Below are 144,179 nucleotides of genomic sequence, written 5' to 3'. Positions count from 1 at the left end.
AGGGTTTTTATTTGCTGGGAGATCTTTGATTACGGATTCAATTGCCTCACCAGCTACAGGTCTATTCAGATTGTCTACTTCTTTGTGATTTAGTCTTGGTAGGTCCTGTATTTCTAGGAATTTGTCCATTTCATCTAAGGGACCCAATCTGTTGGCCTACAATTGTTCGTAGTTCTCTCATAACACTTTTTATTTGTGTAGAATTGATAGTAACGCCTCTACATTTATTTCTGATTTTACTAAATTAAATCTCCTCTTTTTAAGAAAAATCTTAGTCTAGCTAGCTCAAGATTTGTCAATTTTGTTGATCTTTGGTTTCATTGATTTTTTCTCTAATTTTTTCATTTTCTACTTCATTTACCTTTTATCAAATATTTATTGTTCTTTTCCCTGTGCTAACTTTGGGTTTAGTGTGTTCTTCTTTTTCTGGGGCTTTAAGTTGTAGAGTTAGGTTGCTAATTTGAGATTTTTCTTGTTTTTAATTTAAGCATTTATAGCTATAAATGTCCCCCTCACACTGCTTTGCTAAATCTCATAAGTTTCAGTATGTTTTGTTTTCATTTTCATTTGTTTCTAGGAATTGTCTAAAATCTCTTGCGATTTCCTCTTTGATGGATTAAATTCCACAAATTTGTCAGCTTTCCAATTTTACTTCTGTTGTTGATTTCTCGCTTCATCTCATTGTAGTCAGAGAAGAACTTTGTATGCGATTTATCTTTTAAGATATACCTAAACTTAATTTTTGGCCTAACATATAATCTATACTGGACAAGGTCCCATGAGCACTTGAGAAAAATGTGTATGTTGTTGTTGGGTGGTGTGTTCTTCATAGGTCTGTTAGATTTAGTTGTTTTATTGTGTTAAATCCTCTATTTCCTTGCCTATCTTTCATCTGGTTGTTGTATCCATTATTGAAAGTGGAACTATTGACGTCTCCAACTATTCTTGTAGAACTGTGTTTCTCCCTTCAATTCCATCCATTTTTCTGCATGTAGTTTGCTGGTCTGTTATTGGGTACATACATGTTTATAATTGCTATATCTTCTTGCTGTATTGAAACGTACCTCACCTGGTCCCACGTAGACTTCACTCCCACGCCTGTGCCCTTTCGGACAGGCCACCTGACTCTAGAAAGTCAGATATCCAAAAGGGTTTGGCCATCACCGCCCAGGCCCTCCCCTTTGGGTTCTGAGGATGAACCCTGGTCCTAGCGCTGGACAGGAAGCAGAAACAAAAGCTCAGCAATCTGCCAGGAACCATGGGGTTGTCTCCACCAGGAGAGGATTAGCTTGCCGCTGTTAAGAATGCCTTGCTCACAAAACACTACACAATGGCTATTCATCTACAAAACGCCACAGCAAATATCACCCCAGTGACTTAGATGTTTGTGTGTTTTGCTGAAAATGGTATCTTTTCTAAAAGATTGCTACCTAAATGAGAATGCTCTGGAGGTCCTAACACGGAAATAAAAGGATGGGTCTGTCAGTTCCGGTGTCTCTTTTAAGGAAGATACACAAGCTGCTCCAGACTGCCTGCTCCCCCAGTCTCTCCTTCTTGCCCTCCTTCTCTCTCTCTCTCTCCTTGTTTCTCTCTCTCTCACTCTCTCTCTCTCTCTCTCTCTCTCTCTCTCTCTTTCTCTCTCTCTCTCTTCCCCTATTTCTCTTTCTCTCTTTTTCTCTCTCTCTCTCCCTCTCTCTCTCCCCCCCCTTTCTCTTTCTCTCTTTCTCTCTCTCTCTCTCTCTCTCTCTCTCTCTCTCTCTCTCTCTCCCCCTCTCCCTCACCTCCTCTCCCTCCCCCCCACTGTTTCTAGTGCTCAAACTGTCCGAAAATCTTCAAATCTGAGGAATCAGCCCAGAGAGACCCAGGCTGTGCGTTCTACACGGAGACAGTGGCACACTTACATATCTTAAGGGGAATGAGCCACAAGTGTCCTCAAGGAGGACGTGGTGGGGCTTTTAGCTTTCTAAGGCCACATCAGCTCTTCCTGAAGACAATCGGAGTACTTCACAATAGCCCCCACGCAAACTCGACAGTGACAAGAAAGAAAGGAAACACACTGGCTGCGTAGCACATCCTCTTATGAGCCACTGACAACAAGGGAAGGTGGAAGAACCACTGCAGAGAACACCTGCCAGGCTCTCACCACAGGGAAGCTGCCAGCCTTTGCTTTCCCCAAAGATGGGCAGAGCCCTAGGAGGGAACGCCGTGTGATGGGCTTTGTGTGCTAATCCTTGGTGTGGGAAAGGGAGGCCAGCTTGACCTGCCACTCCCCCACGAGGGCTGCACTGAGTTCCATGTGGAAACAATGGGGGTTTTGTTTCTGTGTTTGGAGGCAGACAGTCTGTGGGCACTACCCATGAAATAGTTCTCTTTTGTGCAGTCCCCAGAGAACGCGGCATACACTGTGGTTTGGGCAAGCAGGTCTAGAGGGTTTGGGAAGCTGATAAGCCCTCCCCCCGCCCCCATTTGCATACTCACACATTTACTGGGTGGAGCCTTCTTTACCATTATCACTTGTCCTTTCCACAACCCAACAGCTTAGATGGATGATGAACTGGAAACTGGAGGAGTTTGGGGTTATTTTAACGGTGTGTTTTTGTTACTATTTTATTTTTGGCTCAATAACCTGGACTGGCTCCTGAGCTCCTCACTGAGTCTTGTTTCTTCTGCTGAGCTCCCCAACTGACCCTCATCATGTCCACCTTCACAGATCGTGTTGCCGAATCTCACAACCTGTGACACAGCCCCAGTCTTCTCTGCTGGGTCCCTCACAGCCTTTCTCCTTCCTCCCTGGGTGACTTTGTTCGTGTCGGTCTTCCCTCCAGAAAATGCCCCCTCCCCACCCCCCAACCCACCTGCCGTTCCTCCAGGTCCAGGTCCAGCCCGCCCTAACCAACCCCCTGCCCACATCTATTCTTCTCCTCCAACCTCTTCCTGACTCAGCACCAGAGCCTGGGTGCCCAGCGGCCCTCTCATCCAAGGATGTGACTTTGATGCAGTGGGGGTCCCTGGTGGAGAAGACTTCTGACGATGCCCTGGCGCTTACTGGCATCAGCCCGCGGTGTCTGCCACTTGGTGAGTAGCAGCCCAGCACCAGGTCTCACAGGCACCGTGTTCAAATTGTCTCCTGAGCCATTTCATCTGGAGTCTCATTCACTGTAAGTCGGTCACACTGTGCTAGATATGGAGGGTGCCAAAAATGCATACACATTTGAAGAAAGGAAAACACTGTATTAAAACTGTGCTCGTGGTAAGCACTTTGAGCACCTCCTGTGACATGATTTGCATTCACCTTTTGTTATCGGTCTGTATTGAGTGTTACAATTTTAATACAGTCTTTTCCTTTCTTAAAATGTGTACACTTGTTTTTGGCACCCTCTGTACTTTTTCTCCTTTATATCTATCTAACTCATCAACCTCAACTTAGAGTAATTAATCTGGATTTAAAGCTGAATTATGAGAGTCACATTCATACACATTTGGGGAGCACTCATCTGCCGGAGACTTAGTGATCGTGTACGATCAGATACCCAGACACTAAGCCATTTTCCATTCCACTCTTTGGGCATTCTGTTGTATAAACCTTCCTCTTGTACCATATCACATTTCATTATCAAACTTCTAGCCAATTTTCTGTAAAATCACAAACTAAATCAAGAGAGAATAAGCATGTGCACTCGATTCTTTTAGGATATTACTTCAGCTGTTCTGGTAATATATGAATTAAAGTTGTCCTTTGTGCACTGGACTAAAGCCAGCAATATCAAGTAGTCAATGACATTTGATTTTGTTGTGTGTGTGTTTTTTTTAATATAGTACAATACAATGCAACTGATTCCATGCGCTATTTAAAGGATGATTTTAGGGGAATCATAATAATAAACCAATACATTCTTAAGCCTTTCCGGAACTGTTCCTGTGGTTTTTGAAAATGCGACTCATGATGATGAATTAAATATTAAAACCAGTATAAGGTTTAATCCAGATTTATAGGGCAGCTGTTTAATTTACTGCCCATCACAGACCCTTTACAGATAACTTCTGGCATGCTGCATACGTTATAAGGCAGTGCCCCATCTTTCAGTTGTCTCACCCTGCCTGGGATGAAAACTGAACTTGCCGACACTTAATTCCAGAATTTGGGTCCCTTCCTCTCTTTCTTCTTCCCTTCAACTGGGCTACCTTGTAACTCTGTCGTGACTCTATGGGCTCACGTTTGGAAGCTGGAAGCATTCTTCAAGAGAGGGCCTCTGGGATGGACTTACCTTGAACCTTTCTGGGTGGCAGGAGGGTAAGCGGTCGGTCATCAAAAGCACATCAGCTGAACAATGTCAGAGAAACGAGAGCGTAGCTCCTTCCTGGGGTCCTTTAAGCCTCTGTTCATGAACCGTATTGCCACCAAATTCAGTTTCATTTCAAATTTTCTCCGTAGCAGGTCCATCCATCATGGCCCCATTGGGTAGAAGAATGGCGATCTCAGGGTTCTCTCCATGGGGAACTGACTGACAATGTTCGCTTGACATCGTCCTATTATTAAGCTGGTTGTAAAACACTGGCGTCTCCCTGGCTGGGTTTTCCATCAAGGACACATTCTTATCAGCTTGATGACTCCCAGAGCTGCTGGGAGAGGGTTCCTAGGAGTGGCTGACCAGGACTGGGGGCCTCCTTGCAAGCCCTGGACGAGCTCGGCGGTGGGGCACTCATGGGTGAGAGGGGACATTTCTGGCAAGCCAGGCAGGGGCTACCGGTGTGAGAGCACAGAGGCTGGCGCTCGTGTCTGTCTCCACATTCTCAGCGCTCAGAGCGTAGCTGGCAAGCGCTAGGCCCCACGTGTTTCTTGTTGAGCAGATAGAGACCAAAGAGAGACAGAAGAGCAAGTCCCTCCTCCTTCCACGGGGCCCCTTAGAGGAAATCATACAAAGACAGAGGGGAGGGGAGGAGCCTGGCGAAAGCAGGGTGGCCGCACTGTGGGCCCCAGCTCTGCTCCCAGGGCACCGCAAGTCCTCTCAGCCTGGCTCAATGGGACCACCTGGGACGTCGGTGAAACGTCCTGCCTGGGTCCACTCAGGCCAGTGGAATCAGAATCCTCAGAAAAGGTCAATGCCGAGAGGACCCCAGGGTGAAGGAGGGAATAGAATGGGGGAGGGGACTTTTTGCAAGGACGAGAACCTGGCAGGACACAAACAGCAGGGAATTCCACCTTCTCTGGGCCTCGCGCTCCCCAAATTTGAAGGGCAGGAGAAGCGGGAAGGTCAGACTCTCCCAGCAATGCATCCCTGCTGAGGACTCAGGGAGAAGACGGGGTCTGGGTGGCATTTGTCACCAGGCCATCCCTCCTTTGTTCATTCTCTCACTCAAACCCTGAGCTCCTACTACGCGCTGGCCCTGGGCCATCAGTGAGCAGCAGACCCCGCATACTTGGCTCTGATGATCCTGTGAGGGGAACACACGTGAAATAAGTGATGACACGTGATGCATGTTCCAGAGTCAACTCTAATGGAGGCTCAGCCTCCACATAAACTGAGCCGGACACCAAAGGGAAGAGCGGGTGGCAGGGCCAGTAGGAAGGCCCAGAGAGGCGGGCACAGCCTTGAGGGACAGCTCATTGTGCTCTGGAAGACTGATAGGAACCTGTCCCATCATGGCAGGGCCCAGAGAGGGCCAAGGTCTCCGCGGGGCTGCAGGGTTGGTGGGGAGGGTCCCAGGAAGGTCATGGCTGATATATGGGCTGTGGGAGAGGCCAGGTCAGGTCCCTCTGGAGCAGAGGGAGAAGGAGCAGGAAGACGGGTGAGGTGGCGTGGAAAGAAGCAAAGGGGACCTGGGGCAGGAATGAGGCTGAGCCCGGCCCAGAAGCCAGCCCCTCCCTCAGCCCTCCCTCTGCGTCGCTCAGCCCCCCAAGGCCTCCTGTGTGGGGCGCACTTCCTGTGTGCTGTGCCTTCCGGCTCTACCCCACCCATGTCACAGCAGGGGCTTGGCAGGAGCAGGGTACTAAGCACAGGGCTGGCTGTTGACGAGCAACTGGCTCCCTTCCAGGAGCCTAGAAATGTCACTCGTTCTTGTTTTGGTTTGTTTTTGTTCTTGTGTTTGTTCCTCTTAAGAAAGGGGTGCTGTTCGAGGAACCTTTCTCTTTCTTTTTCCAGTTAGTATGTAGCATCATGATTTCAGCACGGCCTCTGGAGCCAAGTGTCTGTGTCTCAGCCCAACTTTGCCACTTACTAGCTGCCACCTGGGGTGAGTGACTCAACCTTCGGCTCCCCATTGTGCACAGAGTTTGGGGGCTCCATGGTCATTCCTACTTCATAAGGGTCTTACAAGAGCTAAAGGAATGAACCCAAATTCAGCTTCAAATAGCACCTGATACCAGTTGATGGTGAGGAGGGTCTACAACTGCTATTTTCATGAGCACAGTGGGCCCAGCTCCAAGGCCCACACAGCAGCCACCCCAAACATGGCGCCACGAGGAAACCTGGTCATCTGCAGTTCAGGCCTCCTACATCGAGCAGCATGTGTGAGCAGGACACAGCAGAGGTGAGAGCATGACCCCCCCCAAGAAGACACCCCGTTAGAGGAGAGGGGCCTTTGGGGGCCGTTGAGGTGGCTGAGAGCCCGTCACCCCACTCTGGCTCCATGGAGGACACTGGGGCGTGAAGCGCGTCAAGGTCGCGTGTCGTTCATAAAACAAACCTAAGCAGACTCCTTGTTGTCCCCTCCCCAGAGTTGCTTCTCCACAAACCCCTTTTCTTCTTCTTAGGATGCATAAATCTGTCCCCAGAAATTAGACACGTAAGGATGAGGCATGGCCTCCACGTATGCACATACATCTGGGCCACCTGCAAACCGACTGCTTGAACAGATGTTGCCTTGGTCATTAATCTGTCTTCTGTCTTTAATCAGATTGTCCTTCTTGCTCATATTCCCCAGAGGACTATGAATCATGAGCTTCCTGATGGGCCAGGACAATCCTTCAGTGTTGACACAAAGCAGGGAAACAGAATGGAGGGGTTCTAACACTCCGGTTTGAGAAGCCAAAGGAAGGAGGACGTAGCAGGTGCTGGGAGAACGCTCCTAGTCGGCGGGACTCATGCCGGTACCCAGCGCTCCCTGCGGCACCCCCGTCAAAGTCACAGGAACACTAATGTATTGTGTCATCGGAATCTAGAGGTCCAAGTCCTCAGCACACAATCCAGGAAACGCTTTCCAAGGATGGTTGACCAGACTGTAGGCACTCTGGGAGAGTGACAAGGATTTCTTTTCTATGGTCACAGGAGATGTAATGTGGATTTTTATGGAGATGGCCTTTCCAAGTTCTCTCCCTAAGTTTGTGCTCATAATTGTGGATTCGTACCCCCAACTCTGTGTATGACTCACAAATCTAGGCCTCCCTGTGCCTCTCACAGGGGACCCCCCTATCCAGGAGGGCGGCAGTCAGGGTCCTTGAGGAGCCCCTCCCCCACCCACGGCCAGAGGCCTTGATTCAGGGGGTCTGGTGTTGAAAATGCTCCAGACTCTGCCCACGAGTCCGTCATGCTCACGCTTTTGTGGCTATTACCCCCATAAGGACTTCGCGGGTAACGATACCTTCAAACGCGACTGGCACCGGTGTGAAAAGTTGGTTCCATAGAATCAGGGAGGGGAACAGGGCAGATATCTAGATCAGATTTCAGGCCCTTCCCCGCTTAGCAGATACTCACCCTGGAAGGACTTTAAACCCCGAAGTGCCAGCCTGAGACGTGCCCTGCATAATTCTCCATCCTGTGACATTAAGGAGAGTGGGTCTTATGAAGAGTAAACAACGGCAAGGGTCACTTGGGAAGCAGCAGTGGTGATTCAGGAGACATGGCGAGAACCTTGGTGAAAGCAGGCCGTGGGGTGCAGGTGAGAAGGACTCCATTTTGGTGGTGGTCAGACAGGCTGTTGGGAGGGCTGAACCCCAGCTCAGTGATCTGGGGAGCCACCTAACCTCTGCAGGCCTCACTTTGCCCGTCTGTGACCTAGGGGTGGCGAGGGGAGCTGCCGTGTCCCTCTCACATGCAACAGCCCATGGGACGGGCTCCATGGCTGCTGGTCACAAAGCAGATTCCCAAACAGCTGGCCGAGCGGGTGTGGGCCTGTAGGAGAAGCAGCTGTATTCGGGGAGGCACTGGGTTTGGGGCAGTGGCGGCCGTGGCCGGGTCAGGCAGCAGGAGGCTAGGGGTGCACCGCAGGCAGACTTCCAGGAACTGTTGCCAAACGTCGTGGATGGAGCCCAATAGGCTCCATACTCTGCTCTCCACAAATCTTCTTAGTAGTAGATTTCAGTCGAGGAGGGGTGAGCCAACAGGGAAGCTTGGTTTCTGTCTCTTCTCACTGAGTTACTACTTAGTGTAGGGAGTATCACGCCCTGCGTGAATGCTATCCCGCCTACGGCGTATGTTGATGTTGTATGCTATGACTAATTCAGGGATGCAGGCCCCTTGAGCGTGCTGGTGCAGACACCCCTAGTTGTCAGGCTGTTGGCTGCTGGTGGCCCCCATGCCCCTCTCTGCACCATTGGCCTTGGCAATATGGCAGCTGCCCTGTGAGGGGCGTCCCCACCTCCCAGCAGCCATGCATAACAAAAACACAAGCGCCTCCAGGGGCAGCACTGGGGTCCATTTCCTGCTCTAGAGCCCCTCGAGATCAGATGTCAGACCAGACAGCCCGTCTCCAGCTGAGACCCCAACCACAGCTCAGCGCTGACTCCTGCCCCACCCTGCTCCCCACCTCCCTTTCTCTTTAGTGCCCAGGAGGCAGTGCCAAGATAAGCAGGCCTGGAATCTGGACCCTTCCTAGCATCTTTGGCTCTGTGACCTCGGACAGATCTGTCAAACACCCTTACTTGTTATTTGCACAATGTTTTGTAGCCCCCCAACTATTGCATATACCCTGGATCCCTGATTATCACAATCACCCTGCAGAGCAAGTAAAGTGGGTATCACAACCCCCAAATCCAGACGGTCACATGACCATAGGCTCCCGCTTGGCAGAGCCGGGCATCTGACTCAGTCCTCCAATTGCGAGGCCAGGACCCCCCCACCTCCCGTCCAGCCTACGTCCAGGGCCACCTCCGTGCATGAAGTCACGGCCCCCTCAGGGGAGGTTGTAAGAGGGTGAGTACCCAGTAACGAAGAGCAGGGCAAAGATGAGAACCGACGCTGTGGAGACGACGCTCTGAGGAAGCCTCTGGACACGACCGCAGGAAGCCACAGGCGGCACTGCAGCTCCTCCCTAGGGGTCCGCGCCCCTGAGAAATGTCCTCACAGGTGCTCTCCACAGCAGTGCTGCTGGAAATTGTATAAATGATCAGCTTGGCAATGACAGAAACGTCTTTGGCACCTGCTTCTCTGCTGAGCTCCCTGGGGGGAAAAAAATACCTTAAAGCAAAGAGATCCAAATTTGGGTAATTATCCAAGAAGCCAAAGGGTGTCCTCTGGCATATCCACCTTCGACACGTAAAGGAGGCCGAGAAGGAGTCAATCAGGCCTCTGTCCCCTTGTCGTCTGTCCTCTCTGCCCACTTCTGCGTGGCTGGACATCTCGGTATTCCTGTCAGGACTGGCCCTAACTCAGCTCATTAAGAACACGTCTCTAATGAGGACACAGACGGACATCTCATCCTGGACGCGGCCGGCAGCTTCTGAGCGAGCAAACCTGGACATAGATCACCCCTCCCCCCCCCGCTCCCCTTCCCTCCCCCTCCTCCTTCTCACCCCTCCTCCCACCCCCGCTCCCCTTCCCTCCTCCTCCTCCTTCTCACCCCTTTTCTCCTCCCTCTCCGCCCCCCCACCCCACCCATAGGATTAACATCTTCGCCAGCACCCCCATCCCACAATCATCCATCACTGCATTGTTACGGAGGGCCGTATATGGTCCTTCCCATCACCCTTATGGCTGATGTAATTGTATCCACTGTACAGACGAGCTACTGTCCAGGGGACACCACCTCTAACTGGATGAGACTGCATTCAAAGTCTGTCTCCACACCTGTCCAATTTTGCAACATCTGGAATCCACCATTGCGAGGGGCGGAGTGCGCCCCTGGGCTGGTTCAGGAAAGGGAAACACCTCCCTCCAGGGCCTGGCCTGACAAAGGTTGGTGATTGTGGGGACAGAGCCCCAGAGAGCAGGTTCCAGGCTCTCGGCCTCACGTGGGAAGGTGCTGGCTCGGGTAGTAAATGGCCATCAGCTGTGACTAGATGCCCATCAGCTGTAACCGGTTCGTTAGCCATTAGCCACTGACATAACTGCCGTGACTGAGCTAGCAGGCGCGGATTGTAGTTAGCAAGTGGGGTTGGTTGGCAGAGAAGTGGTCAGCAGGTTACAGATCGTGTGGCTCCTGCTTCCTGTGTCTCCCCCGGCCGCCAGCGAGAGTATAGTGGTGTGAACCCCCTACCTATGGCTCCGTGGGTGTTCCTTTTTGGCCTCACCGTGTCCTGCGTTCCTGTGCGGGGAGCGGGAGCAGAGACCCCGCATGACACCCCGCATGACTTAGGCAATTAGCTACTAGACTAACACACGTTTCTAGAAGGATTCACTGAAACAAACACGCGTAATGGGGGCTTTCGTTCCTGAGGGAGAAGGGTTTGAGGCGGCCAGGGCAGCAGCGTTTGCACTGGTTCCGTCTATGCCTGTGTCCCCAGCCACGGGAAGCCATGGCTTTATTTCTTTGAGATTGTGATGAACAGGCAATGGGATTCTGAGCTACTTATTGTGTTTCCTTCTGTCACAACAAAACGACAGTACACCAGCCTCCTAAAGTTATTTTCCTCGTTTTGCTTTTTAACTAATGCTCGTTCTTTTTTTTTCTTCTTTTTTTATTACTAATGCTCGTTCTTATCCAGACTCCCCGTGTGAATTAGCCTAGAAGGGAAGCTGGGAGTGTGGTCCTGCTGGGACGGTGGCCCGGTGGCCCCACCGCCACTCCTGCCCCATAACATCTGTTCAGAGAGGGAGGGGAAGGCCAGGGGCCACTGCCGGACCCCCACCTCTGAGCTCCCTGGAAGCAATCCAGTATGTGGGGGCTCTCTTTACCGGCCCCATCCTGACTCCAAGCCACACTTGCTGTGGAGACATGAGGGCAAGTGGTCGGCGTTTTAAAGCCAAGACACTCACTTTGTCAGTCTGTGAACTCACGTCTCCAGGTGACCCACGTTTTCACCATGTCCAGAGGTCCCAGTTAGGCCCATTTTTACATTTACCTTGATGGTCAGCGTGGTTTTTCAAGCAATCTCTGCCAATTGCCGAATGGAGGCCTCTGCAATGAGAGAAAAACATCTTTAAAGGAAAAGAAGTGTTCAGAGAGGGGCAAAGGGAGACAGACGACTCAGGAAAAGCGGACCCACGAGTCCCCATCTGTCACACCTCCCAGTGTCGCCGCTTCCCAGAAGGCATCTTAGAGGCAGACACACTCTGACTGCAATCGCTTCGTGTGTTTCCTGCGGAAAAGTGTGGGGTTCGCAAAGGAAAGGGGTGTTCCCGGCACGACTGAGCGAGTGCCGTCAGAAAGGCCTCATCACTGCTTAATTTACAGGTCAAAACATCGCCTCCGAGTTCAACATGCTTTGCAGGCTGGAGACGTTAAGATGTTTTTTGTTTTGTTTTGTTTTGCTTGTTTTCTAACTTTTTTTATTAATTTTTTTTATTAGTTTCCGGTGCATAAAACAATGTAATAGTTAAAGATGTTTTTCATCACCGAGAATCGACGGCATGGCCCGGTGCCGAGCACAGCTTCATTCGATGATTCTGGGCCATGGCCTCGGCCCCGGCCATGAGCTAATCACCAGGAGAAAGGTTTCCTTCGTTCAGATGAAGGTCAGACATCCCGGGAACAGGGGCCGGGGTCCTGAAGTTCTGAAAAGCTCAGTGTGACGAGACTAGGGATTTTGTGTTGCAAAGACGTCAGTAAGGAGGCAGAGAAATGGGGTCTGGTGTCACCAGTTTGAGGAGCGTGGCTATTTGAGAAGATAAATGTAACTGCAGCTGTTGTTCTGCCCTGCAGAACCATCCCCCGCCCTTTTCTGCTCGCGGGCCCCACTCGGCTTGGAGCCCGAACCCCCACCTGGCCTCCTACTCCTCCCAGGTCACCAGTGACACCAGCTTCCTGCTCCAGTGACAACAGCCTTTGCAGCTCTCCAGGTGCACAAGGCCTCCTAGAGCCCTTCCTCAGGGCTCTGTGCCCACATGTGTGCCAGGCTCAACCCTTTCACCCTGTCTCACTCCCACGCCTTCTCTCTGGAACTCTCCCTGACACCCAGGGTCAGTCAGGACCCCACATTTCTCCTTTGCGGCACCAAAGAAGATGTGATTAGATAATCGTCCTGGCCATTGAATGTAAGCTCTGTGAAGTCAGGGACCTTTCCAACTTGCCAGTGGGGATCCCCAGTGCCTGGCACAGGGGTGCTGACATATAAATAGGTAGGCTGTGGATACAAACGTGGGTGTGGGGAGGACATGGGGTAGGACACGGCTAGGACACCTCCTCCATGGAAGTGGACCTGCAGACAGACGTGGAGCTTGACAGAGACACAGACGCCGATATGGCTGCAGGTCCAGACACAGGAGTCGGCACTGAACAAAGACACGGGTGTGGGGACATGTACAGTGGTGCCTCGGTTTTCGAACGTAATCTGTTCCGAGAGGCCGTTCGAGGTCTGAAACGTTCAAAACCAGCCGAGAGCGAGGCCTCAGGATCTTGCACTCAGCGGAAGCCACGTGACATGTTCGCTTCCGAGGCGGGTTCAAACACAAGCACTTACTTCCAGGCTGCGGCGTTCGTAAACAGAAGTGCTCGTCAGTGGAGACGTTCGAAACCCGAGGTCCCACTGTATAGGTCCAAGCATAGATGGTGTAGCTGAAGGACTGAGTGGAGGACTGAGTGGAGGAATGCAGTGACCACTCCTTAGCATGCACTTGCTTCCACTCCTCCTCTCAGGTCCCTGCCAGCAGGGACGCGTTGCACAGTGTCCCTCCGGAAGCCCACATTCCCCTCTCTGAAATGCAGGTGCCGCCACCTCCTCAGAGGGTAGGTGGCAGAGGAAAGAAGCAAGCCCAGGAAACGTGAGCTGGTATTACCACCTGCTCGTGGGCAAATTCAGGGTTTCCCCAAACCTGCCAAATCATAGCATTCCCCAATAAAATGCAGGCTCTCGACCTCACCACAGACCCACTGAGTCAAAATCTCCACGGAGACCCATGCGCAGTTCATCGGCACCCCAATTGATTCTCGTAATGAGGCACGTCTGGGGTACACTGGCCGGGCTCCTTATCGCTCAGGGTTCTGGCCCGAGAAACTGCCCGCGATCGGGGCGGCCCGAGGGTCTCGCAGATCAGTGTACCCCTCACCTACCTCGAGGGGACAGAAGAAAGGAAATGGCCAGAGTGAATCAAACAGAGGGCTTTGGAATAGCCCTCTGGAATAGAAGTGAGTTGCTTAAAATCTCTTTCTTTCCCAATTAAGCATGCTTACACGGAGGCTGCCGGATCTCCAGGCTTCAGAATGAGACGCAACAGAAGCAGGCTGCCCGGCAAAACGCAGCCCTCACCTTGGTGACTGCACACGCCTTCCAGCCCTGCCGGCTTAACTGCAGAGATCATGAAATTCAAAATCACTATATACATATAAATTTTTTTTCTGTCCCTACCCGTAGCCACAGGCAGAGCTCATCAAATGCACTGCACATTTCATGCAATTTCACACAGTTATGTATCTCACAAAGATGCAAATCACGAGAAAGCTAGTAGCTTGGGGACGAGTTATGGGGGTGGGCATCGGCAGGCCAAGGGGCTTCCCCGAAGCTCCTTTAAACTGCAGGCAACCTGCTGAAGTCCCCCAGCCATGCATGCACCAGGCAAGACCCCCCAGGTGCATTTAGAGCCACATGAGGCCCCTTGGAGATGAGATGGAGCACGACACCTCCTCCCCCAGTTCTCGGAGCCCCACCGCGAGCATTTGCTGAACACCAAAGGTGCTCCCCAGGGCTGAGCCATTAAAGGAGCGCCTGCCGTTATGAGACACTCGCCACTGCCACAACCAGGGTCAGCCAGCTAACTTGCAAAGACCCAGACAGTAACTATTTTAGGCTCTGCTGGTGAATCCCAGGACAAGACACCAGCCATTTCACTAGCGGACCTTTGAGCAACGTTGTTTTCCATTGATGGCCCCATTATTTTGTGTTTCTCGACTACACAGCCTAGAAAACAATCGCAACAAGTGAGTTGGCTTTGAGGGATCAAAACTCAGTCAGTGGCGCATCCACGCCAGCCCAGACAGGGGCCTCCTGAGGGACTCGGTCCTCGGCTGGACCACGGATTCCATCTTGGCAGATAGATTTCATTTCCACCACCAGGTGAGAAGAAGCACTGTTTCTGGTGCAATCTGATCAATGTGCCTATGGATTGCTTGTTCAATAAGAGATACTGAGGAGGAGACATTTAAGGAACGAGAGAAGTGGCTGAAAGCAAGACTGATTTAACGGCAATGCGCTGGTGTGTATTTCTCGAGGCATGCAATTCAGGAAAAATTCTGCGGTAATTATGTCGATTAATGAGAGCTCACCGTGGAACCTCCTCGCTGGGAAGCCCAGAGATTTGCATCTCTTCTTGCCCAACATCACAACATTCTTGGTTTGAGCTGAGGTAGCTGACAAAATGTTGGACATTTCTTGTTGGAGTGGTGTCTGCCCCTTGGTAGAAATCTGACAGGTAAGCATTTCATTCAGCAGGTGCATTTGCCAGCTGACCCCAGTGGCCCCGGCCAGGCCATTGCCATGGATACATGGCCTGGAGAGTGCAGACCCTGGTCAAGCCAAGGCCAGTTTCCTGCTTCACAAGACAGGCCCCTCCATCATGTGGCTTCTGGCCTCTGCCTCTGTGACTTCAGCCCCCAAGCCCCACCCCCACACCTGCCGCTGGGTGTGGCCCTTCTGTTCCGGCCTGGTGTCCCCGCTCTGTGTCCCCATCACCACTCATACCTGCCCTTCTCAGCCTGGGTCCTCTCTCACGATCTTCTCTGCCCCTCTCCCTTCTACACCCAACTCAAGCCCCACCTCTGCCAAGCGGACCCCCATACCCACCATAAAACCCGGCCTCCTGTTTCAATCGTGTCACAGATTATGTTTCTAATTCTCTCTCTGAATACATAGATCTTAGTTTTACACACCAAACACAGGACCTGGTGGGCAGGGATTGTATTTTACACGTATTCAACAAGTGTTTAAGGAACCAACATGAGCTATTCGTTATTGAGTAACATGCATCACGTGGAATCGGTTGGTCTGATTAAAGTTCTGTGTCCCTGTGCACCAGTCACAATGAGCAGATACGGACTGCTGACGAGGGCGGAGAATGGAAGTGGCCACCATCCGGGTCCTGTTGGGGGAGGCGCCTTATTCGGGGAGGTGCTGTTATCCTAAAATACACTACATGTAGGCCTGAATCTGGAATTTTGGGAAAAGTGACAGATGCAGCCTTGGGAGGTAGAGGTGGCATTTCTACCTGAAATTCCATCAGTTTCATCAGGCGATGTAATTTTTCTTGCACTCTCTTTTTCCCATAATAAAATCTGTGGAGGCATTTCAGGACATAAGAGAAAATAAAGCCAGCAAAACAAAAGTTTAAATGGGTATATTGTTGCCAGAGAATGTCTACAAGTGGAAAATAAGCACTGTGAAGGATATTCACCGTCAGTAGTCACTGGGGAAATGCCAATCAAAGTCACAATGAGATTCTGTGACATGACATCCTATTAGAAGGGTCAGGTTTTAAAAAAAAAACAAAACTGGCAATACCACATGCTGGAAGGAAGGTGGGACAACAGGAGCTGTCATTCGTGACCAGGGGATGAAAAATGATAGTCACTCTGGTAAACTGACCACATGACCACCAATCCCAAGCCTTGGGACTCACCGGACTACAAATGAAACTCTTCGTCACACAGAACACTGCGTGCAATTTTGACGGCAGCTTTATTTTTAAAATCACCCCAAAGTGAAAACAACCCCAATGTCCTTTAACTGGGGAATGGATGGACAAACCAACAGAATACCGGTCAGCAGCCAAAGGGAGGAACTCATACATTTGGCAACTTGAAGGGCCCTCAGGGACATACTGCTCCTCGACAGACAGAAGCCAGCCTCGAACCTGTTCATGCTGCATGATCCGGTTTGCATGGCATTCTGGAGAAGGTGAAGCCATCAGGACAGAAAACAGATCTGTGGTTGCCAGGGCTGAGGGTGGGGGTGGAGTGTTCTGCGTCTTGATTGTGGTTTGGTTACAAGCCTGTATGTATGTGTCAAAACTCACACAGCTGCATACGAAAAAGGTTGAATTGTACCGTACCTAAATTATAGCTTAAGAAAAAAGCCAGTTTTTAAGCCAGCAGGGCTGGTTTCATGGGGCTTGGAACTCATCCCGCGCGGGTGTCTGTGAGCGGCTCCTGGCAGCTTCCAGCCGCCTGCAGGAAAGCTGAGACCCCTCAGAACACAGCTTGGAGCCCACGGTCAGGACCTTCACTGGGCTCCTCCCTGCTTTGCAATTCTCTGTCATCTCTGGGAGCTCCCAGCAGGCATGGGAGCAGGCTCTGAAATCCTGCTCTCGAGCTGGTATTTTCACCAGCAAAACGGTTTCCCAACTGCTGTGTCCACCGGCCCATTTTCCAGCTGGACCCGGGGCCCCGTCCTGTCTCAGCTGACCTGCTGGACCGCTGTCAGCTGCCAGTCTGAAGGGAGTGACACCCATGGGCGTCCCCTTGTCCAGGAGGCATGGCTCCCCGTGGAGGCAGGGGCGGCATTTCCCGGACCTCACCCTGATCCTGCGCTTTCCCTGGGAGTCAGAGCTCAGGTATGTTCCTTACTCCACCGTGGCACAAGCTGCTGGAAGTACAAGTGAATCCTAAGCACAAAACAAGAAGCCCAATGAGTGTGATGCTTCAGAATTTGTTTTTGAAAGACTATCTTTTCTCTCTAACAAAGGCCAGCCCTCTTCCTGGGTTAGGCTGCTCTATGGGACCCCACACGGGACCCTCTGTATACCCCTTTCCTATAAGGAGGGAAATCCCAGGAATCCCACAGTCTTGGCCAAGATGCCCACTGGGCCAGACAGGAAAGGGTGTGAGCCCCAGAATCACCCAACGTGTGTTTAGTGAGCAAAGGTCCTTTAGGGCACAAGCAGCTCTCCTCTTTAACCGGCTGGTTGGCACCAGATGCAGATAGTTCAAAGGCGCAGAGTATCAGTGTGCGTATGTCTTGCAGGCAGGCACATGGCCCTGCAGGCTGGGTACCACACAGCCCCTGCGGCACCGTTCACCTGCACGGCTGTGCTGTGGGTTCTGAATTCCCCTTCCGCAAGCCAAGTCTGTACCCACTGGCCTCCTGTCTGTCCCCGGCAGGTGCCATGGCCTTTCCTGAGCGGATCCTTGCTCTCGCTGTCCGTCTGCCTGAAGTGCTCGTCTCTGGCGTCTCATAGGGGCTTCCAGCCATGGCTCTGGCCTTGGCTGCTCGGGCACCTGATCAGGAACACTTCCATCCCCGGGCGGCATCACGGCACACTGCTCCACTGTGTCACACTCGTCACACAACATACTTTATGTCATCTCTCCTCTCCAACTACAATGAAAGCCCCATGAAGGTGCACTTTTAATAGTTGGGGTTATCACTGACTCCTCAGTACCCAGAACATTTCTGAGATGCAGTGAGAACAGATGTTGAGTAGAAAGAAGGAAGGAGGGAAGGAGAGAGAGAAGGAGGACAGGAGATATGGATGGATGGATGGATGGATGGATGGATGGATGGATGGATGGATGGATAGATTGGTGAATGGATGGATGAGTGGGTGGGTGGGTGAATAGATTAAAATACGGATAGGTGGGTGGGTAGATGGATAGATCAGTGGTTTGATTGATGGTTAGTCAGAAGGAGGGAGATGCTGTCCACTGAGCATTTATCCTGGAGATAAAGCACATTAAATGTGTTGTGCTGCTGGCTGTCCTAAGAAATGCAAACTCATTTCATATCATGTAAAGGACTTCAGATTCACAGGGGAAAGGAGACGTCCTTGGCTCCACAAACACAAATCCTCAAGATGGGTCGCCCAGGACCCAACTCCGCCCTCAGCCGAGCAGCATTGATGCTGAGCAGCGAGAACAGGCTCCGAGCTATGCAGTTGCTCCCACTGCCTGCTAACCCTGCTGTGCTCACTGAGCCTTTATCTTTCTAATTACACTGGGACACATTTCTCAGTACAGGCACCAGGAGAAACCACAAGCGAGCAAGCAGCTGGTTAAGCAAGGAGAAAAGCAAAGACTGACCCAGTTTGGATAAAATGGGGTCTTACCTGAACCTTTCCCAGACAAAATTCTCACGGTAACAGAGCTCTTTATGGCCTGGCGCAGACATAGTCTTTCCCGTCCTTGAATTGCCATGATTTTTATAAGTTTTGTTCTTTTTTGAGCTGAGTGGAGTTATCAAGGATGAAAATAGCTGCGAGGATCTGAATTCTGAGCAGGAGCAAAGCCGAAGGCGCTCGGCTTCCTCGGAGCCTCTTCTCACAAGTGTCGGCGTGGACCTAACAGACAAGCGCCTCCAGAAGAGTCAAGGTCCATGTAGGTAAGCGATGCCTGGTGGAGTCACGGACTTGGCGATGACACAGAAGGTGCAGGGAGGCCGAGCACCTGCCCACACAGCTCCTTGGGCTCACAAGGTTGGAGTTGTGGTGACAGCCACTAGCTCAGCGTCCCCAGATGGAAAGGAGCAAGAAGCTCAAAACACTATCAAGAAAGAGTGAAAGGAATGAGAAAGAAGACTCACCTAATGAAATATACATTCATTTACCTGAAGAGCCGTGAGGTGAAAGAGAGTAGTTCTATGTGCCTCCAGAGAATAGAACTCAGATTAATGGACAAAAATTTCACAGAGGGACAAACTGATCACCCCATCTGCACAGCCCTGTCTAATACGGCCCAGCCTTTCTCACTGACCTCATCTCCCACTGCTCTCCTCTCTGTTCCCTCTGCCCAGTCATCCTTGCAGAAACCCTCCCACACACCACGTTCCTTAGACCACAGGCCATTTCCACCTCTGTGCTCTTTCTGCAGTAAAATGCTCTCTCCCCCTTACTGGAGTTGGAGCCAATTTTGACTCAGAGACTACCTCCCTGACCACCCTAGCTGACATTAACCCCCACAATCACTCTCTGACCCCATAATACTCACTGGGTCTTGTTTAATTCTCGGCACTTACCACTCTGTGAAAGTAACGCACATGCTTGCTTGAGGCCGGGGGCTGTATCTTTCCTATTTGCCACCTGTCTCCAGTTCCCAGAGAGTGTCTGATGCAGAGAAGGCCACAGCAATTTCAGATTAAGTGGATGAATGAATGTGCAAAGGGGCAAGGACTCCTGCATCAGAGTGACTCTACCCCCACAACTGAGCCAGCGAAGGGCCAGCTGTGTCACCTCCGCACAAGACAGAATAAGTCTCACGACACAGACGGGTGGCACAGCTCCAGCTCCAGCCAGGAGCCCACAGAGGTTCAGAAGCCCAACAGTGTTCATTCCAGTCGTAGCTTTTGTTTTGGAAAATCCAGAGATTTCTGACAATTTTGTTATTATCTGATGTATCAAACAATAATCAGCATGTCTTTAGGGCAGTTTTAGACATGACTATATTTTAACTTATTTTCTCTAAACACACATTTTCTCTGCACTGAAAATCCCTAGTGTTTCTAAATCCAGGTCTTCCAGGTCCCATAATCTCAAGTCGACAAAGACTAATTAAACATGAGCTTATAAAGTGATAATCATTGGTGTATCTTGAGAGGATCCAAAAAAGTGCTTCTCCAAGGGGTCTGGCTGGTGCCCAGCTGTACACAATGTCACCAAGTGGACAAGGCCTGTCCTCAGTTTTAATCTAGTGTCAGAGGGAGAAAAAAATCTTGGATAATTGGTAAATACTTAACATATTATTTCACATCCAGACCAATAGAGATGTGTGGAGTAAATTCACCAGACTGGTTAAGATAAGGCTTCAAGATCCAAGGAGTTTCACAATGAGGTGGGTCGCCTGCAGGCTGTATTTAGCATTCCAGGAACCCACACAGTGAGGCATGACCATATGACGTAATTCTTGCCAAGGAGTTTTGCCCAGAAGTCCATAGGAAGGATGTCACTTCTTGAATAAAATGACAAAGCCATCTCCTGCCTGGAATGCAAAGGTGGCGTCCACAGGTATGACCGCCATCTTTCTCCTGGAAGATGAAAGTCACAAACCAGGAAGGAGGAGCAAGAAGATGAAAGGACTCTGGGCCCTCAACGTCACTGGTCCGACACCACCAGCCCAAGACCTTCCAACTTCCACTTGTAACTGGAGAGAAGCAAATCCTGTACTTGGTGAAGACTGTGGGAAAGTTTCTTGTCACTGACATTTGCCTGCCATCCGAAACGTGGACCTGGTCCGGCCTCCAGGACAGAAGGTGCCACATGGAGGTGTCACTTCTCTCCTATAAGCCAGCAGTAGCGTCCAGGTCTCCTGGGCATGGGCAGTGCTCAGCACAGCCGCTGGGTCACCTCTGGAAGCCCTCAGAGGACAGAGTTTAGAGGCAACAATGTTGAGTTTTCCCTGAGCCCCATGCTCCTGGAGAACAGAAATAGGAAAAGAATCCCCCAGCCTCCATATTCCAGGAAACGGCTCACTGCAAAGAACTTGGCTAAGATGCTCGATGCCCCCGTATGCCCACGGCCAGGTCAGACGTGGATCCTGCAGAGCCCCACTCTGCGCCTCGTAAAAGATTAGCTGAACCGGCCAATAGACACAAACTGCTAACTGACTTGACCACACTGCAGTTAAGCTTCTTTCTTCCCCAGGGCCAGGGCCATGAAGCCCGAGCCCCTCAGCCTGACACAGCACACGGCCCCGCTTTAAACAAGGACACTCCCAGAGCTCAGCTTACTTCGTCCTACGTCCTACGAAAGAAAAGCCTTCTTCTGCCAGGCCTGTGAGACGCTTGCAGATCTTATGATACCATGGAAGCAGCCTCCTCCCCCTCCTGCAATAGTCTTTTCAAATAAAACCTCTGCTAACCTACGTCCAGATTTGTTTGGGTTTGACAGAGGAAACAGACACACGGGGGAAAGCATAGGATCTTGACATCTCTGAGCTGAAAGGGTGACAGACAAGACCAGAGGTTACACGTCCAACCTCTTCATCAAACAGTTGTGAGTAAATTCAGTCCAGGACAGATGAAGTGAAAAGTCACCAAACCTACACAGTCATAGGAGTGCGTCCAGGCCAGATCTGACCCTCACCTTCATGGTCCCTGCAAAGCTTCTCAGCTCCTGGGGCAGCTGCAGCTGAGGGCTGCACTCACCCACTGATGCACACACACCCCCCTGCACACACAGCATCACACATATACACATAGGCGGGAATGTGCACACACACACAGGAACGTGTACACACACATAGGTACATGTACACACACAGGAACGTGCACACACACAGGAACGTGCACACACACGGGAACGTGCACACACACGGGAACATGTACACACACAGAAATGTGCACACACACGGGAACGTGCACACACACAGGGACGTGCACACACACGGGAACGTGTACACACACGGGAACGTGCACACACACGGGAACGTGCACACACACAGGAACGTGTACACACACAGAAATGTGCACACACACGGGAATGTGCACACACACAGGGACGTGCACACACACAGGATGTGTACACACAGAAATGTGCACACACACGGGAATGTGCACACACACAGGGACGTGCACACACAGGAACGTGTACACACACAGGAACGTGTACACACACAGGGACGTGTACACACACAGGGACGTGCACACACACACAGAAATGTGCACACACACAGGAACGTGTACACACACAGGGACGTGCACACACACAGGGACGTGCACACACACAGGAACGTGTACACACACACAGAAATGTGCACACACACAGGAACGTGTACACACACAGGGACGTGCACACACACAGGGACGTGCACACACACAGGGACGTGCACACACACAGGGACGTGCACACACAGGGACGTGCACACACATGCACACCTACATCTCTGGTCAATCTGAGGAGCGCTGAGTTCTGCTTTCTTCACACCATGCTATAGTGAGGTTGACAAATCAAAATGAAAATTAACCAGGAGGCCACAGCAGTGGACGTGCTCGGCCACGCACAAAACCACCAGGCCCCGCAGAGCTGCCCTTCTGGTGTTTCCTCCCCGAGCGAGCCCCGCCACCCCCCATGGCCACTTCTTCCAGAAGCACGTTTGTTCTGCCCTGCGTCTGCAGTAACGGTGATGCCGGGTGGGGCAGGGTCCCGTGACCACAGAGCGTGCTGTTAAAGCATCGACTCTTCCTGTAGGAAGGGAAGGAAAAGGGTTTTTCTGATAATGCATTTTTTAATGTGCATAGTGAATTGACTTCATGAAAGGGGCCACAGGCCTGAGTCCACAGGAGCTGAGCAGGGCTGTGAGGACCAGACATTGGACGTCACTCATTCGCAGGGTCGCCAGGAGTCTGAGCCAGCTCAGTGGCACATAACACACACACACACACACACACACACAATTAAACTTTTCTCCCACTGCAGGTTAAGTTAATAAGCACTTGCTGAAGACTCACTGTGGGCCAGGCCACGTGCTGGGGACACTTAGGACACAGTTCCACCTTCCAGAACCTGACAGTGACATGGTGCAGAAGCAATTGTTACAATGCTATAAATATGAATGTGCAATATGTGCACATCAACACCCAATAAATACATAAACATATGTACACAAATAAATATATAAATATAGGTAATTAAATAGATTATCTATACAGGCTTTGTCATACGGAAACCTTGGAACAGGACTTTGTAGTCAGTCCTACCACGGTCCCCTTTTCACAAAAGAGGAAACTGAGGCTCAGAGAGGTTGAGTAAAATAACTGAACGGCAAACAGAGCTTATAACTCAATGTCTCAATATCTAATTCTAGGTGTATTATCCCAGAGCCAGAACCACAGGTCACCTCCCTGCACTGAAGGCAGACACATAAATTGGTAATTCCAATACAATGGAAATTGTTATGAAGATGTATGTAGATCCTAAATCCATCCTGAAATTTTTTTTTCTGAAATTAGGGTGTTAAAATGGCATGACTCCCACATGTGGGCCCGTCTGACTCATCCTAGTTGGAACCGTGTGAATTTTTCAATCTCCAGGTGTGAAACTAAGCGGTGATAAACTATTGCTAGGTCTATCTTATACTTTGAAATCTGATGAGATGTCTTTAAACAGTTAAGCGATAGGTGACTTTGTAGAAAATGCCATATGTAAGAATGCCTTGACTGCTATTCACGGTTTTCAAAGAAATCCGTCCAGAAAGAGGAGTCCAACTTGTCCCAACTCAAAGGCCAAGGGAGACGGGAATGTGGCTTCATAAGAGAGATCCAACCATCCGGGGCACCTGCGTTCTGGTATCTGCTTGTGTATTCAATTTGCTATGAGATGTTCCTTTGGGGGTGATGTATGGGGGAAACTGCAGCCTCACACAGATGTATTTTAATAGTCTTTTCAGATAATTGTGGACAGTCTCATTTAATACTACACCAAAAGTCAACACGTGGTCGATTCTTGTGGGTTAGATGCAGTGCGAGGGCGAAGTTACATCAATGAACTTTCCATACTCCAGTAAAGGAAAGCCCACTGGGTCTATCCTGAACTTTCAATGAATCTTTTATCCATGTATAATTTGGTTACATCATAGCTGTCATTTGGAAAACAATGTTTTCAAATGCTATGTAGGTTTTCCTTTAACAACATAAAAATAAAATCACATTTGCAAATAACACCAGATCTCATCAGAAAAGTCTTGAAGTTTGGGGAGGCTGCCAAGCGCAGGAGTGTAGATACAAGCTTTCCAAAATTCTAATTTGAATTTGGAAGCTCAAATTGTATCATTGGCAATAAATACCATCAGTTATTTTCCTTGACATGACAAGCTCGCTAGCTCCTGTTTTTAAATAAAGCTTTTTTTTTTTTTTCGATGAGTTTTAGAGTTACAGAAAAACTGTAAAGGGAGTGCAGAGTCCCCATATACTCTGCACCCACTTTCCCCTACGATTAACACCCTACATTAGTGTCATACATTTGTTACTATGAATGAACCAGTATTGATACATTGTTACTAACTGAAGTCCCCATATTTTATGTAACGCCTTTAGTTTTTGCCTAATGTCCTTTTTCTGTCCCAGAATAGGACATCACATTTCATTTTGTGCCCTGTCTCCTTCGGTTTCTCCAAGCTGTGACAGCTTCTCAGAAAGCCCTTGTTATTGATGACCTTGACAGTTTTGAGGAACATTGGTCAGGTGTTTTGTAGAATGTCCTTCAGCTGGGATTTCTCTGATATTTTTTTCCTCGTGCTTAGACTGGGGTTCTGTGTTTTGGGAAGGAACATCACAGAGACGAAGTACCATTCCATCACATCACAACCAGGGTACACAGTATCTCCTGTGCATGTTGACCTTGATTACCTGGCTGAAGTAGATTTACCAGCTTCTTTCACTGCAAAGTTACTATTTTCTTTCCCCCCCGTACAAACCGTACCCTTGGGAGGAACTCCCTACGCTGAATCCACATTACATAGTGGGGAGTTCCGCTCTGCCTCCTGGAGGCTGGCGTATCTGCATACATTATTTATAATTCCTCTGCACAGGAAATTTGACTTAGTTCATTTGGAGGAAGCTCTGCAGAATACCCAGGTCTGAACAACCACAGCTTATCTGTCAGATGTTCTTTCAAGTGAAAATGCTGGTTCTTGGGAAAAGAGGACAGATCAGCTCGCAGCTCAAATCACCTTCCTGAGCTTTGCCCTGAGATGCCCTCATACTTGGGGATGGAGCAAGTGCTTGAGGCCTGTTTTCCATGCCATCTCATAAAAACATTTTTAAAGAGTGTTCCGGCATCAAGATTTAATAAAATTAACACCTTTTACTGCATCCCAAGGAAATTCTTAAGTGAACGTGGCTTGACTTCATCTCACTGGAGTCTGTGAGCTGAAGAACACAGTAACTGCAGCAGACTTGGCAGCACCACCTTCAGACACCCTAGTGCGCCCACATGTTTACCCGCCATTGCCTCTGAGCACCACTGAGAATGCCAACCCACTGAAAAAAGAAAAAGAACAGAACAGTATGAGGATGGAAATGGTGCTGGCTTTGTGGAGGGCCATGGGGTACGCACACGTACAGAAGTACTGTTGTAAGCTCAAACTCAGCCTCCTCCTTACCAAGTTAACCTTCACTCCCTGACTCTCAGAGCGAATCAACATCAACCCATGATGCCTACCGAGTCTCGTCACCTTGGCTTTGTTGCAGCTGTCCCCCAAACCTCACGCCTTCCTGTCCTGGAACAACAGGTCAACATGAGAAGAGTCACCATGGGGGCCCCCATTCCATGTTCCAGTTCCCCGGTCAGGAAACCCCACTGTCCTCCTCCTGGTTTCCTTTTTTATTAATTGCTGCCACATTTTGAAAATTTGTCGACCTTGTTACTTGTTAATCCACAAGAAGCACCCCAGTGAGCTTATCCCTGGGCTACTTGTGTTTAGTGCCCTCTTCTTCGAAACACCCAGCACCCAGCGTTCCCTGCAAGCGAAAATTAACCCTTCCTCCTGACCCTCAATACTTTCATTTTAAGCCGAAGTTTACTTATTAGCATATATAAGCTTAGTTATTAATCACACTATTTCTAATTAAAGCATCTTTCTAGGCAGTTTGCCCAAGTCAGTATTTCATTAAAAAGTAAGGGAAAAATCAAAAGAATGCAGGGAGCTCAACAGGGAGAAGGAATTGCCTGGGGACACGGGAGTAGCTGAGTTTCTTAATTTACTCTTTCATCCTTAGCTCTTTCGTTCACCCTCTTGGACCCTGGTTATTGTGGGTGGAGAGGGGCCAGCTCAGAAGGAGTCTCAGCCGTATCTCTCTGGCTCTGAACACAGAAGCCATTCAGGCGTAGGGGAAATGCAAAGGGCAAGGGCTGCCTGGTCAGAGAAACTGAGGCTCGGCTGTATGATTCTATCCACTAGGACATGTTCAGTTGTGGAAACAGAATCACCAGCTAAGAGCTCATCAACACTAAAGACGTGATTATTTCCTGTAACAAGGAGTTTGGAAGGAGAGTCTCAGTGTGGGGCCGTGGCGCAGCAAGGACCTGGGCCCTTGCTCTGCCCCCTTCAGCAGCCAGCAGTCAGCCTGGGGCGTGCTGCCCAGTGTTGGGCTCACCTTCCCTGAGCGTGTGGCTGTCCGAACAAGAATGCGGGTTTCTGCAGTGGGAATGGGAGTTGCACTGGCCGTCGGAAGGCCACCAGTAGCACATGGCTTCCTTAGTCAAGGAGGCCATTTCTGAATAATAAGAATAATGGTCGATGGGAAACCTGAGAGCATCCAAACATCTCGGAGGCGGACGCAGCTCACTGGCACAGGCTTTCCTACATCCGCTCGTTGGTACCACGTGTGGTCATGTCCAACACTGTCCACCGGGTCTGCAGCACCGAGTATATGAGACCCAGCCTTAGCTGCACACGTGAGCATAACTAAGCACGCGCCCCTGGGAAACCAGGGCCCCTGAGGAGCCACATCGGAACATTGGGGCATCAAACACGTGACTCACCTTTGCAAACCAAGCGTGTCCCCCATGAGCCACTGCCCAGACACAGCCTTTAGGTCGCCGGCTCTATGTGGGGGAGAAATCAAGACCTCCTAACTTTTCAGTGAATCTCTGCCTAGGAAGGACGAGAAAAAGAAAGTCGAGTCAACAGCTAGTTAGTTCCTTGTGGCTTCAGGAATCACGTAGGAGACTGGAAACGTTCCTGTTATGAGATTAACAGTTTCCAGGGTGTTGCTTGTGTGGAAACGAGAGGCTAGAAGGAGAAGCAGTCTGCTTCATATTTATCTTTTTTTTTCCCTACTTCATGCATTTTTGTTATCAAGCATTCCTACTCTGCCTCAAGAGAAGAATCATTTGATAAATGCGCCTTCTGCTTTGTTTTCCTTAGCACACCGCCCTCCCCCGTGGAACGCTCAGCCGTCCTCCCTGGTACTGACTGGCTCACGGATACTGTCGCTGGTCCAGTCACTCCCTCTAGCTGACACTCTGGCTGTACCACGGCCGTGCCACCGGGCTTGGCTCTGCAGGGGTCACTCTTTCTGGGCACAAAGCAGCCATCTGCAAGCTTGATGGCTAATGTCATGTGTTACCTTCACTGGGCCCCTGGGTCCCCAGAGACTTGATGAAACACTACTTATAGGGGTGTGTGTGAGGGCAGCTCCCCGAGAAATTAGCTCTTGAACCTGCAGACTCAGGAAAGCAGGTGGCTCATCCAGCCACTGGAATCCTGAGGAGAACACAAAGCGGGAGGAAGGAGGAATTTCCCCTTCTGCCTGACCGAGCTGGGATGTTGGGCGGGAAGAGGGATGGACAGCACCAGGAAGCCAGCAGAAACTGCAGGCCCTGCCTCCACCGCTCATCGTCACCCCACCACTCAGACAAGCACAGAACTGGACACCGGAAGCGAGCCAGGGCTCCCCAGAGGGTGTGCGTGAGCAGCGCTCAAACCTGCCCCAGCTGACCTTGAATCTCACGCAGTCCGCTGCCAAAATGTGCCCTGGAGAACCAAGTGTGCGGGGAGGAGGGCCATGGCAGGGCGCCCCTGTCCAGGCCCCTTTTTATGGAGGTGAAGAAGTGTAGCTGAAGAAGGAAGTGCCTGGTTTACCCCCGCTTACCTCCCAGGAGATTTCGGGCCAAGTATCTTTCGGCCAGGCCTGTGTAGCTTCAGGCCCCTGGGACACACTTCTCCTTGGACATCACCCCTCCTCGTCCAGGTGGCCCACCTCCTCAGAAGAGCCGCTCCCTCTGGAACCCGCAGAGCAGGGTGTGGAGCCCACACTCGTTCCCTGTAGCCGCTGCAGGAGCAGAGGCGCCCCTTCCTGCGGCCTGCAAGTTGAGTTCCTAGTGAATTAGTCATCTCCCCCAGCTCCCACCCGTCTCAGGAGATTGGGAAAAGATCCATGAAGAAGGCAGGGATTTTCAGAAGACAGACATCTCCGAGCAGTTTGAGGAGAGCAGGCTAAAGGAAAGGGCAGAAAGGTTTGGGGATAAAGTTACTGAAAACTTGCTTCCAACCTGGGGATGAAGCCAATTAATGCCACGGCCGCTCAGGGACCACCACACAGGCCCCAGACGGGAGCATCAGCAAATTTGTGTGACTTGTTAAGATAAAGGATCTTATTTAAGGCCATAGAAGACGTTCTCGTTTGGTCTCCGATTTCCTACAGATACAATCGTTTTTTTAAAGCCAGTAATAAGAAAATAAGTTTCTGGGTTCCCCCCTCTCAGAAATGCACCCAGTGATTCAACTGGAAAAAAAAGACATATTTAAGATAAATCAGGAACTTGAAATATTTTTAGATATCATGCTGGAGAAGTGGGAATGTTGAGAAAAGCAATTGTCTTATGATAAAATCCAATGAAAACCATCCTTAAAATAAGAAGTCGGGGGCTCCGTCCTGAGTCAACAGATGCTGCCACACCTGGAAAAATACTGAATTAAACTTATTTGCAAGAGGCACATCCAAAATTTCCATTAGTAAACGTACTAAGCACTGGGTTCAAATGCTTACGTTTAAATTTTTCTGGGAAAGCCAGGGTCTGTTTTATTCATTTGTTTCTCCCCCCAGATTTGTTGAGAAAATTTTGTATCTAGTTCTGGTGATGTGTTTGGAATCTGGTCCTCAGAAGAAAGAGAAAATTACCCTTTATTGAGAAACGCTCTCTGGCGAAGACATTTATTGCAGAATTAAAATATACCCACTGTATTTTCATTGCTAAGCAAAGCACAGACTCCTAAGTACGATTTACACTGCCCAAAACAGGTCGTGTGATTTCCAAGCGTGTTATGGTCCACCGTGTATACGTAGGAGGTTCGCTGTTGTGATTTTTAAATGTCAGAAAATTTCGTAAGAAAAGTCAGTTCTTCTCAATCCAGTTTTAACACACACACACACACACACACACACACACACACACACACACACACACACACCCCAACAGAGCAGTGTGATTGTGTCATCCTCTTTTCATGACGCTGATTTTATACACAATGTGATGTGTACATACAAACATCTTCGATCTCTCAGGAGTCATTTTGAAGGTTGTGATTCATTTCAAAGGGAAAAAATTACAAAATGCTGACTTGGCTCCCACTTTCTGCATGGTGGTTAATTATCAACTGAGGAAAGCTGGAGAAAATCCTCCTAATCTTTTCCCTGGTTCTCGTGGAAGGATTAGGACGTGCACTGTCGGCGCCCGTGGCTTCCAGCAACCATCTGGCCTGACCTCTGGGTACCGCGTCCCTTACGGGAGAGGAGGCAGCCTTTCTGGGGAGGGACAGACTTGGCTTCCGCACACGCGCCATGCTAGGAGGTCAAACTGAGAAAGCTGATTTTCTTTAAGGATAAATTTACTTTTTCCCAACGCCAAGATTCAAGAGTACTGTGGACTTAGAATAATCTTCCTGAGAAACAAACGCAAACACTGGACAAGCAGAGCCGGTGGCATTCGTCCTCTGCAGGCCCACCTCCTCTCTGCTTCCTTTCTCCTGACTCCTGTGCAGCCTGCAAACAGCCGTCATCTGGTGCCAGAGACCCTTGTCATGTGGCGGCCACCACAGGCTTTCTGTCATTCTCTCTGCATTAAGATGTTAATGCACATTCTCTGAAGGAGTGGTCGATGCTGCGTAGTTTCTGGAATGAAATGGGTATTCTTTATGACTTCAAAACTAATGGACAGATCCTGGATCATCCCTCCTTCGGCACTGATTCGTTCATGTTTTGTGAAAATCAGTATGAAGACTAATTGATATTGGGGATGGAAAGACAGCCCAAGGAAAGCACGATTAGGAATTGCAATTAAATAAAATCCAAGTGGCAGTTGTCAGTGTGACCAGGTAGTTGTAGGGGAAGTGTGTGTGTGTGTGTGTGTGTGTGTGTGTGTGTGTGTGTGTGCGTGTAATGAGAGAACAGGTCTTTGTGCCATAGGGGTGGGGGAGCTTTTGTTAAAAGGTCTAAATCCACATATCCCAACAGTCTGTATTTGGGAGGATTTTCATTGCAGTGGTTCCTGATGAACCCCTGTGGCTGCAGTTACAGAAATGGAGGAACCAGTGGCTTGTGCACCTCTGAGTGTGGGGATGGGTCCAGCTTCAGGGACGTCCAGATCCAGGGCCTGCAAGGCTGTGTGCCCCCCACCCCCTGCACCGCTCAGCTCCTTTGGCCTCAGCCTGCTGTCATTACCACTGCAGGCTCCTGGCTTCCCACGCGGAAGACCAAGGGAGCCCCAGCAGCCCCAGTCCCAGGGCCTCAGCAGGTGGGGCAGCCTCCACTTCTAACCTGGGGAAGGTGCCCACTCAGTGGTCCTCGGCAGGGTCACGTGGCCCCTGGGGCATCACAAGAACCAGCCGGGGCTTCTGGCATTGGCGGGGGCAGTGGGGGGTCAGGGCTGCAGGACCACCCTGCACGGTGAAGATCTGTGCCCATTCCCCACATGCTTTCAGTGTCCAGCCAGACACTCAGGCAGGAAGAAGCCTGCGTCCTGATGCTGGTCTGCAAGTGACACAAAGCGTTCGTGACCCGCGCTGAGTCTTCCAGGAACAGAGCCTCGTGGGAACCTGGGGAGCTCTCTCACTGGGGGTGGGGTCCTTCACCAGGTGCTCTCCATTTGGAGAGTCGCACCTCGGCCAGACCAGCGCTGGGGCGTCTGGCTCACCGAAGGACGCATTGCATCAGTTCCACCTTTTGAGGAGCTGATTCACTTGAGGACAGACCCGCTGACTAGTCACTGCGTCTTCCAGCGTGGTGGCGAAGGAACATTTACGTCCTGAAATCTGCATTTTATTATAAATTGCTTTCCTTCTCATTGACCTTTATATTACAGTTAGGACATAAAATTGATTTCTTATTAAATTATGTGTGCAGGGACGTTCTATTATTTCATTTCAGGAGTAAGACATATATCCTGACTAATCACCATCTAATGATGCAGAGGGGAAAAGGGCAGGGTGGGAAATGATTGAGCCCCCTTCCCCAAACCACCGGCCGTGGGCGGTGATTGGGGCACCCACGGAAGGGACCGTGGCTGACAAAAACAAAAAGCAGGCACCCCATCTACTACGTGTGGTCAGAGCCGAAGTGCAATGAAAAAAAATAATAAATAGAAGCATATGCAGAAATAAATGTAGAATCAAAAATCAACACATGTGGATTAGTCAGAGTTCTCCAGAGAAACAGAACTGAGAAGATTGTAGATAAGGAGATTTATTATAGGGAACTGGCTCCTGTAATGATGGAAGCCGGGAAGTGCCCAGATATGTAATCAGCAAGCTGGACGCCCAGGAGAGTCCACGTCTGAAGGTCTGCAACCCAGGAGAGCTGATGACGCAGGGTCAGTCTGAGAACGGCTGGCTTGCCACCCAGGAGACCAAAGGCAGTAAACGACGGATGTCCCAGTTTGAGGGCAGTCCGACAGGAGGAGTTCCCTCTTTCTAGATGAACAGTCAGCCTTTCTGTTCTCTTCAGGCCTTCAACTGATTGAACGAAGCCCACCCCCAGGTGGGAGGGCAATCTGCTTTAGAGAGTCTACTGATCAGATGTGAATCTCATCCAGAAACACACTCACAGACACATCCAGAATGATGTTTGACTGAATATCTGGGCACCAGGGTCCAGTCGTTAGCACATACAATTAACCATCACAAGTAAGAGTAAAATCACAGAATGTGCAGATGGGGAAGAAAGCTTGTCATCGTAAGAGGCTATGTGACCCGAGAACACAATTCTCTGCTGCACGGCCGAGGGACGTTCTTACACTGGGCTTCACACAGAATTTTCCTAGGATTAGTTTTATAGGTATAAAGAATGCAAAGAAACATTTTCTTGATAAAGTGATTCTGAAGCCTGGTTTTGCCTATCAGAATGAACATTCCCAGACTCACATCTGTAACATTACAAGTTTGTGAATTACCATCAGCCAGGGTTTCTCCACCTCGGCACCATGGACATTTTGGACCAGATAATTCTCAGTTGGGGGGCTGTCCTGGGCACTGTAGGCTGTTTAGCATTATTCCTGGCTTCTCTTCACTAGATTGCCACTTGGGACAACCAAAAATGTCTGCACAGACACATGTCTCCTGGGAGACAAACTGTTCCCTGCCCAGTTGAGACCAAATGCTATAAAGGGAGCACAAACCTCACAGCACTGGCTTCCAATTGTTTTATAAGCCAGTGGGGACCATGGGGCACATGTACCATCAGAGATAAGCCATGACATCATGAGTACTCTGCCCAAGACAGTGTCAAGCTCCATGTCAGGAAGGCTTTTAAGCACCTTTGTGCAGACACCCAGACTACAATGCTCGTCTGACTCATCTTCCTGGGGGTATCAGCGTGACATCAGCTTATCCCTCCTGTGCAGGCAGGCACTGGCACCGCAGGGCACACTGGTGGGGCACAGCAGCAGGACACACCAGAGGGGCACCCCTGCAGGGCTGTGTACACGGAAGAAGCAGGTCAGCCTTCCAGATCCTGAAGAAGCACCTGCTTTAAACCCATCTAAGATGTTCCAGACTTAGCATCCGATGGGTGTGCACACATTCAGTGTAAGAGATTTAAGGCTCATGGTGGAAGCAGATCACACTAAAAGATTAATATAAAATTAGATGCCAACATAGTTTTCAAGGACTTTACGTTGCAAAGAGTTAAGCAGAGATTTGAATGCAGAATTTGCTCCAAGGCACGGCAGTTGGTCTCCTTTTATTTCTTCTAGAACTTTCCCTGCTCACAAAGACTAAAAGAACCTCAGACAAAGGATGGATGTTTGCTCCCAGATGTGCCTGGAGGACAAAGAGGAAATTTCAGCGGACAAAGCCGTTCAAATCCGTGATGACGTGTCCCCAGGTGAGGCCCCCAATGGAAAGGTCTGGTCTCTTCTCCAGCCCAGGGCACCAGAGGCTCAGGTGGTCCCGCTCTCCGCTGTTTTCTCATTTTCTTCTGCATCGAGCCGTGACGCTGCCCTGAATGAGAAGCCCCTACTATTAATGACACTGCCCGTCAAAGGCTTAATGTTTGCCAGGTGCTCTGCCCGAAGCTTGATTTCACAGATTTCATTTAATTCTCAGAAGGAGCCCATTGGGAAGATTCAGTTCTTAACCCAGATCTCCAGATGTGGAAACAGGGAGAGGACAGGCACCAACCCCAAAGTGACATGGCGACACCAGGGAGTGGCAGAGCTGGGACTCGGACCACGCCCTCGGACCCTGACTCTGGGCAGCAGACGTTTTCCACCTGCCAGACCCACCCACACGCCGCCTCCATGTCTCACGCCTTCTGACAATACCACGCTTCTTGTCCAACCGTCTCCCCAAGGCAAGGAGGCTGTTCTGCCTTCCCACATTTGCACGGCAAGGGCTGCTGCCTTACGACCCAGGCTCCATCTTGTCCCCAGGGACCCCATCGTCCCCAGGCAGAGCTGATATCCGCCTTCTGAATTCCTTAGCACTGTGTTTTGCCTCTGTCTTTTCAAACATGAATCGGATCGCACCAGGCCACTGTTCAGAACTCTCCAGCAGCTCAGAAGAAAACACCAGCCTGGGATAGAAAGCATGACCTTAGCCTCCACTTTTAAAAGCTAGGACAACCAATTAAACCCAAAGAAATTCAAAAAACAAAAAAAAGAAAAGAAAAGAAAGTTACTAAAGTAAGAGTAGAAATCAATGACAAAGAAAGCAAACGATTGAAAAAAAATCAGAAAAGGCCAACAATGTTTTAAAGCACTAATAAAATTAATAAACTCCTAGCTACAATAAAGGAGGGGGAAAAGAGAGAATTTAAAATTCCCAATATCAGAACTAAAAATAGGGCCATCACTAAGATTCTGTGCTCATGAAATGATAAAGAAATACTATAAATGAATTCATGCCAATAAATCTTAAACACAGATGAAATTACAAACTCTTCAAAGACATTTATCAAAACATATACAAGAAGAAACGTTAAAACTGTCTTGAGAAGAAATAGATGACCTAAATGCCCCATATCTTTTAAAGAAGAAATTGAATCTGTTATCAAAAAGTTTCCCACAAAGAAAACTCCGGCTTGGTTGACAAATATTCACAGTTCCCATAAGTGACAAAAAGCCTAGCAGAAAAAAAAACTCTTCCATGAGATCTTCTATAAATCTATAATAAGGAGACAAACAGCTCAGTTTTTAAAAATAGGTGAAGACTTGAATGGACATTGTACAAAACAATATGTCCAAATATCTGATAAATACATGTGGTAGCTCTCGGTGGCCTTGGTGATCAGGGGAATCCACGCAAGTCGCCGAGGAAATGCCCCGTCACACCCGCTGTGCTGGGTCCTGTGCTGCCAGCCTGTGGGGCACCTGGAACGCCCACACAGTGGCTGGAGATAGCTAATGGCCAAACCCATCACCCAACGGTCCCACTCTTTGGTTTTACCCAAGAGAAATAAAAATGCAGGCCCACAAAAGAATTTGTTTTATTCATTGTCCAAAACTGGAACCAACCCCAATGACATCCACAGGTGAGTGTAGGACGAATGGAATACAGACTCATCCATAGCACAGGCCAATCCCATGGTGCCACCAGCCAAAGGCGCCAGCGGTCCTCACATGCCAGGTGACAGACCAGGCACAGCCGAGTGCCGCTGTGTGGTTCCGTTCACACGAGGTCTGGAGCAGGGCTACCCAGCTACGACACTGAAAGCCAGCCCTGGCGTCACGTGTGGTTGGGGGGATTGCTTCCAAGGACCATGAGGGAAATTCTGCCTGGACAGAAATGCTCTGTATCTTCTTCAGGGGGTGCATGTTTGCCAAAACTCATAGAAATGCTCGCTTGGCATCTGTGCCTTTTATTGAATGTAAAGTATATACCAATCAAGTCAATTGTACATATATCTCAGGGGGAAAATTAATCACAGATAAGACCTAGTATTTCCCAGTAGTTGAGAATATACACGCTGGAGCCTGGTCCTTTCCCTGGCTTTCCTAATTACCGGTTAGGCAGCTGTGAGCAAGACACTGCTTCCTGCCTCAGTTTTCTCACCTGTGAAATGGGTGTGGCGATAATAACTATTCATGGCAGGTTTTTTGAAGGATTTGGTGACTCGATCCGCGTGAAGCACTCTCAGGAACACTGAGCACACGCTATGTTCCATTCAAGACTGACTCTTCTCTCGGTTGTCATTAGAATTCAATACCAGCGGGGTGCGAGGAACAGTCGTGAACGTGGGGTCATGTGACTTGCGCTGCTGCTTCAAGCCTGAGGTCATGACATGGTGGCCATGGCACGGCCGTGGTCAGGATGCTCAGTGTCTGTATGGTGACGGGGGGGACTTACCATGGCAGACGGCTGGGGAGACGCTGAGGGCGGGAGAGAGTTCACGAAGCTCTCCGACAACTGTGAGGATAAGGACAGTGACGTGAAGTGACATCAGAGCAATGAGTGACAGCAGCACTGGAGAGCGGGAGTGGGCAAACATTTTCTGGAAAGAGCCAGAAAGTAAATGTTTTTATCTTTGTGGGCCATGTGGTCTGTCACAGCCACTCAACCCTGTCCTTGCAGCACATGAAAGCAGCCACAGATAACAGGGGAAAGGCTGGGCCTGGCTGCGTTCCCAGTAAGCTGTACTTACAGAAGCCAGGCCCCTCGCAGCGAGGCCTGGCCTTGGGATGACGTCCAGCCGTGCTCTTGGAGACCACTTCCTGCGAGGTTAAGGGACGCGGTCCGTGATGGGTTTGTAGAAATGGACCCTTGACCGAGAGAGAGTAAACCTTGCCTTTCTAAGCTGCTCTTAAACTTTGGTTTTCTGACACACGCAGCTGGACCTGATTCTAGCCAATGTGAGCCATTGTCCACCCAAAACAAGAGCTCGTGGAGCACGGGGAGGGGTGTGTGTTGTGTTTTACTTTATCTGTGATCTTCCACTGCAGTTTGTAGTCAGGGCTCTGTGAAACTGCGTTAGCGGTTCATGAGATATGACATCCTTTTCAATCCTGCCGGCAGACAGCCAAAGGACAGCTCCTTTTTGCTCCCCTGTGAACCCAGACGTAACACTGGTCACAACCTCTATGAACGCTGTGGGTCGCATACAGCTGTGTCACCTGCAAAGGGATTTGTCCAGCGAGGGCTGCCAGTGGTTACACTGTGCATTTTAAGTCTGAGTTCCTCAGCTAACAAACAGGACACATCACAGAAGCCTCGTCAGGCCCCCGTGGCCCCTAAGCCCAGCGAAGATGTGTGTGTCACGAGGTCCCAGATGCCAAACGAATGGAGGGCCCCGACGCCCATGGCAGCTCGTCAGAGCAAAAGGCCATCGACATATCTGGATTGAATCTTTGATTTGTAGCCTTTTGAAAGGTAATTGAATGGTAAAGCAGCTGTAGGTGTTGGAAGTTCCGGCAGACACAGAATGACGAGGCTTCCAAATGCTGGCTGCTTTCTCTCTCACACAACCAAAATCAACTCGTGGCATTACCAGCTCTTTTGAAATAAATTTTAAAAAAACTATAAGGAGCTAGCTTCTAAAAGACACTTCTCTTTGCCATTGATTCCTTATTGAAACAAATGCCCTGAAAGAGGCATCCCCCTGACCCCCACCCTGCCGCTTCTCAAAGTCACATGTGGCGCTCAGACTCACTAGGAAGGGGAGACTCTCCCCTGCACCCCCACTCGCCTTTCTCTGGGTCAACTCGGCCCGGGGTCTTTGATTTACCTTCTGCTTCCTGACTGAAGTCCACGCTCCAGGGTCTGTCTTCCCCGGGAGAACGTCTGTTACACAGAAAGCGCTTCAGTGGGGAGACCCACCGTGAGCTGACACCACACTGGTGCGTATGCCCAGGAGGGGGAGAGGACAGAGAGAGCAGCCGAGTGGAGCAGGGCCATGGGTCCTGGGGGAGTGTGGGCAGCAGGGCAGTGGTGTGGGCGCACGGCGGTCAGCAGAGACCACCTGGCAGCCTGTAGGAAGATACTCAGATCCCAGGATTCAGGGTGGCATTGGCCAAGGAGTGCCGGGACCTGGGGACAGGGATGGTGCAGAGTGTCTGTTCCAGGCCAGTCTGCTTTCCGGTCCGAGAGAGCGGACTGCTGGCTTGATGTCCGCATGGTAGACATTTCTAGAAGTGCTTGAGCAGGCCCAGAGTCTATGCCTCCTGGGGACTCAGGCTTTCTGATCTGTAAGCTCGTCTCCATGACTCACGTGGACGCTAACAGCCAGGTCACAGTGAGTGCCCAGGATGTCCCAGGAGACACACGGGGCCAGAGAGTCCTGCCCTCACATTGCCCATGGGAGAGAAAATGCCACCTTTCTTCAGAGACGACAGCAGCCTGGGTCCTCAGTGACAGTCCCCAAATGAGTCCTCATGTCCATATGCAGAGGACGGTCCCCCATGGCGTTGGCGGCACCTGATCCCTGGGATTCCTTCCACTTTCTTGCAGGGAGGCTCCAGTAGGCTGTCTTCCTGCCCCTAGATCTCTGTCATTCCGGATTACGTCACCCAGGGGTCGTCTTTGTCACCCCAGGGAGACAGCGTGAGTGAGGATGGAGGCCGCCACTAGGAAATGGCTCAGGGGCACGGTGACATCTGCCAGGCCCTGGGCGCCGTGTGGCTAAAGCTTCTCAGAGTGGACTTCTCAGTTACAGGAGCTGACACATTTCTGTAATTCTCGCCAAGTCACGACTGTCACTCCACCGAAGGAGCCCTGTCTGCTGCCATCCCCGGGGACACTGACATCTTTGTGCCTGGCTATCCCACACACAGGTTTGTGTTAAATGGTGTCACCAAGGTGATCTGCGGACTGTCTGCCTAGGAGAATAGAGGACATGACTGTCAGTGGTCTGGACACTTCCCACGAGGAGACAAGACTGAGGGTGCAGAGCAGCAGCCCCCACGACGATGCCCAGTACCTGGGGAGATCGACAGCCTTCCACCATCATCCGCGGCTCGGGGGCAGCTGGGACTACAGAGAGCTGACGCTGCTGTAGTCACTTCAGCCAAAGGGGACTGCGGGCTTGCCACATGCCCTTCACAACTACCTCAGATGGCCATCTGGGACCCCAGCGGCCACCACACATCGTGCTGCCAGGTCCTGCTGCCATCGGTTCAAGAACAATGTGAGGCTCCATCTAGAAAACAAGCCAGACAGGTGCAAACGCTCCGCCTGCTCCTCCAGCCTGCAGGGCTGACACCTGAGAGCCCTGCACAAGCTGATCTTGACAGACATGGGGGTGCACATTCGTGACACGAGTGCCCTGAGTCGTCCGTCCGCACCCACTCCAACCCTTCCTTCTGCAGGGCTGTCTTGTCACGTGGGTCTTTCTGGCACACTGCTTCCCAGGAAATGTCAGAAGAGAATACCATACGAAAGGAACACTACGTTTTATTCATTTTCTGGAACATTCTCTGAATTACCAGTGAACTGCCAATAGCCGCCATGCCTCATTGTTGAACGAGGAGAGAGAAACCCAGCACCGCAACACGACACTGCTTTAGGTATTCCTTACACATTATATTGAGGTGGATCGTACACATCATAACATTTACTCATTTCAAGTGTACAAGTCAGTGATTTTTAGAGACTTTACTGAGTGATGTGACCGTCACCATAGATCGCTTTCGGATGTTGTCATCTGCCCAGTAAGACGCTTGTAGTCAACCCCCATGCCTCCCCGAGCCCCAGGAGCCACCGTCTACTTTCTGCCTCCATCAATTTGCCTCTTCTGGACATTTCCTGTAATTCAAATCACACACTATGTGGTCCGTTGTCTGGCTTCTCTCACTGAGCATCATGGTCTCAAGGTCCATCCACATTGTGGCAGGTGCCTGGTCTTCAAGGCTGTTCATGGAAGAAAAATATTCCACCACACGGACCTGCCACATGTCGTCTGCCCCTTCACCTGTCCATGGGCTTTTACGTTGTTTGCAGTGTGGGCGCATCACAAATTTGTGAGCAGTTCTCTCTGCAGACACGTGCTTTTGTTTCTCTTGAGCAGCGTGGAATTGCTGGGTCAAACGAAATAAGGTGGCTTTGCAAACCGCAGAGCACTTGAACCTAAGGTCTCCAAGTTCGTGTCATGCTCACAAGCTCTGCCTTTGGAACCCTGGCCACTGCCAAGCAAGTGTCTGCTCACGCACATCACTGACGCCTTCCTGGACCTCAGAGCCCTCGTCCTAACAGGCCTGCGACTCGGGTTCAGAGTACGAGTGATAAAGCGTGCACCGGCGCCAAGGGCCTGGCCCCACGCAAGCCCCTGACACACGCCTGTTACGATAAGCAGCTGGGTCAGGGAGAGAAGAGAGCGTGGGCAGGAGAAGAAAAGGTGGGAGACGGTGCCTGCACTGCGTTTTCCACTCTGTGGAACCTCAGGAAGCCCTGCAAAGCTCAGAGCCACATGTGCAAACACATGCTGCCCACCACCACACCAGGAAGCGCGGCTTCCCAGCCAGGGGCTTTACTTCCTCCTCCAAGTAAGAACTCAGGCCCCTGCTCTGCATGTCATCCATTTGGAGGTCCCCATCTCTTCCCGAATACCCTGTGTGCTCGTCCCTCCCCTCGCCACCCTGCTTTGCTCTGATGGTCACTGCTGTGGGTTCCCAATTCTCCCTGGGATCCTCCGTCAGGGATTGTTCTGTGGGTTGTCATGTAGTTGTGACTTTCTATGAATTCCTTTCCTTTGTGAATATCCGCCTCATGTTGTCTAGGATGCATTAGAAAGAAACCGATTCTCTCCGCAGATGTTGTTCCTGCTCTTCTTCTGTCTTTTGCCAGAGTGTGCCTGGCTTTCTTTTCTTCTTTGTTTTGTCTTTTTATTCAATTGTAAGTGAATTTAAATCTGTCTAGTGTCAAAAGCAATACTTCCTTAAAAAAGACAAATATGCCAAGACCTTAAAATCCAACATTCCAGATAGGCTTGATGGTGCCGACCTACACACAGTAGAAAGGAAGAGCCGATAAATGGGAACACCGAACTGAGAGGAGTTCTTTGAGCCTGGAACCCTGAATTCTTAGAACCTGGTTCTACAAAACAGTGGTTCCAGCCTCCAATAAATCAGAAGCCTCTCAGATAAAAGACAAAAGAGCCATATCTGAGTCTGTACTGTGTGTCACACACTGTCCTAACATGACAGTTGTCCCCCATTATCCATGGTTTCTCTTTCCAAAGTTTGTGACCGGGTCAACCTCTGCCTGAACATATTCAATGGTGAACTCCAGAAACAATTCATACGTTTTAAGTTGCGAGTCATTCTGAACAGTGTGATGAAATCTTGCCCATCCCACTTCGTCTCTCCCGGGATGTGAATCACCCCTGTCCAGCGTCTCCATGCTGTGAATGCCCCCACCCCTTAGTCACTAAGAACCATCTCAGTTATGAGATAGGTTGTCAGAGACACAGAGACCACACTCACGTAACTTTCATTACAGTGGATTGTTATAACTGTTCTATTTTATTATTAGTTGTTGTTAATCTCTTACTCTACCTAATTTATAAATTAAACTTTATCACAGGTGAGTATGTACAGGAAGAAAACCTTAGTACACGTAGGGTTTGGTACTGTCAGTGATTTCAGGCCTCCACCAGTGTCTTAGAGCATGTCCCTCATGTATAAGGGGGACTCCTGTACATTCATTTTCACACACACCATACAACAACCCCATGAGATAGGTACTATCATTATCCCATTCTACAGATGAAGAAACCAAGGCCCACAGAGATTGGGGAGAAGTCACACTGCTTCACAGTGCTGACACCAGCCGTCCTGGCCCAGAGCCCACAAGCCTCACACCACCCAGGCGCCTTCTCCCAGGCATGGCACACACAGACAGACACACAGACAGAGGCGTGCGGGTCTGTCTACCACATGGAGTCCTGTAAACACTCGGAAAATCCATGGGCTGCTGTTCTGCTACCAAATGCAAACTGTGAGCTTTTACCAGAAAGTCACATAACAACCGTTCTTCACTTAGATTCTTTTCTGAGTCTGACTAAAAGCACACATGTAAAATAAACACCGCATCAGGTAGACCAAATGTCACTATACAACGCATGTGTACACACCCGGAAAATGTAATTTCACACATAAATTGATTTCAGAACACTGCATGTGTAACCACTAACCCCAGCTGTGCTCTGACTCACATGCCGTTCCCTATCGCTTGTCCTACTCACCCTTCCCTTCCATCAATGTGGCTGGGAGGTTCTCAGGAGCCAGGAGCTGGGGCATTCCTCAGCTCAGCCCTCTCAAAGTCAGCTGTTATCCGCACCTCCTTTTACACAGAGCACACGGAAACAGTGGAGAACCTGGGGCTTGAATCAGCAACTCTGGATGGGGGCTAGGCGCTTAGTGACTCCATCAAACAGCCCAATCTCTCCATAAAAACATGGCACCTCTTTTGCCAACATCTGTTCATTCTACACTCGTTTCTCCCTTTCCCAGGGGCGTGTTGCTGGGGGGCATCGGTGGACAGGCCAACGAGCTCCCAGCCTGCAGGGACTCTGCCGCTGAGCAGGGAAAACAAGTCACGGACACTTGACCACAGTGCCCTGTGGTGCCACCAGAGGAGACTGAGCACGTGACGGGAGGCATGGGGCAGCTGACTTTCAGAGAGGAAGGGAGCAGAGTGCTCCAGGCAGAGGGGACGGCGTCTGCAAGGCGCCAGGAACAAGGCAGAACTCAGCAAGTGGGAGGAACAGGAAGCCATCCGGAAGACGGGCTGAGAGCACTGAGAGCGGCTGTGCCAGGAGAGGGCAGTGGGCAACACGGTGGGTTTGAGCAGCGTGTCACCCTGGCGGCTGGTAGAGGATGCCTGGAGTCCGAGGGAAAGCGGACATCAAAGGAGAGGCCACTTGGGAGGTAGCTGTGGCCTGGGGAGGGAGAGCGTGGCCTGCAGGCCCGGGGCAGTGGCGCAGTGGTGCAACACAAGGGACGATTGGGAAACAGATCTGGGAGGAACTGGGGACAGGCTGAATAATGAGGAGGGGTGAGGAGAATTCGGCTTCGAAAGATGTGGAGACTTGCGAAAAGGAAAACAAAACAAAACAAAACCCTACCTAGTCCAGCCGCTTCCAATGACCAACGTTGAGTTTCTGCCATCTTGGATTCCCTACTGGTCTTCCAAACCCAACCCCTAGGACAGCGCAGCCCAAAGTCCTGACATGACACTGCGTTGACCCCAAGTCCGATGTCCTTCACACGGCCTCCCGGCCCCTCACCTGGCGGCCGCCCATCTGCCCGCTGTCTCTCGCTCCGTCTCTGCGTCCCCAGATGTACAGACCGTACGTCACACATCCTCTGTGTGCTGGACACCCGTGATTGGCATAAACAGACACAGTCCCTGCCCCGTTAACCACACAAACCCATGTGCAACCTCAGGAGAGGCGAGACTAAGAGTGGAGAGGCCAGGGGCCTGTGGTGCTGGGTCTACTCAGGGAGGCCCTTCCCGGTTGGCCCCCCTCACACCCTGGCCCCAGGGAAATCGGGCCCCATCCCTGCATGCCCTGTGCTTTTCTCGCCCCGTGGGGACAGAACAATGGCCTGCTGTGCTTTCGGCGGCTCCCAGTGGGTGGCAACGCTTTATTTTCGGGTCTGAAAACAAACTCATCATGATGGATGGCATCCATCTTGGAACCCTGGGCATGTCGCAAGCACAGTCCGAGATGGGTGACCTTGGGCTAGGGAGAGCATCCCTCTGAAACCCCGCTTCCTACCTTAAAATGGGGAAAGTGATGGAAGCCGCGTCTCTGAGCTGCCAGGATGGAAACTAAAAGGGGGCTGCCTACCAGGTGCAGCCCAGAGCCCATGCCCCAAAGACAAGGCACTTACTCTTGGTTATGATTTGGTCGCCACATGGAGCTCATTTGGGTTAACTCCTACAAAGGTGTGTTTCCTCTTTATGGCACGTACAGCATGAGTGGCAGCTGCGTTGAGGGAATGAGCAGCCAACGGCAGTTTCCGTGGGCGGGGAGCGAGCTGGGCCTCCTTCCTCATGCCTTTCACCTGACACAGGCCCCAGCTAATCGAAGTAGAATGAACCATTTTTAATTGACAAAGGGAGAGGGACTCCGGTGAATTATGTCTTCTTGTCTTCGGCTGGGGTTGTGACTCTTCCCACAGTGACAGCCAGGACTCCTGAGAAAGTCTGCTGTTTTCCTCCTGAATCTGTGGACTGACCCTGAACAGAAGGGAGAAATGGACATGTGCTCCCCGCCCCCCATGAGCCTGATGACGCTGCCTCCCCACCACGCCACGGCCGCGGCTCCAAGGTGAGCTTCCTTCTGGGGCAGTGGTCAGTGGTTTGCACACATCTTTGTTGCTTGAGTTCCTTTCCAGTGGCTTAGCTAATTGTTTTAGGGCATCCTCCTAAACCCCCCAAGTCCTTCTAGCCCGTAGTCTTGCAAGAGGCAGGCCAGCGGTGAGAGGCCTGCCGATTAGCCCACTGCCTGCCGGAGAATTTTATCTCTGAAAAAGAGTGTTCCTGTTAGAAGGTACACATTTCCACATCTATTAAATTGCTTTGCATGAAAGTGTACTTTCCTGGCACCATAGCAACCGTGCTTCCTAATCTGATTTACATTTTTCACTTTGCGCTGCAGCAGCTAATGCCACACCGTCTTACGTCCTTGGCTGTGCCGTGCACATGATGTACAATTTTAGAAAAGAAAAATAATCTAGGCTGCAATTCACCCCTGTCTGTGCCATCAGTGGACGTTCCGTGCTAATGGTTATAGACGTGGGTACCACGTCCTCACCACGTCCTAGCTGGGTGAGTCTGAGCAGTTTATTGAATCTGTCTGAACCTCAGTTTTTTCGGCTGGAAATCAGGAATTATAATATTCTGTCTCCCTGGGCTGTTGGAGATGAAATGACATAGGGCACATACAAAGTGTCATTCCGTGTCTGACATTTATTAAGTACGAAGCAAACACCATCGAGTGCTCTCGTCTTACACAATCCCGTTCCTTTATCAGTAATAATAATTGATCAGTGAGGACATCACAGGTTTGAACCTGAACGTGGTGGCTCCCGGTAGTAGCAGCGAGGCGGCTTTCCATTTACTGCTTGTCTTCCCCACTGTGCTGCTCCAGTGAGATGCTCAGCAGTTATCAGAGGGAGGGAGGAAAAGGCAAGCATGCCTTCCCAGGAAAGTCCCTGCCAGTTCCATTTGTGTCACCCTCAGGCTCAATCCAGCTTCCTTCCAGCAACACCGGGCTGAACATGGAGGCCGTGGAGATGCCCACTGTGGTTCTCACTCCAAGGGGAGCAGCCCAGTGTTGGGAACCCCTTGGAAACATGTTAATGAGAGAAAGGATGTTTTTACTGGAAGGATTTTGAGGACCGGACCCACCACGCCCCATCTCGCAGCTGAGTTATACCCTTGGACCCAAAGAGAACCAGCATGTCTGGACCCCAGGCTCTGCAGGGCTGGACGTGCCCCCGCTGTGGGGCCGCAGCGGTGGGCTCCTCCCTCCAGGGCCCGACAGGGAGGGGTTTCTGGGCTCCTAACTGATGGCACACCAGAGTCCAGGTCAGGAGAATTAGAGGCATATACTCCTGGTCTCCAAATAGAAATTCTGAGTCAGGGGCCCTCAGCGTGGGGGCCCTGGAACCAGCATTTGTGTCAACTACCCAGCGACTCTCCTGCAGACCTCTGGAGAAACACGGCCGTCCATCTGTAGAGTCAAATGCTCTTACACTTATTTCAGAAAGTGTCCTGTGTTTCTGAAGTATTCTTGACTTTGGGTGGTGAACACACAACGCGATGTACGATGATGTATCACAGAAATGCACACTTGAAACCTATGTAATCTTACTAACCGATGTCCCCCAATAAATGTAATAACTACTTTGAAAAGTGACCATAAAGGCAAAATGCCCAGGTGTTTGTGATGTACAGTAATCTGCTTAAGTGGGAAAAGGTGCCGTGACTCTGGAAATGCGTTAATGATTTGGGACCCTGGACGTGGCACTTCATGCCACAGTTCTCTCCACTACTTGTCTGCACATTTGAAATTTTTCATAATAAAAAGTCATTTCAATGCTATCATAAGTTCAAAGTCTAAGAAATTTGGAAATCCCTCTAATTCTTCCCATTCTTCTACTCCAGCCAAAAAATCCAGAGCGTTTAAAAATCAGTGCTCAACTTCTTTGATACACGAAGAAAATTCAGTTTCTAAGAAGTCTTCCTTTTCCCGTCTTGAGCGGTTGTGGAGCGATTTGTTTTTCCTTCTCTTTTTTAATTTTTTTTCTAGCTGACACAGTGGGTCCTGTCACCGCCGGGTGACTGTGCCTCGTAATGAAACATGACTGATGTAACCCAGCATTGCTCACCCCAGTGTGATTCTGCAGCTGAAAATTCTGAGGGTTTTTTCCTTCTCTTTTTATAAGCAGTGGTTTCTGTCACCTCGGGGTGAATCTGAGAGGAGGAAAGTAGCTTTCTCTAACTGGCAGGCGAGGTAGAATTGCCACCGTCACTCACAATATACTGGGCCGTCCTCCCAGCTGCGCCTGTGGCTTCCCAATTGCTGGGGTGCAGAGGGCGCCTTCACCACAGAGGGAGGTGCAGAGGATGGTTCTCCCCGCGTCTCCTGGTGACTCGAGAGCTGCCAGGCACGTGGGGACTAAGCCCCTACGTAAGTTCTCCAGGAATGGGAAGGGAGCCCTGGATCCCTTCGGGTCCAGTGGACCGCAGTATTTTAATGCCTGAAGATTTAAGGTCTGGATCGGGAGACATGATAACGGTGACCGGGCAGTGAACAGCCCGGGTCCAACACTGGCTCCTCCACGTTCTATCTGTGCCCCTGGGACAACACTTTCGTGTTTTTAAACCTCAGTTTCCCTATTTGTAAAGTGGGGATGGTGATCATTCTAGGGATAATTCAGGGAGATTGAATGAGAACATCCATGTAAAGCGGTGACTTAGCATAAAACTAGCGTTCCCTAAAGGAAATCATTATTTCTGCACATCCATACACGCACACATACAAATCCATGAGCACGAAAGCAGCTGCAGACACACTGGGTGACACAGCCCTTTGCACAAACCCAGGGAACTGCTCAGAGCCTCGCAGCCTCACATGACATGGGGAATGCAGGGCTTCCGCGGAAAAGAAGAGCCTAGAATTTTAGAGCTGAGAGGGACGCCCGGAACCCTAGGTGCCTGCACACACACTGACACACATGCACACCCACACACTCCATTTCTTACAAGCTTCCAGAAGCTTCCTGCTGTACTGAGCACGGATCCAACGCTCACCTGCAGGACGGGGCCCCGCCCACCTCCTCTCACCCTAGTAGACCTCACCCCACTGGTTCCCTGTGTTCCGGCCACCCTGCTCTCTAGTTCCTCCCATGCGGCCCCGCGGGGGCCTGGCCGCTGCACGTGCTGGGCCCTCCCCCTACCCTGCTGCCTCCCCTGGACACCCTTCTGCTCCTCAAGCCGCACGTCCCAAGCCCCCCCTCTCGCCCTCAGGTCACCTCCTCTGCAAGCTCTTCCTGACCACCAGCCCGCGCCAGGACCCTCGGGTTCCAGTTCCATCGCCCTCCCTGCACCTTCTCGTCTGTCCTCATGCATTCACTTATTTGCCTACTCACTGTCTTGTTAGAGTTGTCACCTGGCTGTGAGCTCCACAGGAGCCGAGAAGAGGGTTGGCTTTGCTTGCTCATGTAGTCCAGGGACAGAGTCATCTCTCAACAAATATGGGGTGAATGAAGGGACATGTGACAGCTGGACAGAGAGAACTGAGGCCCAGAGCTGCGTGCGGTTTGCCCCGGTCACCACAAGCAGGGGCAGGAAATGCCCCCTCTGCAGGGAGGAGGCACTGAGCGGGGAGGGAAACCCTGTGTCCTGTCTGTGTCCTGCCTGTCCCCTTGCCTTAGGAAGGGATTCTGCCTCCACGCCCCTGGTGTGTCAGGCAGGTGAGAATTTACTTACGTGGTTGCAAGGAAGGTGAGAAAAACCTGTGCAGATAAAACTACCTGTGAAAATCACCCAGCCCAGCCCAGATACACACACATGTAGACAGCCCTGTGCAGAGCTTCTCACACATGCTGGGTTTTAAGAACCACTCAAGGAAGGAAAAAGAAGCGCCCACAAGCCGAGGTCAGGAACTCAAATCACCCAGCCCCAAGCAAGGCGATCACAAAGGTCCCCACTCACCTGCAAACCCTCTCCTTTCTGTGTGTTTCTTTACCCTTACTGCCTTTTGGTCGTGAAGATAGATGAGTTATTCATGGGAAGAAGCAAAGCTCGAGCCTCCCAGCACCAGCTATCTCTCGTTAACAACCTGCCTGGAAACTCAGAGGCTTCAAGTAGAAGCGTGAACGTGACTTCTGAGTAGGAGGCCGCTAATGTCGCCTGACAGGTGGGCTTGAGGTGGGGAAGACCCTCCCTGGCATCGCCAGCCCCACCTGGCGTGTCCTTTCAGGGGCAGGGGGCCTCAGCAAGCCTCCTTGATGTGCTTCAGCTTGGATCCCACTGGCCAAAGCAAGTCACAGGGTCTGAGTCTGCGTTGGACACTCAGAGTGCCCTGTCCAAGGTGGGGAGTCAGGACAGGAGGATGGGGAACGGGGGGGCCACGCTGCCCTCCAGCCTGACACACAGTGGGCACACGGTAGAAACCACATCCACTTCGGATCTCAGTCTTGCACAATCAGACCCACATACACTCTGCTATTTGTCAAACGGTAGAGAATCTGGCCACCTTCAAATGGTTACTTCCATCTTTAATCGCAACAGATGCCTGGCTTCCACAAGAGCTAACGCCTGGAGGGCATGGACCCTGCCCACTCTGCTCACTTTCCTTCTTCTATCAGGAGAAGGGAGATGGACAGCTGTCTACTGCTGGACAGAAGAATGACCGGTCGCCACTGTACCTGGAGCTCCCAGTGTCCGAGGCCCCGGCTGGAACTTTATGCATAATGTAATTTTAAAACTGTTCACTGTAAAAATTTTAAACACTCAAGAAGCGAGAATAGCATAATAAACCTCCACCACGCCTTGATTTAATAATTATTACTATTTAGCGGTATTTGCTTCCACTGATTTTTGCTTGAGCATTTTAAAAATGAATTACTGACAGTATAACATTTCGTCTCCAGGTTAACACTTCGGTACCTAGCTCTTAAAGAAAAATACACTGACTTATAAACCACAGTAACGTGACTCGACATAACAGAATAATCGTCCTTTCTTAATGTCATCTAAGAGCACATCCATATTCAAATTTCCTCAATTGCCCTAAAAATGTCCTCATATGATTGGTTTGTTCAAATTAATCCAGGTGACCTGTGCAAATCACATTTACTTGTGTCACGTAAGTGCCTTTTATCCACGGCATTGACTGCTCGGGGCTGTATCTCATTTAACCACCCACTCGTCCTACGATGTAATTGTAGTTATGCTCTTTCCGAGGAGAAAACTGAGGTTCCAAGAGCTCACAGAACTCAAAGCAGCTGCTGATATTCACAGAGTCGTTCACATTAAAAATGAGATTTGTTTTCCCCTCGGCGCCATACCCTTTCTGCCATGTCACCCGTGTGACGAGGGATGAGAAAAGGTACGAACACTTTCCCTCTAAATTGTAAAATGCACCTTTCATATTGATTCTCAACACATTGTAACGGAGCTCGGTTATTTCTGCAAAAGGAAGAGGATTTGGTGACAATTCTACCCTGAGGGATAAGGAGAGATATTTCACACCTCTGCTCTGTGCCGGGCAGGAACACATCTAATAAACAAGTAAATAAAACTGAAGCTTTCTCTGCAAAAGCAGAAGGGTTTCAGACTGTTTGAACAACCAAAGAGCAGACTGTCTCCAGTGTTTACAACCTGAACATCTGATGCGCGATTTGCAAAAATGTCCCAGGTTCCCAGGACCCGGCTCTGACATGCAAATGGTTTCTGTTTCTCTCCAACCCACCTTTCAAAAGGGCGCAAGCTGGAGGACTTACTAATACAGAGAAGAGCGTGGCCTGCCACCAGGTGAATGAAGGCTTGCAGGGGCCCTCCCCACTTCAAGTTCTTTTAGGCTCAGTTGCTTTACCCAGAGGGGTTTGTAGGGCAATCTCTCTGCTGGGCGCTGGCTGATAGGAGCTCAAGAGCTCTGAGAACTGGTTCAGGCTCTTTCCTCTGCGCGCCCCAGAGTGTGAAAGTCTTTCAGCCTTCCATTTCTTACGCAGCTTAGGAGTCCACATCTGCAACCCCCATGCCTGGTGAATGAACTTTTTAAATATGTTTCCAGAATGTCCCATGGTCATTTCCTACCAGATTGCAGAATTTCCAAATATCTGAACGTTTTCTTTCAGCTCGAGCGCCTCTTACAATGCACTCAGCTGGACCACCCGTAACGGGGCTCTGCCGATGAACCTCTCGGAAAAGCAGGACGGAAGACATGTGCGCCGAGAGGAGCAGCAGGCTGCAGGGCCTCAGCAAGCTGAAGCAGGTCACATGGACCCTGCACACGTGGAGGCTAGAGGAGAAGTCGGGCATAACCTTCCAAAATCTCCCGGCTCAAAAGGTTTTGGAATCCTTAGTTCAGATTTTCAAAGTTCTTCCAATGAACAAGGTGTTTTCTTTTATAAGTAGAAACTAGGGGATGGCACACGAATCTGTTTCACACAACTACCGGAGTCGGAGAAAAATGCGCTGGAAGCCAGTGCAAGTCTAATCCCAAGAATGTGTGTGAGTGGAAGGGTTTGATAGCAAAGCCAGCCAGAGCGGCCAAGCTGGTTTTCCCCAGAGAAGGGCCGACGCGTCTCCACAGACGCTGGGCTAGCCAGGCATCTGGAAGTCATCAGAGGAGCACGAGCTTAGCTCTTTAGTCTCTGTTGGGGCGGGCAGACCTGCTCCATTCTTCTCTTTTTACAGAGCAACCCATTTCCAAACAGGATCTGATACCCTCTGACAGTCATCTAAGAATTCCAACAGGGATGTTTTGGAGAAGCTGAGCCAACCTTTTCGATTCCCTGGGGCTATGCCAGTTTTTCCTGACACCCAGTCCACAGGGTATGGAGTCGGAAATTCTCACTAAAGGGACCTCAGTCTGCAGTGGGATGAGTGTAGGAAAAGTCAATAATAGTTGGGAATAATATGGAGAAAGCTTGAGGGATGCTGTCTGTCAGGGATGTCCATCACTTACAGCGTGACATCACAGGCAAAGCTTGGCCTTGCTCTCCAACAGGCCAAACTTCTCCACTTCACTCCACACTTTCCTTCTCCCTCTCCTTTGCAAGAGTCAGTCACAACCACAACATCCAGCCAACTTTGATAGTGAGTTTTCTATCAGGAGAGGTAGTGACCTCTCCAGCCTCCCACTACTGGCAAAGCGATTCCTTTGCCCAATTCCCATTCTGAAGACCCATCCCTGAAAATACGGCCTCAAATTCGTCTGCAGGGAAATCAATAACGGAAGTAGCCTTTCTCTCAGATTTATGGGCATAACCAGGTGAGGTAGCCCGACATCTCCAAGAGCGGCTTGTTGGTTACGGGTCCGGCAGTGGAAACAAGCTCTGCTAGAGTCCATGACGATGTGATAAATTCACTGCAGCCGTGGATTGTACACGTGGTAACTCAAACTTGGTTCCTCAAGACACAAATGCACGCTTTGCCCCACTTACAACGTGAGGCAGCCAATCAGTCTTAATCTCAGCCCAGCTCCCAAGTCCAGGAAAGCCTTCTGGAAGCCACAGGTACCATGCTCTTTTACAGCAAGCCCATAATTTCTGTGCACGAAAATCATTGGGGGAATTTTCTTTGAGCTACAGGCTTCAGAAGTGGTTCGTTTCCAGGTATTTTCTTGGAATCTCCTAATGACATTCCAGCAACTGGCATCCAGATTTCTCTACTTGGCAGTCGGGGTACTTATTGGAGCTGAATGTTTGCATGGAATGGCTCTGAGGTGGAGATGCTTGAGAATTCTGGAATTGGAGAAGCGGGTTGATGTGAGCTGACAATAGAGTACCTTTATAAAGGCGAACCTTTATTTTAAAAACCGAGCATTGCGATTTCAGAAAAGAATGCATAAAAATAATGACAACTGAATCATTTTCTTTTCTTTCCATAAGATTCTCTGTGATCTCTGACCGCCGTACCAGAGCGGCAGTTTGGGTTTATCATCTGGTTTAGGACAGATGCCGCCGGCTACGTGGACATTGCCTTGAAGAGCCTACTTTGTCACTGAGAGAAGAGTCATGTTGCTGCTCAGAGGTTTTATGTCTTCCTAATGCCTTTCACAGCGGCATCTATGTATTAAACATTGTTTGACAATGACTAATGGGAGTCAAACTTCATTCTCAGGTGACGCTGCAGCTTTTCCTGTCAAGGGCTGGGGGCCAAAACGCTCAGGTGTGGGCTCTGGGTAACGTCCAAGTTCCAGCAACACAATGCACGTTTCAGAGAGCAATCTAAGCAATGTGAGTTGTCCTTGATTCCGAGAAAAATATGTTATAATTCCAAACATCTGCTTCTTACAAGTAATGTCATTTAATAACAAGTATAGAGTTCATAGTCTGAAGACAAAGTCTGATGTTTCTGCCTAAAACAATCACTCTACACAGAAAATGGCCGTCAGTGGGTGCCATCATCTATCTGTACCTCCTGGGAGGAGAACAGGCTGACACCCAGTGTGACAGTGGCAGAGAGTGAGGCCCAGTGGGAGACAGTGTGCAAAACTGGCCTCACTTGGTGCTGTAATGGCACTGTTTGGAGTGTGAGATCGCAGCCCCTCCCATAACAAGGTGGAGTCTGTACCATGAGCCCTTGGAAGTGGACTGAGCTGTGGCTGACTGGGGCCAATAGCGGTTCCACTCTGAAGCCTCAAGAAGCCTTCAGCAACTCTGCTGTCTCTCCTGGAACCCCATCCTTGCAGTAAGAGCAAGGATGGCTGCCCCACTGGAGCAAGAGAGACCATGTAGAGGAGAGCAAAGGGACTGTGGCCAACACCAGCCAACCCCAAGAGACTGAGTTGCCTAGACAACTGCAGTGACCTCGGAGGGAAGAGAGCCCAGCGGAGACCTTGTGAACCACCCAGCTCAGCCCAGCCCATGCCAAGCCACAGAATCAAGAGTTACCTAGTTTTAAGCCATTAAGTTTGAGAGTGTTTATTATATAGAAGAGTTAACTTGTGCAGATTCCATAATAGCTTCTCTCTCTCTCTCTCTCTCTCTCTCTCTCTCTCTCTCTCTCATCTCTATCTCCTCCCATCTCTCTTTTATCTATGTCTCTCTCATCTCTATCTCTCTATCACTGTGTGTATCTCCATGGCTCTCTCACCTCTCTCTCATCTCTCTGTCTCCACAGTCTCCTACGTCCAGCCAGGGTGCCCCTGGTCTGCTGGGGCACCTTCAGAGGAAAGAAGGGTCATGTCTGAGCACTAGGGTCCAGGACACAACTTCAATCATCGGTGTCAAGCCTGATTGCCTCAGAATCCATTTTCACTCTTAAAATTACTGAGAAGCCCAGGAACTCCTGCTTATGTCTGTCAGGATTTACCATATTAGAAATTAAAGCAGAGAAAATTTTAAAACTCAAAAAAATGCAAGCACACATGCCTTTAGCCATTGGAGTAATGAAGCCATCGCAGTTGGTGTGGCCCCTGGAAAGTGCCACTCTACACTCATAAAAATGAGAGTGAGAAAGGCCAATAACCTTCCGTGTTGTTATGAAAATAAGTCCACCTTCACAGACCCTTGAGAACTTATGACCTAGACCGAAATGAAACGATCAGCTGGACCTTGTCACAGATATTTTCAATATGTCACGCTGTTTCCCGACTCTGTCTGCAAGGTTTTGCTGATGAAGATGACAATCAGAGTATGAATATTAAAAGCCTCGTTCATTAGAAGGCTTGGGGATTTCCTACACAATGGTAGATGCATATGGTTAAGAAGCATTCATATGGAGAAAACACTCTAAAAACAATTATAATCATTGCATCTCCATGGTAATATTTATTTACAATGAATTATATGTTTACAGGGGAATTTATTTTGCTAAGTGGATAACTAATTATGGGAAGCATGTTCAGATCTTAAATAAAGTAGCTCCTGCTCTTTTGGAGTGACTATCGTTTGAAGAACTTCTCTCTAAATTCAATGCTAAGTCTCTCCTCTAGGAAGCACCATATACAGTAGGTCCCCGCATGACGCCATTTTGTTACAGCAGTAATAGAGGACAATAGGAACTTAACTTTTGTTTATGTCGATTAGACTATGGTAAAATTGGTTTCATTATGTGTCATTAAAGTGACAGAATGTATCAAGGACGTTAAGTGACCTCAAAGGCTGGGCCCTGGAGGGCAGCTTCCACCCGGTTCCCTTGAGCGGCCCCCTCCTGGAGCCCGTCGGCCAGGCTGTGAGGAAGCCCACCTGTCCCAGCAGAGAGCTAGGTGGTAAGGAAGCAGCACCAGCTCTCCTGTGACACGAAGGGCCATCCTGGAAGTGAATCTTCCAGCCCCAATCAAACCACCTTAGGTGATGCTTGAACCAAATCTTAGCTGATGGGGAAGAGTAGCCAGGCGTGGGGACGGGCTTAGAAGGCTATTCCAGATAGAAATAACCGCATACCTGAAGAGGCAAGAAACGCATAGGGCAGATGTCAGGCGCTGGAGCAGGGGGTAGCAGAATTTGTGGCAAGGAGCGACAGCAGTTTAAGGTCAGAAATATCTTGAGTGCATTTAGAAGCTTAGACTTTATCATTCTAGGTCAGCAGTGCCCAAATATGTGACACCTGGTCCCCAAAGTAAATACTATTCGCATAGTTACTAAGCCATTTATTTGCCTTTTCAAATATCAGTGCTATTTGCACTGATGGCACAAAAAGCAATGGTGAGTAAAGCTACTGACACACAAGCCCATCTTTTAAGCACACATGCCTGCAAGTCAGAAAGAAATGCCAGTTTCACTTTAAAATGTGCTTGATGAAGCAGGGAAAAAAGTGTTAGTTTTATTAAGCCTCAACCCACCTAGACAGAATAACTGCAGGTCTTAAATAATTTTTAAGAGTACAGATGGGTCTTGAGACTCAAGCGTTGGAACACTTGAATTAATTTGTGTATTAATTACATTCACAGAATAGAGGCAGATGCCATCATGATTAAAAACTAGGACTCAAGAGTTTGATGGACTTGGCTTTAAAATGTGGCTCTGCCACTTCCCAACTAGGTACTTTGGAAATCACTTAACTCTCTGTGCTTCGGTTCCTCCCACCATAAGGCTGTTTGGTTTTTATATGAGATTTCTTATATAAACCACTTGGGACATCGTGAGTGCTCAGTAAGGGAAAGACAGACAATCATCTTCATCATCTAAGTTTCACTCCGGAGAAGACATACTGCCTATTTAGGATCTTGTCTACAGAGAAAAATGCTTGCTCTTGAAATGCTAGGAGCTCAACGGCCCTTGCTTTCTCTGAGTCCCTGAGACCTTGCTGACACTCATGCAAATCTGGCCACTAATCCTTCCTCTGAAGGAGTCCGGTTCATGGTGTCTGTACATCCAGAACAAAGGGTTTATAGTCCACGGTTCATTTTATTATAGCACTAAACAATTTGGAGGTTAGAAATCCATTGATACCATTAGCTTTTATGGTGGATTTTTATATTCCCCTCCCTGCCCACCCCATCCCCATTTCAATTAAGACATTTCAAGTTTCACAAGAGATCAATGGGTGGGCACCACATCATCAATTGAATGGGAAAGTATATCTGAGCATGCAATTTCATCCTGCGAATTTGTAAAATTGTTAGAAAAAAAGTGAAATTCAAGTAGAGATAGAACATTAAAAAATACAAACAATAAAGCTGTGTAGAATGACACACACATACACACAAATGGGTGAGTGCAGGTGAAATGGGAAATCTGAATAACATGGTGGGTTATGTTCACATTGATATGCTGGCTGTGACCTTGTGCTTGACCGCTGTAGCAAGTAACCATTGGGAGACACAGGGGAAGGGTGTATGGATCTCTCTCTGTATTATTTCTTACAACTGCATAGGAATACATTTTTTAAAAACAGAATTTGGCACATCTTTGGCAAAATATCAACCTTTCAATAAGATACAACTATTAATAATTCTAAATATGGGGGGAAATGCACATTTTTTTCTCAAATGAATAAGATGTCCACGCATTCTAAAAATTGCCCTCTATCCTCCCACTTTTCTTGATTATATGGACTTTGTTCTCGCATTTTTATTCCAAACCCAGTCCTGTATGCATGTTTCCTCTCGTGAAATGTATCATCCTCCTTTCTACAAGCCAAAGGTCCTCCCCATCCTTTCTCTCACTCAATCCCCACTGTGAATCCCCAATAAATCCTTCATGCACTTGCCTCCCGTGAATGCCTCACACATGTCCACTCTGTCCACCACGGTCCTGGCATCAGCCATCACCTCTCACCTGCTGCAGGAACCTGCTCCTCCCTTTTTCTGTCTTCTGCTTCTACTTGTCCCTCTCTGTGCCCGGTTTCCTCTCAGCACCAGGACGATCATTTCAAAATATAAATCAGACCACACCTCCCTGTGCCAGAAGCGCTTTATGCCCACCCCTGCTCTTAAGAACAGACTCTTCACCAAAACCCTAGATGGTCAAAGTCAGCCAGGCTGGTATCCATGCTCTCCCCAGACACACCAAAGCTTCCCTGGGCAGGAGTTTCAGCTGGCACCTCCCTCTGCTCTCACACTCCCCCCCCAACCCCTCGCCCCACCCCACGGCTCCAAAGTGAGGCCTCACCTTCCTTCACATCTCAGGCGAACGCCCTGTGCTCAGGGAACATGGGGCCAGCAGTCTGCTGTAGATGTCCACAGGGTCGTATTCCTTTCATTCAAACACTGAAAGCATGCATTCATTTGTGTGACTACCTTTTCAGTCCGCTGTAATTTATATGCATTAAAATGCACAGACCATAAGTGTTCCATTCAATAAGTGTTGACAGCTGTGTACAGCCATGCAGGCAGTACCCCAAACAAGCCACAGAACACATTCATCACCCAGAAAGTTTCTTCATGCCTCTTCCCAGACAAGCCCCACCCCGGGAAGCAGCTACTGTTCTGATTCCTGTCACCATGAATTGGTTTTAGCTATTCTTCAATTTCATGTCAGTGGCACCATGCAGCAAATATTCCTTTGTGCTTTATCAGTGGTATTGCTCACACTAATAGGTCCCTTTTCTTAGGAGTGGAATCCCACTGTACAAGTGCAGAATTCACGGATCCATTCTTCAAATGTGCTTATTGGCCACGTATTGAGTTTCTTCCGTGAAGTGGCTATTAAACTGTTTTGCCCATTTTTATTGGGTTGTTTTTGATTGTTGATTCGTGAGAATTCTATATATAGCCCCGATATTAGTCCTTTGTCAGATGTATGTATTACAAATGTTTTTTCTCTGTTTGTGACTTCCCTATGTATTCTCTGCGGGCTCTCACAGCATGGTGCTGGTCTCAGAGTACCGGGACTTTTTAAAAGGTGGCTGAACTCCCCCAGAGAGTGTTCTTCTTATGACCTAGCCCCAGGATATCACTTCTTCTTCATCTTATCGATCAAGTAAACCACCAAGTCCATCCCAAATTCAAGGGCTGGAAGGAATAGATTTTGCCTCTCAATGGGGCCATGCCATCCACATATAGGGAGGAAAGAAATTGATAGCAGCCATCTCAGAACACGTTTCCATATCGACCTTGCATTCTGGGGCCATGTAAAATTCATTGATTAGGCCTAGCAGTTATTTTGGTTTACGCCATACTGTTTTGGATGTACACAATCACGTCAAGCGCTAACAGAAATGGTTTTACTTCTTTATTTTCACTCTGTATGTCTTGTATTTATTTTTCTTGCCTTATTGCACTGGCTAGGACTTCCAGGGCAATGTTGAATCAAAGTGGTGAGGGGGGCGCACCATCGGCTTGTTCCTGATCCTGGAGGGAAAGTGTTCAATGCCTCACCATTTGTGTGACTCACTGATCAATGATGGACCTCACTGGGCTGAAAGTCTCGTGACTACAAGAACCACGCCAACTTCGGTTCACCTCTGTGTCTCCCGAGCACAGCCTAATGCCTCCCACAGTAAGCACTCAAAGTATATGTGCTGAATAAAGGATCTTGGTGTTAATTTAACCTGATGTTGAATACTATTCAAGTTATTTAACTCTCAGTTTGAGGTTTTTTTTTATTTCTTTTTCTTTTTAATCTATAAGCTTGGGTCTTTGAGAGCCTGTGTTTCTATAGCACAAAAATGAAAACAAAATATTCACGTATGCCAAATGTTTTGTTTTTTCCACTTGAAAAGAGACATCCAAAAATCTTTCCCATGTTATGACCTACTGCTGAGGAGTGCAAATGCTAACTGCCATTTCCCCTATGTCTCATGCTCAGCCACAGAAGAGCTGCTTCTACTGTGAAGATCAATGTCTTTATACCCGCCCCGTGTAGAGACAGACATCCATCTTAATAGGCAGGCATTCCAGGAAATGGGACGTCTCCATCCATCCGCCTGCAGCATAGCTCACCCACGTCACTCAAGCCCCATAGCCAGACCGAATGAGGTTTGGGAGGATGACGGAGTACCGTACCTTCTCTGATCTCTTTCTGTTTTTGATGCATTGAAGGCTGAAGAGGTGAAAATTATAAGCCAGGCTGTAGACCCAGAGAGTCCCACAATGTGGGCACAGGACTCATTGCCCTGCAGCTTTAGGCCTCTGGGCTCTCCTCCTGAGCACATCAGGAGGGTGGCAGCAAAGTGTGTGGGGGGAGCATGAGCCCCACCTCCTGAGGCTCTGCCTCTGAATCCCTGCTTCGACCTTTCGTGGTTGTGTGACCTTGGACAAGTTAATGTAGCTCTCAGAGCCTCTGTTTCCTTCTCTTAAAACGAGGATATTTATTCCTGCTGCAGTGGATTTTTGTAGGGTGAAATGACATTACTCTTGGAACAAATAAACAAACAAAACAAAACCCATCACAGAGCACACAGAGCAGGTACTCGAAAAACGGTCGTGTTTGTCATTATTGTCCTTCTTACTATCAATGACTACCAGGTAGCCCTGACCTCCTACCAGAATCATACTTTTTCCGCCTCCTTCCAAAATCACTTGTTTAGGAGATGAGGGGGTCTGCCTTGGAATGTCCATTAGCACCGTTATCCATACCTTGTGTTTATATACCTCCTGGAATCGTTCGAGCTTTTTCACATTCATTAACTAATTGGCCCTGAACAGCCTCTATGATTGACAGGACAAGTAGCAAACTGAGTCACTGGGGGAGACGTTCAGATCTGCTGGGCTGACAAGCGGAGCTCTTCATTCCTCCTTTCCTCCTATCAGCCCAGCAGGAAAGTACAATTAGCAAACTCTCTTCCTACTTATCCCGGGGTTTCTGCTGCTATTTACATGAAATGTCCTCCCCTCTCCAGAGAGCCTGCCTCCCTCTTGTAAAGCATGGGATTAATAAATGGAAAATACCCATCAGAAACTCAAACACATTTTAATTGACTAGGTGTCTGTGGCCAAGGCTACTGCTTTTCCTTAGGGAGTGGCCCGGGACCGCAGTCGGATCCCAGCAAACCCACAGATCGCGTGTTCATGTCTCCGTGCTTTTCAATGGAGGCCTCACGGGCACTTGGGGTGGGGCAATCCTCCCTGGGACACCTGGCAGGACCCCTCGTGTCCGTGCTGTCACCCGTCTTAAAGGTAGCACCCTAAGAACACGATGCTTCCAAATGCCCTCCAGGGAGTGAGTGCCACCCCCAGGAGAGAATGCTGGCAACACAGGTCCCTACTGAGGGCAATCGTGGAGCTTCTTTTTGACAGACATTCCACATCTTTACTATGCCTTTTTTCCCCCAGTTTTATCTTTTGTCTTTGAAGCAATAACCAACTAATTATGCTATGTGTGCTCTGAAAATATGACCAGCCAGCTTTCAAATCACGTGGTGAATTCATTTCTCTGCCCTGAAAACACGCTCAGGCACCAGCTGTGTTCGTTAGGAAGAATACAGGGTCTTCCAGGGCCCCCGGCAGGCTTGGAAAACCATGCAAACACAAGTTCCCCCAGGGTCCTCGCAAAATCAGGTGACAACGTAGGTCAGGCAGCAAGGAGAAACATCCTGTAAATGTCCGTGCAATGTGTCAGCTTTTCCACGTGACGCATACCCATGCCTCCATGTGTCGGTGTTGCCACCACCTGGTGTCCCCTCTGACACTGCTCCCAGAAGCCTCGTGAGCACCTATTCTGAGCGTCTTTGTGAGGGAGGCAGGTGCAATCTTCCACAGAAAGGATTTCTCAGGAGGGACTGTGTGCGGTCCCCAACAGGAACCTGGTGCCCAAAACTGGGATTCTCCCGCTGGCTGAGTCATTTTTATGAGGATGTAGTGATTTGTGTCTTCCATGAGTTATGTCCCTTATCAGAGAGATAATGTCGAATCGCATCTGCCTTTGAAATATTTTATAATCCCGAGACCCACCGGTCGGATCCCACAGACCTTCCCGCCAGCCTCCACGTCCACAGCTCATGGGCAGATCTTTCCCGACAAGCTTTGTTGTCCGATAGGTCTCCGTCAGAGGGGATGCTAACTGGCCAGCTAACTGGGCAGCTACGTCGTCGGCCCACGTGGTCACACGTTAGTTGATGTTCTCTGAAGTTATAACCTATTTATGATAGTCTGTCATCTGGAGGTGGTCACTGGTACTTTGTAGAAATGTCAGGCTGGGGAGGGTCATCTTTCCAAGAAAGCAGCAAAGGCTCCTCCCCAACCTGACATCCAGAGCCCCGTGAGCCACCTTGGAGGGAGGCTTGCCAGATTAAAATACACGCCAGCCAGTGAAACCTGCATTTCAGGGGGACAGCAAAGACGGCTCAGTGACAGCATCCACATGGCAGCCCTTCTAGAGCAGACGCCCGAGGACCCTGGTGCAAACCCAGAGTGTCCACCAGACCCATCTCTCCTGTCCACCCTCCCAGTGCCTCTGCCAAAGAGACGAAAGAAAAAAAAGGAGTATGATAAGTTATTGATAATATTAAAAATTAAGCAGGAGACAGAACTAGAACCACGATATAAGTGTAAAAGACAGTAAGAAAAACTGGTCCACTGGCCCCACGCCAACATAGCAGAGCCCCATGTAGGCCTGGTGACAGGGTTGTGGTTGGATTCTTGGGGTTTCTCCTTCTTGGATCCTTTTTGCACCATTTCAAGGCCGGGACACTCTGCAGCTCTCTTCAGCATCCACCTGGGTGAAGTGAGTGTTACATGCTCTCCTCTCGGACAAGGCTGTCATCCGGGGTTCAACTTTAGGCTGAGTCTTCAAGCTGACGGCTCCATTCTGTGGACCCAAGATTGGAGCGTGTTCCCCGCCCCCCACCGGGACCTCAGGGACAGCGTAGTCCAGAGAGACGACACCAGCCAGGAGTCACTTACCTCTCAGGATAAATCTCTTATCATACTTTCTAGCAACCCAGGTTTCCCTAATTTTCTGCCAACACCACTATACGCTGTTGTTTTGGGTTTTGGGGGCTTTTTTTTCTTTTTTCTGAATATAGAACTACTTTCTTTAAATTATTTTTTCATAACACCTTTTTTCCTACTAGCGAAAGCTTTTCATCATTTAAAAAACATGAAATGCAGAACCTAGAAGAACTAAAAAAAACAATCTTGAAAAAGAAGCATAAAGTGGGAGGAATGACTCCACTTGCAATAAAGACTCACTGTAAAGCTGTGGTAACCAAGATGGGGTGGTTTGGCAGAGAAACAGACACACAAAGCGGAGAAACGGGAACGGGACCCAATAAGAGACCCACAGAAATATTCCCTACGGGTTTTTGAGAAAGGTACAAAAACGATTCAATAGAGGAAGGATGACCTTTTCGACAAACGACGCTACAGCAATTGGACCCCACAGGCAAAAATGAGCCTCCACCTAAAATAAACCTCACACCATGTACAAAGATTAATTCAAAATGGATCATGGACTTAAATTTAAAACATCAAACTGTGAAACTTTTAGGGAAAAAGATGGGAGAAAATCTTCAGGACATAAGGTTACGTAGTGTTTTTACACTTGACACCAAAAGCACATTCCACAAACAGATAAACTGATACATTGGATCTCAGCAAAATTTACAACTTTTGCTCTGAGAAAGGTGCTCTGAGGAGGGTGAAATCACAAACTACAGACCTGGAGAAAATATTTGCAAACCACATATCTGACATAAGGCTCCTACCTAGAATAAACAAATAACTCTCAAAATTCAAGAGTAAAAAAAAAAAATCAGAAAATGGGCAAAAGGTTTAACGGACATTGAAGTGGATTTTCAGATGGAGGCAAGAATGTGAAACAATGTTCAAGTCATTAGCCATGAAGGAAATGCAAGTTAAGCATAATGAGATATTATGATGTACCTGTCAGAAGGGCGTTTTTTAAAAAAAAAAATAATGCTGATAAAGAACATCAAATGCTCATGGGGATGTGGAGAAGCCGTGTCTCCCATCCATTGCTGTTGGGAAAGTAAAAGGGTGCAGCCTGTCTGGGAAACAGTTGGGTTTGTTTTTATCTTTTTACAAAACTAAACATGTGCTTACCATATGACCCAGCAACGGCACTCTTGGGCATTTACCCCAGAGAAATGAAAACTTAAGCTCACACAAAATCTGCACACCAATTTTCAAAGTGGCTTTAGCCAGAACAGAGCCACACTGGAGGCCACCTCACTGTCCTTCCCTGGCTGAGGGCTGGGTTGCACACTGTGAGCACGTACGTCCATCCCAGGGACGACCACGTAGCACTCACGAGGAACAGATGACTGATGTGTGCAACCATTCAGAGGGACCTCAAGGGGATTACACTAAGTGAAAAAAATGTCAATCCCCAAAGGTTACCTACTGCCTGATTCAATTTATAAATGACAAAGTTATGGAGATGGAGAACAGATTTGCGGTCGCTGGGGACTACGGAGGGGTTGGGGGAGGGGCGGGGCTATGCAAGAGAAGCCCAGGGTGCTGGTGATGGTCTGCTGTGTGTGTGCACTACGTGGGTCACAGGGATTCACACAAGTGGTGAGACTGCACAGAAGGAAGCACACATGCATGCACACACACACATGCACACACACACATGCACGCACACGCACATGCACACACGCACATGCACACTCACGCACACATGCACACGTGTGCACATGCACACGCATGCACACGCATGCACACACACACCAGTGCGTGCAAAGCTGGTGAAATCTGAATAAGGTCCACAGTTTGCCCATATCCTCACGAGATCTCATTTTGCAGGCTGTCCCTCTTGCGGAAACTGGGTGAAGCGCACGTGGGACGTCTTTACATTATCTCTTACCATTGCATGTGGGTCTGTACGTACTTCAATGTGAAAGTCAATAAAACATGGCACGGCACCCTTAGCGTCCTTGTGCTCCTTAGGTAGAGAAACGAATCCTTCTTAACATACAACAAAGCGCTGCACACACCCGCCTCTCAGAGCCTCTGAGGCTTGCAAGAGGCATGTCTGTGAAGCCCTGGCTCCCCAAGGTGTGCTTCCCAGACGTGCAGGCTGTGTGTCGCCTGGGCCCCTCGGCCAGCCCAGCCATGCTGAATCAGAACGCGCGTCCCCACGGTGGCAGGCGGTTCCCAGACACACGGAACTGTGAGCTTCCTGCCTGAGGACTCTGCACCCAGTACCCAGTCAGCGCCCAGGTCAGAGCCTTCGTCCCTAACCCAGTCCCCTCCTTCCCGTTTGTCTCCGTGACAAGCAGGGCTGGGGTGGGGATCCACAGACCGCCCTTCAGACGAAGCCAGCGGTTTATTTCTGACGTGTGCTGGTTCCAGACGAGGCGTGTGTTCTACAGAAGCGTGTCCTAAAGCTTAAAAATAAAGAGGACAATGTGATGGTGGAGTGCTGAGGATGGGCAGCTCTGTGAGCGGCTGGGCTGCTTCCTTGCAGATGGAAGGCAGTGCTTTTTAGTTCCGCGCGTCTCGCGAAGACTCACCAGATGCTGGTGTCGGTGAGCGCCTTGTCAGGCGTCTGCCTTGACGGAGGGGCCTCACGGGGGCTCCATCTTCGTCCAGTTTCCAATGTCAACGTGAAGGCTCTGGAGAGATATGCACAGGAGAAGACGAACACAGAATTAGCACACGTTATAGTTTATTTTCTTTAAATGACAAAGCACTTCGCTGTCTCCAGGCTCAGGCGACCCAAATGGTCTCCCTGTCACTGTGGCTGGCCCAGGAGCACAGAGGCCAACAAGCTGGAGAGAGATGGTCGCTGGAGGCCACGATAGCCTTGCCCTTGTCATTAAGGATGAAGTGACTGAGGGACAAACGAGAAGGAATGGGGGGGGCGGTGGAAGAAGGAAGGGTTACCACCCTGTCTAACCTCACAGTGTCTTATAATGATTTTGTATAAAATATAAAATGTTCAACAATCTAAAACTTGCTTTGCTCATTCGTGTCATCTTTATTTCTGACTTTATCACAGGGCACTGATTTTTTAAGTGAAATTAAAATTAAAATAGGGTATTTTTGCAAGTAAATGATTGCCTAGTTCTGTGATCTCTCGGGGGCAAAATGGACAGGAATCTGGGTCAAAATAACTGGAAACGCGCACACAGAAGACCCCATCTACATCAAACCTACTTGACCTGCATCTTCTTTTAACATGAACTAGACTGATCTCATTTAATTCTCACAACAATGCCCTAAGGTCCTATTATCGTCCCCATTTACAGACAAGGAAGCAGGCAGAACAAAAACTTGGACAAAAGGGAAGTGAAGAGTGAAACCATTTGTTCAGAGCCAAGCAGATAGGCGGGTTCACCCACCTTCTCAGGTCAGCCCTTCAGGATTCGCACGTGCAGCTGGGTGCCCGGGCATCAGTCCAGCCAGTGGGAGATAAAGGACAGGATGGGAGGCAACAAAATCGGGAGGTCTCCCCACAGACAGCAGGAGCCCACATTTTAACTGAAGAGCGTTGTTGTGCGAGCTTTCTCCATTCTCGAAATAACCATGTGCAGGAGCAGGGACCCGAATTGACATAGGGAGCCCATTTGGCGTGACTCCGAGACCAGCAAGACACCAGCTGAGGGGCCCAGGCCTCAGACGTGGGACCCAGGGGACACAGCAGGCCCACATGGGAATCAGCTAGCAAGGCCGTGGGGAAGGAGAGGGGTGAGAGCCCAGACCCACCTTCCCAGCTCTCTTGGTGACACCGGGCCATGAGGTTGGTGGAGGGTACTCGTGACATCACGGGGAGGTTCACAACCTGCAGAGGAGCTGATGTCCATGTCCACCTCTGCACCAGCCCCGAGCACAGCGCTCGGGGGCCACAGGCCCACCAGGTTCCCAGGGCCCTCTGACAGGATCTGAGGTGGGAGACCTTCTAGGAGGACGCCATAGAATTCCGTATCCTCCCCTGAGTGTGAAGTCAAATCCCTCCCTTTTTAACTCAAGTGCTGCTCCTGGCTTTGTTTTTGAAACCAGGAAGATACTACACCATTTATTTCTTTCATTTCCTTTTTCTCTCCTGTTATTTTTTTTTTTTTTATTTTAACCTTGTGCTCTTTGTCTCCCTGCAAAATCCTGTAACAAAGAATTGCAGCTGTATTTCATCCTTTTATCCACACTTAAGCGCTTTGGATCTGTTGCCTTGGAGGGGTTATTTATGACCACGTGGCCTCCTTGCAGAAAAACATTCTGAGGAGGCCGACCTCGGCTGGCCTGCACCTTCCGGAAGGGGGCCTATGCCCACCCCTCCCCTAGACAATTTGCATTTTCTTTGTCTTTCACTCTGCAGCTAACATCAAAACATTACCTTTTCACATTTTATCTCATCTTCTGGGTGTCTGAGATGTTCCATGCTCTGGCTTTGGTTTTGCAAATGCAGAGGGTGTGATTCCATTCCCAGTGGCCACCAGGGCCACCTGCTACCCCAGTGGTGAAGGAGACGAGGCGGTGGTCTTAGTGTCCTGTGGACCTGGTTAAGTGGAGGTTCTTGGGCCCCCTCCCGGTGAGGTGGGCTGTTCCAGCGAGTGTGATGTGGGGCCAACGTCCTGGCATCTCACGGAGCGGGTACAGGCCGTCAGTTGGTTAGCAAAGCCATGTAAGTGGCCCTGGTCTAAACCCCACTGACAGGCACCAGTCTGGTCTATTTATGTCGCTAAAGGAATTCGCCTGCCACTTGCTGAACTGTTACTGCTAAGTAGTCGCTGAGCACGTATGGGGATGAGGTTTAGAGACAACTGCGTGGGCCTGACATACACAAACCTCACACACCTGAACACAAACTTTGGGCGGCCTCCCTGTGCAGGAGACCACGGGCTCAGTGTTTGGCCACTATCGGAGTGAACCCTGAGGCCTCCCCCTACCTGCCAACTGTGAACTATTCTGGGGGTGGCTTCACCTCCCCGAGCCTCAGTTTCTTTGTCTGTGCAGTGGGTATTATGACGGCACCTGCCTTTCGGGGCTGTGGTAAGGAAGATGACGGGAGACAGTCCAGCACTTGGCACCATTTGACTGCTGGTGAGCGGTGCATATGGGGTTCCAAAATAAGGCAGTTCAAAGTCGCTGGTCCTGTGAGCCCTCTGACGTGTGACCGTGCGGTGGTGTTCACCCACCAGGCAGAGAGGAGGTGCTGGGCGTGCTCTGAAATTCTGGGGCCTTTGCAGGCTCCAGGCTGGAAGCTGTGAGGGCTGAGGAAGCTCTGCCCCCAGAGCCACACAAGGGCTCCTGAGAAGGGCCACCACTGAGCTTCTGCTGCTGCAGGAGGAGCTGCTCCCCATGGGACACCCACCTGTGCAGGCTCAGGTGGGAGCTGAGCGATAAAGCGTGGAGTTAATGAAACGCCTCCTGTGCTTTCCCCCATTTCCACCTACCTGATGTGTCGATTGAAATCTGAGGAGCGTAGTCTTTTAGAATGAAGATGGCAGGATCTCAGAAATCCCAAGGGCAGTCAATCACTCCATGAGCAAAAAGATAAAGCACTCCTTCCTCCTGCCCTCCCCAGCCACAGGCTCACCAGGCTGGATGAGAGCTGCAAGCCTGTGAGGCATGGGGGAGGGACTTCCAGCTGGACCAGGTGTGGGCCAGGTACGACCCACCTACTCAGGAGACAGACGGCAAAGGGCCCGAGGCTGGAGTCCGGGCTCCAAAGCTGGGTGGCTGGTCAAACCCTGCTCCATCATTTGCTAACCTGGCACCTCTTGGGGGGTGTTAACCCCTGAGGGCTGCCAAGCTAAGCACCACAGACAGGGAGACTTAAAGCAATGGAAATGTGTTCTGTCCATTGGGGCAGAAGTCCGCAATGCAGGGGTGGGTAGGGCCCGGGTCCCCAGCTCCTGATGGCTGCAGGGCTTCATTTTCTCAGGGATGCCTCACCCCAGTCTCTGCCTCTGTCTTCACACCACCTCCTCCTCTGGGTCTGTCTTTATCAGGACACTAATCACTGGATTTACGACCCACCCAGTTAATCCAGAACATTGCATCTTGAGATCCTTAATGCAATTACACCTGCAAAGACCTTTTTGTCCAAATAAGGTCACAGTCTCAGTCCCAGGGAACATATGTTTGAGGGGGTGGCACCATTTAATCCATGCCAGGGGACTACTCTGCCACTCTGAGCCTCGGTCTCTGCATTTCAAAGTGGGAGCAATCACAGCACCCGCCTCTCAGAGCCTCTGAGGCTTGCAAGAGGCATGTCTGTGAAGCCCTGGCTCCCCAAGGTGTGGTTCCCAGACGTGCAGGCTGTGTGTCGCCTGGGCCCCTCGGCCAGCCCCAGCCATGCCGAATCAGAACGCGCGTCCCCACGGTAGCAGGCGGTTCCCAGACACACGGAACTGTGAGCTTCCTGCCTGAGGACTCTGCACCCAGTACCTGGTCAGCGCCCAAGTCAGTCACTTCTGTCCTGTGACAGCGTCAGAAAGTTCCCACGATCTTTCCCCTGAGTGGCCCAGCTCAGCAAAATCAAAGGCTGACCTAGCCAACGTCCCAGGATGGGCTCTGCTATGATTCTCATGTACTTGTCTGGTAACAAGCTCAATTCCCTTTAAAAACTTCCTTTAGAAAAAGTTTATTCTGAGTTACCACTGTTCAAAGAATTGAAAAGGAAAGCTAAGCTCTGTTTTGTTGTTGTTGTTGTTGTTGTTTCTTGTTTTTATTCTACATTAAATGCTATCCAAATCGAAAGTATCTTATTATAACAGCACCTTGGCCTGGCGTTCAGATCCCTCTCCTAGGGGATTGTCTGCTGTGAAGAAAATCGTTCCTGCCCTGGGGTGTGTGTTCTGGGTTTGGGCGGCCGGCAGGCAGGCGAGACACACCTGTGCCTGAGAGTCAAGCACACCTGACCAACCTGCTCTCCCAAGCCCTGGAGCAAAATGGACCAAAGCGCCTTAGATGCCCATCCAGTTATTTCTGTCATTGAATACATTCCACTCAGACCTTATGCTATTTTAGTAGTTGGGTTACTGCTGGAAGGGTTTATACCTTCAGTGATAAAAGGCTGAGATTTTTTTCACTACCTACATCATTTGTCTCTTGATAAAAATTTCCAGCCTTTATCTCCTTCTCAGAGGAACATAATTTAAATATGAATAATGAAAAATGCTTCCAGAAACATAAACCCAATAATGCTTTCTGAGGTGCAAACTGCTTAATGTGAGAGTTGGATACAGCACAAAAGGACTGAATGTTAGCAAAATACGCTTTCTAACTTGGCATGTGATAAAACCCTCCGCGGGCTTGGCACCCACGGCAGGAGGGACACCGGGAGAGACGGAGAGCTTGAGTTTCAGGCTATTAGGGAGGGTGAGCGCAGGCAAAATATTCTGGCAAGCGCTGGGAATCAAAATGGCAATTCTAACTACCTCTTAATGGCATGCTTTAATATTATGCACATGCTTACTCTTTTATGGAGATAAATTTCCAGAGAGAACCAATGCATTAAAAAGTCAATTCCTTTGCTACAAAGACAACTTGCGTGTAAGTTATTTATGGGGAAATAAGGAAATTCTAATTTAGGCCTTGGAGTCTCAGGTGACACCTCTTCTCTCTCTCTCCCCCCATTCATCCCCCCCCTTGCCACCCAAGTAATAACCATACTTGTACTTTTCAAGCACAGGATTTAATTCTACAGAGACCTGAGTACGGGAAGTGCTTGCTGGGATCTGTTGTTTGCTCTGCCCGTGTTACCAAACATCTATGACAAAACCTTCAGGTCCTCGTCAGCCCTTGGCCGCGGACAGCACCTTCTGTGACACACGGGACATCTCTCAAACTCTCTGTGACATGCCCGATTCCTAGGCCCTTTCTCCTTTTCACACTAAAGGCCGGTTATCTCGGACTGGACCCTAGTAAACCCACCTGTCCAAATATGTTTGCCACTATTGTTTTCCGAATCCAAGCAAAGAGAAGAAGACTCATATCACATCTGGAGATATTGTCCGTGGACATAAATGGCTGAGCAGAAACTGGATGTGCTTTGTATCAACAAACCCGCGTGTCCTTTCCTAGCCCTCCTCCCGTCCTTTATATTCCCTGGTTAGAGTCAATCTCACTGTTTATGGAACACTTACGAGAGAGAGGACTTGTTCACTGCTAAGTGTTTCACACACACCTTGGTTAAGGCAGTTTGTGTTCAAATTCTGTTTGGAGCTTTTTCTAATGAATTTGCAGCTTTCAGAGCGTTTGGGGGTATGCGAGCCAGCTGTGTGCCTCTTTCTAAAAAGGCAAGCTTGTGTTGACAAGAAAGGCTTATTGAGCACACATAAATGACTGCTTTCCCTTTGTATGAAGAGCAGCACAGCGAACCACTCTGCAGATGCATGGCTCCGCTCCTAGCAACGCACAACCGTTTTCAGCCGGTGCAGAACGTCTGCTCAGAAGATGGATTAATCGTGAAGTTTAATGATTGAGTCCAAACAGTTTCAGCAAATTGGGAAGAGAGTCCAGTCTTCATCACTCTGCAGAAGAAAGCCAGGCCTCCATTCTGGAAGAGAGGGGCAGGGCCCATCACTAGGAAAACTGCTCTGCCAGGCACCATTTCAGACAGCGGTGACACTTTGCAATTGCAAACTCAGATGTACATGAAATTTAATCAAATTAAAGCTTGGCCACTTTGAGGCCTCCCTCCAATCCCTGGGGTCCTGTGAAGGTCACAGGGATCCTTTTAAAAGCACAGAAGTTGGAGAGACCCCTTGGTCCTCAGTCTTGGCTGGCCTCAGTGCTCTCTGTCCAAGCAGGTAGATGAAATCTAGGGAACCACCGCTTCTGGGCCACACAGGGGGCACAGAGGTATTGGCGCAGGATGGGAGCCACCATGCCAGGGACCTCCCAACCCCCGAGAGGTCCAGCTGCCACTACTGCCCACGAGCTATGGCCCAGGCCCTTTCCCCAGGATAAGGAAACTCAATCTCTTCTCTTCTCTTCTCTTCTCTTCTCTTCTCTTCTCTTCTCTTCTCTTCTCTTCTCTTCTCTTCTCTTCTCTTCTCTCTCTCTCTCTCTCTCTCTCTCTCTCTCTCTCTCTCTCTCTCTCTCTCTCTCTCTCTCCCTTCTTGCCTCCTTTCAAATCACCCCTATCTCTCCCCTCCCCACTGGACCACCCCACAGAATCTAATCAAAATTAATGTGATCAGACTTTCATGCTAAATCAGAAGTAAAATTGTCCTCAGACTGTTTCTTCTTTCAGCCGTGCAGATGTCCCTGGGTAAGCAGACATGGGCCGGGCTATCTTCTCGGGCCTGTTGCTGTGATGTCAGTGCCACATCCAACCAGCCAGCCCAGGGCCCGTAAACACACCTGCAGAGGAACATGTCGGCTTGTCATTGCTGCAGCAAAGGACACAGCACGCCTTGGAGCCTGGCACGGCTCAGCAAGAAGGTGAAGAAAAGACGCTGAATAGGATGGGGCTTTTGCTCAGGGCTGGTGCTGTCAGAAAGGGAGCGAGGCTAGGATTGGGGTCTCCAGCAGTCGTGTGTGTGGGGAGGGGAGGAAGGTCCAGACGGCTGAGCAGCAGCCATCACTCCACTCGCCGGGGCGTCTGCAGTGGCACAGTGGCTGTGTGGACAGCAGACCTGCTCCGAGATGGTTTACGTGCATATTCAACAGGAGAACAACTCGGCTCAGCTGTGAGCACCACACCATTCCGTCATAATATTGAGGTCAGACCAGTTCGGGAACCTACAAGGCAGCTATTGTCCCTTCTCAGAGGCAGGAGGGGAAAAGTCCAAAAACTGAAACACAGATTAACATCCCACTGTCAGCTCTATTAACCGCTTTGCGTATTAAAGACAAGTACTGCCCTCGTGAGTCCCCACAGGTGTTTTAAGGGAGCAGGAGAAGCAGCAGCTCCGGCTGCCAAGTGCCTTAGAGTGGGGAGCTCTCGAGCTCCCCTGAGTGTCCCGGTCTCGCAGGCACCCGGGAGCCTCGGACAATAATTCTGTCCCCTGTCACCTCTGCAGTGGGGGCCGTGAGAACTGGCTGTCCTGCTCCCAGCTCGGTCTCTGCATCCGGTCCTCTTCGTTCCCAACGTTAAGTGGTTCTGCCCCTCCCTTCCATGGTCCTGTGCTTCCCAAACGTGACTGACTATAAGACTTGCCTGTCTGGATGTGAGCTGTAACTGAAATAAATAAATAATTTAAATAAAACAAATACAAGGAAGAGAAAGCTCTGGTTTATTTAAAGAAAAAGAAAGAATTGCTTCTCCCCTGAGTTAAAATGCACACTCCCTGGCCCACCTGGCCCACCTCAGAGCCCCCACATCTGTCTACAGAGGTGGGGCCCAGGAATGTACATCCTGACCACTCTCTCCCCCCTCTCTGGAGTTCCAGCAAGTTCTGTGATGCCATAAGAAGCGGCAATTTAGACAGACATCCGTTTATCGTACAGTGGGCTTTACACCTGAAGAAATACTGACGGGGTAGGGCCCAGCGGGATCCTAAAATACAGTAGGCCATGTACTTGCCATTTCACATGACAGCCCTACACGGTAATTGGGTGGTTATTCTCGGCCAGCCTTTGTTGAGCATGAATGGATGTTGGGTTTTGTCAGATGCGTTTCCTGCATCTGTTGATGTGATGTGATTTTTCGTCTTTAGCCTGTTGATGGGATGGATCACGCTAATTGATTTCGAGTGTTGAACCAGCCGTGTGTACCTGGGACGAATCCCGCTTGATCATGGTGGATAATTCTTCTTATACAGTTAGATTCACTTTGTTAGTACTTTGTTGAGGATTGCTGCATCTATGTTCATGAGAGACATTGGCGGACAGTTTTCCTTTCTCATAATGTCTGTGTCTGGTTGTGGTACTAGGGTCAGGCTGGCCTCAGGAAATGAGTTAGGAAGCGTCCTCTCTGCTTCTAGACAAGACGGTGGAGGGCCCATATCATTTCCTCCTTAAATGTTTGGGAGCATTTGCCAGTGAACCCAACGTGGCCTGGTGCTTCCTTTTATTGGAACGGTATTAAATATTGATTCAATTTCTTTTATAAATGTGGGCCTATTCATATTATCTATTTATCTTGCGTGAGCTTGGTAGTTGCTATGTCTCAAGGAATTGGTCCATTTCACCTAAATTATCAAATTTGTGGACCTAGCGTTGTCCATCGTATTCTTTTATTACCGTATAACATCCGTGAAATCAGTAACGACCGCCCCTCTTGCGTTTCTGATTGTAGTAAAGTGCGACGTCTCCGTGTTTGTCCGGGTTACCCTGGCTCCAGATTCATCCATTTCATTCACCTTTTCCAAAAAACAGCTTTGGACTTTTTTGACGTTTTCCTGTTTTAAGCTTGATTAATTCTGCTTTCGTTTTTATCATTTATTTTCTCCCATTTGCTTTAGGCTTCCATAGCTCTTCTTTCTCTTGTTCTCCAACATGGAGGCTCCCATTATTGATTTTCAATCTTTCTTCTTTTCCAATCCATGCACTCATGGCTGCCAATTTCCCTCCAAGCACTGCTTTCTCTGTGTTCCGCTAACTTTGATGAAGTGTAGTTTCACTTTCATGTTGTTTAAAATGTGTTTTTCATTTCTCATGAGATTTCTTCTTTGACCCACGTGTTCTTCAGAAGTGAGCTGTTTATTCTCCAGGTGGTTAGAATTTTTGCAGGAGCTCTTTGTGGCCTGTGCGATGCTGGCCCAGTGTCCACTCAGGGACACTGGCCTCTCCATCCAGCACGGTGGGCAGGCCCCTGTTTTCCCAGAACCCTGTGTCCTCAGGGAGTCCCGCCCCTGCCCCTGCCGCAGCCGCATTGTGTAGACAGAAACCGCGGCCCCCGACAGTTCAGGGACAAGCCACACCGCGTCTTCGTGGCTTGTGATCCCCTTTCCAATAAGAGAAAACGGCAGACTGTTGCTTGGTGTGCATTTTTCACATGATGTGGATCTTTTGCTTTTGTTTGAAAGGGTGGAACCAAGGGATCCGAGCGCAGGGGGGTCAGGAGGATGCAGGCTGCTGTGTGTATCTCCTGCCGGTCCCTCACCACACTGGACCTTACTTGTCAGACCCTGCCTCTGACCTTCGGGGCCTTCTGCCCAGGTGTGCCCCTCACAGACCCACACCCTCCCGGGGAGGACAAGACATTGAGCATCAGCTGCTGTATGGAGCTGGTTAGGAAAGGTCCTGTCGGTGTCTGCAGGGAGGTTGCATGTTATATCACCACAATGAAATAGGTACCCAGGACGTTCCACTTCCCTTCTTCTGGGGGTTTCACTGCAGGGTTACCCGAGACCGAGGCAGATTCAAAGCCTTCCTCCCTGACCATGGATCACAGAGATTGCACCACGAGCGAATTCCCACTGAGTCTCCGACACCAGCACGAGGTCTGGGGGGACCAGCGGGGCTCCTCCCGGCTTCTATGTGCAACGCTCAGGGTCTGATCAGAATGCTTGTTCCTGCAAGGCCCATGAAGTGGCAGGACGTGAGTGGGGGCTGGGAGGGTGGAGAGGAGCCCAGAGCCATCACAGCCCGCGCCCCCTGCCTGCTGGGAGCAACACCAGGGGACCGAGGACCAGTCCCCACACTCATGCAGACGCAGGCCGCCCCCCAACCTCACAGGAGCCGCTGCACCCTGAACAGCCCTACTCTGCTCATTTTAACCACATGGCATGATTAGAACACCCCCTCCCCAGTCTAAGGGGTTCCATTATTCAGCCCTGGATTCTTAGGAGTTCCAAAGGGACTGGGGGGCAGCCCTGTCACACAGAGGTGATGGCGTAAGCACCTGTGCAGATGGCACAAAGCACCCAGTGGTGGGGCATGAAGGAGAGCTTGTGAGAAAAGAGCCTCTTGGTGAATGACATCCCTTGGGAAACCCTGTTTCCTCTGCCCACCCCCTGGAAGATTTGCGTTGCACGTGTCAGCTTGAGAAAGGCTCTGAGGCCTGCAGTAGGCACACCTGGTTCCCTTGGCTTACTCTCCCAAACATATTGGAGCAAACACTTTTCTAAGACAAAAGCTCTCTTACCTCTCATAACGCTGGTGACAGCAGCATCCATTTGGGACGCAGCACTGGCAGGGACTTCAGTGGGACGCTGGGACGAGGGGATGAGGAGAGGGACACCCTCGTTGGGCCAGCAGCCGTCCAGCGCCCCCGCCCACCTGCCCCGGAGCAGAGCATCTCAGGCCCTCGTCATCTGTGCTCCAAATAACTGTGGTTTTCTCCTGCTTGCTTATGCACCAGATGAGGTGAGCTCGCTAAAGGCTCCAGCACCAAGCTGAGTGTAAAATTTAAACGCATTTGCTTTAAAAAGAATGGAAAGAAGAGAGGACAGGAGGACGGGGCACACAGCTGGGCTGGGGCTCGGAAGCCTGCAACCATGTCTGTAGCAGGACTGCTGCTCCAGGGCGACATTGTGGGGATTCCACCCGACAGAGTCCCAGCACCTCATTTCCACACAGCAGACTGTCCCAGAAGGGGCTTCGTGGGGGGAGTGGCTGGCTGTGCGTGCGGCTTCCCTCCCAGGAGACCTCAGCAATTTAAAGAGGCAAGTGCTTCTTAGGCTCACCCTGCACAACTGGAAATACTAGAGCCCGGGCTCCAGGGGGAGTGGGATACATTCAAGAAAGACTTATTCTGGACACCATCACTAGTGTCCCATTAAAGAGCGTACTATAAAAATCAGTTACACAGTTGACTGATCTAATCTGGTTATGAAACCTGGCCCCTCGCACGGGCAGGGCTGTGCTCCTGGGAGTCCTGAAGGGGCCGTGTCTCCGCCTTAACCCCCTTCCTTGTGCCCCCCCCCCACTTTATTTAAGTCTTTCTAGCACACTCACCAGTGCACATGTGCTCTCATGCAAACTCCAAGTGCCAATCTGTCTTTTTATTTCTTACACTTACAGTGATTCTCCTCCACATAATCGACGCTGAATGGTTTGTTTCTCTGCCACAGGGAGCGATTGGTTGGTCCAGGGAGCCACTCAGTTCACAGTCATTGCCAAAGAAGGTCCACGTCCCTGTGACACTGCAGCCACCAGGAGGCTCTTCCGCAGCCCTGCCAAGCGGCACAGGTTCCCTGGCCCCTGGCCCTGGGGTGGGGCTGATTCTGCGCTGGCTTCAAGGGTCCAGTGGGAGCCTGGGCTCCTCCCCAGGAACCCACTAATTAGCTTCAGCGGCCTCCCTGGTGTGGCGTAAGCCTTGATGGAAATGGATTTGGGCGTCAGAACCCCTTCAGGTAAATGTGAGAGAGTTTGCAGGACTAGGGCAGTGGCTTAGGGAGCAAAAGCTGACCATCCAGTCTCGCATATTCCCTCCCATCCAATTCATCTGCCCCTCTCCACTCCCCCCTTCCCACACACATGGCCCCTCCCAGCAGTGCCTCTCTCTCTGGAAGCTTCTTCTCTTGCCTGTGCCTGGACCCTGGCTCCCACGGCCGGCCGGCAGGCAGGCCCGGCTCTCCAGCCCCTCAGACCTCAGCAACCTCTTCTCCTTCGCGGGAGAGGCACGTGTTGCTTTCCCACGCCCCGGTGGGTGTCCTAGCCTCTCAGACCTCGGGGAGCGAGAAGCCTGGGTGCGGCCAGGGCTGCTGGCCGGCTCAGTGAGGACAGAGGCCTCTGTTCCAGGACACTGCAGCCTTTACAGGATGGACACCACGGGCTGCCATGCTTTATCTCTCTGGAAAACCCGTGGGGTACGTTAGCCCTTCCAACAACTGTAGCTTCTCCTTGCGGGGGATGCGGGGGACCCAAGGGAGGGACGAATTTAGAGGTAGAAATCGTGTGAAAACTCCTGGTTAAGGCAAGGTTACCCATTCACCCACTGGCAGAGACCCTTAAGCCGAGAGAAGACATAACATTTTTTTTTTAAAAAAGCACACAGTGGAATTTAATTGGCAATTAGAGATGGTTGTTTCCAGCTGGCCTTCTTGATATCATCTTTCAGAAAGAGAAAATTGATCGTAACTCTGGAAGTCTGCGACTGAATGCGCAGGGCCTGCCGGGAACGGCGAGGCCCGAGCCGGTACGGACCTCACTGGACACAGGGACACACAGGAAGCACGATGCATTATTTATTGTCATAAAAGGTGAGGCTGCAGCTTTATCATCAAGTGTATGTCTGCATAAAAACCTGACAGGGCAAATCAATAGACAAGGGGACTGCTTGTCGGGAATGGCCTTTTTAGTGCTTTTGTTTCTTTATCAACATACCACTCAAACTAAGAATGATGACCTCCTAGAAGGCAGGTCAGGAAAGGTGGCCTGATGGGCTGAGGAAGGCACAGGAGTGGGCATGGCTCCCCCACAGTAAGAAGCAGCAGCAGCGCCCCCCTCAGCCTGCAGGGGCAGCCCAGCAGGATGGTTTTCTCGTTTCACAGGGGCGCGGCCAGCAGCGTCAGCCAGTGCACCTGCCCCCCGTGGGGAGCCAGCACCCTCAGAGGCTGGCGGAAACGAAAACTAGACCACGCACGCACTTTCTTAAGCGTCCACCCTGGACCGCTCCTGGGCGTGGTTCCCAGAATTTCCACCTGTCGTGCGGGGCGGCCGGCAGGGTCTCTGCTCCCGCTCCCCACATAAGAACACAGGATGTGTGGCTAGGCCAAAGAAAAATACCCACGGAGCCACAGGTAGGGGAGTCTTACTACTATATTCTCCCTGGCGGCTGAGTTGGAGACACAGGAAGCAGGAGCCACACTGTCCATAACCCTCACTGCTCCGCTTGCAGGCTCAGCCCCCATCTTCTTGCTAGCCCCCATTTGCTGCTAACGTAGCCACAGCAGTTATATTCGTGGCCAATGGCTCCCTGGTCACAGCTGACGGCCAACTAGCCACAGCTGATGGCCATTTACTACCCGAGCCAGCACCTTTCCACGCGAGGCCGAGAGCCTGGACACTGCCCTCCCGGCTCTGTCCCCACACCACCTCAACACTGTCTCACTGAATCTTTGCAGAAAGTCTGTGAGACGATAGCATGACACCCAGCTGATAAATAAAAAACCACGAAGACCACACATCCACCTTGGGAATCCCTCTCTGTCCCTTGCCTGGGGACACACCAGTGGGGACATGCTGCAGGAGCAATCTCACCCAGGACTTAGTGGGACAGCACAGTTTTAATGAAGAAACCCGGGCCAAGCACTATGGTCACCCGAGCGTGGACGTCAGGGTCGGCCATCTTGCTCTGGGGCCTTGGCTCCTCCGCTGACCAGCTGGGTTTCTGCAGCTACCCCACCTCCATCTCCTGATTTAGAGAAAGGAGAGACATGTAGTAGGTGAGGTATTACCTGGGTGAAGTAGGCAGAGCACCTGGGACAAGGTTACTGCTAAATAAAGCACAGGTGCAGTTACAGAGCTCACCACTCCCCACGTACTCTCTGAACGTTCTCCCACCTGGCTGAGGCCACTGCTCAGATCGGCCTGTGCTGACCACCCTAGTGAAGTGCCCAGGCCCCACCCCTGAGCTAGAGCCCAGCACCATGGCCCCCATTCTTCTAGTTCATGGTGCTTTTCACAAGTGTGTTTATTTCCCACTGCTGATTGCCTATCACCCTCATTCGGTTCAGTTTGCAGCAGTAAAGGAAACCAGCAGATCAATAAAAAGTACATTCAAGAGCATTTGTTGAATGAATGAATGAATGAATGAATGAATGAATGCCTTGTGTCAGACCACGTGCTGGGGGCGTAGTTGTGAACAACAGCCCGCAAGCCTATAGATATGGTGCACGTGATAAAGGGGAATTCCAAGGTCTGATCAAGAACACGGGTGGGGAGGAGTAAGGGGGAAGCCAGGGGAACCAGGTCTGCTGGGCAGAGATGAGTCACAGGCCCGGGGACATCTTCAATCAGGCTCCATAGACCCCCATTCCGGCCCATCACTCCATTCATGGCCAACAACGACTCACGTGCCACCGTGTAGGTCCAGAAACAGTGCAAACGCACTGGGGACCGTGCCAGGTGCGCTGGGGATGGAGCCAGGTTTTTGACGAATCAGTAGCGTCTTCAACCTGGAGAGGCTCGGCCCAAAGGCCTCAGCGGTCTGTCACTAATGATCATTTAATACTGTTTGGTACCCGTTGTGGGGACACGCTCCCAAACAGTAAATTGCTTGTGGGTGTTTACAGTGAAAGAGAGTTGCTGTGTTATAATTGATAGAACTTCCATTTCTGTGTGGTTTCAACAGTAAACATGCAAATGGCTCTCTTCAGTATTATGAAGCCTTAGTTATTTTTAGGGAAGCAGAGTGCTGTACTTTGGCCCTCAGACTGAAATGGAACTAAAAGCAAATCCAGACGGGACCAGGATAAGAGAATGGTGATGTGTGTGGAGCCGGCTGGCATCTCCCTCTGCCCATGTCCTCCCGGGAACCCTGACCCCACGCCAAGGTTGAAACAGGGAGGCCCCTGCTGGTTGTCGTTCTCATCTTGGGTGAGTGTCCTATGCTAAACATCAGTGAGCACGAGCCCCTACGGGGGAAACGAAGAGGCAAACAGTGGACACTAACAAACAGCTGCTGTCATTAGCTGAGGGCACGTTGGAAGAAGCAATCTGCTTGGCCTGACTGCCAGGTTGCTTAAAGGTAGCTGGGAATGCAAGAAAAGAAAAAAATGGGCTCGTTAATGAGGCAGCCTCGTATATCACCTTACCGAGAGGTCAGGCTTGGGGTCAGAAAGACCTACATGCAGCCCCTGCTGACTGAGAGCTTACAGCGAACAGTTTCATCTCCTAAGTCTGCCTGTTTCTGTCTGTACTTGGAATTAATGATGGTTGTGTGGCGAGACATCAGCTGACCCTCTCCTTTCGTGGAAGGGTCAACCCCATGCCCCACTTCAAGAAGCCGGGTCTTATGTTTCACTACTTTCCAAAGCCCCGTGTGACACTAAGTTTTCTAGCAGCCACATTGGAACAGGTAACAAGAGACAGGCAGTACTAATTTTACTAATGTATTTTATTTAACCCAATGTATACAAAATACTATCACTTCAACATGTAATTAATACTAGATAGATAGATTCAGATATATATAGATCTATATTATATATTATTATATTTTGTATATTATATATAATATATAACATTATATAGACATATATAATATATAACATATATATTATATATACCTAAATCTATCTATATCTATGTCTAGTATTGATTATATTATATATTCTATAATATACATATTATATGTGTGAGATATTTTACATGATTTGCCACTAAGTCTTTCCACTGAACAGCACCTGTCAATCCAGACAAGCCACAGCTGAGTTGTCCCACAGCCACCTGGCCACCTGTGGCGGCTGGTCTCCAAGTTGGGCACCACCGGTGTGCACGGGGCCCTGGACCCTGCCCGCCTGCACGTGGTGCCAAGGGCCCCGGCTGAGCTTGGGTCTCGTGTAGGATTCGTCAGTTCCTGAGCATCAGACTCCCGAGGTCCAAGGGGTCCCAGCACCACCACTGATTTGGGTTTGGGGTGATCTAGGGGGGCTCCAATGCTCTTGTTCTACAAGGCAAAACTCAGGACAAGTGCTGTAAAACTTTCCATCGACCAGTTAACGTTTTTAACATATCTGCAGTGAGCTTTAATGGGATTCCATAAAAATTGAATAGACCTCGGAACTAGCTGGAATAGTCAGTGGATGACCTTGGTGTTTTTAATTAAATCCAAAGTGAAACTCAAGAGTGAGAGAGTTCTATGAGGCCGGCTACTCAGCAGGAACCAGGATCTTGCAAGATGGGAGGAGGTGAATGACGGCACCACTCTTTCTGCCCAGCTGATTCTGGGGTGATCTGGACCACTCATTCCCAGGTATGGGGTCAAGTAATATTTTAGTGTGTGATGTCCTAATAGTTAAAGAACTTTCTAGAAGGGCAGAAAAGACTTCTGGATCATTGCCTCTCAATCTTCAGGTCTCACTCCAGAGACCTTACCTTGTTTGTGATGACAAAGCCTCCACACGTTATTATAATAACTTGCTAAACTACCTGTATTTCCTGTGGAATGGTGGTGAACTCAGGTAAGCTGGAGGTGTGTGTGCTGTGGGGTGAGGAGGGCGATGGATGTTTAACGTGAGGACCAACTGGTAGTCAGCTGTCGGTCCAATCTGTGAATGGCCTGTTTAATGACAGAGCCCAACCTGAGTTATGAAATGTCATGAACTGGTTCACTCGTTCCTTGCAGTGAATCTAGTTCCCCTCTCCCCTCCATCCCTGGAAACGTCCAGCCCCTCACACATGGAGTCATGGGATGTTATTCAGAACTGTGGGAACCAAAGGTGGCTGCCATCCCACCCCCTCTGGAAGCCTTGGGTCTTTGAATATGCTGGTCATTCTTCCCAGTTTTCTTCAACCACTTCTCACAAAAACTGTGCATTATAATTTGGTGTGAGCTTGTATAACCTGCCCTGCTAGATTAGAAGATGTTTAAACACCGCGTCCAGTTCTTTATCTTTTTACTCCCAGAAGTGCCCAGCACAGAGCCTTGATTTAAGCAGAGGGGAAATTCAGAAACATTCGTTGGAAGAATTCACGGAGCACTTCATTCCTTCTGGGTCCTGGCATCGCCCCCCAGCCCTGTCATCAATTCGGTCAGATTTTCTTGGAGCTGCGAGATCTTCTTCTTTCCCTCCTGTCTCTATTCCCTTTCTTGTTCTGCAAGAACCATAACGGAAAGTCTCAGTTAGCTGCTAAGCTTGGGCAAGATGTTCTAGTTAACTAAATGAACGAATGATTAAAGTTAACTGAAGAGCAATCAGCAAACATTTTCCTGGTTGCTATGAAAAGCCTCATTGTTGGACATGTTTCTAAATATAGAAGTGCCCACGTGTCTTAGGAACAGGACTACAATGAACAGAATTGAACTTCTCTGTGGGTTAGAGATCACTCTAGGAGCATTCTTTCTCGTGACAGCGCTTTCCAGGATGTCCCCACCCCCCTGAATGTCATCGGAGCACACAGCCTGCACCCTTCTCCTGAAGGATTGTGCGGCTCTCAGGCACCTCTTTTCCTAAGTGTAACTCAACACTCACTTTCCCATTTTAATCCAAAGCTCTATGAGAAGGTGGAGTAGGGTTTGCCAAATCAGAGGCCAGAAGAACTCTATGAAATTTACTTTGTAAAAACCACAAAAGAAGTTGGCCGCTACTGCAGACCCCAACCTGCCCTCCCTTTCTCCTCACTTACAGAACAGAAACTTGTTTTGCTGGTGCAGCAGGGGACCATGTAATTTAGATGAGCTGGGGGGGGGGGGAGATACTCTGCAGCGCCAGGTGGTAACAAATCTTGATTAGTTAAACCAACCCTCTGGACAGCTGTCAGTTGAGGAGTTCCTAAAACAATTTGCGTGTGACCTCATAAACTGGGAATGAGGTGTGAAGGGCAGTCTGCCAAAGGGCTGCGGGAGAAGGTTTCCTGTCTCTTCAAAGGAGGCACCGACTGTTCTCTCTTCCTGCCTGGGTGACGCTGTCTGAGACGAGATGTTCGGTGCTACAGCAGCCGCTTTATGAGCATGAAGGGCAGGTCTGGGAACTAACGGATAGCACAAGAGGACAGCAGAACAGAAAGATGAGTCCTGTGCTTAAGTACATGGCTGATCACTGCATCAGCCATCCTGGAAATGCCGGAACTTTCCATTTTGGTTCATGTTATTAAGTTAGGTCATCTGTGACTTAGAGTTAAAATCTTGATTCTCAGATACCCAGAGCTCTTACCTCTTTCTAGTCTTCAGGTAGACAGCAGTGGAAAATAAAGAGAAAAACACAAGCTAGTTAGTTACATGTTCTACATGGCCTGGTTTTAGTTAATCACAATTTTATTTATTTAACGTTTGTTGTTGTTTTCTAGGGGAATTTGGCAGCCATGGTGTCTAACCTACAGGAACTCTCCCAGACCCCCTTGGGCGTCTGCTGGCTTCTCATTGGTCCTAGCCTGTTATCCTCATGCCTGGAAGCTCCACACCAAACGGCTCAGAGCCTCACACCTGGATGCTGTACAAGCACACCTGTCTGCCCAGACCCCAGGTTTCATCACCAGGTGGTAACTGCTTACTGACTGTGACCAATCTCAGAGCCCACGAGACAACCTAGCAGGAGGGGTACAGCCCATGCGGGAGGGGGCTCCACCCCACGGTGGATGTCTATACTGATCACCATACTTATATGGAAGGGGTTTGAAGTCCAACCAACTGTAAGAAGTATTTCTTCCCCTTTCATGAGCCAGATATAATTTTTTTTTAATTTGCACACAATAAAATCCACATTTTGGGGTGTACAATTCAATGAGTTTCTCCCCACTGCACGTGTGGCTTCTCGTAACCACCCCCGCAGTCAGGACGGACGGACCACAGCCCCCGGCTCCCCTGCGTGGACAGCCTCCCTCTCGCTCTGCCAGGCCCGCTGATGTCCTCTGCGCCATGCTGTGCCTCGCTAAGCCGCCGTGTAGGTGGGATCGCCAGGCACCTGAGACTCGGCCGTGCTGTTGGGTGAAGGGCAGCCCTCGTCGCCCCTGTACTTGTCCACTGTGTGGACGCACCAAAGTGTGTTCGCCCAGCCACTCCCTCCCTGAGGGACACAGCGGCTGTGTCCAGTGTGGGCTGACCGTGGATAATACGGCCATAAACACTCATGGGCAGTTTTCACCTGACCATCATCGTGTACTTGTCTAGGACTGTGGCAAGAAGTGGGATCCGGAGTCTGCTGGTTGCGTGCGTAACTTTCAGAAAGCGGCGAACCGCCTTCCAGAGTGGCCGCACCGTCCCTCATCCCCACCGGCCGTCAGTGAGTCCTCCTGTTGCCCCGTGTCCTCGCCGACACTTGGGTTGTCAGCGTTTTCCATTTTGTCCCTTCTAACAGGTGACGTTCAGCGGCTGCCATCCTGGCTCTGACTCGCCTTTCCTCCTGGCTCAGGGTACTAGTATCGTGTGGTGTGCCCTTTGCCCTGGGAAGGTCTGCTGTGGGCTCTGGACACGCGGCCTGCAGAAATACTGACCTCCGTGTCACCCCACCTGCCCTTTCTCACCTCACCTAGAACTAGGGCCCCTGGCGGTAATCTGAACTTTCTTTTCTCCTGGAGTGGAGCCTTCAGATTTTACCAAATACACAGCTGGGATTCCTCTACATTTCCTGTCCATCTGTTTAATGGTTGGGCGCTGGAGGTGGCCCCGGCACATCCCATGACAAACTGCTTCCAGGGAAAGGCTCTCTGGAAATTGCTCCAGTGCATGGCAGGTACTGCAATGGGAAGACATCGAGAGCCCACAGGAGAAGACAACGTCACTGGCCAGACCGACAAGCAAACACCGAAATCGCAGGTGAAGCTTCTACGGGCAGGCTCTCCGGCCTGATGAGCCTGGTCATGCCCGTGGCTGGTCGAGGAGGTTGTCCTGCTGACGGAAGACCTGCCCTCGGAGGCCACTGTGTGGGAGGAGTTTGCTTTCTTTAACAGCCGCACAAGCTCTTGCCAAATTGCTTTGGCTTGAGGAGAGCTTATTCCCTACATGATGGAGAAAAATGCAATTTGGAAAAAAAAATAAAACTAATTACAGCTACTTATTCATTTTAGGAAAGTGGATGAATTAATCTCTGCTGCAGATTTTTTTTAATTTAGGAAAAATTGCAAATGGACCTTTTAGCTATGAAAGGAAAAGAGCCAGGATGGTCTCAACGGGAAAGGTTGAGACAAATGGAAGTCAAATTGCTCTGCCTAAAAAGTCATCAAATATCAAGGACTATTGGCAGCCTAAAAGGAATGGGGGAGGGGGGTCCTAGAACTAGAGAAAAGGAGAAGGCGGGAGAAAGGTCTTGATGGACAAAGTGAAGACCAGTCTCTACAGCATGGCGGCCAGAGGAGCCTGGGGGGAGCGGGGGTGGGGGCTGTGCTGGGGTGGAGGCCACACCCAGGAAACACAATAAACAGTTATGCACGGAACACTGACCACTCCACTCACCACCCCCAACACACATACACACACGTATACACACACGTGTGTATGCACACAAACTCACACATGCACACACTTGCACACATTTGCATGCACACATATGTATACTTGCATACATGCACACACCTATACAGACCCACATGTGGCGTGTACGTGCATATACACGTGTGTCCATGCATGCACAGGTTCACACATGTGCACGTGCATGCATTCACACAATGCACACACACCCCACAGTCACTCACAGGATGTGCCCCCACAGCACGCTTCCGTCTGGAGGAGAAAGAGATGGTCTCTCTCCAGCCATCCACAGTCTTGCAGACCCAGCGTGACTGGCGGCTTGTGCGAGCGCCGCATCTGTGTACATCGCTTCAGGAAACTTAATCACTGAGGGAATTGTCAGAAAGGAGTCCAGTGTTTTGCAGGGCGTATTTTCAAGGCAGATCAGAAGGGAAAGAAGCATTTTTTGGAAATAAAATGCTCTTGCATTGAAATTTGTAATATTTCCCTAAGAAATAATCTCCCTAATTTTTCCAACTGAGATTTTGGAAATAAATCTCAGTTAGATGGCCAGGCAGTTCTCAGCAAACAAGATATATAAATAAAGAGTATACTTTTCTAATATCCAAAGACAAGAATGCAATCTGCAGTCTCCCACGAGGGCAGGCTGAGACGCAGTACATTCCAGTCTTCGGGCTGATTTAGTGAAGGGGCCGGGGCTCCTCAGACCCACTATCCGGCTGTCCACGAGGTCAAGACCCACTGTCTGCCCCGCACTCCCCGGGGGGACAGTGAGTGGCAAGGTCCCTGCTCACTCACATTCAGACTGACTTCAGCAGCTGTGTGTGTGTGTGTGTGTGTGTGTGTGTGGTGGGGGGGAGGGCAGCCGTGAGCTTGGAGGAAGAGGGAGGAGCGTGTTGGTTCAGGAGACCCTGGCTACTGGAAGCAAGACCAGAGACACAGCTCCCTGGAAAGAGCAGGCTTTATCGGGGCTCCCTGCACCCACACCCTGAGCCATACAACCATCTCAGACACATGACACAAATACAACACCAGAGAGGCCTGTCTCCCAGACCTGTGCAGGTGGGCCTCCCAGAAGCCCAGCAAGCCTGCCGTGGTCACCCCCATGCAGAGGACAGCCGTCACCTGCCCTGGGGCTGCTATTGGTCATGCCTGCCCTATTCCTTGGTGTCGGCATCCAGGCTTCCAGCAGCATGGGAGCTCAGCTGAAGCTGGGGCCCTGGGGGCCCCTGGTCTGCTCCCTTCAGTGCCTCCAAGCCTTCCCTTTCTCCCTGGCCCAGGAGGGGCTTGTCACCTCCAAGGACAGACAGACCTTACTGAACAGACAGCCCCTGGCCTCGGAGTGCATCCCTGTGTCAGCCAGCTGACCCTGGGGTGAGGGAGAGCTGAGGGGCGCCATCCATCACAGCATGTGACAGGGATCGTGCATGCAGCCAGGACCGTGACCGCAGTGAGCTGGGAGGTGTGCACTGGGAATATTTCAGCTCTGCAGACGAGCACCTGGGCATAGTGGAGCCAGGAAGAGAAGCCAGCTGCCCGCCTCCAGCCCCCTCACCTTCATACCACGCAGCAGCCTGAGGCCAGATCCGGACCCTCACGCCCTGGGAGGGCGCTGAGTCTGCTGCTGAGTTCTGAGGGACAGCGGGCTCGCTCAGCCTGACTCAGGACGCTGGATCTCAGGTTGAGATGCCAGCAGGCCTGGTTGCCTCCGCTTCTGCCTCTGAGACTTCTTCCTCGGGTCCCCCTGGGGCCTGGCAGCCCCAGACTCACCTGCCCCAGGTTAAATCCACCTAAGAAAACAAAACACCAGCACTCGTGCCTGTCTTTCTATGATTCCAAAAATAACCCTAATTGTGTCTCCCTGGCTCGGACAAGGTCACGTGACCACCTCTGACCAATGGCAGCATCCAGGGGGTGTTCTCACCACCTGGCCTGAGCCACCTCTCATTCCTGGAGCAGACGTGGGTCCTCTCCCTCCGGAAAGCTGTTCTACAGGAAGAGGATGGGCTAGAGGGAGGAGAAACCCAGAGCACTTCCCCACCCCACCTCTCATCTAGGTAAGTAGTCGGCCCCCAGTGGTGTGCAGTGGGCGAAATAAGACTGGTGACACTCCCAGGCGTCCCCGCAGTCTTCTCACGTGGGAGAACTCCGGGGGGTTGATTCCAGGCAAGGAAGCCCCTCTGGCTACTTCAAGGCCTCACCCAGATGCATGGTGCCCGCCTCCCACCAGCAGCCTTGTCTGAGCTGAAAAAGCGCTCTCTTGGATCGTGGTGACGGCTCATTGCACAGGCTCATAGCACGGGGGCATTTTGAGAGGGTGGCTGATTCATAAATATTAAAAATAAAATATGCTGGATCCAGGAGGAGTTTGTTTGCAGCACAGCAGTGCCACCACGTTCAGCCAGACCAGCTCTCCCAGCTCCATTACTGTCCTAGAGAGCGGTTTCAGGAAGGATGAGGGGGTTTTGACTCGCATTGATCTGCCACCGGTCAGAGGCATTCAGAGACTAATATCCCCATCGCCTTTCTCATGTGCATCGGAAACACGTCAGAACCATCGACATTAAATGCCCTCGTATGGATAAGCCAGCGAGCTGAACATGCCTGTGATGGCATGGCTGATCATTGCATGTTCCCGGAGGCTGTCAGAAAAGGAAGCCGTGACACTCCCATCGCCTCCTCGCAGAGCTCAAGTTAATAATCTGTCTTCCTGTCCCGTGTGTGTCGTCTTCTTCTGGGCCCATTTTTTTTGTCCTCAATTAATTACAGTCGATTAGAAGATTAACCGAATGACTTTCCCAGTGTACCTGAGGAGACCTCCTCTCGAGGAAGCCACTGCGGTGTAAAATGGTAGCAGGTCAGGTCTGCACGATTTCATTTCTGCTGGTGCAGACCTGGGAGAACAAGGGCCAACACGCCCAGCACCTCCCCAGGGAGATCTGACTCGCGACAAAACGAGGTCTGCCACGCGGCACTCTCAACATTCTGGTTTCTGGACACGTCCTTTTTTGCCCTTGGGCAGGACAGAGCGTCCCACTTGCTTTGATCGGAGAAAGAAAGATCTTGAGCAGGTTGTACGTCCTGCATGTTTCTCATGGTCCGTGGGTAGTTGTCCTCTGGGCCCCAGAGGAAAGACAAGAGTCAGACTGTCAACTGTTGGGCAGGCAGAGACGAGAGAGGCCTGAGGTTCAAGGCATGAGAAGTGCCCACATCCTTTCTGCCTCACCATGTACCTGGATTCCATTTCCTGGGTTCGCAGAGGAGAAGACACAGCAGGCGTGCCTGTTCCTAGTGTCTCCTGGTGGAGAGGCAGTTGCTCAGCCTCTGGGCCCACCAGCGCCCTCCCATCCCACCAGCCTTGGACCCTCTGGGGTGGCCCACTTGTCGGTCTCCCCTTTGGGGCTAGTCCCCTATGACAGACATGTGGCTAAAGTGACACAAATTCATTCTCTCTCAGTTTTGGAGGTCAGAAGTCTGAGCCAGTCTCACTGGGCTATAATCAAAGGGAGAGGGAGCTGGCTTTACCCCCATTTCACAGATAAGGAAACTGAGAGTCAGACCATGCAGGACCAGCGTGTGGCACATCCCAGAATTCATACCTAAGTCTGTGTGCCTCCCAAGGTCGTGTCCTGAACACCCTGCCTACTGAGGCTGCTTCCGCAGTTGAAGGGCTGAGACCGTGGCTGGGCAGTGGCAGACACAGAGCTGAGACACCATTACTTCCCCTCCAGGCTCTTCCAACTACAAAGGGCTGTCTCTCCTGGGCCCAAAGCAGGTGGGCAGCCTCGGGGCCAATGGTACCAAACGCTGGGTTACAATCAGCAGAACTCCCTCCCCTCTCCCTGGGGGCAGTGTACTACCTGGCCCGTTGTAGTGGGGCTTGGACTCAGGGTTTGTTTAGGCTGAAGGAACATACGCGGAGACAACCTACCACCCTGGGCCAAGCCTTGGAGGCATGTGGTGCTTCCTCACGGCCTGTTGTCTTCTGCTGTTGCCCCGGTAACCACTGCTTCAAGGATGGCCAGAGTCCCCTGAACAAAACAACCGAAGATGCTGCCTGTAGCCTGGAGCGGGCGGACGAGTCCAGCCTCGCCCAACCAAGGAGCCGGGCAACCGAACTGCTGATGCATGAGGGACAGAAATGCTTGTTCCCAGCCCCTGGGTTTGGGGGAGCTTTGTTACTCGGCATCATTGCCCATCCAGGAGGTAAAGCATGGATGTCAACATATATGAACAATGCCTCCAGAGCCATGAGGCAGCCTTCTCGTGCAGAGAGAGAGCTCACAGTGAAACCCAAAGCAGCTGGCTCCGTGCCAGCAGGACCCCGGTCCTCGAGGTAGTTCTTTACAATTGGAGCAGAAGTTCGAATTTGCAATAGGACAGAGTGTTTGCAGGAGGTCTTCTGTCGGGTGGAGAACACCAGGGAGTCTTCTCTACCTGACACACTTTTTAAAGGAATTTCTTTGTCTCTTATGCTTAACTCGTGTTAATGGTTCACCTCAATGAATAATCTGACATGGTCCTTGGAGAACATTCAGCTTCCATGTCAGTCAATGGTCACCCATGGTTTTGCTGATCAAATCCGTCTGCACTGGAAACTTTCATCCCAAATGTACTTCTCATGTGCGGCTTAATTTTGCTTATGAGTGACAGCTACTCTGCTTTCTCCTTGTAATAAAATAATTAAATTATTTTTTCTCTCCCAGTTGCATCTTTTTTTTTTTTTAGGATAATCCTTTCATTAAAAGCCATTTAATATTTTTCTGCTTTGTTATCTGCTCTATTTCAACTTTTCTGTTGTCTCTGCTCCTCTGCCATGTTTCTCATTAAATTTCCCTGTTTGTTCTTTTGTTCTGATGGCTTATTCTCCCCCCCCCAACAGAAGCTTTGAACTTAAAAACTTGAAAACCATGTTATGTGGAATAAAAGAATCTGTGGTGTCACTTTGCCAGCTAATGTGTTACTTCTTATGTTTTGTTTTAATTTTTCAGAATGACTGTTTATGAACAAGGTCTCTTGTTGCTTCCAGATTGGCCTTGGTCTCCAAAGACCCATTCTTCACATGAAATGATAATCCGCTGATAACATAATCATCACCATGGCAACTGGATCACCATGCCACCAACAGGATCTTGACTTCCAGGGCCCAGATTTGCATTTTTACCCACTACTGAAGCACAGACTGTAAGGGGCCCTGGGCTGGGGGTGGGGGCTGCCCCACTGGTTGCCACACTGAGAACAGGAGTTGGGGGAAACCGTGAAATCTAAACCTGATGTTTCTCTGTCAGCATCAGACACACGCTGCACAAAGCAAAACCGACTGCTCTTCACATTTTCGGCTGTTTTCTTATTACCCTGCCCCACCCCTTATGAGCAGAGGTATCAGAAAACACAGGTGAGGTCTGCTTAGGTGACTGGGGACAGAAGCAAGACCCATGGAGCCACCACACCCTCTTCTAACTCCAGGCTGGTTGGTCCATTGAAAGCTGGGGAAGAACTGGTCTATGAACTGACCTGCTCCTAGCATGACGAGAGGACAGCCTGGCCTGTTAGGCTCAGCGGACGATGGTGTGAGAGTCTGCACTCAGAGCCTACACTCTGGCTTCCGATCGGCTAGGTTTCAACGTCTGCTTTTCCCCTTTGGTGAGTTACTTCACTAAGTAGCGCCTAAATGTTGGCCCCTATAAAAGATTGCACATTATTCTTTTTAATTCTGGATTGAACTTCTCAGCATACTCGGGAGGCCAGCAAAGCACGTGTCAGGGCAGAGAAGTTGGTGTGGGCAGGTACCAATGGGCATAAGTTCCCCCGAAACCCAGAGAGACCCTCTGTGTTCTCAGGGACACTGTTTGGGTCTCTAGACATCCCCAGCGGGTTAGGCAAGGCAATTGCCCATTTCACAGATGTTGAAACTGAGGCTTAAGGAGTTTCCATGAAGGTCCAGATGACACAACTAGAAGCAGCCGAGTCATAGCCAGGCACAGACCTCCCCACCCTGGCACCCTGAAGGACCAAGCTGTCTGGAAGGCTCATTGGCTGAGAGAAAGAGGGAACAAGGAGCCATAATTCCCTTCTCCTGTCCCCTAGGTTACACTTACAGACCCTTCTATCCACAGTGTCTACCCTTCTGCCAGTGTGGGAAACTGCATTACTGCCACTCACGACGATTGTTGGGGACTAATTCTCTGGGTTCTAGGCAGCACTCAAGGACTGTAATTGGGTCTGCTTCAAAACAGTAATCCCCACAGCTTAAAACATGCAAAAATAAAAGTAACCATCCCATCAGCATTTCACACTACGTTCATAATTTTTTATTTAAATATTTAATATCATAAAACAAGCCTGGCATGCAGAGGAAACCGGTGACTTCATCAGAAGAAATTGCTCTTTTAAGTGAAAGTAAATAGTGGTTAGGACATCCCTAGAGGGGAAATAAAGATGAGGGAAGTGGGTCCCGGGTTGGCCAAACCAGGCGATTATTCTCTCAAATGTGTCACAACAAAGCTTCACAGTTCCTTGAGGTGGGACCGATCTATGGGCAAAAGCAAACACATTGTCCCCAAAGATGACCCTCATGTTACCGACTACCTGGGAGGGGAGGCGAGAGGGCAGGGAGGCTCAGGGAAGACCCCCTTTCCTCGGGGCGCCCCTCTCTAATGGTGGGGTCTCCTCCCACCAGCAAGCACCCCCCAGCCCTTGCTCTCCAGTCAGCCCTTCCTGCGTGGGGCAGGACGGCTGCCCGTGCAGACATTGTTCAGCCTCTGAAGTGAGGGACGCAGAAGCAGTTAACATCTTGGCAGTGGGTGGAATGGACCACGTGTGACCATTTACATTTAAGTCCCCCCCATGCAAGACCCCAAAGGCATCCCTGAATAGCAATCAATTCAATATTTACTGTTGAGAAAACTGAAAAAGAAAATGTACACTCTGCAGACATGAGGTCTTATGAAAACGAGGCTTTGCTGCCATTTCTAAGGCTTGTCCTATCATTTTGTTTTTAATCACTCAGACTCCGGGATTCACTGTTACATCTGGGTCTCTGCTTCTCCCAACTCTCCAGTAGTCACGGTCTCCTGGTCGAGGTCGTCATTTTACATTCAGCGTGTATTCATCTGTGGGTCGCGTTAGCCACATGGCCTCATCTCTTCATCTGGGAAAAGATGCCACTGGACTTTGAAATAAAAATAGCCCACGGTTTTGAGCATTCACCATGATCTGGTCAATGTGCTAAGTGCCTAATTATTTAAAAAAACATGTAATGATTGTAAGCAATTATCAACTCTTCACAACGCTAGACGGTACAGACGATCGTTACCCCATTTTTCAGCTTAGGACGTGGATCGGAGATAAGCTCTTTGGTTACAAGTGGAGATGCCCAGACGAGGGGATGAGCCTGGTGCCCACGGCCGTGTGGCTGCCGGCCACTCGCCTCCTTCCGTGAGAAGAAGAGCCTTCCGGCTGCAGGACACGGTGGCTCTACTGTTGACAAGCCCCCATTTTACAGCTGTCCCCTAAAGATGCCTCGTCGTCAGTGCCACTTGGAGGAAGTAGCATCTGAGCTGCTTCCCAGCTCACAAAGGCCCGCCTGTCGCCAGACGCACATGTAGGGGCCACTCGCTTCATTATATCCAGCCTCTCCCTTGTTTTGCTGCATGAGTTTAATTTCCTGTTTCCCACTGGGTATGATCAGTTGGCCCTTAGCACCCGACTGCACCTCCTTCTTAAGTGCCTCCTGTCCTGCCAAGGTCGACGAGCCGAAAACTACATGTTCTAGAACCTGCTGTGGGGCAAGCTGATGCTGAGGTGGCCCCCCGTGGCCGCTGATGTTGACTGCTAACCAACAGCCTGCGAGGAACCGAGGTGTCAATCCAGCTGCCCTGGAGGAATGAACCACCAATCAAGTGAGCGTAGAGGCAGGTCCTTCCCCAGCCGAGCTGCCGGATGAGACCCAGCCCTGGCCAATGTCTGGACTGCAGCCTGGTAAGACGCACTGCAGCCAAGAACGAGGCCACGCTCACGTGGGCTCCTAACCTGGGCTCCTCAATGTCCCCTGCTGGTCAATTCATTGCTGGGCTTGGATTTGGGTTTTACATCCACCATGTTCAAATGTCCCCCCCCCAGGGAGTCCCATGGCAAGACCTCTCCATTGCTTCTGGTGGCCAAGACCGAAACGGACACCGTTTCCAGAGAAAGAGATGAATACCCATCTTCTCACGCCATCACTGTGCCACAGAAAACAGCCCCATTACGTTGGGCTCTGTGGTGTGCGAGGACACGTCTGCTCGTTTCTGCATGTTAATGGGTGGTCTCCCCCGCCCCACCTCTGTCCTGAACGCCACAGCGTTCGGCTTCCTGGAGTGTTTGTGGGCAGCAGAGGCCTCTGCAAGTTCCTCACGTCACTCACTCCTGAATGCTCACCACTCAAGACCTGCCTTGTTGCTTGGTAACAATTTCCACGGCGGCGTTAGAAGAGTTCTGAAAAGAGGGTTTCTTAAAACCTGACAGCAATTACGGGGAACGCAGGCCACTTCTTTCATTTCAGAAACCAACACACAAATGGATCAGTTAGTATTTTATGATTCCTTAAAGAGGCGTCACACTCTGGTTCTCGCCAGCTTTGTGTCAACACTAATTCCACAGCCCTCACTTCTGAGCCTCTTCAGAGAAAGCATGGCCATCACTGAAGAGAGAAGGTCATTCCTCACCTGCTTCTGACGTCTCCTTGGCTTCAGCGTTTGTTCTGAGCAGGGAAGGCAGCCATTCTACAGATAACTCTCTGGGGGCTGGCACTGCCCTGGGTGCTGTAGGACGCTTAGCAGCACCCCTGGCCTCTACCCTCTCGTTGCCAGTAGCCCCCACCTGGTTGGGACACCCAAAACTGCCTCCAAACGTTGTCACATGTCCCAGGGGTGGGACACATCCGCCCCGGCTGAGAACTAGTAATGTAGCTCAACTGTTTCCTCCACAGGAAGTTTTTAAGTGACCAGACCTCCTGCTGGGCTATCTTTTACTCTCTCTGGTTTTCACCAGAGCCTTTGTCACTAACTGAACTGTTCTAATTTATTCCGCACTTCTCATTCATCTCCCACTAGAATAAGCTCTTCAGAGAACAGAGAGCTTATCCATCTTAATTACTATATCCAGTAGCAGCTCCTGGCACATAATAGGTGCTCAGTAAATATTTGTTAAATGACCAGTGTCTTCCCCATGCAGTTGCTCTAAGAGTCAATGCATATGTAACCAGTAACTGGCTATAACAAACTTTTCCATGTGATATACAACAAGCACCAATATTACCCAATTCTAACCAGCAACTGAGCAGAAAACAGACAGGAGTGAAATGAGACTCTAGGATAGGCTCAACTTCCAGGTCTGGCCACATCCCAGCAACAGGCATTGGACGGAATCGCCACGTGTTTTGGGGCATTGAATAATAGATATCAGCTGAGATATAGGGAACGCACGAGGTGAGGTCCAAAGGCCCCACTGCTGATCACCCCCAGCGGTGAGCCTCAGGCCCAGGCTCATCTGCAGGCTGAACCTGCAGAGCACGCTGGGGTCCACAGCAGCCAGGACGGAAGAACAGGCCCCGAGCGGCTGGTCGTGGTCACCCGCGACGGGCAGGGCAGCACTGCCCCCCTGCTGCCTAGAGGCGGGCATCTCCATGAGAACACAAGTGCCCAGTAAGTACCCAGAACGTCCAGCCAGCAAAGCAATGGGAGACAAACAGCCTGCCTGCCGTGTCACAGTGGCAGGAAGGGGCCCGACCAACTGACCTCTACACTCCGGCCACAAAGGGGCTGACACTGGCCCCTCCTGTGGGTACAGGAGACTCCCTGGCCCGTTCTCTCTGATTTCTCGGCAGAGGAAAGAAAAGGAGAACCTTGATTTAATGAAATGTTCCTGCAAGAGGATAAATTAACTTCCTCTTGGACTTATCCACACTACTTATTGTAAACTGTTCAGTCAATGGGAAGTGACTTCAGCAGCTCAGCGGGCTCTGCAGCCTCAAGTTTCTGGAGGAGAGCCCCCGAAACTTCCCACTGGTCTTTTCTCCTCTTCTTTTTTCCAAAGGAAGTTTTCCCCAGGAAGTTGGCAATACCAATTAAAATATAACGATTCCTTTGTTTTGGGGTCCAAATTGCTCCCAGTTCATATGTCTGAATTGCTAAAGCAGCCTCCAGGATTGACCAGTGCCTTCTAGAACTTGTGAGAAAAGGGACAAGAAAGTAAAGGCATGGACAAGCTCTGCAGAGCCAGGGCCCAGAGGAGGCGAGCCAGGCGTGGAGGGCGCAAAGCGTCAGGAGTCTCCCACCCTCAGGGCGCCAGGGGCAGGGCACCTTCCCAGCGGCCTCTCCTGCAGGCTCAGGAAGCCACAAGGTGACAAAGCTGTGGGTGACCTGGGTGGGAACTTATCATCAGCTGTTGGTTGGCAGCCCACTTGGCTGGTTCACAGGAGAGGGCAGAGCGGGCTGTCACCCTGCGAGCTGAGTTCCTTCCCTGGTTATGAGGACTCGAAGGACGCATGAGGCATGAGAGCGCTTTGGACACTGAACGGCCGCTGTGGGCAGTGGAAGCCATCATCCTCTGCATTACTGTGAACAACAAAACACTCTAACTCCTGGTTTCTGGACTGTTCTGATCACATAGCTGACCGTGTCATTAGCTTACGAGCGTGAGTTGAGGATGGAGTTGTGAGTGGGAAGGTGTTCCGAAACAAACTGTGTAATTAAGGAGGTTCTGTCTTGTTTCCCCTTTACAGTGTGTGATGTTCCTTCACGGTTTCGGTATGGGAACCCCGCTCTAGAATTCTGCTCACCCTGTAAGGGTAGCCGGCTGGCTGCTGATACATCCTGCTTCCATCCAGGCAGAGATCACCTGGACCAGCCGTGAGCACTGAACACCTCCTCCCCCAAGGCCTCCAGCCGCCTCCCCAGGAACAGAAAGGAGGGGTGAGCATGCCTGCATTTGGGAGGCCCCTCCGTCTGTCCGGATAGCTGTTTCTGTAAGCCACACACAGACCTGAAGCATTACCTCTGTACTGCAGCTTTGTCTGTGCCCAGCCTTCTGAGTGGCGTGGCTCTTTTCTGTTTCAGGCAATTCATTACTGTGTTTCCCCGAAAATAAGACCTAGCCGGACAAGCAGCTCTAACGCATCTTTTGGAGCAAAAATTAATATAAGACCCAGTCTTGTTTTACTGTAATGTAAGACAGGTCTTAATATGATATAATAATATAATATCATATCATATCGTATCATATAATTAATATGATACGATATGATATAATATTAATATAATATAATACAATAATATACCGGGTCTTATATTAATTTTTGCTCCAAAAGATGCATTAGAGCTAGTTGTCTGGCTAGGTCTTATTTTCAGGGAAACAGGGTAATTAATTCTCTGGAATTGTCAGAAATCGCCTCGAATCTCACAGCGGTGACCCCTCCCCACTAGTGAGAAAGTGGCTGCAGTCTCCCTCTATGGGATTATCTGTGCTAAGCAGTCAAGGATGGCTGAAGAAATGGAAAGCCATCTGCGTTACACTTTGTGGGTAATTATATAATCTTTCAGCTGGTCCTGGGGCTTCACCTCAACTGCCCAGTCTCATGAGTGAATTTTGACAATAGAAAATTGTGGGTAACTTCTATTTGCTTGGGTACCGTTTTTATAGAATATGAGTAATTATTAATAAAGCCAGAAAGTTGTGCTAGGGATTTGGGTCAATAAATAACCTTAATTTCTTTTTCTTTTTCTTTTTTTTTTTAATGTTCACAATGGAGATCTAAGGCAGAGAGAAATAAGTAAAAGGCATCTCACCGTCTCTCTCTCAGCTTATCTTGCAGGTGAGATTTCCTTCTCAATTTAATTAAAGTCATGACGAGTAACTGGCTACAGGGCTGTATTTCCAGCAGCAATCCCGAATGCCAAGGAACTATGAATCTCTCAGAGAGAAAGATAAAGGTCACCCATGTGTTTGAAACACAAGTACCCTGCTTTCCCCTTGCCCACCCCACCAGTTTGTAAGTCCTGTGAAAGGCTCGGCACCCCACACCGTCGTGAGGAAGAGAAGGTAATGCAGCCTCGTCAGCCATGGCTGTCCTCTGTTTCTCCGACACCAACAGCCAGGCACGTTGGGCCCCAAGCCAGTGGGTCCCAGATGCCCACATGCTGCCATTTGCTGGTTGGCTGAAGAATGAACTGAGCCAACGTGCCCACCTCCCTTTGTCCACTACACGTTTACTGAAGCTTTGCCATGTGCCAGGCAGCATGTCCAACTGGGAACGTGACGGTCAGCATGGAGACAAGACCCATCACGGAGGCCTCGCAGAGCCCACCCGCCCTGTGGGGCTCAGAGCGGGAACTACAGCAACAGTTACTACCCCAGAAGTAGAGCCTGAGGCGAGGATTTAAGTGCAGGGAGTTTATTAGGGAGGGAGTCCCAGGAAAGCCCATCAGGGAGTGGGCAAGTGATGAGGGAGGAAGACAATAAAAGTGTGTCACTAAGCTGCCCCATGAGACACTGGAGTTAACCCCGCTGGGGGGCCTCTGGGAGCCAGTGACGAACAAACACCTGACTCCTTGGGTGGAGTCGCTCTACCCAAGGATGGAGGGAGCTGGCGTATTTCTACAAGGTCCCCCAGATGTCCTTCCCTGCTGCTCGTGCCCACTGTTGCACTGTTAGTTGTAGGACCCTTCCGCTCTCTGGCCTTTGTTCCCTCCCAGCACCAGCCCCTTCCCTCCCCAGGGACACGAAACTCCTTATGGAGATCACCTTTCCTCTGATCCCTCTGAGCCCCTGCAAATGCACCTCTGTTCCCTCTCCCCTCCTCTGGCGAGATCCTGTGTCTTCCCAGGCTGGGCAGGTCTAATCCCCTGGAGGCCCTGATGGATATTGCTGGCCTGTGCCCACATGTCCTCCTTGCGTGTACCCTGACAGCACCGCACCCCTTTGTCTGGGTGGGCCCCCCTCTGGCTCCACAGCCCTCCCTGCCCTGCAGAGCTCCCCACCCCGTGCCCAGCAGGCCAGAGTGCCCGAGGATTAGACCTGCGCAAGGCAGCCCTCAGCCCCTTTCTTGTCCCTTTTCTCACAAGTTCTAGAAGGCACTGGTCAATCCTGGAGGCTGCTTTGGCAATTCAGACATATGAACTTGGAGCAATTTGGACCCCAAAACAAAGGAATCGTGGCCGGAGGCAGAGCTCAGTCAGGCTTTGCTGATAATTGCCATTCTGTCCCATCGCTGTGGAGACCTCAGTGTCTACATGTCTAGGCCTGGTTTGGCTTATGTTGTGCAGACTTGGAAAGAGAGAACATGAAGAAATAAATGTTCCCGTAAATATTTTACATGAGTCCAGCTCTGTCTGGTTGCAGCCTCTCGTCCCCATGTCACACTCAGCCAGTGTCACCATCACCAGGGTGGCTCCCAGGGTGTCCAGCGCCCACTCGGGGGAGTCGTGACTCCTGGTGTTGCCAAGGAACCCGAGTGTGTCACCTCTGGGGGGATGTCACTCCACATGAGAATGTGCCACCTCTGTGACTCGGGAATGGGTAATGGACTGGTTGGTGTTAATGTTTTTAAGGAACAATAATACCTGGAAAGATATGAATTACACTGTTCTTTTTTTCCCCCGTGCAATCTGCATTTACAGCATTTTTCATCAATTCAAAGCATTCAAATAAAGATCATCTAGCATTCCTGGGATAATTATGTCTATCAAAGCACACTTAGCAGTGTACAAAGCCCTGGAACACTGTGTGTTGTGGAGTGCAGCACGGATCGGTGTATCTATAGTAACAGCAGGCATTCGAACACCAACCACTGTATGTCCTGATAATGGGTCCATTAATGAAATAGCAGTTTGATTTTCAATCACACTTAATGATACCTTTTGTGGAACCCATGTCCATATATGCCGACACGTTCAACTAGGCCGTTCCAGGTGGAGGGACAAAGGCAGGAGAGGGGAAGGCAGAGCCATAATTAACTGCTGGAAACTGTTGGGGCTGACACATGAGATCAGCTCGGAGGCTTTGAAACCCTGGGCTTGCCTACAGCCTGCAAGCTCTTCTTTTGGAGTAAAACGTTCGGGGAGAGCGAGCGTGTGTACTGAGGGAGGGTCAAGGCTGACACATCGGCAGGTTTCTTAGTAGTTACTCCCGAGCATCAGGCAGTCTCGGCCTTGGACACGTAGAGGTTCTGTAGAGATGAGAAGGCACATCTGTGGCCCTGGCCGCAGGAGATGGAAGCCCAGGTGGTCACCCCTCCAGGCTGAGCCCATCAGTGTGTCCTCTATAGAACATGCAAAATAATAGAAACTGAGCCCCTTCAGGACGGAGCGGGAGCTGCCACCTCAAAGAAACAGCCTTGTGCCTCTTGTGCCTCAAACCTTGGAATGTCCCCAGGGCAAAAGAACCTTTGCACTGGGCCCAGGGCAACACTGTATCTCAAACAACTATTTGCAAAGATAACACGAAACAAGATATTACAACTACAGGAACGGTGACTACTGAACCGAAAAACGAAAAGCAGTCCTTAGAATTAGCATCACTGTTACCTTACCTGCACCTATCGAAATGCCTTCCTTCTGTGATGTCATTGTTCCCCTCCCTTTCTCACAAACACCCCTGGCCTTTGTCTCCTAATGGGGACACTATCTGGGCTTCTCCTGAATCAGTGCTTCCCAAATAGCTATTCTTTTGATCTCAAATAAATGCTTGTTGCCTCTCACTTCGGCCTTTTATTTTAAGGTTAACAAATTGAGACAAAGAGAAGTAGTCCTCCCCTGCCAAGGGCTTAAGAAAGAGAACTCCAGGGAAGCCATCCTTGGTCCCACAGACACAGAGACGCAAAGGAAAGCACTGGAGAGAGGGGTAGGGGAGATACCCCGGGCCTAACTAGATCCCCCCATCAGCTGCATTCTTTCCTGCATTGCTGCCATCTTCCTGTTTTGGGGTCTCACTGAATCTCCCTGGGTGCTTAGCATAATTCACATTTTTTCTTGAGCCACTTGCAAACAACGGACCCCATGTGGAGGGACCCATCGTGGTGACACCAGCTGCTCCTTACCAGCCCGCCAGTCCTGGGAAAGTGTCCTTTCAGAGTTTAGTCCTGAGAAACACAACCTCTAGACACGGGCACCACTTGTTCCAAGACGCTGTGCCCTAGAGCTCTGGGGTCATATCCTGCCCGAGTATTTGTCTTGTCTGACCCCAAATGGCCCATGTTCCTCCCGCAAGCCGGGCAGGCCTGGGACGCCTGCGTCGTACTCAGCTGAGCCAGGCAGCCTGGCTCTGCACTCAGGGCTTGGCTGCTCTGAGAGCTTGCCTTGCATAATGGATTTTAAGTGATTTTGCTGCGGCTTTCCTCATCCTCTGTCCTGAAACCTCTCTCAGTCTAATCAGCAGGAAGCACCACAGGGCTGGAAACAAATTTAAATGATGTGGGTTTCGTTTTGGATCTTTTTTTTTTCCCTTTCAGTTTGAAATCTATGGTGTCATTCCAAACCTGTTCTGTCTGTTTTTACATCTCTGGAAACGCTTCTGTTAGTTTGGAGGCTGGTACTGGACTCATTCTGGTGGGCTGGTCTGACACCAAAGGCAGCGTGTGCCTCTCAGAAACCCTTCCTCTCTCTCCAGCCTCATCTGTGGGCTGAGCCCACGTCCCAACCTTCAGCCGAGAGTGAGACCCAGTCCCTGAGCCCCGAGGGATGGCGACTCCGTCTGAAACACCATTGCATTCACCCGGAGGACATGGTCAGAGTCTTATGTGCAAGGATGTGTGCCATAACGTGGTTAATGACCTCCTGTGAAAAATTCCACACAGCAGAAAGCTTCTACGGGAAGAGACCAACTGCAAAGAAATGTATGCAACTGCCACAATGTGGAATATGAAACAATTAAATTCCTTCTCAAAAATTATTTGGGGACTATGAGAAATGCTCATGCTATATGAATAGAAGGGGGAAAAAACAACACACAAATTTTTGAATAAAGGATTCTCTCAGTTTTGTGTGGTACATACACATGTGAGTAACTGAAACATTGGCTGGAGACACCGGAAGAAGGTGAACGGGAAGGGCGGGATCACCAGAGACCTTAATTTTCCTCTCAAGAATTGCCTGCATTTTCCAAAATGTACCCAAAGATATGAATTTCCTTTGTAACGAGAAAAAAGGTCATATGTTTATAAGTAAATAAAAGAAAATACAGGAACCTGAGTAGGAAAGGCGGCACTATCAAAGATTTGGACAGGCTTTAGTGTTTCCAGGCAGAGCTAGGAACAGACATCTTCTTGGGCGGCAGGACTCTAAAATGACATATATCTTGGAAATTCAAGATGGGCATAATTAACAAAGTTCAAACTCAGATAAAACCTGTCTTACCGAGCATCCCCCAAACGTGCTTCTTACTTCCCCACTGTGTGTGGTTTCCAGCCCCGGGGGCCCCTTTCCCAGGATGTGGCTTGTCCATCAGCAGCCTGGGTTCCAGGGCTCCCCTCTGCCTCCCCCGGAGGAAGCCTGGAGGCCTTGGGCTCCTCATCGCTAAGTGGGGGTCAGAGGCAAGAGCCCCCCCAGCATCCCACGTGAACACACTAGCAATGAGTGGGCCCACAGCAGATCCTGGAGTGAGCGCCTCCACTGGTGGGCAGAGCAGGGAGCAGGGTTCTGAGACCTGAGCTCTGGCCCACACATGAGAGCTGCGTCTGCCAGGGAGCCCCAGCGTGCAATGTTTCCTTGTTAGGCCAAACTGCTGAAATTAATGAATACCATAAAGGAAGTGGGATCGGGGAAAACATTTTTTAAAATGCAATATTGCCATAATTTAAAGTATTTTTATGACTCTGACTTAAAAGACAAACTTTTTTTTTCCCTTTGGAGTCCTGGTACTTCTTAATGGAGCCACCGTCTCACAGAAAATTGGGTTCTCCTTGAGTTAATATATTTGAAAATTAAGTTGATTTATAACAAATTTTATCCTCATTTAAACGGCGACCCGCAAGGGCTCCTCTGGGGACCCCATAGGATCGGAGGAGTGATGGATTTCCAGGGACGCCCAGGAAGCAGAATTGTTGCCATCATGTACATGGGGGGGGGGGCGCTTAAGGGAGCAAAATAATGTATTTCCTTGTTTTACGTTCCTGCCTTAATTTTGGATTTATACACACACTTTGCTGGGGATGAGGACACACTAACTGGACAATCATAAAAGCCAGCTGACTCCCCACTTCCACAGGCAACCATGTGTGTCTATGTCCTGTCCTCGCACACTGACCGCTCTGGACGTGGGTCAGCCTTTTCCGAACCTTGGACAGACTCCCCGCCCCCCCCCCATCAGGGAGATACAAGCCACCTCCCCCAGAGCTCCGGAATGACAGAAGTGGGTCCTTTCTCTGTAGTCAACGTTAAAAGGTAGGGTAAATTAAAATGACTGCCAGACGCTACCGAGAGACCAAAAATAGCAAAGACGAGTGGTACTCTCCTCATTTCTTGGGGGAAAACATTGTGCTTCATCATTTTACGATTATTCTGGGGAAACACATAGCCTACGTGTGTGACTACATCTCTTGCTGGCGGGGCAGGTGCTGCTCCCACAGCTGGACCCTGGCGATCGTCCCCTGGGAATTGAGAACAGCCATCACCACAAAACCTGCAGTTTCGAGGGAGAGCATTTAAGGCACTTCTGTTGAGGATGCCATCCCCCCGCAGGTCACTGTCCCCTCCATCCTGGCCAGGCCTGCCCGGCTCATCATGCACCACAGTCTTGGACAATTCCCAAAGCCCAGCTCTCTCCAAGTGCCTGAAAGGATTTGAATTGCACTCAGGACAGCGGGATCCCGCGAGCTCAGGTGCTAAGCATAGTAATTCACTCCGAGGGGCTGGCACTTGCTGCCCGGGGTGATAATGCGTACCTTAAAGAAGGCGCTTAGTGAAAATGTTTAGGTATCAGACCCAGCCAGGGCTGAAGGAAACCCCTGTCCCTCAGAACAGCACCTCCTACTGCACCTGGGCTGCACGTCCTGGGCTGCAGGAGGGTGAGAAGGACGGGGGCGCCTGGCTTCCTGGGGGGGTCACGCTGGCACAGGGAAGGCGGTTTACCTCACTCAATTTCTTTCATTTTGAGCTGCATGCGCGCCACCTGACTGACCTGATGGTAGAGATTTTGGCCTCCTGAGCGAGAGGCTGTGGTTCAATTCTCACCGAGAAGTTACTGTGTGCCCGCACGGGTGCACTGGTGGGGGCAGGGCTGCCGTGTGCAAACAGACCAAGCCTCTGCTCTTCCCGAGCTTCCCTGCTTCTGGGAAAGACGCAGCCCAGCCACCAATGCCCGGCCTGTCACCTGGTGATTTGTGCCACAAAGAACCATAAAGTGGGAGAGAATAAAGGAGGAGGCCATCAGACATGAACGGCCGCTGGCTGCGGCCTGCCTCCCTGCCCTCAGCCCTAACTCTGTCCCATCGTGTCTTTGGAGGGAAGAGCCCCGAGGAGACGGAGGACTGGCGAGAAACCCGTGGATATGCACCGTCCTCTACACACTGACCGTAGCCGTGACACCCAGGGGCTGCTGTGACACGTCACCGCAAACCAAGTGCCTGAGCACAACACACACCGATTCTCACCCAGCTCTGGAGGCCAGATGTCCAAAATCAAGGTGTCGGTCTCCTGGGAAAGGCTCTGGGAGAGAATTCCTTTCCGGGCTTTTCCCAGCTTCTGGGGCCGCAGGCTTTCCTGGGCTCACGGCCTCTCCATCTTCAAAGCCAGCGTGTACCATCTTCCAACTCTCTCTCTGGCTCGGCCCCTCCTGCTCCCTCTTATACTGACGCCATGAGGCCCACCCACCAGATAATTCAGGATCCCTTCCCGGCTTCGGGTCCTTTGTCACGTCTGCAAAGTCCCTGCTGCCGCGGAAGGGGACATACTCACAGGCTCCGGGGGTGAGGATGTGGACATCGTGGGGGGCCCTTTCTTAGCTGGCCGACCACACCAACCAGGGAGAACACCCCCGGCTGGTGAACTGGAATTCCACGTTGGGAAGTGTCAGGACATGTACACACTTCTGCTCCCCCTGTGGCAGGGAAAAACACGTTATCCAGAGAATTTATTATTTTCCTTGCTGAAAAGTTAGAAACAAAAAGAATGCAATGGTTTAAGGTTTAACAACAAGGAGGATGAATAGCTGAAACGGTTGCACTTGTTTTTTCAGAAGCTGGAGAATCCTTTGTGATTGAGAACGTTCTAGAATCTTCTGTCCAGCAGGGCTTCTGACACAGAAACTCCTGTAAGATTCTGAGGGCCCCTCGATGGCGGAATGAGTTTCCTCTGTGTGTCCCGCTCCGAACTGCCTGATCCCTGATCCCTAATGGACAGCGCTCCACCCAGGGTGTCACTGAGCCAGGACCACTAGGAAGCCCCCTTTGTGTACAGCGTTTCCATGGGAACGGCCTGGTGATGGCAGCGTGGACTCCTGGGAGTGTGAAACGTTCTCACAAAGCATCATTAACCTGCTCCCCGTCTGATGTGCTGCCACGAGAGGAAAACCAGCGGCTGTGAGCGGAAGGGATGATAAGAAGGGAGGCAGGGAGAAGACACCGCAGGGACAATTTCCTCTGCTGGAAACAGAATCCTTGGGTGCTGGCAGGGAGGGGGGAGGGGTGACACGGAAAGGCCTCCAAGGTGCCCCTCGGTCTCTCATCTGTCCCTCCAGCCCAGGTGTCCCAAGTGACAAGTTTTGAAAAAAAAACCATAGAAGCCACAGGAGCCAGGGTGGCACCCTCTCCGCCAGAGTGGCCATCCCAGACTAACCAGCGCAGGCCTGTCCGGTGCGTGTGGCAGGATGACTCCAACTTGGAGATGTCAGGAGACCCTGCGGTGCCTGAGGTGACATCACTCACCTCGAGGCTGGTGCGGGGGATGTGTGGCTGAGCCCACCGGGCCCTGGGGCCAGCCGGTTTGCAGGACCGCAGCAATGCTGAGCTTCCTGTCTCTTGCTCATCAGCCAGGAGACGTGGGCCCGGAAGCATTTGGCCCAAGAGGCTGGACCTGCTGCTCTGACCTCAGGCAGGCTGGGCGCTCTGTGTCCCGCCTCCACGTCTGAAAGGGGACGCGTCCCGCCTGGCCTGGCTGCCCTCCTCCCTGGTCACCTCATCCTGTGGACTCTCAAATCCCACCTGAGCAGGGGACAGGCTCTTCCTGCAGTGGTCATGCCTGGGGACGCCCTAAACCTTGGAGAGGCCAGGTCATTAATCCATTACTGGAGAAAAGGATCACGGTGTCACAGGGCTGGTTTCTTCTGAGGCTATGAGTGGGGTCTGTCCTGAGCCTTCCAGCTTCCTGGGGTTTGCTGCCACCCTCACATGGCACTCTCCCCATGTCCCTGTCTGTGTCCAAATGCCCCCTTTGACGGAGACATGGCAGATTAAGCCCCACCAGAACGACCTCATTTTAACTGGGTCCCCTCTGTAAAGACTCTGTCTCCAAATAATGCCAGGTTCTGGGTGCTGGAGGTTAGGACTCCAACATGGGGATTGGGGGAGGGGGCACAATTAATTCATAACAATAGATGACACATTTAGTCCTCAAAACCAGATGGCATCATTTTCCCCAATTTACAGATGTGGAAAGTGAGGCTTGAAAACATTAACTGTGCCCAAGGTCACATGCCTTGTAAATAATGGAGCCAGGACTCACAGCCCCGTAAGCTCCAAGCCTATGTATTCCTAAACACTTACTCAACTAGCCCTTAACATCTGAGTATAATCAACCTGCATTTCTGAAAAGCAGCAGGTGAGGATGGTGAGTGTGTCATCCACCTGGGGCGGGGGGTGGGAGTGGTCTGGTGGGGAGGCCGAGAAAGGTTTGCCAGGTGACCCACGATGTCAGCGGTTTCACCTGAATATCTGAGCCCTAAAGGGCAGCGGCACCGAGGCTGCCCGTCCAGCACTGAAGACTCAGAGGGCATTGAAAACGGAGACGGGGAATAGCCCAGTCCCCAGGGAGAACACGGGCGATGTAAGTGTGTTTCTGAAGGTGCTCCAATAATGGAAGAGGGTAATAGGGATTTTTTTGGTTGCCAGAAGTAGAAGACAACTTGAGCTGTCATTTATTAGCCAGGAGAGGGAAGGCTCATTGTAAGGATCCCGTGTTTCTCAGGGCCCAGGACAGAGGTACAGGGGGGCTCGGGGAGGGCGGGGACAGGAACCGGTCCCTCGGGGCTTTGCCCCCGTAGCTCTCACTGCTGCCAATACCAATGGCTCTGCTCAGTGTCCCCAGCTTACATCTGTTCCGTTGGAGACACACTCACCCAGAATCTCTCAGACCCAGATCCTATTTCCCAGGACACAGACTCTAATCGTCCCAACTCTGGTCATGCACCCACAGTGTGTCCACCCAGCTGTGGCCAGGTGTGAGGTTGGGAGGTGCAGTTATGGTGGCCGGGCCAACCCAGAGGCTAGCGAAGGGTGGCAGTGACCGAGCCCACTGAGCAAAGACCCCCTGGAGGCCTTCCTCCCCTGGCCCGACTCAAGAATGTTGGGCTTCGTTTTCATGTTTTCAGGACTGGGTTTAGAAACCGGGGGACCATGATGAAAAGTGGAGACAGCTTCTTTGTTTAAAGAATAAGCTGGGGGTTATGGAGAGGGAGTGATACTTTCCACAAGCCAAGCATCTCCAACTCCGCATGAGTAGCTTCCACCTCTAACGGGGCCGCCTGCTTCTCTACCGGTTTCTTAGCAACTAAATACCTGACTAATATTCAATTTTTTCCGGGGCTTGAAGAGCTGCGAGATATTAATTCCAAGTAAGACATCTAAATTGTTACTCTGGAAACTTGCGTACAAGCCCTTCACAGATGAGATGATGAAATGCCACATTAAAAATAGTCCTGATTGCCTCACCCTCGCCTTCCCCAGAGCGGGACCGTGAGTCGCTGTCCCAGGTCCGTTCTGCTGGCTGCTGGCAGCTGCGAGCCCCACACTCCTCCCTCCAGGTGGCCCCTGCAGGGTTTGAACTCCTGATGGCTGCCTGTTGACCTTGCGGAGTCTGTAATTGCCCTGAGGCTCCATTTGCTCATCTGGAGGTTCGTTCACAGGGTGGGGGTGGGGGCCCAGGGGCAACTCTAGGGTCTCCTGCAGCTGGGAGAACAGAGAAGCCTCGGAGGGTCCGAGAGGCAGGAGGGCAGCCGCTCCCATGGACAGTAGCTGGCAAAGGGGACACAGCGCCAGGACACGAGATCCGTCCAGGTCGTGATCAGGGTCAAGGACAGCTTTCTATGCATTTATTGGGGAAAATATGTAAAAACAAAAACTGGCCAGCTTCCAGCTCGGCCTCCTAACAAGTGAAAGCTGAACTGACAACCCTCTCGGCCCCCTAAGCGAGCGGAGGACACAGGGCAAACTGCTTCGGTCTTTGCCGGCTATTGGCCCCGGAGGCTGAGAGGTCACCTCTGCAGGGCCAGGTCCCGTGAGCACGAAGCCACCAGACGGAGTCAGGTTGATGGGGACGCTCTTTACGTACACCTGAAAGGTTTATGCTCTGGGCCGGCCGGGAGCGCGGGGCCTCCCAAGGAGACCACTTGCTTCCAGCTGGAGAACCGGCACACAGAGGCGGGCACAGAGCCTCCCACGTCCTCCCAGGCTGTGGGTAAGAGCCTGGCTTCCAGCTGCGGAGTGCTGCGTGCAGGTCCCCGGACTCCGTCAGCCTCAGCTCCCATCTGTGCAATGGTGCAGTATCTATGAAGCGGGGATAATAAAATCCCTTCCTGCTGATGTTTCATGGGAATTGCTGCACAAGCATTAGCTAATATCCTTCATACTCTTATTCTCTTATCACAGCAACCTCTGTTTGGGGGGTTGTCCCCAAACACACCTACAAGTGAGGAAACAGGCCCCGAGAAGGTAAGAGTTTGCCCCACGTCCCACCAGCAGAGTGTGTGGCCAGCCCCCACTGGAAGCCACACCCGACCTGGTGTCCAATCCACTTTCAGATACAAACACGAGGGGTCACGTGCCTTCCAGAGCAGCCCCTCGCAGCAGAGATGGGCATTGCCTCACGGAGGACGCAGGGGCCGATCGCAAATCCAGTCAGGCTGATTATCTGGGAAGCCCAGGATGAAACCCATTTGCATGTAGACAATCTGACAGAGCAGACAGGGGGGGGTGGCACTTCTCAAGTCTTCCGCAGCATCATAAGACACTCGCCTAATGAAGTAATAAAAACGGTGTGAAATTTACAGACACCCAAGGACATCTTTAAATGACACCACCTCCCCTTCTATTGGTGACATTAAGGGAATGGCTTAGATGTCAGAGACCACGAAGTGCTCCCAGGGACCCCCCACAGTCCAGACGAGTGATGCAAATAGTCATATTGATGTCTTATCATTCGTCACCCACTCACCCCCCCAGAGGGTATCTGAAACGTCCCCACAATAATGGGGTTTGGATATTCTAACCACCTGCAGTGACCCACGGGAACTGCTCACTCCTATGTGTTCTAGTTTCCCAAGCAAATGTGCAGATTCCTGATACAACATCTACTGTGTGAGCTCATTCTGTGTCTTCCAAAAAAATGTTTAGTTAAAATCTGTACAACTGTGAAGTCAGCCAGGTGCCAGCGAGAGTCTTTCCTTTAAGCAGAGACGCAACTTCCAGCTAATGTCCCATTTACTGTATCTATGTGCATACGTGTGACCGCCACGTGGCTCTCCACAGGAAATAACACTGTGTCTAAAGAAGAATCCACGCGCAGAAAACCGGTTCACAAGGTTTTTTCAGAGCCCAGCCCCCAAAATCATAGCTGTGCTACCGTGAAAGGGTCAGGTTCCTGGTGTTGACCTTGGCGGGAGCTAATCTAAACCCTGTCCCTCCTGCTCTTGCCAGCAATTGCCCCTCCCACCTGGGGCCCGTGGGCTGCCAGCCCCTCAGCTGGGATCTGCCCCTGGTTCACACTCACCTGCTCTGGGTCCCGTCTCAGAGCACGGATAGGGACCAGCTGGCTGAGCTGTGGTTGCCCCCTGGAAAACGAATGCACATGGGGGAGGGACAGGACTCCGGGTGGTTCCCCCTCGTGTCCACCCACACACCTCCCGCTCCGGTCTTTGCAGTCGCGTCCCTTTCTCAGTGACACCTTCCGTGCACACCCAGCCTGGCCGTCTATGCCCCTCCTCCCACGTCACTCATGGCATTTATCCCGCCTCCCTCCCTGAACACCTGCTCCAGGAGGGCAGGAGCAGTGTTCCTTTGGGTCTGTCTTCTCAGTGCTGCTGCATCTCCAGCGGCCTGAGCGACGATGCCTGTCGGCATCTAGTTTCTCTTGCATTTGAAAGGCAAGGCCAGCTGCAGACAATGAAGAAGGTCTGAAAGTCATTGGAGCAAATGAGACGTTTTCATGCAGGAAACAGAAACATGGCCAGGCCACACTGAGGTCCCAGGGAGAGGCCGTGAATTAGTAGTGACACCCGCCTGCGTGGCTGTGGGTGTCTCTAAAATCCTCGGTAGCATGAGCGTAGGTGTGCAGAATGCAGAGTGCTCAGTTGGCCCAGGCACGTCCTTCCAGGGAAACCGGGTGACAAAAGGAGCCAAGCAGGGAGATTGTGTGAAGGAATGAGAAACCACAACGGTATCAGCACAAAGCTAAAAGCGAACGGAGACAATGAGAGGGACATCTGTCTTGGGGCAGCTGGGAAGATGAGGGCGTGAGGCAGAGGGTGCTGGGCAAAGAAGAGCGAGCGCAGCCTCCCCGGTGAACGGGAGTGGGCTTGGGGCGCCATGCTCCAGGAGGCAGCAGCCAGCTGGATGGACGGGCCGCCCTCTGGGACAGCGCTGGTCTCGTCTCCAGCGCCTGCATCAGCCCGCGTCTGCAGTGTGTGCTGACCAGAGCCCAGGGCTCAGGTGGTCCATACAACAGCCCTGTGGGACGTGTGTGAGCTTCCTGACTTTAAAGACAGGGTGACACGATCCTCCCCCACCGCTCCCCAAGCAATGAGCGGTGGAATGCTCTGTAAAGGGCAAATGTGTAGCCTGGAAAACCCGTAACAGTCTTGGCTGTGAGGCCAGAAAACCCTGGATGGTGGCTGAGCGCCTGGCGGAAGGAGGGGACACGCAAACATTATCTGAGGTCGTCGCGTTCACCGACAGACACACTCCTCCTCGGCAACCAGGGTAGTCCCCTAAAACATCCGGGTGGTTCCAGTTGTGTAACATATTCCTAGGGTTGATTTCCAGAGCTGCAAGCCAACCGTTCAATCTAAGAATCAAATCCATGAACTAAGGGAAGCTGGAAAGTCCCGTGAAAAATGCATGAGGAGGGGGAATCCACCCAGCCCTTGTCCAGTGCCATAGGCAGCAGCCCAAGACCCGAAGTACCAGTACGTGTTTGCCTCCCAAACCCTTGCAAGACATCCTCCAAGGCTTTCGACACGAGTAGCAACTAGACTTGCTGTACCTTTTATGAGCACTTAGCAGAAACCCGTTTAGCACACGGGTCGTTCACCCAAGCGATACGTTTGCAAACTGACTTCCGTGCATTGAATTGTTACCTCTCAGCACGTCGGTCCAGCAGCGAAGTTCCCTGGGTGAAGTGATTGACCAGGAGTTAGCTCTGCCAACCCGTGTTGCGGGTCCAACGCTTATGCCCCCACTCAGCTACAGACCCGCCCAGGGAGTTTGCCTTCTCCTACCTGCCGACGGCACATGCTCCACTCTGAACCTCATTTCACTGGTTTGACTTTACCTGTCCATGTGGGCTGACCACATGAAAGACCCTGCTCAGCATGGTTTCCAGCACATTCCAAGGCGTCCCTTCCTCGCTTTCCCAGTGAGTGTGAAATGCGCGGGCCTGCCCACCCGGCCCCAGCACAGCGACAGTCGCCATCAGATGCTGTTTTGCATACCGGGCTGCACAAACTTGGACCCGCGTTTGGCTGCTGACAGATGCTTTCCACCAGAGTTCACAGCCCAGCCACCCTCCGTCCCCACACAGATGTGATTTAGGGCATCGTGAATCAATCACCACTTTTGGAATTTCAGCTAACAGATGTCCTCCTTAGAGATTGTAATGCAAACTGTTAACCCACAGATTTCTTTGGCTTTTTTTTTTTTTGGAGGTGCCAGTTGTCAGTGAAGATGGCAAAAGGCATGAACGTTATCTGGACATTGGACTTACAGATACGTCTTCCTTGAATAAAATAAACGCACCTTATGCAACAAACAGGCATGGGGAGCGCCCAGGCCCAGCTCCTGCCGCAGATTCCAGCCCGAGCCGGGATGTCATTAGGCAGCAAACAGCTGCCCTGCAGAGCCTCAGAAATTCATCACTGCATTTTAATAAACAGCTGTTTGTGGAAATGCTCTGGTATGAACAGGATCATGAGCACTAAATCTGCCTAAAAGAAGACTGGGGGGGTTAACAAAATACAACTGCCTTTCAAAGTAAGAGGGAACAAACACCCATTTGAGATCAGTAAGAATAGCTATTCTGGAAGCATTAATTCAGGCAGAAGCCCAAATAGTGTCCCGATCAGCACACAAAGGCAATGGACTATTTAGGAGAAAGGGAAGAGGACAGTACATCCACAGAAGGAAGGCGTGGCCACTGGTGCAGAAAAGGTAACATAGTGACGCTAATTCTAAACGATGTTTTAAATTTGCGGGCTGGTACTCATAATACTGGTTTTCTTGTTATATTTGCAAGCAGTTGTTTGAGATACAATGTTGCCCTGGGCCCAGTCCAAAGGATCTTTGCCCTGGGGACATTCCAAGGTTTGAGGCATGAGACGACCATGGCTGTTCCTCTAGGATGGCAGCTCCCACTCCATCCTGAAGGGCTTCTGGTTCTATTATTGTTTACAAGGGTTATAAAGCTGCCTTTTTTGAAAGCAAAAGAGAATGAACTTGAAAGTTATTTTTAACTAGACTCCTTCAGGAATGAGCGAGCCCCTGTTACGTGACCCTAAGTGACCTGGTATGAGATCGGCCCAGGGAGAAGCTCAGAGCAGGACATGTAGGAATCTCACCCTGGGGCTGCACTGCAGCCCCGAGGTGCTTCGCCCGCTGGGACTCGGTTTCCACTTCCGTAAGTGGGGAGATGGCAGCTCCCCTGGTCCCTGAGCTTTTGCAAACAGCTGATGAGATCACGGCTGTGAGCACCGTAGGAGCGGCCACAACAATGCTGATAAAAGCCAGCGTCAGTCCTGCCATCATCGCCCACATCCTCAAAAACGGGGCCCAGACGCCGGTCGTTCCATTGGTGGAATAGAGAGAATTCTAATAAAAGTCAAATCCGTCCTGCTGAGCCTGGTTCCCTGGGAAGAGACACCCTTCTTTGCCAGACTCCCATGGTGATAAATACAAGGTTGGAAACGATTCAAAAGAACAAAAAGATTAGATGGCTTGCCTTCCGCGTGCGTCCTCCCGTTGGCTGAGAAAGCACGTGATGGACAGACACACGGGCCACCGGTGCAGACCGAGAAGGCAAGCCCACCGGCTCTCTCCATCGCTGCTTCCCTCCAATGGCTGCGCGTTTCCCCTTTACAGATCTGGTCTGTTCCTTGACATGGCCACCGTCCCCCACAGACGGGAAGTAAAAAGAAACATTCTCCCCGACGGAAACACAGCCACAGAGCTAGGCAGGCGCAGCACACTGGGTGTGGAGGAACCCTGCGGGCTCCAGGCAGGGCCGTCATCGGGTGGGCCCAGAGCCCGGCTCTCTCTGCCGCAGCCCAGGTGGGGGGTGACACCTTCACTCCATGTTGCTAAGCAGCCTAGCGGTGTAGACATGCAAGTGACCCCACGGCAGACACCACACGTGGCTTAGTGACAGGAAAGAGAAAGGCTACTGCTGACATGCACACCGGAAGTTCGCCCCCTTGTGCTGGACCTGGGTCCACGCTCACGCCGTCTTTGCCTCTGAGTCTGGGGCAGGTTTGGCCTTAGCCGCTTTGGTCCATCACACGGAGGCGGAAGGACCACCGTGCCCAATGCACTTACTACCTCGTTGGCTGGTGAAAACGTCTCAGGCCTTGTCAGGACACCCTGACCTCTGCTGACATCTCTGGCAGCATGTCCCATGTCAGGACACGTGAGTGGGGACAGAGGCACCCCCATGTGGAGCACACAGACGCCTCATTATAAGGAGGGAACGGCTGATGAGCTCAGGGGAGACTTAGTCTAAATGTTCGAAATGTTGCTTCCCACACATCAGCAGTCCATTTCTACAGAGGACCTCACCAGGTTGCCTATGGAGAAAATAAACCAGCATCTATTAATTAGCTTAAATAGAAGTTCTAAACTCTGGTGCCAAGCAGGTGAGATTTGCAAGCTGAGAGGCCAACGAGAAAATAAGACCCACTCTTTCTATTTCTCAGAGGCTAAACTGTTGATATTTATAAAAGGCTAAACCAAATCCAACATCTGAGGTTTGCTTTACACTAATGTGGGGCGGTGGGCTGGTGGGGCAGGGGTGTGAGGAGAGACTGTGCTGGGCGCTGATGGTCTGGGGGGAGGGGTCACTTCATCGGTCTCGCTACGTCCGTATATGTTAGAAATGTTCAGTCATTAAAGCTTTCTGCAATCTATACAAGTACCATACTCTTAGCTTTTTGTGTTTCTAAAAGTTAAGCCTTAAAAAACAACTTAGAACCACCCTGGACTGTCACCCAGAAAAATGGTCTGATTGACGCGATCCTCCAGGGGGCAGAGGAAGGGCTGCCAGCTTTCCAGCTCATGCTGGGACACAGGTCCAACACCGCTCTCCTGACGCCTCCCCAGAGCTCATGTGGGGACACCTTGGTCCCTTTCCCATCCCCGTTCCCAACGGGCCTAGAATTTCAAAGCCTTGTGACTTGAGTGGGATAGACCCTGCCCCCCAAATTTAAGGCCAGCTGCAAGTGGCCTGAGCCTGTCAGCCTCACTTGCGTGCCTGCCATGGTGGGTTGGAGCACAGGAACTGAGACTTTGGGGGTGGCGGGGACTCGATTACTAATTAATCCAGGACAATTGTCCTTCTGGGCAGACCGGCCATATGGAGACCCCCTTCTGAGACCAGAGCTGGCCCACGTGAGGAGGGTCTCGGGAACCAGCTTCAATGAGTATGGTCCAGGCCCTTCCCTGGTGTGAACAGAAGAGTGGCCATCTTAAGTCCAGTAGGGGGGGCGGTGGGGGAGGGGCCCAGGGGAACCTACCCGGAGGCCCACTTATGCCACAACTAACCCCCACCTGACTCCTGGGTCTCCCAGTCCCCTCGGCCACACACCCCTTTTATTTTTCAGTCGTTGGTGGCTGCGTGGTCACTTCCTGGCTCTTGACATGATTTGGCAGTTGGCTTTCACACCTCCAGGCAGAAGACGTCACCAGTCTCTTCACAGTAATTCTTCCTCAGGGCAAGCATATCTCTTCTGAACGACACAGCTTAGCAGTTAGCTCTCGTGAGCTTGTCCCATGAGTATCGGTTTTATTCCTCGAATGCCTGGTGGGTTCTGATAACTGCCCTGCCCCTTTTGGACCGCTCTTTGTCCCCTCTTTGTCCCCAGGGCTTCCCACCACTCTGTGTGCAGCCCCTGACTCACAAAGTCACTCCACAAATGTGCCTGTGTGTCCCCTGATGCCAGGCACCTGTCCACACTCAGATCCTGGTGCAGGGCTTTGTTTCCAAAGATGAGCTGGAATAATTGGGAGGTTTTGCTATCATGCATTTCTAGGCAACCGTCTAAGGCATCTTGTCAACTTGTAAATGGAGAGGGCTGTGACCATGTCGTGGGCACCATGCACTTGGCTGCAGCCCCCAGGGTGTGGAGATGGCAGTGTGGCCCCAGGGACTTCTGCGTGTGGGTGAGGACCGGCCCCGGAGACAGGTGGAGAATGCCACCTCTTTTCATCTTCTCGCTGCTTCATTTCAATTCTTTGGGCTCAGAGTTCCTCTGTTTCTTTCTCTCTCTCTCAACCAGGCTTTAGAAGTTTTAAACTTGGTGACTGTCACAAGCTGGCTTCTCTGAGTTGGCAGTTGAGTCAGGCTGAACATACACAGTTAGGCCATCGCGTGTGTTAACTGAGGGGTCAGTCAAGCTACTGATCACAACCAAGTAGGTGGTAACTGGCCACCTCGCCCACACCCCTGACCCTTGATGCTGCTTCTTTACCAGCCGTAATCATGCTGACGTGAGTGGCGGCTGTTTACTTAAACTCTCTCCTCCTTGAAACCGCCCCTGACAATGAAATTAGAAGCTGGGCAGAGCTGGCTGCCTCCTGGCATTGCACGGCGGTCCATGTGTGGCTGAGCGGGTGAGAGGCGCGGCGCTGGGAGGGAGGGCCGTGCTCAGTTCTTTTCTCTCTGCAGTAGCCTGAGGGCCCGTGCCGGCACCACTGAGGATTCATTACCCACCTCATGAAAGGACCAACAGCCTTGTGTCGCTCATTGGACATTCATACCCAATAACAGAGCCATCTACAAAATGAGCAGCGTTGGGTGCACACTGAACCCCATTACTGACAGCCGCAGGCACATGCCTTCAGAGGTGTCATACGGCACGGCCTCGGATGAAAGGGAATTTCCAAAGCAGTTTTCTCTCGCCGGCTCTTTGAATCCTCTTGTAAAAAAGAAAAAAAATCAGAACTTGATTCCAAGCCTGTTCTGGGGGACGACAAATTAATGAAGTGTCCCCATGTCACTGAAGACTTAGCTCAGAACTCAGGTTAGCAGGCAGGCTGGTTTCTATTAGTCACCTTATTCTGAGCTCTTTGCAATTCCAGTCTTTTATTGTTGTGTCAGGGTGTTGTATGAAGCTGATGAGTGTTTGCTGTGGAGAGCTTAAGTAGAAGCGGAGAATAAGTGGCTCGTTTCTTCCCATTGCACCCTTCTTTTTCCGCAGTGAAAGGAATCAGGAAGGCAGAATTCAAGTGGAAATGAAGCCGTGCGAAATTCTTAAATGCAGCCGTTAAATGCCCATCGTAAACACGGCAGCTATCAGACCCAGGCTTCTCACAAAAGGTCCGGATGCTTGTGTCGCCTCTGAAAGGATCTGCTCCTTGAAATCTGACTTAGGGGATATTCAATCAGCCCCACTATCTCTGAGGTACTTTCATGATATGATAGCTGTCAACGCTCTGGAACAAAGCACAAGGTTTGCAACACATTTACGCCAGAGTCCAAGTGCAGGGGCCTTGAATACGCTCATTGTTTTCCCTCCAAAGTGGGATGATGAGGAATCCGAAGACGGGAAGAAGGCAATTGGGTTTCACGTGACCCCTTTGGTGCTCAAGGCATCCCAGCAGTGAAATCCTTAGGAAGAAGAAAGCGCTTCCACTTTGAAAGTGAGATGGTGGTGTTGCACCCGTAAGGCTGGACGTGAAGACAGCCTCAAACCTGGCACGGGCGGCCGTCGGCACGAGTGGAACCTGTTCAAATATTTCAAGTGGCCAGAGCTGAGCCCTTCCATAGCTATTTTGTCCTGCTGCCAGATGCGTCCTTGGGGTGCAATGTCCAGATCTGTCACTTCTTCTCATTTGCCTGAGGGGTCTTTTTCACCCCCTCCTTTGCTTATTCTTTAAATGTAAAACTCAGACAAAATTAAGGCAACAGGAAGTTGTTCTTTTCATATTCAGTCACCGACAATTTCACTGTACTGTCCTTTTGGCGGTTCCCTGCTGGCCCTCATTTGTGAGGATAAGTGATTAGAGGCATGTTCCTGGAGACCTTTAAGTGTGCGCACATCCAAGAAAGCTTCTTTAACTATGTCACCTCCGGCACGTGTTGTATCTTTGCTCTGCCCCCCACCCCCCACCTCCCACCCCCAGAGCACGTCTGCGACCGAAAGTGAAGGAATGGTAAGTGTAGTTCCCAACAAGGCCTGTTTGAGACGTTCAGCCTGATCTTACAACCCCACTGAGCGGTGGTGGAGAGCCGCTGGGGGAAGGCGCTCCGGGAACAGAGGCTGCCAGTGCCGGCCTGCTTCCCCCCCGTCCCACGCGTGTCAAAGCCCTCTAACCCTCAGCAAGCCAAAACGCACCGCAGCCCCCGCCTGACCCCAGCCTTCGGCCAGACGGAGACTGGGTCCCTGCCAGGTCTCCACAGAACCCACATGCCAAGGGGCGGCGTGCAGCAGCCACGCCCGGGAGCGGAGGATGCCGGAAGGGTGGCCTCCTCGTGCCTGCGGTCACAGCTGTGCGTGTGCCCTGCTCAGCGCACACTGGGCCTGGCTGTCTCCTCGCAGAGCACGCTGCCTGCAAAAGGAGGTGTCAGTGAGACGCACGTGGGGCTCAGGGTTCCTCCTGGCAGCTCGAGTGGCACTCGGCGCCACTTTAGTTCTGCGAAGGCAGGTCAGCACGAAGTAACGACTCCAGGGAACCGTCCTAAGTATTTTCACACATCTGTCCCCTCTCCTTGGGTATCAAACCCAAAAGAAAGACTTGGAATCTGTCTTTTCCTTGTTGAGTGTGTGTGTGTGCGTGTGTGTGTGACTTTCAGCCCACAGTTTAAAGAATCTGTTCCACTGCCAGAACAGTGTTATTATGGTGAATGAGGCCAGTCTTCCCAGGCCACCATTTTTTGACTGGTCCCTGGAAATCCGGGGCCATAGGGTCAGCTCCTAGGTGAAGGGGAACCTGGGGGGCCAGGAACCATGGATTCCATCAGCAGGCGCTCACCTCCCAGCACCACTGGCTGCCCGTTGTGCGTCTGAGGTGTGGGTCTAGACGACCCTGGACTGCGGACCTCAGCAGCCTTTTAGACGGAACAACTACCCTCAGACGAGGAGTCACAGACCCAAGATGGGGGCACAGTCTTAGGGTTTGCCCCACACCCCACTAGGAGCATCTCAGAACACGCTTTACCAGTGTTGACCCAGTCGCCAGCGGGTGCCAGAACTGGGCGCGGTGGGGCCAGGGCGGCGGGGTGAGCAGCCCAGAGCCACGAGACCTGGGCACTCAGTAGCTGCCAGGACATCAGCTGCGTCCCCAGAACCTGTGAGCAGTGGAAGGTGTGAGAAGGGTGCTGAGTCACACCCGTCTGTGACCAGGTGACAGTGTGAGCAGATGGGAGGCGGGCTGGGTGTGTGCGCACACACTGTGGTGCCTGCAGCAACTGTCCAGGTGAGGAACGGCCGCGGACGTGATGTTGGAAGTGACCAGGGCCTTCCGGGAAGAGAGAGGAGGTCTCTGCATGTCAGGGGTCAGGGCCTGACACGCGTGCGCGGACCCCACACGGCACACCACGGCTGGAGGAGAACAACTACATGGAGACATGTCCGCTCACACACGGTGGAGAAAGACGGGAGAAACCTGCGGTGGAAGGTACAGGCTTTGGTCCTGGGCACAGTCGTCTCACGCTGAAAACCCTGGACTCTGACCTGATGGTGGAAGGAGCCCGTCCACGCGTCTCAAAGAAGCGAGTCTGCAGGATCAGGCCGTGGGGGCGCTGCGCCGGAAGGAGAACGTTTGTCAAGGCTTCTGTAAGAACGGATGTGTGTGTCCAATCAGCTTCTTCATCTTTGAGTGATGTTAAAAATAGCTCATGTGGGACTTGGGGAGCATAGAAAACACGCACCACGATGCCCATCACTCACAAATCGCCTAGGCGTGGGGCCAAGCCGTCGCCTACAAATCTCACTTAATTGAATTCTCCAAAACAACCTGCAAGATAGATGTGCTTGCCTGCCTTTCATAGGTGAAGGGTTAAGCATCAGAGAGTCTGCACACTTGCCCACGACCATCCAGCTATTTGGGCTAAATTGGGTTTCGAAACCACACGGTTAAACAGGGAGCCCCGGCCTCTTCACCGGCTCACGTCCTGAGATACACGCCGACAGCAACCTGGGAGTGAGCAGGGCTCGTGTGCATTTCCCGGCTGAGGAGCTGAGGCTCAGAGCAATGAAGCGGCTTCTCCAACCCCAGCGGAGCTGGTCTTAGCATCGCACGTGTGTGAAGCAGAAGGTGATCACCCACGAACATCGCAGACCCAACGGGCTTCTTCAGACCCATGCTTTCACGGGGGCAGCACCCGGAGAGAGGAGGAGGGCACATTCTTACTGTGCAATGAAAGGAGCAGGCTGGTCACAGGATCCCATCAGAGAGGCCAGGGCCACGTCAGGGTGCGTGCACAGGGTGACCTGGGACAAGGAGAGTGAGACCTCAGGGAGAGCGACTGGGCTGTGAAGATCAGTGAGCAGGGAGGGACGCCAGCTTCTGGAAGCCAAACAATCTTCATGTTCCAAGACGGCGTCCCTCGAAGGCTTTGTGCTGATATTGGGGCCTTAGGGCCTCAGTGAGGGGAGCAATGCTGGAGATGGCCACACGCTATGCCTGTCCCAAGAGCAAGGACACAAGTAGAAAGGGGCGCTGTGGCTCTCACAGGTGGGTCTTCCTCGACCTTCGCTGCTGAAAGCCTCCTTCTGGCAAGTCAGCGATAATTGCTGCCGCGTCTTTATTTCCAGAGAAGACAAAGCAATTTGTTGGGGAGATGAATTCAATCTCTTGGACAAACCACAGAAAGAAAACTGTGACCGACACCAAAATTCAAGCAGGAAGGAGGTGGCGGATGGAGTTCCCTGAGTCTGGGGTTCTTTGCGATTCTTGCAGCCCAGCTGACCGAGCCCCAGCCTCTGCAGCCCGTCCCTGCCACACCTCTCCTTTACGGAACCGGGGTAACGGGACATCCCAGTCTATCCAGAAACAGTGAGCTCCCAGCTTGTCGAGTGATGTCGAGCCCTCGTCTCCCTTTGAGCACTGACTTGGGCAACTGTCAATGTCACACACATGCCACACTCCTGCTGGCCAGGGTCACTAGGAAATGCTTTGCAACTATTTTGTCAAATCGTGGAGGCGAGAATAAAACTGTTCCATGCTTCATCAACTCTTTGAAACCACTAACTACACATTATAGATTCCAAACAACTTTCGGGGAGGGGGGGCACTATGTCTATTGTACTCTTTTGTTTTTATGACACAGCCCAATTTCGGTAATATGCAAAAAAAAGAAAAAGGATGATCTTTGAAACAAACCATAAGGAATTTCCCTAAAAGAGCATTGCTTCAGCGCTTTTCATTAACATCTCAGAGAAATCCTTAAACAATCGCAAAGCTATTCTTGCGCTTTACCTTAATTTAGCCTCAGGAAAATTTTGGCGGTGGGAGAAAGAGGTGAGAACAGACAGCCTCTGTGTCAGGTACGGCTGAGAGAAGACAAGCATCTTGCTGCCGGTTACCCAGCACGCAGACTGTAGACCAGAACTGGGCTCCTAGGCTCCAGAACCTACATAAACTTCTCTTCTCTCTAATCATTCACTCCTGGTTTTTCTCCCACGAGCATCACACCTAAATAAACAAGAAAACCCACATCAAAGGAAATGGCCTGCAGGTACCAACTTCCAGAAAAAGAAATGGTTGCAAGTTAAAGGTGTGTGTTAGTTTCCTGTGGCTGCTATCACCAGTCACCACACACTTAGCGACTTAAAACAACACAGATGTGTCCTCTTGCAGTAGTGGAGGCTAGAAAAGCAGGCCCTCCTCCAGCCCTGGGCCGCGTGGACGAAGCGGTCTCTTCCTCCGTCTGTGGGGCTGAGACTCCAAAGACAGGAAGGACAGCCACGTGCTCAGAAGCCAAAACGGCAGCTACACCAGCTTTTTTCACTTAACATTTCCCAGGTCTTGCAGTGCTTTTCTACAAAGTAACTCTGTCCCCAAGTCCCTTGGTACAAATGAAACATTTAGTGTGTTAAACGACACTGCAGTGAACATGTCCGTGACTATGCCTTTAGGATACATTTCTCAAAGTTAGGTTTTCCTACCCGGGGGCTTTGTCCTACCTTGCAGACCCTGCATCGCTGACGTGGAGACAGCCACTGACGTCTTCGTAGCCAAGATACATTCGTAGGACAAGTGCACATTTACAATTTTACAAGGGGCAGCAAAAGTTCAAAAACAAATTGACTTACTAAACATTGGGTTTCTCAGGGCTGCATAGTGTCATCTGAGGGTCTGTGTTCTTTCTTCGTTTTGGAGACACCAAGTACAAGAAGCTGGGATAACAATTTCACAGTCCAGAGCTGGTAGCAAGGAAAGTGAAATCTCAACGATAAACACTAAATCTTCAATGTTTCTGATGTGCAGCCAATGTGTTTGCCTGCACTTTGATTGGTCTGAGAGTTGGTGTTGGGAGCCCATGGCCAAAGTATGACTTGTGACATTTTCTTTGTTGGTACAGTGTGAAAGCGATCTGTTACACACACACACACACACACACACACACACACACACACACACGTAATGTGAACAGATTAAGTTGCAAGTATTCTCATTCCCAATGAACACACTTCACATCAATGATGAGGTATGAGACAAAGTCCTAGGCCCACCTTGCAGATACTGGGTGAAGTCAAATGTTCCTGCAATTTCTTTACTGCAGAACCATTCTTGTCCTTGGTCCATACGGACAGCCCGGCTGCTTGTAGATGTTTCTCTGTCCTTCTCGCCTGAGTTTCCAACTCTTACACAGCGTATTTTTCTAGTTAATAAGAGGCTGAGGAGCAACCCACCCACTCGACAGGGATCTGGAGGGATCTAGAGGGAGGGGGTCTGTCATCGATTAAAAAACGCGCCCTGAATTAGTATTAGATTTTTCCTTATGTTTAATTAAGTCTAATTAAACAATGCCGACATCTCCTTGGCACCTCTGGTGCGATTATGTTAAATATTTAATGCTGGCGAAGGATTAGACTGCGCTTCTAATCTATAGCTAACAATCTGTTCCCTCTCTGGAGTACTTTTATTTAGTTCTGCTTTTGTATAATGAGTTACATTACGAAGGCAATTGTGAAAGACTCCAGCGTGGACGGGTCATGGCGTGGCCCGGTGAATGGGAGAGAGGCGCCTGGCTAACGTGACGTGTGTGCAGCCGCCAGGCTCCGCTGGACCACAGCGGTGGTTTCCCACGAAGAAAGGAGACGTCGGCGAGAGGCACCAAGGAGGCTTCTGGAGATATTTTTCAGTCCCATGCTGTGATGATTAAGGACTCAGAACATAAGGACACCAAGTTCACGTTGAAAACACCCCTGGACATATTTCACAGCTGCATGTCCTCCAGCCCCCATTTCCCAAAGGGCTGCCCGCTGTATAATGAAAAAATATATTCGTATGTTTTCACCTCCTTCACCTCACGTAGCCGTCCCAACAGACATCCATCCTGTTCTGGAAATAAAGCCCCTCTACAGAGCTGAGCACCTATTTCAAAGAACTCCCTTCAAAGAAAAGGCCGTGGTTATTTCTGGAAGCAAAACTATAGATGCTGAGTAAGGGTGTTTGCAGAATGTCAGGTTCCTCCTCCAAAGGAAAATCGGTCCCTCGTTATTCATCTCAGCCTGCAATGCTTCTTACAGAGGAAATTCAAATTGTTCTTTGTATCTGTAACAATTGGTACAGAGACCCTTGAAACTTGAGCTTTGTGTCATTTCTCTAACGATTGCTAGTAGTTTTAACATATGTAGGAACGAAAGACAGATGTATGTGACTGGTTTTCAATTGGCTGAATCTATGTAATCAATATCTCGGGATTTTTAAAGGTTCTCCTTGCTCAGCAGAGCGTGGCAGCAAGTGGATGCGTCTTACTTACAAGTTGGAAAGAAGACCCAGGAGTCCCACTGGTTAACACAAGTGGACTTTCTCAAAATTAAGTCAGCCCAGCGAATGGTTGTGAATAAATCACCTTCAACCTTTTGGGGCAGAGACGAAAAGCAACTTCACGTTTTGCAATTATGCCCTAAGGCTTCTGAAGGGAACCCCGTGAATGACTCCCTGAAAGGGTGACTGCCCCTCGAAACCTACAGCTCTTACCCCCCAAATCCTCCCAGGCAGGCTGAGCAGGAGGGACACAGCAGAGAGCCAGGTGTGTGCTCAGAATGCAAGCTCGGTCCAGGGACCAAGAGATGCTCGTTGGGTCCCCTGTCATGGTTGAACAGCGGTCGCTTTTGCAATCGGCAGGTTGGCCCATGTACGTTTGGTATGTCAAAGGGGAGCTCTGGGCAGGCAGGCATGGGTTGTAATGGTGGCTGCATGGAAGGCTTCCACTCTCATACCAAGGCACCCCAAATAAAAACATGGCTGTGCCCGGTCGTGGCAGAGCAAGAATTAGGAGAGTGCTCCCTGCCACCTGTTGAAAAGGCCGAGTCATGTGTATTCAGGAATGTAACTGGATTTTCAGCAGTGACGTTACATTTATGCAAAATTCGTAGGGTGTTCATTACAAAATCCGTGTGGCATGTAATTAAACGCTTCCCATCAGCGAGAGCAGGAGTGGAGGCTCCTTACACTGGGGTTGTGTTGCCCTCTAGTGAGAGAGGTCAGCATTAGGCAGGCTTATTTCCATCCTGCATAATTAATGTTCACTGGGCTGGGGGAAGAGAAGGAGCCCCAGCCTGTTTGTGGGTGCTGAGTGTGTGTGCGTGTGTGTCCCCATCCCCTTAAAAAACACCCCCGTCCCCTAACTGGACTTAGTTAACATATGGAAGCCATTTCTTCTTTCCTGTGTTTTTTTGGCGCGGAAGTTTGGTTTTATATGGTTATCAACAGGCAAAGATTGAAGCATAAAGAATAAATCAACAGAGCTGATCTGAGACACAGAACTTTAATGCATAAGTATATATTTAACGTGTCTGCTGAAAGAATGTCTAATTACCCTGTCATTGAACAAAGCACATGTTCAATGTGATAAATTATGCCATCCTTTACTTCTGAGAAGCACGGCGAGGTTGGAAAAGCCGCAGTAAGATCACTAAGCCGTCTCCCGCTTGAACAAGCCGGCGCCCAGACAGTTGGGGAGCAGCGGACAGAGCAGCGAGGAGGGCCCGACAGCGTCCCACAGGCTTCATCGAAGCCAGGCTGCCCTGTGGGACATGAGGCAAGCTCTCCCGACGGGCGTCTCCTTGAACACAAGCTGTTCCTGCGTTCCCTTTGCACTGTTACCTAATTACTGTCTGTATCCTGCCATCGAGAATCCCACTTCGCCAGAGGTTGGGTTTCACTCATCAAAGAGAAAGCAGTGCGTCTGTCAGAAAAAGGAGAAGGGGAGCCCACGAGCCTGGCCCTCGGCCTCTGGTAGTAGGGGTGAAGCCGGTAGCACCATTCCACAGGCTATTTATAACACTGCCTCTCTCCATGGGAGGCTACGGGATCCAGCTCCTGGGTGCTGAGTCCTGAGGAGCCGACCCCCCAGGGCTCCTCAGTGTTATGGGCGACATGCCCCTTTGCACTGGGTGGGTTAGTTTGTGGAGAGGATAAAGTGGGGTGATTGTGGGTTACAGGGAACTCATTGAGGAACAACTCACTGAGGCGTCGTGACGATCGTGGGCAGGGGTGCGGCTCGGCGGTAACACTCGGGGAGCCTTAGAAACCAGTGACTCGGGCGTCCTGAAGCGTGATGGGGCAGGGCTGCCGCCCTCTGCTGTTGGTCCAGCATGGACTGGTTTCCCCGTCTGCCACCCTCCCTCTTTCCCTGAGTACCGATGGTGGTTATCACAGGGCGAGGACCATCTGAAAGCCCGAGAGGGAGTTCTGGCCCAGAGTCCCAGCACTCAGTGTGTTTACCATGCAAGGCAGAGCAGAAGCCACGCGTGACCTGGGTTTCTGCTTCTGTCATGTCAGCACCAGATACAACAAACTGGGGGAGGGGAGGGAGTCACGAATCCATCCCTCCCTGGTATCTGCTCCCTTCCCAAGAGAACGCCCAGGGTAGCAGGCAGTTTCCTCCGGGGCCGTTATGTTTCATCTGTTTTTGATGACCTCTCGTCATAGTATAGTATTCTTTTATTTACGTGATGTCTCCATCACGTATATGATGCAGAGCCAGGAACGTCACTCCTTTTATTTGTTTTACTGAATCCTGAAGGGCACGTGAAAAAATGGAGATAAAAAATCTATTTCTGATGGCATATGGGCTCTAAATGTCAACGTTTTCTTTACTGCCTTAGGAGATAGGCGTCCTTGTTTATCTTTTTCAGTTTGTTTTCAAAGGCAGCCGTCGCTGACTGCCTGCAGGAGGCCGTGCTGGTCACATTCACGGCTCTCCCTGGTGTTTCATCCAGGCGTCCCAGGCAGCTGGCAGAGGGAAGCCAAGTAGAGATGACCGGCCAGCGTCATGGGCCTGTCACACACAGCCATGGGCCACGTGCAGGCATGGCAAGCTGCTTTTAGCAGGCAGTGAGGACTTGGGTGGCTCTTCGACACTTAGAAGGCTAACAAATTGATGGACACGCTAACCCCTACGCTTCTAAATAACGTTGGCATCCGAGAGGTTCGGCCAGAACGGAGTGGCCCGTCTCTGCCCCACACTCATGGCGGACGGAAACACTCTCAGTCAGTCAAAACACCTCTGCTCCTGGAAAACAAATGCACCATCAGAAGGAGGCGGGTTCCAGGGGAATTGGCTGATGGAGAAAGTAGTGAACATGCTGGAAACAGAGCAGGGTTATACCAGACATGCTCACTCTCTCTTCCTAACTGTGTCCAGAACGCACCAACTCATCTGGAATTAGGAGGAAAACACCCCAGAGTGGGGCGAGGAAGGGGGGCAACGCGCTCACGTGGTACATGAAACCATGCTCCCTTGTGGGAAACAGGCTTCCCGTCGTGCGAACTTTGTGTGGGGTCATCCCCTCGGTGGTCAAACCGGGAAGCCAGACAGAGGCCTGCCCTCTCGTGGGCCTGATGCCACACGGTGAGGAGCCTGACGGAGTCCCACAGGGTGGTGGCAGCTGTCACTGCAAGCTGCCATTTGAGCTACTCCCTTCACTGTAAGACGGATGAATTGAGATCTAGAGAAGAGAAGAAATCGCAACTCTGGGGAAACACAGGTGTGCTGCCTGTGGCTGCATCCCAGCACTCAGTGCTGAACTAGACTCTTCCCCACATCCGTCCTCGGCCCTGCACCATCATCGTGGGGTGGGACCTTCCCCAACAGCAAATGAGTGCAGTGATCGCAGGAGACTGTGAACTCTCCTCATTCCTTTGAGCTTTCCTAGAATTTTGCCCTCCAAGTATAAGCCCATCAGCTCCCTACCACCTCCTGGGTAATTCTCAGAGAGACAGAGACTCACTCACACCTGCTGCCTGGCCTGCACAACGCCTGGCACTGGGTGTAAAACCCAGGATCTTCTCATCAGCTGGGGAAGGTCTATCTGAGAACAGCTGAGAAACGAGAACAGACATGACGGATCAGAAAGGAAGAACCTGGCTTGTCTCAGAAACTGGAAGAGTCGAAAGAAGGAAGGAAGCCTGATGTTGGCGGAATCCTGGAGGGTTTTCCACCTGAGCCCATAAATTAGAATTGAAGCTGTAGTGCTTGACTAGGGTGACCCCCCCACACAGTCCCCTGGGGATATCTGGAAACATCTGGAGACATTTTTGGTTGTCACAGATGAGAGAAAAGATGGCCCTGGCATCGAATGGGTGCAGCCCAGGGGTGACAATCAGTGCCCAGGACAGACCCTCCACAGAGACGGATGGAGCCCAAATGACAATAGTCAATGTCAAAAAGTAGAGGAGTGCTGCCCTGCAGACACTGTCCTACAGATTAGCCCTGAGCTGCTTGTAATCACTGCTCGTGCTGAGTTTTGTTTTCTTAACCAGATTGCCTGAGGGCCCACTCCATGGCTCAGGCAAACAGTTCATCTTTGGAGCCCCTGGCGTGATGAGCAGCTAAGACAAGGCTATGACTGGGGGGGAGGGGAGAAGCCGGGGAGGCAGAAGAATTCAGAACCAAGACAACCATCTCAGCGCATCTGAAAGAGGCTCTTTCTTCTCTTTCTCCCAAATGGCCACCTTCCCGTTACTTGGGCCGTTGTGGCCGCCACGATGGAGCTAAAGGAGCCAAAGCCCCTAGACTTGGACTCACTCTGAGCATCTGCCACAGCAGTTACGTCACCGCAGGCAAGCCGGGCACCTCTCGGGCCCTCAGACTCCATATTGGAAACTGAAGCTGACGGTAATGAGAACTACCGCTCAGAAGTGCATTCAGGACTCGCTGAATTGAACACATGCCTGGACCTGCCGGCACATGCCAGGCGCTCCAGAATTGTGCACTGAACTTCCTCCCTGCATCTGTTTCCGTCCCTGACTTTGGAGCTCTGATGTCAGACCAGTGGTTCCAAGTTTCTAAAACACTTTTTCTTGGCTTCTCCAGCCAGCTATTCTGGAAATGTCCAAGAAAGGGGCTGGGGCTGTTTTCTCACTTGTGGTGACACGTCACAAGTGGTCCTTTGCCTCCTGGAACATAGCGCCCCTCTGTTGCATGGGCAGTGGACAAGTTCCTCACCTGCAGCTGAAAAGGGGCTGATTTCTTTCTTGCTTTTTAAATCTTTGTTCTTGAGCAAAATGCACCGATTCTGGCTGGCTCATCTCGCCAACGTCATGATAATTCACTGGCTGAGTAGATGTCACGGCTGTGGGCAGAGCCTGGCATCCAACCGTCAGGACAGGTGCTTCTAGGGGAACGCCAGCCCAGCCTTGGGGGTACCTGTACCTCCAGCAATATCAGCCTAACGAAACTCAGCCCACAGATAAACCACCATGATTGTGTTGAGCTCCAGGGAGGCGTCCACCATTCCCCTACAATCTGCACGAGCTCGTTCAGCCAGGGACCCTCGGCGCTCCTGTTTGCAATCGAACGCACAACTGTGGTCTTCTCCTCACACCTCTGCCACAGAGACAGAATACAACGTCCAGCATTTTTCAAGAGAAGGATGTCACACAGATTAAAGTTCCTGGCAACCAGTCTATTGTCACCTAGACTAATCACAATATACCATTTGGGGCACTTTCACTCACTGAACAATATTCATGGGATCGCATTTACATTTTCTGTGTCATAAATCAAAAGCAAGATACCATTCTTTCCAATTAATCTTGTAGCCACTCTGGTGATAGCTTGCCGCTGCAAATATTTCTAATGTTTCTTAAAAATCATAAGGCAAACGGGTCTTGAATGTTGAATGTGGTGGTTCTCCTCATGTCCTAGAACTTTATTTCAGGAGCAATGCTTTCTTTTCTTTTCAGTGTCTAAGAAAAATAATCACAAATTGTGTCAAGCAAGCATTAACTGTGGACATTAAAATATCGACTTTGCTCAGACCCTGTCTTACAGAGAGAAAATATTAACAGTTGAGACCATAAGGAGACTTAGAGCTGCAAGCATATGAATTATGGATCAAAAGACAAAACTGTGCTTTTTTTTTTTTTTTCCTTTCTGCGTAGACATAGAGAAGGGTATTATAAGCCTTGGGGAAAATAAATGTTTGTGCTCTTGGAGCATTTTACCTGTTTATTCAGCAAAATGAGTGCCCCTCCCTCCAATTCATTCTTCCTGCAAGTATGTCGCCCACAGAACACAGCCAGAGAATATGACCGATTGGTGGACTGATAACAACTCTAATTGCAGGAAATTGCCATCGGTTTGGACTCTGCTGCTTCAGAATGCGTGATGCACGCAGGCTTTGGCTTAAAAGTCAGCTTCATCATCTTAATGGGGAAAATTAGATTTAGTGGACAAACCTTAGTGCAAATGTAACTCCTGAGGACACGCACGCCATGCTCGGGAGCTTCTGGGCAGGATGGGGATATCCATGTCCCCGTAAATTCTTATTCTATGCTCATTATAGACCATTCTAACCTGTGTATAATTTTTATTATGAAACAATATGGCTTCTTATAATGAGAAACTCATTCCAAAGTATGCAATATAAAAAGCGGAAGTTCCTTTCATTTGCATTAATACTTCTCTAATGGTGAACATGGCTCTCCGCTATTCCCACCCGATTTTCACCAGTGGGTCCCAAGGGGCATGTTCCAGTTGGCTGATTTCCAGTGGGGCCACCATGGAAGTCACACACAGTTTTCACATCAATAATCACTCCTTTAGAACTCCCCATAAAAGCGCAGGTGAGCCCCCACCTGAACGTGCTACCTCGCGGGGTCCTCGTCCACCTTGGCGATGCCACAGGGCCTGGCATTCTCATGAGAGAGCTCCATTTTGGAAACATCCCTCTGTGCTTTCTTCATGCTCTCTGACAACGCATGTGTGCCCTTGCCTGGAAGGCAGGGCCAAACGGAGGAAATGGCTGGCGAGGACCTGCCGCTGGGATGAGGAGAACGTAGATTCACCTGGGAGTCCCCAAGGCAATGGGGAAGGGGTGATGTCTCTGAAAGGGAGGAGGCAGAGGCAGCTAGCCGAGGGAAGGGGGAAGTCCCACGTGGAAAAGAAGGAGACCTGCAGGTTCCTGGGCGGTTGGGAGGTTCCAGGTCCCGGGGAAGCTCCGGGAGCCAGGAGCCCCGAGGGTGGGTCTCCCGACACCAGCAAGAATTCACACACTGAGCCTAGGATGGGAGCTTCAGAGAGCCCTCTGCCAGGGGCCACGGACTCCACACAAGGGTGCACCGACAAGGACCAAGGAAGGCCACGGTCGAGAGGTGACTCCCCAGGTTTTAGGCCCTGCCAACTCCTTCCTTGAACCCTCCCCTCCATACGCACCTTAGCACCGACCTGGGCTGGGGAGCTGGGCCTCTGCAGTGGTGCTGTTGGATTTCCTGGCGTGAGCTTGTGTTCCTCACGGTTCCCCAGGAAAAAAGAACCAACAACATAGATACATATAGGATCTGCGGTTGGCAACCTAGACACTCAGGAGAGCCGATCGGGTGGTTCCAGTCCAAAGAAAAACTCTGATGACCCACTTTGAAGGCACTCAGGCAGGAGGCTAGAGGCCTTTTGTTCTATTCAGGTCTTCCACTGATTGGATGAGGCCCACCTACCCTGGGGCGGGGCAATCTGCTTCACTCATTTTGCCAATGTAATGCCAGTCTCACCCAGAAACCCCTTGCAGACACGCCCAGAATAATGTCTGACCAGCTCTCTGAGCCCCCCGTGGTCCCTCACACTGACAATTAAACTAACCAGCGTGGATCTCACTGCTGATTTCATGTGTCTCAAAGCAAAGGATGTGCTGTGTCTTACCTGACCTCTTTTGTGGAGTAAGATTCACCATTTTGCAGGAGCAAACAGGGTTCACCAGGAGGATGGCCAAGTGCCTCACACGGCAGGAAATGTGCAAGTGGCATCGTCCTGTCCTCCTGTATCCACCTGTCTCTGCCTTTGTGGAATCAACTTGCTGGGATCCACTTTATCGCAGGCAAAGGAAACAGGAGCAGAAACAGCCCTCTCTTTTGCAAATCAGCAAGCCAAGGATGCTGCAGGAGCTTTAGCCCGCGGCCAGACGAAACACACGCAGTACATCATTTGCTCTTTCTCAGAGTCATAAACATAGCATACGACTGCGTGTGGATGAGTCAGAACTGCCGGCCCCAAGTTCTAGCTCACTGCCCTTTGATGATGGTTTCTGGCAGGGTGCTGAGCTGGCCTGATGAATGGCGGGAGGCCTCCGTCATTTCCAGGTGCTCTCCGAGGGCCCAGGACCAGGCCTGGGGAGGGGGAGCCCATCCACTCACTGATGACATCATTCCGCATTCACTGACCGTTCCCTAACGGACAGGCTCCCAGACGTGCCAGGCACTGGGCTAGTTGAGCAAAAGCGGAAAGTCTTTGTGCTCAGGGAGCTGAACAATGGTGGACCCCCGAGTTCTGCCCCCTTCGCTGGTGTGTGTCCAGGGCCTCCATCCAGGATCTCCAAGTCTGGATGGTGAGGCCCATTCTACTTCACGCACTGGGGTCCCTCCCCACACGTCAAGCTGTGTCCCCTGGAAGGACGGTGCCCTCTGGGCTGACGCCAATCCCTCCAACGGGTCACAGTCGGACATCCTGACAAGTGGAGCAACCGCCGGGGATTGCTCTTGGGGACTGTGGCGTGAGCCAGGCTGAGCCTGTGGCACAAGCGTCTGTCACAGATGGGGAGGTAGGTGCACAGGGTCTTCAGGCCCTTGCCCTGCTGCGTTTGGCCCGGAAGGCGGTACTGGTCAGGCACCAATTCCTCAACGACTTCCTCATAACAGGTCCTGATGGTCAGCCTCTCCATCCGGGCTCCACCCAATACACTGGGCCAGAGTGGCCCCTGGTTCTCATCTTCCCACCCACTGCCACCTCTACCTTGCGGGCCTCCCATCTTGGAAGGAGCCGGCCTTGGGTCAGTCCTCACCACCCCTTTCAGGAATGGGGAGCCTGGGAGGTGACCTGGGGTCACTGTTCCCGGAGTCTGCACCGGGGTGGTCATTTCACAGGTGAAGGGTACACTGAGGCTTCGACTGGTGTACCGACAGCCATGTGTCACCACGCCCCGCCTCCCCCCGCCCCCCAGGAAGTCCTGCAGCATGTGGAGCACCAGACCTGCTGTGAGCATGCGTGGCTCACAGCTCTATGTCTCAGGCACCAAATGCTCGGGGAGCCTCCAACCCATCTGCACAAGGAAATACCCATGTTGGTGGCTTTTCTGCTAAATGCTGGGTCAGCCCATACAGAGAAGCATCAGGGGCAAAGCTTTTGAGCAGGATGCAGGAACAGGGAGTCAGGCTGCACCCAAACACACCTCTCCAAGCCACGCACCCCTTGATGCAGGCCGAGGCCCAGGGTCCGTGCCATTCGGCCTGGTCACTGACACGTGTCAGTGCATGAGGACGCTACGGCAGAGGGACCAGGCGTGCCTTGTCCCAGCTGGCCACACGCACTGGCCAAGACTAGACCCTGGACCAGTCGAGCCCTCATCGGACACTTTGCAACAAGGTGTCACCTCCCAGGGAACACCCGAACGCCCGTCGGAGCCCGGTTTCTGCGTGGGGCGCACTCCCTCTGAGCACCAACATCTGCTGAGAGGGAGGAAATGAAGCCATCTTGCCGCAAACATTGTTTCCTCCGTAATTAAAATGAAGAAGTGGCCCGGATGCCTGTCAGGCCTGTCAGAGACGCCTAATCACCGCGAGGCACGGCCCCTGAAGAGCCGAGAAGTCCCCGTGCGACAATGATTACCGTGATTAACGAGAAGGGATCCTAATTAAAGTGTGTACTTTGGCCGGATCAGCAGCTCGAGTGCCTCGAACACCCTGCATATTAATGACAGAGGTTCCCGTGCCACCATCCAGCAGGTGGAGGGGACGGGCTGTGCCCAGCTCCACGGTCTCAAGTTCAACTCCTGGGCACAGAGAGTAGGTCCGCCGAGGAGGGCGCGTTCCAGAGCTGGAAAGACCTGGAGGCCACGGGGCCTGAGGGCCATCGGAAGGGATAGAATTCGGATACACGTTAAAGCATGGATAATCCTTGAAGACATTGTGCTGCGTGAGATAAACCAGACACAAAAGGACAGGTACGTATGGTTCCACTTATAAGAAGTCCTTAATGCTACTGAATTATGCACCTAAAGTGAGGAAAAGGGCAAAGTTTGCATTATGTGTATTTTACCACGGTAAGAATAATTTTGCACTAGCAACATCCTAAACGGTCCAGGGCTGAGGCTTTGCTGGTCAGTTCTGGCACATGTAGACCGAGTCGGCACCCACCTTCTTTCTGTAAAGGGTTACACAGTAGCTGTCGTAGGTTTTCTGGGCCATTCGGTTTCGGTCTCATATTCTTCTTGTTTGTTTTTTTACAGCCATTTAAAATGTCGACACCATTCTTAGCCTTTGAGCTGAGCAAACACAGGCCATGGGGCGTGATTTGGCCTTTGGTCTACACTATGAAAAATCACGTAAATTACAAAGAATTGCACACTTCTATATGTAGTAATACTGAGAGATCCCCAAGGTCTGTCACAATGAAGCCACTCTGCAAAGTGATATGGAGTATGGCACAATCACATTTACAGAAAAACAAAACCACGTATTTCTAGACGTGCGTGTCTGTGTGTAAATACAGAGGAGTCTGGAGAGACACACATGAGGCACAGATCGCAGTTCCCTGTGACGTGCCTGGGGGAAGGTCAGAAGGAATGTTTGCATTAGCTTTCATTTTTGGATTTTTTTTACAAGCGTATAGTTACTTGTGAAATTTAAACTAATTTTCCCAAATAATACAAAAGAAGGGATTGAGATATTTCCATACCCATATTTGCATTATAATGACAGTTCTCTGCGTGAGAAACTGTTTTAAGTCTTAACATGATGCCCTAAGACCCCAGCATTCTCTTGGACAAATCCTTCCGACCCAAGGGAAACGTTGTCCCCAGATGAGGAAGGAAGTGACCTGGTGACTCTAAGACCCTAAGAAACGTCCTCGGTGCCCAGCTCCTGCATCCCTCCTGTCACAGACATAAAATGAAGATGGGTGTGGACACCACGGGACATGGGAGCTGCTCCCTGGACGCCCTGGGAAGGCCACTCCCAGGACAGAGGTTGGCACTCGTTAAGAATTCACTTTAACTTCATGAGCTGGGCAGGGTGTCACGGAAACCGTTTTCCAGCCCATTTAACATGAGGTAGGAGGGACAGACATGGCTTCCCGCGCCTTTCCTAGCACAGAGCACTGCCCATCTTTCCCTCCCTCAGCTGACTGACCTCATCCCCTGGGCCAAACAGGCTGGACCACCAGTGGTGATTCAGGATGGGCCTCAGCCTCTGGCCCTCTGCCTCTGGGGGTGGCAGCAGAGAGGCCCATTCTGTTCTACCCCTGGCCCGGCCCCTGACCTCAGGGAGGACCGCCTGCCAGTGCAAATGCCCATGCGTCCGGCTGCCAGGCTCCCCTGCTGAGCCAGCCTGTCCTCACTTAATTCTGTGCTGTGAGCAGGGACACACAAAGTCTCAGACCCCTATGCCGAGCCCAGAGCCGGTGACTCTGAAGGCCCAGTTCTTCTCTAAGCCACTTACAAGTAGAAACGCTGTGGTCCTGGCCAGAGCTTTCTGCTCATCTGCAGTAGACTCAGGACATCACCAGCCTTAGGCGACGTGGCCTTTATAGACACACTGTCATTCTCAACTGCTCGCGACTACCCCAGGACGTATATGAGGCAAGTGTCATCACCCCACTTAACACAGCAGGGAACCCAGGTTAGGCATTTATGCAACTGGACCAAAGGCACGGAAGGCGCAGAGCTGAGCCCCGAGGAAGCAGCCGTCTGGGGCGTGGTGCGTTCCCTCCCCTGGAGCTCCCCGTTACAGGGAGCAGGTCGAGGAACCGCGCAGGTCAACCTGTGCACCGACCGCTCTAAAATTACGTGCACGTCAACTCTTCATTAGCAAATTAGGTCTGTATTGCTGAGCTTGGTAGCGTCATTCATACATTCATAACAATAATTACATCTCCTTGCAACTCGTGTTTTGAAGCCTTAATGAGATAATACTTGGTGAGTACCTGGGAGAGGCCATGCTGTTAACGAAGTGAGAGTGACGAGGATGAGGAGGATGAGGGTGAGAGTGAGGAGGAGGGTGATTACGGAATCTGAATCATCTTTTTGGAACCCAAAGGGAAGCAAACTTGGGGAACCAGGGCCCCACCGCTTGTCTGTGCTGGTGTCTGCGCCTGCAGACCATTGCACACGTACGTATCATTCCCCCAGGGAGCCCGGGAAGACACTGTGACTTCCGTCTAGAAAGAGCCAGTACAGTCCTGTCAGGGGGGCTGGGCCCCTCTTATGACGCCACTGGAGTTAATATTCACTGCCAGGTTACTCACGTGCCTCATAGTGTGTGCCCCAGAAGCACCACGCGTTCCCTTTTTCCTGCTGTGGTAGCTTTGGGCTGATTTGCTTTGATTGCAAAATAATCCACGTCGGCCGCAATACGTGTAGATACTATATGTGTCTATAAAGTGAACACCCCACCCGTTCCCAGTACCAACAGGGAACATGTGTGGTCTTCCGTCCGGAAGACTGTGGCGTATGTGTGCACACGCGTGCAGAGACATGCACACCCCAACTGGCACACACACGTGCACACAGAGAGACACGCACAGGAAATGTCGTTTTCCTATTGTCTTTTCAACAAAATCAGGGTTCTACGATTCACCGACACCTTGCTCTCCATACCCCACAGCACGCGTGACCAGGCGCTGCCAGTGTGTCGACGGACCACGCCCTGCTCGGGCTGCAGTGTTTCGTGTATGAACACACCTCGGGGTGTCCACCTGTTGCTGCTCTCCTGTGCTGCGATTCCAGCAGCTCTCACTGACTGCCTAATGCAAACAATGCTACAATGCACCTCCTTTTTCATACAGTGCTGCACACTCTTGCCCGTATTTCTCTAAAACTGATCCATGACCTTAAGGATAGACTGGCCAGGTAAGAACGAGCATCTGAAGATCGTGTCGTGGGAGGCACGATGAGTTCTCTTCACTGTAAATGAATTCTTCCAAAGATACGGGCACGGGTGACACCACGTGCGTGGATCTCCTCCATACGCCAGCCCTGGAAGTTTCTGGTACCTGAAGGCGTCCCCCAGACTGTCCACATTCATCAGCCTCAAGTGATAATGCTTGGAGGCGCCCCACGTTGTCATGATTTCCTCTGTACTTTGGGAGAGGTGACATAATATCATGACACTTAGGAAATCTTAATCACCAATACATGGTGAAGGTCATGAATTTCCAGCCAAGCCCACGCTCAGCTCACACACGCGGCGTCTTTGCCGGTAGATTGCCTCTGCTTCCATGGGGCGGCAGTTTTAAGTAAGACACTAAATCACATTACTTCTCACCTTGCTCAATTTGTGAGCAGGGTGTGACACGCCTGCCTTTGAAATACCCAATTAGAAAAATAGAAATAGGGCATTACAGTGGGGTTTCCTAAAAGCTGCAAGCTTCTCCCTCCTCTCCCGAGAAGAATAAACTATTCCAATTAAGACTCGGTAACCAAATGGTATTGCCTAAGGAAAGCACGATTTATGAAGTCCACACGTTCTCTCGGTCACCCTTCACAACAAAACGTGCTTTTGACCTTAACAATGAGAGTCGCAGAAACTCACAGGCAAAGACAGTTTGCATTTTTTATTTTTTTATTTTTTGGTCTTCCCATCCACTGGGCCCAGATACATGCAGGGGAAGCTTGATTTATGCTGCAAAGCGAGTGCCATCCACAGCCTGAAGTGTTTAAAAATCACTCCTTCCATCTAATTAGATCTCTCAGTCGCCCTGAGAGTTAATAATACCACAGCATCGTGACACTAATGAGCTCCGTAATCTCGGCGCGACAAGACTACCGGCTTTCCAGGCACCTCGAGGTCTGGACATCCGTGTGGTTTTCGGATACAGCATGGCCTCAGCCTCATTTTTGCAACTTAATTCCGGGGCAAGTAACCCATTTGAACAAGACCACATGACACCCAAGTGCTCCGGTTATTTAGCTTGCTACATTTGGGGAGAAAAAGAAAAACATAGATAACTAGCCATGATTTAGCAGAACTGGCAGCCCATTTATTCAACATGTTTTCAAAATCCTGTGTTTGCAGCACCGACCTCATTAAACAGCCTCTAAGCAGATGAGGATCTGGGTCCTGTACATATTAATAAAATCATCGATTTTCACGAAGCCAACTTTTCGGTAGCATCAGGAAACCTAACAGCACTGTGTGAAAACATTGCTCATGTCAATTTTCAATGCACCACTGTTAATATCCAATTTCGAGAGCACATCTTTGATTTGTAAAAGCAAATTGCTGGAAAAAGCAACTGCCATCGGCAGTCTGTGTTTCCAGTTCTAGCATGTATCTTCATGGAAAATTTATAGGGAAGAGTTTCTGCATTCCTCCATATCCCATGCAGCACGAGCATTCATCACACATCTAGAGGCCCATGTGACTTGCTGATTTTTTTTTAAATGACAACCCATGTGCATTTGAAATGAGGTTACTTTGTGGTGCATAAATTAAATAGCTCGCATTGAAAGATTAAAAACGAAAGGCAAAAAGAGCAGAAGCTACAGACCTATGGAAACACACGAGCTTGAACCATCTTTAGCACCTGGTACGGGTCCCTCGCAACCAACGGCCGAAAGCCGTAACACTCTAACCTCACTAGATTGGGGAGTTAATACGAATGACTCTGGGAATTAAAGCCAGGAAATTAAGGCCATTTGTGGGAGAGTCCAGGGAAAGCAATTGTTCTCTGAAATTATTGATTGAATGATAAGTCAAGTACTGTTTGCATCAAGTAGAGAGTGCAGACCAGACCAATAAATAAAAGAACGATACATTTTAAAATGCAATTGTTGCAAAGGGCAGTAAGCAATCATTCTATTAAATAAATTGCTTGGCGCCCAATACATTTGAAGCTCCCGATATGCCTTTGTGTATGTATAAAATACAGCAAAACAGGAAAGAAAAAGTGGAATAATAATGTCAGCAGGACTGAGATAACCTGTTAAATCAGGGTGCTGATAATAATTGGGTGACAACGGATCATGAGGCAAAGCTATAAATTGGGTAACTAGAAGTATTAATAAAAACAAGGTAAAAATGTGTGCGTACAAAAGCCACGATGTCCGGGCAGGCACCCGTAGTAATTAACCTATCACAGATGAAGTTCAAGGCAATATCTGGGTCCAACATGACCTTCAGAGCCAGGAAGGAGCACTGTGGTGGGTCAGCATACGTGCCCTGCTGGTCTCTTCTGCTTGGCTTGTGTGGTGCGTTTCATTTTGCTTTTTAAATGACCTGCCAATATTTGAGACTTGGGAGATTTCACATAAAAAGTCTGGATTCCTGACTTTTTGTAGAAAATTAAGATTTGTCAGCACTGCGGCCACCTTTCCATATGATCAGAATTTGCTAGAGCTACAGGGAGGAGGGAAGGGAGTTTCTCTCTCTCTACCGTGTGTTTCACTTATTTTCACACCCTGTCTAATCCTGGTGACATCTGAGTTTGAGACCCCTTGTGCAGGAGCATACGTGAGTGTGAGTGAAGCCTTTTTTCCTAACAGACCAATTAGACGGTTTGATATCATTTGGCTCAGGGTTGGAAAGCGGAGGCTGCTCTGGCCCTCATAAGTTTATATGTGGCGATGGCCGTCTTTATATATCAGTGTAAAGATCATAGAAAGATTACAGGAATGTGTGTGCTTCATGCTGCACGGGAAAAAAATCAATTTCTCATTCTTCTAAAAAGCTCACGATGCTCTTGGAATTTTACCTGAACCAAGTAAACAAAATTGTCATCTACCTTGAATGGGGGAGAAAGTGTTAGAAAAAGTCTTTGTAATTCTATTTTCAACTCTCCTCTTATTATCTGAGTTTGACTGATTTTTCCAGGGACAGGGTTGCTATGGGTCAACTTGAAGGTGAACCCTGCAGAAACCATGCTTCGGGCTTATAATAGAAACTTCTTAAAATTTAAATCACCACTGGAAGATTGAAACCATATGCCTGGGAAGCTGTGATTTTTTTTTTCTTCTGGGGCAGGGGCATTTATTTTCCAAGAAAAGGGAAGCCCGACACAACGCCTCCTCCCCAGCGGGCTGTCTAGTCATATGGTTGAGGGAGTGACCTTGGACTTGCCAAGGTCATGGTAACAAGCTGTCTGTCTCCAGAGTAGGCCTGGGGCCACAGTGAAGATGCTTTTGGAAGGGAGGAGCAAGCTCCTCATACTTGAAGATAAGGAGATGATCAAAGGCGGCCTGGAGCATGTCCCTGTGACCAGGACAACCCCCCCCCCAGGGGCTTGTCTACAGGTCTAGGTGAAAACAGGCTCCCAACAGCACCCACCAGGCAACGAGGTCTCTGGGTCACTGACGTGCAGTGGACATGGTGTGACCTATTCTCATGGGACAAGGCATCTGTAGGATTCGTGGTGTGATGGCAACACACAGGACACACACTTAACATAGTGCCTGGCACACAGGTGGTGGGTGGGGCTGGCTGTTGGTGCTGAGAGGGGAGGCTGCTGGGCACCAAACAATGAAGGAAGGAGGAGTCCAAATCCTGGTGCCGCCCCTCCTTGTCTGGGAAAGTTACCCGATTGTAAGCCTCATCTCTCAAATGAGAATACTCACTCCTGCTTTGCAAGAATTCAACGTGAAAAAGATAGCTCAAAGCAAGCAAATAGATATTATTATTACTATTATCATTCCATGTGACCTGCGTGTTCTGAGGACCCATCCTTCAGGAACTGATTGGACGTGGCCAGATAAATACAACCGCTATTGGCACCAATAACTTAGAACAACATTTTGAAGCAATGATTTAGGACACATGTGTCCATGGACATGAGTGTCCACTGCCCGTCGGCCACAACTGGCTGTGCTCGACAGAGGGACATGAAACCCAGCCCTTGTCCCAGGGTGCACCTGCTACATGGGGAGGGGACAAAGTGGCTCACTGCACAGCCTTAGCAGAGGTGAGTGAAGCATTTCATGGTTCATGTTCTTTTCTCTACATGGACTTGCTGTTACCATCACTGCTACTCTGAGGAAGGAAATACGGGTTTAACTAATGAAGCTACTTGGAGCTCAGAAGCCAGGGCTGCACCAGGACACATTCCGCAACTGTCTTCTTGGTGTGCCCAGTCTAGACCCACGGTTGCCACAGCTGTAAGTCATTGCCTCTGTGCCATGGCGTCAGTGTGAACTTGAATTGCACTTCAGGCTGCCAGTGAGCAAAGCGGAACCCCTATTAGAGCTGTTGGGATTTTCCTGCAACACACTGCAGCCCATTAATAGGAGTAAGAACTGCAGCACATAATCAGGACACAAGGGCAGCTTGGAGGCACCGAGCACTGAGGGACATGTCTGCTTTGCTCATAGCACAAGGCACGGAGGCGAGAACACACTGCGGCTGTCTGTCTGGGCCGTGAGGCTTACATCACCCAGAAGGCTGCTGAGATACGTCTGTTATTAAATGGCATGCACAGTCCTTTGAACTTCCCCTTTGTATGTACTAAATGCATCAACACGGTGAGAAGCGAGCCTCTGCTTACGAGGCAGCAAACCACAGACCGTCCATGCATGTGTCCAGACAAACAGCCGCCCACCCAGGCTGGACACACTCCCTATGGCTTCCATCTTATCATCAAGTATGGAGGCTCCTGTGGCGGCCGGGTGGCTCAGAAGGATAGAACTCAGTGCTCATAACCAACGACGCTGGTTCGATTCCCACCTGGGCCAGTGAGCTGTGCCCTCCACAACTAGACTGAAAACCAACAACTTGACTTGGAGCTGATGGGTCCTGGAAAAACACACTGTTCCCTGATATTCACCAATTGAAAAAAAAACAGCACTGAGGCTCCCTGTGGATGTTTGGTACAATGGGGTTTGATCCGATTTGCCAGCTGGCGGCCTCATTCTTCCAGAGTGAGCATTAACTGCTTTAAGCTCTTCTGGAAGTGGCTTGAACAACCTACATGTCACAGCAACAAAAGTCCTTGTGATGAGTTCTTGCTTCCTCAGCGCTGCTGAAGGAAATAACCTTCTTTAGGAACTCTGGAATTTTCTCCTGATCAGCAGAGACGGCATCGGGTTTCTAGGTGAACGGCGCCCTGCTAAGACGAACGTTGGGAGGTCCGCTGCCCTGAGCACTCTCCCACCTTTTCTTTAATTTTACAAAGATACTCCATCTGCTTCCAGACCCTCCAAAGGGATCGTCCGTGTCTTATGGAGTATTTATCACGTTAGCCTCTTCTGTGAGTGCAGAAGCATTTTGAAAGCTGCCCAGTCTGCCTTCCTCGTTCTGCAGCATGAAAATTCACTGAGGCTCCTAGTCGTCAAGGGACTAAACATTTCCTATCATTCGTCTCAATTCACGCTTGGATGTCAACACCCATCTCCGAAACGCACAGTCTCTGCTGCTTTAAGCCCTGCATCCTTCCTCTCTTTCTTCTCAGAGCAAAACCAGCTACCACTTATTTTCTACGAATAGAAAAATGTCATTGTATTTGGTTCTATCAGTCTATACAAATGAATCATGTAACTCCTGGCGGGGGGAGCATAATTTTTGCCAGTGGAAGTTTATTGTGGTGCTCTAACTATAATTTCAAATGGATAAAATGCTGTCGGCTACTCAGGAAGCTATTGATGTCTTGTGAATATGCATTCGGTCATGTAATTGTTATGATAGCAGATAACGCTGTCGGTGGACGTTTTTCCCAATAAAGTATCTGAATAGTCACACCACGTTCTGCAAAACAGGAGAAACGCAATGGGTGCTTTAAATGTTCATTTGGTCTAGATAGCCAACTCTAAAAACCCACGTGTTCGCTTTTCTTTTTAGTGTTTTTTTTTTTAACTCATTCCTACTTTTCATTTTGCTTTCCAGATGGCTAGAAAATTTTGTCTTCAGGTCCATAATAATTGCCTGAAATCTGCCCACTTTGGTAGACAGTGACCGAGAATTTCACTGAAACAAGGCAGCTGTCAGAGCCCCTTTCCAAGCTCCAATCTCTTTGTCACTGAAATCTCAAACTCTTTCACCAGAAAAGAAAAAAAAGGGGTGGGGGGACTGGAGTATCCGTTTCCATCTGTTTTATCCTATCCTTATACCGTGTTATTTAAAGGGAACATGATCAAGCCACAGGACCCATACCTGACAGCAATGCTGCAAAAGTTAAGGCCTGCTGGACCACATTAGGGACCATTGTCCCTAATGGCACCAAATGGTCAGTACACCTGCGTGCTTCTTAGCTGTCACTGACAGAACTAAATGCTGGTTAAGGGGCTAAGTAGGCCCCACCCTGCTAATGACATCTGCCAGCCAGCACAAGGGGGCAGGGGACAGCCCTTCCCTCCGAGGTCAGGCCACCCCTGTCTGTCAGACAAATACAATAGGAATTACTTAATTTAACACTGTTTCAGGTCTAATTGAATTCCACTTTCTAAATCCTGAATAAATACATTACAACTGCCACTTCGGTCAAACAGAGAGAAAGAGCCCTGTCTTAATGATTCCCCTGTGGATTTAATGGCTATTTTATCCTCGAGAATAATGAATCCGACATCCCCGGAATGCTCCGTAAGGATAACGCTTATTTAAACATGCCAAGTCTTTACAGAGCAGATAAGCATTTTAATTTGCATTTATGAAGATCAAAAAGTAAGCAAGGAAGCAGGTACCAGTTTGTCCACGTCCCACTGTATGGAGACCACGGAACGCCAGGATCAGCACGCGAAAGGGGAGGACAAGCTTAGCGCCGCCAGCCACACTGTCCCTTCTTTCCTTGTAGCACCTGCCACTGGCTGGTCAGTCCCTCTCACAGCTTTCTGGGGAGTGGTCTTTAAAACAGCACATCTGACCACGTGTCTCCCGGGATTCACGCCTTCAGAGCCGTCCCACGGCTCCACCATCAAGACCAAACAATGAAAGGTGGTGGTCATGACCTGTGTGACCCTTGGGCCTCTTTGCCACACCCTTGGCACTCTGTGACTTCCACTCCTTCCAACACCCTCTTCTCTTGCACCGCAGGACCTTTGCACACATTGTACTCTGTAAACCTCACACTCGCATACGTCACAATTTGTAACTATCTAATTATTCATATTACTATTAGATTAATGTTTGTCTCCTGATAGGTGGTAAATTAGGGGTTTGGTTTAATTTGCTCAATATCATCACCCCAGCACATTTTGCCAAAGACGTAGTATGCCCTCAATAATTTCTGGTTGAACAAATGAGTGAATCAATCAATTGATTGATGCCCTAGTTTGCAAATTCTGTGGAGCCTAAGAATAAATAAGCCATGTACTCAAGCTATTTCTTCTTCATTACGCCCATAACCCAATACTCTCATATGCAGAATTACTACATACTCATTAATTTCCACCTTCTTCCGCCTAATCAACTTTTACTTCATTCCTTACAATTTTCAGATAGGTTAACCCATCACAAACTACCCCAGGGACACTGGGCCCCCTCCCAATCCTCAGACCGCTGCCCCTTCGTTTTCTGTGTCCTTCCTGAGGCTGCTTCAAACTCAGTGTAGCCAGATTCCCTCTCGGTCCCACGTGCCATGCATGCGAGCGCGGGCTTGCCCCTGCCTGGCAGCCTCTGTGACCCCTTACACACCTTGCAAGTGTGGCCATGGGAGTTACCACCCGTATGAGCTCCTGGGGAGATGGCCCATGGATTCGTGGGCTGGTAAGTGTTTAGCAACCAGCCTTCAGGAGAAAAGACTGGGAAGGTCCTGATTTGCAGCGCTTGTCGATATCCATGAGGGAAGTAATCTCATTGTGGCCGATAAAGTCACCAATATGATGTGCTAAGCGCGGAGCTGGGAAGAGGTGTGCACAGGTGATTCTCACGGGCCACAGGCACAGTTCCAAACACCACAGGTCCTGCAGGTCCTGACCTCTGGAACCGAGGGGCTTACAGGAGAGGCTACGGGATCAGCATGACCTCTGTACCTTCTGGCCTCACTTGGGATCTTGTCCCCACACACACACCTGTATCACGGTCTTCATAATGTTAACCCACCACCTGCATGGACCTCACTCATCTGTTGGTCACTGGGCTGACTTCTACACAGTGACAGCGTAAGCTCCAGGACGGCATGTCTGTTGGCTCTGAAGAAGCTGGGCCGCTGCTGACACCGTGTGTTTGCTCGTCTCCCCATCTAGATTTCCTCTGTGACTAGAAGGCGGTCTGGTATCCGGCTACCAGGACCTCCAGGAGGGACCAGCATCCTCTCACCTTTAAGTGCTTTCTTCCCAGAGGTCTTTAAAGACCGAACTTGCTAAGGAAATGGATTATAAAAAGCCCGCACCCCCAGTTCTTGTACTTCATACGTGACTTCCCTGCAGCTCTGAAAACTGCAGCTCAAAAACAGAGGTAAAGTTCTAGAACATTCAGAGGAAAACAATTCCCTCATCATAAGGATAATGGTGACAGGTACAAATGTAGAAGATAAGTCTAAACATCTGAGAAACGTCAAATCAGTTTGTTTGTTTGTTTGTTTACCTTGAAGCAGAGAGCAGGTAACATCCTCTCAGCCTGAGTGTCACAGTTCAAGTCCCAACCTCTCCCACTCGCCCCGCCTCCTTCTGGCCACAGTCGAGCTGTGTCCCTTAGACCAGAAACCCAAATATTTGCATCCTGTGAACCAGGCCCTTGGGCATAAGAGGTCCGGGTCTGGGCTAAGCCTGACTCCTCCACCTTCAGGAGCCGGGAGACCATGCACGGTTGGCCTTGGGCTTCCCCTTGGAGGGCAGCAGGAAAGGGCCTCACAATGCACTGAGGGTGGAGGGCAGAGCACCCTGGGCTTCAAAGTCAGTCGTTATGATTTTGTGATTTGTTTTGGGGGTGTGTGCATGTCACTGAGGGAGACGAAAGAGAGAGGAGAGACAGAGAGACAGAGAGACAGAGACAGAGAGAGAGAGAGCAAGGGAGAGAGGGGACAGATGGAGAGAGAAGGTTCTGGTTACAGATGGGAAGACAGTCTCTTTGGCTGACGAGCCATAATCCAAAGGTGAGCAACAGTGAGCCTCCAGCACAGCTGCTCATGCAAATCTTCAGCTCAGACTAGTGAGGCGAAGGTCACGTACAGCCAGCAGAAGTGTGTGCCACACAGACAACGCAGCCCCCTTGCTGAGAGCCCGCGTCTGTGCCGCAGAAGGGCCGTCCTCTGCACGGGGCCCCTGTGCATGCGGCGCCAGGCAGCTGCGAGGCCGAGCCCGACGGGGCGCGCAAGGGCCTGGAAATAGGACTCTTCTTGACAGCGGTAATTCCTATGTGTCCCCATACAGATCGCGCTACTCTTTAAATGCCCAACGTCGCCACCCTCCTCTTCTATTCATGGACCCCCCTGGGGTCTGTCCACGTGGCATCTTGCCCCAACTCGCCACTGCCCCTAAGACGACAGGGACAACCATCTCATTACTTAACGGAAATAGCGGGGCTGTCAGGGCGTGGGGAGATGAGCTGTTTAGAGAGGGCATCTCTAGGGAACATTTTTCCTTGGTTTGGGTTTGTTTAGCTTTTTTTTTTTTTCCCCGCAGAGCAGTTGGGCAATATCATTTCAAAATTAAAATGTGCATACCCACTGACCCAATTTCATTTCTAAATCCATCGATAGAAATAATAGCACATAGATATATAGAAATCATCATGAATAAAAGTGGAAAACTGGAAAGAGTCTAAACGTTGTATCCAGACTGGTCCGTCTAATTCGGGGCATCCGTGTAATGGCATACTCTGTGCAGCTAATGCAACGTTGCAAATATAAATATAATGATACCATAATAACATAACATAAGATAAAGATACCCACCCAGGTCATTTTCAACATCAGCTTTGCTGCTTGTAACTGACTTACAATGAACTACGTATGTCTAAAGTGTATGGTTTGGTACCTTTTAACATATGGTGCCCTCATGAAACCACAATCAAAACAGCACCATATCCCCCACCCTAAGCTTCCTCCTGCCCTTCTGCACCCCTTCCCATTGCTCTCTGCCCAGACAACCACTGATATGCTTTCTGACACTGCAAATTAATTTTCATTTTCTAGACGTTTGTATAAGTGGAAACACACAGTATGGATGCAATTTTGTCCGGTTGCTTTAAATCAGCATGATTATGTTCAGGTCCATCCCTGTTGTTGCTATTGCCATAACTCATCCCTTTTATTTCTGAGTAGTTTTCCACTGTCTATCCATAAATTCTTCTGTGGATGAATATTTGGGTTGTTTTTAGTGTGGGGCTAATGCAAATAAAACAGCTACCATGTTGCCCCAAAAATAAGACCTAGCCGGTTAATCAACTCTAATGCGCCTTTTGGAGCAAAAATTAATGTAAGACCCTGTCTTATATTATATCAGACCCGGTCTCATGTT

The sequence above is a fragment of the Rhinolophus hipposideros genome (assembly GCF_964194185.1).
Source record: "Rhinolophus hipposideros genome assembly, chromosome: 22".
Lineage (NCBI taxonomy): Eukaryota > Metazoa > Chordata > Mammalia > Chiroptera > Rhinolophidae > Rhinolophus > Rhinolophus hipposideros.
Note: the sequence above shows the minus strand (reverse complement) of the source record.